The sequence below is a fragment of the Phaseolus vulgaris genome, chromosome 5 (assembly GCF_051622355.1).
Source record: "Phaseolus vulgaris cultivar YP4 chromosome 5, ASM5162235v1, whole genome shotgun sequence".
NCBI lineage: Eukaryota > Viridiplantae > Streptophyta > Magnoliopsida > Fabales > Fabaceae > Phaseolus > Phaseolus vulgaris.
Genome location: NC_143502.1, coordinates 39,828,889 through 39,968,156, shown reverse-complemented (window position 1 = coordinate 39,968,156; position 139,268 = coordinate 39,828,889). Strand labels below are relative to the sequence as shown.

The following is a 139,268-nucleotide window of genomic DNA, read 5'->3' as shown; positions in this document are numbered from 1 at the left end:
TTATAAAAAAATATTTTTTTATTTATAATTTATTATATATATAATATGATTAATTATGTTTTTTATAATAATTTTTTTTTTATAATTTTGATTATACTTTTTATACTTAAATTGTAATTTTATTTTAAATTAAAATATAATAATTTAAGTTTAAAATAAGAAGTATGAAAAAGTAAATTGAAATTAATTAATTATATAAATATAAAAACTTTCTTCACACATATGTGAACAAAGTTTTGAATGAAAAAATAATCCATTTTTTCTTGTGCATCGTAAATATATATATCTTTTCCGTCAGTAAACAAACACATCGAATATATTCAACAACTTCATTAATATAAACTATATCATCTTATAAAATGGATTTTTAATTTAATTTAATTTCATAAAATTAACTTATAAATTACATTTATTTTTTTTATTATAATTAAATTATATATTTAATTAATTTTTTTTTTATAATTTAATATGTGTCATGCCACCGAATTTCAAAAATTAGACACTTGATTTTACTTTAAGTTAATTTATTTAGGTGTAATTCCATAAGTACTTATATAATTTGATTTTACTTTAAGTTAATTTATTTAGATGTAATTCCATAAGTATCTTATATAATGTATGATAAAATATTTTTATCAAACTAATGTTACAAATTTTCCACACTACAACTGAATAGTCAACTTAATCATAGTTTTAATTTGATTAATTACAATTGACTAAAAATCAACTTTTAAAATCCTTTTATAATGAACTCTAATTTTGTTATTTTGATGATCATATATTTTGCCGATAAAAAAAACAAAAAAAAATATCATATATTATGTTTATTTTAATAATTAAGGTTTATTTTTTTATTGTTTCACATAGTTAATAGTTGACTTTGGAAAAGGTGATGTGGTTGACTTTTCTCTCTTACTAATAACCTAATCTCTACCCAATAAAATGTTAATTTTTATTTAATTTAAATTAACAAATTTTGAAATATGTAGAGATTATTAATCATAGCTCTAGCCTTACCCCTTACAAAAAAATATTAAACACTAAAGCTTGATGGATAGTTCCATCAACTATTCATCATTTTGTTCCATCAACATAACTTCTTGTACGTGTTAAACCACAGACATTTAATATGTTCACAACTTTGCCAAATTATACATAATTATATATTGATTAAAGTTGTGTTTAATAACAACAACATTTACACATCAAGAAATTTGCACAACTTAGATGCTTTAGGGTTTAAACTTATATATTGGTCACGGATCATAACACAGCTTATATGCTTTAAACTTAAAGTCTAATACTAAAGTTGTAATTAATTATACCAACTTCATTCATAAAGAATTCGTGTCTCATGGATAAAACTTTCCCATAGTAATACCTATTTTATTTTTTGTCAAATTTATAAAACTAAATTACATCACAATAATTAAAAAAACACTGATAAACTATTCAGATAATATTGATAAACTATTTGGATAATATCACTACACATGATGATCAAACTTCGTGCTGAATTATTGTTATTTTTTATGGAATATATTTGAAAAATATTGATCAAAATAACAAAACTTCTACCATTTTTGTCCCCAATAAGTAACAAATATTCATCTCAATAACATACTGTGCAAAATAATGACTAAAAGACCACGATTTATTATAATAATTCAGAATTCAGTCACATTTTCAACTTGATTTTTTATTTAAAAATAAGAAAGGAGAATTGGTAAATTTGAATTTTTAAAAAATAATTATTTAAGAAAATTGGTTTAGAAAATAATTTCTTTAAAAAAAATTAGAAAGGTAACTCTTTGAAATATAATAATTTAGAAAAATAATTATTTACAAAACATGAATTTTAAGTGTAACTACGTAAGTGCACTCAATCCCCCCTACGTTTTTTATTCTCTTTTTTCATATTCTTTTCTCTCCCTTATCTCTTAATTTTCTCTTCCAAATTTTATCTATTTTAGAATCTGATCGGAGCACGTTATAACTAAGGAGTTAATTAACATTTCTACATTTCTACCCATTACAATTTCAAACAGAGTAAGTTCATTTTTACTCTAAAGATCTCTTATTATCTGTTTTTGTTTATGTTTTAGTTATCAATCTTAGTGGGTCAGTTGAGAATAACAAAAGTTTGCTAACCGTACCTCTCTATGTGGAGGATGTATTGTATTTATATTCAAAAAAGGTAGCTAATTGCGTACAGAGTTGGATCCATGATCCGATTCTTAAGGCAACTAACCAACTAACGCTATTCTTAAGCTAAGACTTGTTCAACTTCTACAAACGTGTTCCACTTCTACTGATGTGTTAGATTGACTAATTCTAACAGTCCTCTTCAATCCCAACAGGTTTTATACATGTTGAGATTGTTACAATGTGTAATAAAGAGAGTTCTAGACAGTGGTTTTGTTAGGATATCAGCCACTTGATCACTTGATGAAATAAACCGAACTTCCATTGCTTTGCGTGCCACTTGTTCTCGAACAAAATGGAAGTCAACTTCAATATGTTTTGTTCTTGCATGAAACACTGGATTTGAAGTTAAGTATGTAGCTCCTAGATTGTCACACCAGAGTCGAGGAGCTATTAATTGATACACACCAAGCTCCTTCAATAATGATTTTATCCAGATCATTTCTGCTGTCAGATTCGCAATGGCCTTGTATTCTGCTTCGATGCTCAATCTGGACAATGTGGCTTGTTTTCTAGAGCTTCAGGAAATTAGATTTGCTCCAAGAAATACAACAAAGCCGCTAGTTGAACGTCGATCATCAGGACAACCAGCCCAATCAGCATCAGAAAACCCAGACAACAGCATTGTTGGAGACTTCTGAATTCTGATTCCCAAATCTAATGTGCCCTTGACATAACGAAGGATTCTCTTTACAGCACTCCAACGAGCATCAGTAGGCGTATGAAGGTATTGGCAAACCTAGTTGACAGCAAATGCCAAATCAGGCCTGGTCATTGTCAAGTATTGCAATGCTCCCACAGTACTTTTGTATTTAAATTGTTCTTCAATTGATAAGAGTGTTCCCTGCTCTTTGAATAATTTCTCAGCTGAGCCCATTGGAGTGGACATGGGTTTGCATTTTTCCATGTTTGCTTTCTTCAACAAATCTAATGCATATCTTCGTTGTGACAGTGTGAGGCCATCTCTTGCCTTATTGACTTCAAGACCCAAAAAATACTCAAGATCACCTAAGTCTTTTACAACAAAATCTATTTTCAACTTCTGAATCAACCTTTCGGTGGCTTGATCAGTGGAGCTCACGATAATTATATCATCAACGTATATGAGCATATAGATGGTTACCTCTCTGTTTTTAAGGATAAACAAAGATGAATCAGCTACAAAAGCTCTAAAGCCTAATTCCATAAGCTTTCCAGTCAGCCTTGAGTGCCAAGCCTTTGGAGCCTGTTTCAGGCCATAAAGCGCTTTCTTGAGTTTGCATATGTATTCCTTTGGTTTATATGGGTCTTGAAATCCCGGTGGTTGTCGCATGTACACTTCCTCTTCCAAAATTCCATGCAAGAATGCATTTTGGATATCAACTTGTCTCATATTCCAGCCTTTGGTTACTGCTAATGAAAGAATAACTCTGATTGTTGATGGTTTGACCACGGGGCTAAAGGTATCATTGTAATCAATGCCAAATCTTTGCTTGGACCCTTTAGCAACCAACCTTGCTTTCAATCTTTCCACTGATCCATCCGTTTTCCTTTTCACTTTATACACCCATCGACTATCAATGAGATTTATGCCAGGTTTTGGTGGAACGAGATCCCATGTCTCATTGTGTTGTAATGCTGAGAGCTCATTATTCATTGCTTCCCGCCAGCCTGGACTTTGTAGAGATTCCTGCAGGTTTTGAGGTTCAGTAACTGTATCGGTCTCAGTAGCATTCTTTAGTACAGTTATTGTGGTTGGATTTTTGACAGTGACAGCACCAGTAAACTTTCCTGAGGTCTCTGAATATCTGACAGTACCACCAGTGAATTGTTTTGCTTGGACAATGTTATTTTTCAATCTTGTTTTCATTGGGTGTTGATTAATCGCCTCAGATGTTTGATGACTTTTTACGGCAAGTGCACCGCGTTTGTCAGAAGTAATAATTATCCATAAGGACGGATATCGATCCCACAAGGAACAGTGAATTATCGAGTACAATAATCGCTAAATATAAAAATTAGAACAGTTAAAAGAGTTTTGAATTAATTGTGTTGGCACTGATCAATAAGAAAACAGACAAAGAATTAGTTGTTTCAATTGGAAAAATAAGGATTAGTTTCATCTCTCTCACTCTCAAGTATTTTGATTAGCATGTCAATATTAAGTTCTTTGATTGAAATTGATGTCCGTATAGAAATCATTTATATCGATTCCTCGCATATAAAATCCTTAAGAATGTCCCCTAACTATCGATCCCTCGCATAATTATAAGAACAACTTAGAACGAAGCTCAGACGTTTAATAGCAATTAACATTTCAAGTCTATTCCTATCACTCAAATATGTTAAGTATTGTTGTTTAGGTCCGAACCCTAAAAATACCTCCCGGTCAGATTTAAGATTCTCAATTTGTCACGGAAAATTAAAAGTAAAACAACAATACCAATAATCAATCAAGAACAGAATATTAATATATAAGATATCACCTCAATACATAAGAGTTTGAGTAGATTACTCCCAATCCGTAGAATTAGCCACGCATACTTCTAGTACCTTCCATTTTCCCAATTGGGTTACAATTCACTCTATGGTGTTTTCCTCTCAATCTAGCACACTAAGGTTGAGCCTTTAGCCCTTTATTTATCCTAGTTTTCTAGGGTTAGGCTAACGGGCTAAATGATAAAACATAAAAGGCCCAATCTTCATTTGCATCTTTTTCCATTATGGGACCTTCTATCTTTATCTTTTTAGCTCAAATCATTCATCTTTAATCTAAATCTCCAATCTTCCTTAGAAATCTGCAATTAACACCAAATTTGGGAATAAAATACTCTTATTCAAATAAAGATCATAAAAAATGTAAAAAGGTATAAATTCATAAAGTAGGGATTATTTTTTATGTAAATTAGCAATAAATCCTCATAAGTGTCTATATTTTAATATGAAATATTACTGAAATTAGACACTTATGAATGTTTCACCATCAGAAGTTTCTTGTTCGAACATCTGTTCTTGGAAATTGGTTGGACTGTTCTCAACTTCCTGTTCTGCAACAATTTATGGACTTATTGTATTATCTGCAGGATGCCAGCTTATACCAGACAAGTTGTTATTAACAACATTATTAGATTGACCATAAATTATATGAGAATCATTAACAACTGGTTCAATATTTGTGAGAGCATTTTCAGTGTAAGGAACGGGTTTAACGAAGGCTGGAAGTAGAGCAGGCTTGTGTGAATTTTTGGTTTGGATTGATGACTTAGAATTTAATTCTTCAAAAGGAAACACATTTTCATCAAAGATTACATCTTTAGAGATGTAAATTCGTTTTGTACTTCTATCTAAGCACTTGTATCCCTTATGAGAAGAACTATAACCTAAGAAGACACACCCAGTGGTTCGAAAACTCAGTTTCTTGGTGTTGTAAGGCCTTAAATTGGGCTAGCAAGCACAACCAAACACCTTAAGCATGATCTAATTTGGATTTTTTGCAAATAATTTATGAAGTGGTGTGTCTTGCTGTATGATTCGAGATGGTAGTCTATTTATAAGGAAACAAGTTGTATTGAAGGCTTCATCCCAATAGGACAGAGGCATGTTAGCTTGGGCAAGTAAAGTAAGGCCAGTTTCCACAATGTGTCTGTGTTTTCTTTCTACCAACCCATTTTGCTTATGTGTGAGGACAAGAAATACGATGCTCAATTCCAGTTGTTTTGAAATATTGGTGCAAACGATGGTATTCACCCCCCCCCCCCCAATCTGACTGGACAGAGCGAATTTTGGTGCTTAGCATGGTTTCAACATGTTTTTGAAACTGAAGAAACACAGACTCAACATCAGACTTGCATTTCAAAAAATAAATCCAAACATATCTACTAAAATCATCAACAAATGAAACATAATATTTAGAATTATTCACTGAAACAATGGCTGGACCCCATACATCAGTATGAATCAATTGAAGAGGTGTTGTAGATACATGTTGAGACGAAACAAAGGGTAATTGATGTGCTTTTCCTAGTTGACAAGCATGGCAAATTAAGGAAGAAGAAACTTTAGTATGTACAGCTAAGTTATTATTTTTCAATATTCTAATTGTGATTGGGGAAGCAGGATGCCCAAGTCTTCTGTGCCATTGTTCTTTCGAAAGTTTGGCTGTCAGGAATGCTTTGCTGGAATTATTTGGTAAAGTGTAGAGGCCATTCTTACATCTACCTGTGAGCAGAAGTTCCTTCGTGGCTCGGTCCTTAACAAAAAAACAGTTTGGGTGAAATTCCACAAAGGCATTATTATCAGATGTTAGTCTTTGTACTGAAATCAAATGTTTATTGATTTTAGGAGCATATAGGATATGTTTCAGTACAAAAGATCTAGATGAACCAGAAATTAATGAGTTCCCAATATGAGAGATGGACAAACCTGAGCCATTTGCAATTTGAATCTGATCAGTGCCATTGTAACGTTCTCTGGTGGTAAGTCTTTCTAACTCGTTGGTGATGTGATTCGTGGCTCCAGTATCTACGTACCAATTTGCATCACCAGTATATCCACTTGTGGCCACAATTGCTTGTTTAAGATTGTCTTCGGCTTGATATGCCTGATCAAATCTGTGCCAACATTGCAAAGCACCATGGTTTGGCTTACCACAAATCTGACAGACGTTGTCTGAGTTGCTTTGTGCCTTTGATGGCTGACGTCCAAAATTGTTTCTAGTGTGCCATGTTTGTCCTCGGCCACCATTTGATTGACGACCACGACCACCACGACGTCCATTAATTCCTCCTCGATTAGGCATTCTGTTGACATTGTTAGCAGAAGAAAATTGCTCAAGAGTACCATTACGCAGATGATGCATCTCGTAGCTCAGCATATGAGCATACACATCGCTGACAGTGTAAACATCTATTCTAGTTGTAATCCTTGTGACAAGAGGATCATAATCTGGACCAAGTCCTTGCAGCATGTAGGCGATGAGTTCTTCATCCTCTACTCGCTTGCCAATGGCAGCAAGAGTGTCTCCGAGACGTTTTACTTTCGAAAATAGTCAGCAATTGTCATGTCCTTCTTTTGGATCGTGGAGAGTTCCATACGGATCTGCATTGCTCGTGCTCGAGATGTGGAGGCAAATTGCCGCTCTAGCGTAGCCCAGGCTTCTCGTGCAGTGGTGATTCCGACCACCGTGCTGAGAACTTCCTCGGTAACCGATGAGTTGATGAGACTGAGTACCAGCTGGTCCTGGGGGTACCAGACTGTGAATTCAGGATTAACAATAATTTTGCGGCTCCCTATTTCTTCACTTGACTCAACAACAATCGTTTGGTTTGGTGGTGGCATGGATCCATCCATAAACCCAACCAGCCCCTGACTACGTAAGTAGGGAAGGATTTGAGCAGACCACAACAAATAATTTTCTTGTGTGAGTTTAACATTTATCACTTGGCTGATTGATGGTGAAGACATTGTATTGATTTGAAGGGAGTTCGACATGGTTAGCAGCATAAAAGATGGATCTCGTGGATCTCTAGTGCTCTGATACCATAACAAGAGTTTGTTAACCGTACCTCTCTATGTGGAGGACGTATTGTATTTATATTCAAAAAAAGGTAACTGATTGCATACAGAGTTGGATCCATGATCCGATTCTTAAGGCAACTAACCAACTAACGCTATTCTTAAGCTAAGACTTGTTCAACTTCTACAAACGTGTTCCACTTCTACAAATGTGTTAGATTGACTAATTCTAACAGAGAAGATTAATCCTCTCAACTTATTTTACTATATACTGAATTTATGTTATGTTATGTTTATTTAACTTGCATTAGGTCCTTAAATTTTGTAACTTATCCAGACTGAGAGGATAAAATTCTAGAAGTTGCTTGGAAAACAAACAATTAAGGTAATGGAAGTTAACTTTAGTTTTTAATAACTCCCTAGACTAGAAGATCTGGATGTAGAGGGGACGTGGTCCCATTATTCAATTTCTCTTGCAATGATGTTGTGTGTTTATACATTGTGTTGTTTGTTTGTATTTTATTTAAACTTGTAAAAATATTATATTTTGAATATTTAGTATTTAAATGTTATTTTTTATGTTAAATAAGATTTTAAATATTGTGGATCGCGTTTTGAATGATACTGTATGATGAAAATGATATGGAATTGAATTCATACATTTCATATTTTTTTTATCAACTCATACATTTCGGATAATGCAGAGACTGATGTTTGTTGTATATTAAGTATTGATGTCTGTGTGGTAATAGAGATCTCCGAACTTCACTAATCATCTAAGTCACATAGACTAAGATATCATGTAGTGAGAAGCTGATAGGGGAGTTAATGCACACCGTGACATATGCACGACTTGTGTTGTATTGAACTTACTCTGATCATTTTTGTTGGATTCGTTGATAATCTTTGGATTATGTGTTAGTTTTTGGTATGACTTACTTAATACGGGTCTTCCGGAAGGCGTCAAATGTTATTTTGTTTGTTGAATATCTTGAATGTGTAGATCATTGTGAGATATATGTGATTTTTTATGTTAGGATTTGAAAAAAAAAATGAATAATTGAGAAATTGATCCATGTAATATAGTTTCCTCTTTTGATTTAATTGTGTATATTATAAAATTTTATTTTAACTAGCTTATCCTTGTTGTGTTGTGAACTGCGATGATAGTACTATATGTACACGAACATATGATCATACATGTGTTCGAGGTTTTGGAGAGCTTTAGGATATTCTTTTGAACCTTATATTATAAATATTTGTATTTTCATAAGTCCTAATAATGTATTAGGAATGTTTTGAAAATCTCTAAGTCTGTACAGAAACATGTAGAATATGTATTATAATAGTTAGATGTATTTTTTATAATAATTATTTAAAAAATTATGTAAATAAGAAAAAGTTGTTAACAAACTTAATATTTACAAGTTTGAAAATATTTTTTTTTAAATTTTTATACAAAAAGAAGGGAAGATTCTTTTAAAAAAAATAGTGAAGAATGTTTGATACAATTTAAATTATTGATTTGTGAATAATAAATATAACAATTAAAATATTTATAAATGTAATAGTTATTAAAAAAAAAGTAATCATTTATAAAAATATTTTTTTATAAAGAACATTATTTCTTAATTTTTTTTTTCCATATTGTTATTACCATAATTATTTTATTAATTGTGTGTATCATTGAAAACAAATTTTAAAATTGTGTAAATAAAAAAATTGAAAATTGGCTTAGAATATTTTTTAATATAGGATTTTTGTTTACATTTTTTACATTTACATCTACTTAATCTGCATTCTAGTTATAAATAAATAGTCATTAATATTACATTTTCTAACAAATTAAAAGTTCTCATTTTTATTTTTTCAATTAATTAGTTCTTAAAATAGCTACTTTTATAAATAATTATTTTTTAATATAATTAGTTTTCTAAAATAATATTTTTTGAATATATCTATTTCTCAATATAATTATTTGTTTAAACTTGTATTTCTTAAAATATATGTTTTTACAATTTTATCTCATCCTTTGCATATTTTTTCTACAATAATTATTTTTAATAAAACATTACATGTATATAAAAAAAAGATGAGTTTTTTCATAAACTTTATATAAATTAGTTGTAGAGTTTAGAAAATAAATTAAAAATATCTTATAATTTTGTAAATTTTCCAAACCAATCTCATAATACATAAAAGATATGTTTAAATAAATTATTGATAAACTCATCAAACGAATCATATCGAATATATTAAATGGAATGGATATAAGATATATATTACCATGTAAAAAAGGAAAAACACATAATTTTTCAGAACACTCAAAATCAAAATCAAAATCAAAATCAAAATCCTATATTACGGTGGCAAAACAAAACCCTCTCTGAATCATAAACCCTGTGTATGCGTCGCCGCCGACAACAACCATGGGTTACTTCGATCTCAACATTCCCTATCCCCAATCGTCACCCACCACCAAAGTCGCCGAACAAAGCAACCGCACCAGGCTTGCGGTGAAGGCCATGGAGTTGGGTTACAGTGGAATCGCTTACAACCGCACGATCAAAGGCGTCATGTCCGATCAGCACCGTTGCTCCATTCCCCCTCTCAGCCTCTCCTCTCTCCTCAACGTGCTTCCCTCTCTCACCCTCTCCGCTAATCTTCACCGCTCCCTCCTCGGAATTCCACTCTCCACTCCCTTCCGTCAGTACACGCGCCTTACCGTTTGCGTCGATAGCTCTTGCCAGGCTCAGGCCCTCAATTCGGGGAACCCCATTTTGAAGACCTACGATCTCGTCGCTGTTAAACCCTTCAATCAGACCGCGTTTGATCTTGCGTGTCAGAGCATGGAGGTTCGTTATATATCATGTATCCTTCATTACTGAAAGTTGTTTTTAGTCCCACATTGCTTAGGTATTCAGATTTTGAAAGTAAGGGTAGTTTATAAATCGGGGGCTAAACTGTGATGGCAGAGCAGTTAAATGCAGTTGTCTTTGAGGTTGGAATAATTCTGTGGTTGTCAATACCCATGTTTTGTTTCTTGTTCTCTCCTTCTCTTAGTCAACCTTTTTTTTCTGATACATGCCTTTCTTTCAATGTTTATGCATTGTTTATATGGTTTCAGAAGGTTTTAACTGGTTGATAGAGTACACTCTCGGGTTTTATATTCCATTTATACAAGTTCTTTATTAGAAGAAGAAAAAAATTATAACCTTAATGCTGCTTGTTGATGTTCAATTTTCAGGGAACTGAAAATCTGCTTAAGAACTGAAAATTGAAAACAACTAAACAGTGTGTGAAGTTTAATATTTTCTTCTTCTTATAAAACCCCCTTTATACTGCTATAAAAGGAACATGAGAATTTACACTACCAACCAGTTGCCGCGTTCTGAAACCTTCAAAACGACCCATAAACGCTGCAAGAGAAAACCCAAACCCTCAATCAGAAAAAAGAAGGACTGACTGAGCACCAGAAATGGAGAACCGAAGTTACCAAATGTGGGTGTTGACTTTTAGAAAACTCTTAATCTTGACGGAAGGCTAACTTCAAATTTTGAACTCTGATGTTGAAAACAATTGCAGGTGGATATTATCTCGATTGATTTTTCAGCTAAATTGCCTTTTAGATTGAAGCAGCCTATGGTTAAAATAGCAATGCAGGTTTGTTCTTGACTATTAACCTTTTATTTCCTTATAACTGAAATGGAAGGTGATAATTAAAATGTGGCTTATTGATATGCAGCGTGGGGTTTGTTTTGAAGTTTCGTATTCTGATTTGTTTGCTGGTGTTCACAAAAGGAGACAGTTAATTGGCAGTGCTAAGGTGATTTTTTTTCTTCCCTATATACTCGTCTGAATTCATTCAAGATTAAATAATTTTTGGTTTTTGTATTGTTTCCGATTTATGCATGTATGGTTTTAAAATAATTTTAAAGGTGCTTGATTAGTAGAATTACTTCATGCTCAAGCTTGCTAGTGTTATTAAAATTAAAGGCTTTGAACTCTAGAGATTATATAACTGGTTTCCTGCTAGATTCAACCACCTATCCATTCTACATTAAGGGTATATCATATGGTATGCTCACATTGCAATCCCGTAGAAGAAATAAAATTGTGAAGTTTCAACTGTTGGAGACTGAGTAGTATATTTATTTACTAAACGCAAACCCTAGCTCCTTCAGAGGTTGTATAGAACCTCTGCTCAGGTTACAGCCAAAACAAAATAACACAATGCATCAATTTACTCATACCAGCCTCTACGTCTTAAATATTCACGAGGAGTTTAAGTCTTACAAGTGATAAATAGCAGGATGATTACTATTGGGATTTATGAGATGGTGAGGTGATTGCTATTATGAAGTTTTATTGTATGGTTTATATAATGTATAGACAAATAACTTTCTCGCAGCTCATTATTTTTCTTGAAATTTCCATTCTTATATTGTAACACCACAATGTTTTTGAAATCCTTTGGCCCAGTCAAACACACATATCATACCTCTTGAGTGTTTTGTTATAATGGTTCTCGTTTTTATTTAGTTGAGTTGGTCATGTTTTTTTGTAGTGATAGACTGTTAAGTTTTGAGAGCTGACGTTTTTGCATTTTGTTTTAGAAACTAAGAAAACTTATGTGTTTTTAATTGAATCTATGTACTTCTAGAGTCTGTGTTTTTAAGTGTGTGGGGAACATCTTCTGTATTTATAAACAAGGGCTCAGAAATAGAATTGATTGATTGATAAATGATCAGGCTTAAGCATGAGTCTGCTAAGAATGTTAGATAAGCTTGTTTTAGATTCTTGATGTGATTGAATCAACATATACTTGATAATTATTGTTGATTTTGTTTAGCTAAAAGCTAGTGTGGGCATGGTAGGTAAAGAAATTCCTAGTGGACTTGAAGGAACCCATTAGTTCCTGTAATGAAGTTTGTTTATATAATCTAATAGACCTAAGTAAGAAGATTTTACCACAAAAATTGCTTTGGTCCGCATTACCTCTTTGTCTTACTATTCTCATTGCTCCATTGCTGGATTTTGCTTGTGATATACAATAGTGCCGCCAACAACACACAAGAGTGGATTGACCACCCATTGCAACGATGAGTTGTGTTGTGTCACACATTGAGGTTGCAGCTTTCACGCAACTTTTCATAGATAGAATGTGAGTGTCGCAACATTGTTGTTGTCTAGATTTAGGGGTTAAAAGAGAAGCCTAAGGTGGCAACATTTTTGAATTAGTAACAATGTTTTCATTGAGGATGTAAGACCCTATTACAAGCCCAAACTTAGTACATGGTCTGCTGGCATAAGACTGTCTAGAATCTCAACAACGAAGAGGAAAAAAAACTACAGTAGAGAAAGTAACTCAAATGAGGATGAAATGTTTGACATTGTAGCTGAAGATTATGTTTAGATGTTTTTAGAATTTAGGTTGGTTGTTTGGTGTTGTATGGTTAACCCTTATTTAGTTTGATTCCTTTGTGTTGTTTTTGGACACAGTGTTTGGCTTATTTGCTGTATTGGGATTGGTTGTATTGTATGGACCTCTTCGTTATTAAATTTAATCAGAACCTATTTTAAGGTTTAGGCATTTTTCTTTACTTATCAATGCACGTGCACACATACACACAAACAAATGGTGGTCATCCAATATCCTGCTATGTGGGTTTTGGGAGTTGGCCGCTCTGCTATTAACTATTATGCTCTTGCCTATCATTAGTCCCTCATACAATTAAGTATTTTGACAACCGTTTTATGTTATTACAATAATGGTATTAAGATATGTCCAGAAACTTACACTGGTTAAACAAACATGTAGTTGTTGATGGAGTGGACTCGGGGACGGAACATTGTATTTTCAAGTGCTGCTCCTACTGTGAATGAGCTCAGAGGACCTTGTGATGTTGCCAACTTGTTGTCATTGTTTGGACTCTCCAAGGAACGAGCTAATGCAGCTATTTCTGAAAACTGTAGGTATGGAATTTCCTAAAATATCCTTTATTGTGTTTGGGTCTGGAGGTGGGCAATGTTTAAGATGTCTTGAATATCATATTGAATGATTTGCAGGATTCTTTTAGCTAATTCTTTAAGGAAAAAACGGTTTTATAAAGAGGCAATACGAGTAGAAGTTTTATCAACAGATGCAGCATCTCATTCTAAGGAAGAGTTACTGCAGTGGGATCCTATCTCCAGTGGTGAAGGTGATATCCTGTTGAATAACGTACAAAATTCTTCTTTAGTCTCCTGTAAAGCATCAAAAACTGAAAAAGCCATTGACTTTACTTCAGTGGTCAATAGCCTTCCATCTAATGGTTTTGAAATCAAGAATATCTTACCTGCAAACAATGTTTTACCTGCCTGTTCAGCCAAAAAAGTAAACTTCCCACCTGTTACTGAAAAACTAAATCAGCCAGCACCCATACCTAACAACTTCACTGAACAGTCCAACATACTTGATATTTGTTGTGAGCAAGTTGAAAACTCCTTATCAGATGCTATAACAAGAAGTCACAGTTTGAGCCGTGATTATGTTGTTGAGAAAACTATGCGTAGTGGAATATCTGATGCTGTCAATTTTATGGAGAAAAACATTCCGACTGCTCTTGACTCTGCCTTCCCCAATGATAAAGTACACTTTCTTCCGGTTGCAAAAAAAATAAATCAGCCAACACCTGTGCCTAACAACTTGACGATGCAGCCTGATAGGGTTGATGTTTGTCCTAAGCAAGGTGAAAGCTCCCAACCACTGAAACAGAGTGATGATATTTCGGAGAAAAATATACGCAATGGAACTACCAAAGCTTTAAATTCTATGAAGATGGAAATTTCGACAAAGGCCACAAAGTTGAAACCAAGAAGTTCTATTGATTCAAATGCTGATTTCATCCCGTTTGAAGCAAAATCATTTGATTCAGAATCAAACCCATGCATGTCAAACAATACATTGAATATTGTAAAATCACATGAAAACGAGAAACTGTCTGGATCTTCACAAGAAGCACGTAATACTGTTCATAAAGTAGAAATCTTTGATACTATTTTTCCTGCACCGGTTCCTGATAAACACTGTAATGACAAAAGTTCTGACAATAATTTAGTTGAAGTCGGCAAGATTCATGAAGCTTTGCCAAATGAAGACTTAAAAACGTCTATTTCTGATACTTCAATGGAGGATAAACAGTTGGACAAACTGCATGATGCAGTTGAACACGAGAAGCAACAACTGAAATCTTATGATGAGATGAAAGTGGAAGATAATTCCAAAGCTGCCAACTATTTAAATCCAGATGTTGTAATGAAAGATAAAGAGATTAGTGAAGTGAGCACTGCCCCAGTTGGTGTATCAGGTACCCCCACTCATTGACTAATATCTCTATCTGGGTTGTTGTTGTGCTTTCCTTCACAGAAGTTTATTGATTAGCATTAAACGTTTATTCATTTCATTTCCTAATTGTGTTTATTCCTGCGCATAGTGTCTATCACGTTTCCATTGTACGTTTTGTGATGCAAATATAATCAAGTGTATTTTCGTTCTCTCCAGGTGCATTGAAACTGAAGCGAAGGGCACCTAGGCGACTACCTTTATTCTCCTTCAAGAGATTGCTAAATCCAACTGCCTTTAAGAAGAAAGTTAAAAAAAGCAAGAGCAGAACTAAGCTAAAGTAATTTTTTTTCTTCTGGATTCTTATTGTTACTTGACATAGTTTGAGCTAATTCTTTTATAATATGTGTTAATACTACGCATATTTACTAGAGTATGAGGAAAATAGTGTTTAAATACCACTGTAACAGGAAAGTAAGAAATATTTCCAATTTCATTGTCTCTCTTTTGCTTAACCTTCAAATCTTCAAATGGGCAAAAAGATTATTATATAATTTTATTTGTTTTATGCTGTTTACTCCAGGATACTGCAATGTATCTCCATTTGTAGAGTATTAATAGAAGCAGGTAATACTAGTTTGTCTGTTTGGAATTTGACGGGGAATACGTTCCAACCAGACAGGAACTCTCCCTCTCACTTTGTATTCACAAAAGAAGTTGAAAATTTGAAGAGCTTTATGAGAACATGAATTCGTATTAGGATATTTTTGAATACTAAACCTGACATAAATTTCCAATCTTGTGTACGCATGAGTTTCTGTTAATGTAATTAAATTCATTCAAATAATGCAAACATAAATTGAAATTAATGTATCAAAGTTTAATATATCAGGGTAATTTGAATCGTTATAGGGGAACATTTCATGGTTGTATTTTATCTTTTTCATATTTTTCTTTCTTGAAGAAATACATCATGTTCATATAATTTAATGATTAATTCATACTTCATTATTGTATCACTTTAAGTCTATTAGATAATATGTTATTTGTTATATAATTTTTTTCCATCAAATCACGCACTTATAAATATCTTATAAATTTTGGCATACATAATTACAATAGCAGTTATCTAAATAACAACAAAACTACAAGGATAATATAACAGTTTAAGAATTTAATTAATTTGGTAGAAATTTAACTTTTACTAAACTTTGTTAGAACTTTCAATTCTTTGTTTGAAGTTATCTTAATGAAAATTTACATTAAAATTGAAATGATTTACATATTGATAAATATGCAATATAAATTTAGTCATATTTTAAATTTTAATAATTTAATGAAATGTTAATTTCTTGTCAAAATATATGGATTTTTATAGACACTTAGTTTATTTTATGAAAACATTAATTGTTTTACGCAAACTTTTACAATGTTAATAAGTTGATTCAAATGGAATTGAGTTTGATTTTCTTAAATAAAATTTTGAAGTCTAGTGAAAGGAAAATACATTTAAAAAAACCCATTAAAAATATATGTGGAAAGTCAATAAATATGTTATCATATTTTCTCTTATGCTAATAGTTGCCCTAATTATTAATGAACAAAATATACTATTTAGCAAACTAATAAAAGCTGGTCTGATGGGTAAGAATTAAACTCGTATCTCATACTTTATAGGTTTTATAGGTTTGAATTTCTCAAACCTTGTAAACACTTGTTGATTAAATATATATACAGTCTTTGAATATTAAGAAAGTGTTAAATTTGGTGAAAAGTGGAACCAAGTGTGGATTTAAATATTTTCTTTAATATGATTTTTTTTTTAAATTATATTCATAAATAATAATATTTATCGAATATTTTATACAAGATCAACTCGAGTTTCGAGTTTTTTAATACTTAAATGATTATGAATTAATTATTGTGTAAATGATATTCTTAACAACATGTTGAATTAAGAGGTTAAAATATTAAAAAGTTAAAAAATTGAGAAATTGAGAGATCAAGAAATCGAGAAATCAAGAGATAAAAGATTGAGAGATCAAGAAATCGAAAAATTGAGAACTAGAACATAAAAACGCATTTAAAAAATTCAAGAGCTACAACATAAAAACTCATTCCAAAAATTCAAGAGCTACAACATAAAAAGTCATTCCAAAACTAATATTGTTGTGAAATTGTAGGTGTTGTGGGTGAGTTCCCTCTTGTGAAAGGGGAGAAGTTTCCAAGTAGTGGTGAGGCCAAATTGATATTGGTAGGCATGTGATGTTAATATTTATACTATATTTATAACTTTGATGCTTCCTTTATGAAGCAACACTTGTACCACACACACACATATATAGTTTTCTTTTCATTTTGGAGTGGCCCCTCTCACATGATCTTCTCACTCAATCAACTCCACTCATCATCATTAATTAAGAAACCCTTTTCCAACCTTGTAGTTGTAGTTTTACATGTCTCATTTTATAGCTAGCTAGAGTAGCTCATTATAATGCCATCCATTATTCCCATATCATGCACTTCTTTATTCTTTCTTCTCAAGAAGAAGAGGTGTGAAGTGGGGCTCCCATAAGTTATCATCCACCCTTTGCTTTTCTGCCTCCAACCATACTCTTACTCCTTTGCTAATGGAATGTGCTATATATGTATATATATCACCACTCCCCTCATAGTAGTCTTTAGATTCCAAGAGATAGGTTAACTACTTGTGTTTCTTTTATTCTTTCATTTAATTAGGTTAAGAAGTTCAACCTAAAACTCTTGATAAGTCTAACCGAAAAAATCATCACTAAAAGAAAATCATTAAATGTAAACAAATTTTAGAATGAAAAATAATTAGCTTATATATTAACTAAATTAGATACTATTTTATAGACTAAAAAATTATTAATATTTAGTTTTTAAATTAATATCTAAGTAGTTATCAAAGTTTTAACTATCAATTTTATAATCTAAATATTTGTAGTTTAATCTTATATTACAAGAAAATCATGAAATAAAAACTAATTTTACAGACAAAAAATAAAAATAATTAGTTGCTATAGTGACTAATTTAGAGACTAAAAAAATTTTGGTTTCTAAATTAGTTTCTATTATTGTTAAATGGTTTCTAAATTGGTATCTAATTAGCAACCAATGTTTTTGCTACCAAAATTAGAATCTAAATAATTGGTAGTTAAAATCTTGGTAGCTAATTAGATACCAATTTAGAAATCATTTAACAATTACAGAAACCAATTTTTTTTTTAGTTTATAAAATAGTCTCTAATTTAGTTATTATAGCAACTAATTATTTTTTGTCTCTAAAATTGGTTTATATTTCATAATAATTTTCTTGTAGTGTTGGTAGTTAATTAAATATTAATTTAAAAATATTTATCAATAATATAATATTAATAATTTTTTTTAGTTTATAAAATAGTATCTAATTTAGTCAATATAGAAATCAATTATTTTTTTTAAATTGATTTTTATGTAATGATTTTTTAATAGTGCATTAACACATTTTTAGTATTTCTTTTAAAAACAAATTTATCATTTTATTATTTTTAATGAACATGTAGCAAAAGATATAAATAAGGGGGAAACAAAAATAAAGAGTAACAATAATTTGGTTTCAACTTTAGTTGTAATTTTGTTGCAATTTATGGATATTAAATGGAGGCCATTAACCTAGTGGCTAACACACCGCCGGCTGAAAAAAAAGATGAACATGGTCAGAGCAACATCATTTTCATAACCCTAACTTAACTAATATTTTAATAAGGATGCTAATAACAGATATTTTTCACTCATTTTCAAATCATTCTAGTTTTTACCTAATAATTTCAAATTTGAATCTTGAATATGCATGTTTGTTTATATTAATTATATTGTGTTTTTTTAAGTAATTCATAGCTTGTGAAACTAAAAATAATAATTTTTAAAAAATTGAATGGATGTGCAATGTTAATTAGTGTAATTTTTTTATACTTAATAAAAAATTAAGTCGTCTTATTTATATATATGAATGTTTGTGTGTGATTAAGATAGTGTATGAACATATTTTATTCTTAATACATTTGATGTTTTTTTATTATTACTTTAAACAGTACTCAAAAGAGATTTGTTATGAAGATAGTATATATTTTGTATTAACCCTGAATTTTAGAACATGTTCAGGTAGTATCTATGAACCCTAACTCCTAAGTAATGATGAGTATAAAGTAGAAAACAGAAGCTAAAATTTTGTGTTCAAGTTAAATATTCCGAAAGGAAAAGAGACTATCAAAAGCAAATCAATAGAAAAATGGAGGTTGCATGCTAGAACATGCCCATAACAAAAATTATTTCAAATATTTTTAGAAACTTGGGTTGTAAAAAAAAGTACACTGATTGATATGGAATAAAGCATTATACTTTCTTAAGGATGAGACAAATCATGGATATTTATCAGAACTTGCATGGAATATATTTAAAACTTTAAAACTAAATTAAATATGACGTTTGGGGGCGTTTTGGGTTGGTGTTGTGAGTGAAATTTGGAGACATAGGAACTCGGTGACCTTCGACAGGAGCGTGGTAGATGCGCTCGAGGTATTTGCACTGGCACATGTAAATGTTTGGTCTTGGATTTTTGCAAAGTCCTGTTGTAATTCCTTTATGTACCCCAACTGGGTTTTGAACCCGGTGGATTGTATGAGGCTGGTTGTTTAATGCTTTCTTGAGTTTGTTTGGTTGTTCCTTATTTAAGTTGAAAGGTGTTCTTTTGTTCGAGGTTGGTAAGGCGCTAGTTCTTTGTGTATAAGGGTTGGACCACCCCTAAAGTGGTTTCCATTTATTTATTTTTTATTGCTGATAAAAAAAATGATTTTCTTAAATTTGTTGTTAACTAATATGGTGAAATTAGATTTTAATCTTACAAGCAAATATATAATTTATATTCTAACTCTTTTATATGTTGCTCGAGGATAATTTTTGTGGTTTAAGTGACTCATTGTTATTACAAGTTCTTCAAATCATTGTAGGAACTTTTTTTTTAGAGTTAACACTAACAAGACCATACTTTCCTGAGTTTATTATTTGAAATAACCTTCACTTAGATAGTTTGACATTAAAGTATTTGCTATGTTAAAGGTAGAAATCATATTTACTATATTCTCATATACAACAGCATAATCAACATAATTTTTTATATCCATAGAACGACAAAATTTTTAATTCAATCTTAAATTACTTTAAAAAGTTTTTTTAATCCAATTAATTATTAAGAATGGTATTATCGATATCCCTTCACACATCTAAATCTATCTAAGTAGGAATTATGTTCAATAAATTCTCGTTATGGTGAATTTTAAGCAAATTTTAAACCTAACTCAACCTTAGAAATTCAATTCATAAAATGAGATCTTCACTCACTTATCTACAATGAAAATTTTAATAGACTCTAAAAATTCTAATAAACTCTAAGTAAACTTTAAACTTAACTCAATCTTACAAATTTAACTCATACGATAAGGTTTACACTTACTTATATATTATGAAATTTCTTATCTTTAATCGATGTGAGATCTCCAACATTAATAATTTAAAAAAAAATACTACATAGAATTAAAATTAGAAACAATATTATGAAAACAAATATATATATATATATTAGCTAAATGGTTTCTGTATAAGTATTTATAAGAAAATTGTATGTAAGAAGATGGAAAAAAGAAAAAAAGATGTTTTTATTCTCTTGTGTGTATATATACATCACTTGTATAGGAAATATATACTAGTGTAGGAGTCTCTCTTCAACTTACAATATTGCATTCAATAATTACATATAATTTGATAATTATTATTTCCTTAATAATATTTGTATAATTTTATCCAGTAGTATTTTTTTGTTGGGTTGAGATTTCTAAAAAGATTTAAATATCATCTAGAAAAAACACACGTAATACTTTCAATATGCACATTGAGTTTGTGATGCAAATCACAAAAATAATACATTTTATTATGAATGACAATGTTGCATTTAGTGTGCAATGTTAATATTTGATATCAAATCAATAGCGGAAAAGAAATGGTTGTTTAAGCATGTTACTTTCTAGATATTGAAATTTCTCTCAAACTGAGTTAGAATCGAATTCACACTGAGTCTGAATTGAGTTTGTGGCATCTCACACAGAGTTATTGTTAAATATGAATTATGAAAAACGTTGTTTCAAATAATGATAACGATGTTCCAATTTATTTAGTCAAATAAATTAAGATTAGTTTTATTTGAATTGAAGTTTTTTTTTTTGGAGGATAGGTGGTGGGTTAATCATAATCCTTGAATCCCATTAAGATTGTTATGAATGTGTTGTGTCTTTGACCACAAAATGCACAAAGCATGTCACGTGGAAGTGATTTTGACCCATGTCTTCACTGTTTCAGCGAAAGTGCATTGTTCAAAAGCTGCAACCTTCAAACGACATTGCTTATGCCTTATGCTGTGTTATGCTTAAACCTTTTTGACTTTTTTAGTCCTTTTCGGAGCATTAACACCCCAACATTTATTTAGATATACCTTCTCTATAAATCTTGTTCCTGTTCTTGCTAAGTATGAGGAAGATCTGGGATCAGGTATTACAATACTGTGTTTAATCCTTCCTAACTTTCTGCAATTAATACTGATAAAAATATTTATCCAAATGGTAACGGATACCAACATGTTTAAATGCATTAAGTTTAAATAATGATTAATAAAGCTAAGCCGTAAGAAAAATTAGATAATACATTTTTAATTATAATGTAAATGTTAATCTCAGTCCAACAGTAATAAACCATCATTATTACGTCATAAATAGACAAAGGTATGTCATTATATGTTTTTATTGCATAAAATCAAACACTTTCTTAAACGTCGAAACACCTTTTATAAATATTCTCTTGATTGAGAGTCGAAGGTAGAGAGCAAGAAGAAAATGGAGTTGGACTAAATCGGAGAAATGAATTGTTCAATCAATAAGAGATTCTCTCAATCTCCTTTATATAAGAACAATTGGCGGACATCTGAACAATTGACATCCACCGTGGATAGTTTAACCGATCGATGATGCATAACGAAGGATGAATAATTGTGAACTTAAAACTACTGCTTAATTGGGGTTGCAGTTGCCATGACAGTGGTTGAACTTGAAAACAAATTGGGAGCGTTTCATTGTTGTTGTGTCCCAAATACACAGTAAGAAAAAAGTGATAGGTACATCCCCCCAGAGTGCAATGCAAGTGATGGTCACTTTCTATTCTCTTTTCAAGCAAGTGCTTCAACAAAAGGGATGTGATGATACATGCTGCAGACTTTAACCACAAGTACAACAACTATTGCCAAAGTTTTCATCCAATAATACATTGCTGCTGAATCCTATAAAAAGTTACAGGGCACTCAAAAACATCACCCTAGATTAAAAGGCTAATAATAAGAATTGCATTGAAGACTCAGAGAACTATATTTACATTACTACTTTGATCTAAACTAAATAAAGTGCACCACAATACTTTGAACATGGAAAACAAACCGAAAAACAACTGAGTTATCAAATATGCAATTATTCTAATAGAATACACCATGGGAGGAACAACTTCCTTGAGACTCCTGACCAAAATTTGCAGCAACTAAGGAATCTAAGATGGTGAACCAATTCTCATCTTCTTCTTCCTCTTCATCTCCACCAGTTTGGCTCCACTGAATTGAAGTGTTCTTGTCAATTTCATCATTCCTTGCAAACCTTCCTCTGATGCGTGGCCTGCTGTCTGCCAATGTTTTCCTGCAAGCATACTGATTCCATGCCAAAAGAAGATAAGTTAACATTTTCACCCTAGTTTTTTCATAACAAAAGAGTATAGGGAAGCACCATTAGAGACATTATAATTTATAACATTACACTATAAATTGATTGTAATATAAAGGGTATATGGTTAATTACACGTTTGATTGATCCTGGTAGTACTCTTAAAGAATAACACAAAATCCATTGGAAGATTTTCATACTTAACAAAATTCTGGACCTGTGGTGAAGCACCAAAACACACCTAAAATCACACTTACTTGTAATGTTTAATGTTTTGTATGGCCACCAGGTGTCTAATAAGCAGAGAGTATGGTGAACAAATTGTCAAATTCTTGTCCTGTTATATAGAAAATGTCTCACTTCTTTTCTGAATCAGGATTTTGTCAAATGGATTATCTTTTAACTTTCTTAACTTCTAATTCAACCTTGGACATGATTTTAATTTTAATCATAGATCATGAAGCCAAACACAGTGTTGTCCACTACATTCGTAGATTTGTGGTCCTTTTGGAATATATAATTTTAGTTGATGCAGTACAGGACTTTATTCACAACAGTAAAACATAGAAAGCTACTAAAAGTTTATGGTTCTTTTGGAATAAACCTTGGTGCATAAAAGTTTAACAGTAAAACATTGAAAACTACTGTAAGTAAATAAATATAATAAAACAGTGATTGTAACTCAAAACATTGAAAACATAGTGAACCTTAATTTTCTTGTTGAAATTCCTCTGGTTCCTTTTGCTTCTGTATCTCTCAATTCTCACCTTCTTCTCCTCTGGGCTATATCTACAGGCTCTGTTCATACCTTCTATGATCATACTACTTTCGCTTGATAACGGACTATCCGAGAGGTGATTATGTTGACCTCCATTAATCCCCTGAACAAAACATTCCATGTCTTTAAAATTATAAAAAAATCATGCATAAACAACCGCATATTACAGCAAATAATCAAGAGGAAGTAAGCATAAGCAAAAAATAAAATAAAAGAATCTCCCAGATTCTCATTAACACCAAATTTTAGTACTAAAATAATCTAACCTCAGTGATCAAATCAATTCAACATAGCTACATACATTAAATCAATTCCTTCCATTCACGGTTATGCTTTGTCTATTCACCAGTCCTTATTACGCAATCAGACTGTTAAACCAGTGTATTGCAAAATTTGACTATTCATAAACGAACTCTACAATAACTTTAAGCTGAAAACAAGGTTTGAACTGAAATAAAAAAGTAAAAGGGTACATCGGGTGACATCAAATTTTGAATTTTTTTAAGTCTGCAAATTTTTTATCGTTTTTTTTTTCTGCAGTAGGTATTTTAATCTACCAGAGTCATTATTTAATTAAACCAGTTTGCACCCAGAACAAGATTCTTCACAAAGTTACGATATTGGTGTTAATTTAACCAGTTTGCACACAAAGATTCTTCACAAAGTGATCTGCACAACATGTGAGTGAGTGCATGAAATGAAGAAGAAAAGGTGTACCTGGAGATCACCGGTACTGCAAACTCTCCTAACTGGAGCATCATGGGAGTCGAGCAATTCGGCGAAGAGAGCAGAAAGAGGGTGGTGGGTGCCATTGTTGTTGTAGTTGAAGGAATTACTGTTGACACTCCTCTGCATAAAGTTGGGAGTGGCCACAGAAGTGGGAGACCCACCATAACTGCTATAGCCACTGCTACAGTTACTACTACTGTTGTTGTTGTTGTTGTAATAGCAGTAACTGGTGTCGAAGTTGTTGAGTTGGGAGAGGGTGTCGAAGTGAGTGAGTTGAGGGAAGAGAGAAGAAGGTGATGCAGTGGTGGAGTGTTCAAACATGGCGGAATGAAGGAGTTGGTAGTGAGAAATGAAGAGAGGGATTGAAGGAAGGAAGATAAATGGTTGAGTGAGTGCAAATGTGTTGCATTTAAACACTTGTGAATTAAGCACAGTGTAACACAGGAAATTATTACACAGTTTAAAATATGTTATTAGTGAAGGTGTGAGTGACGTGGAGGATGACGTAATGATTTGATTGAAGTAGGGAAAGAGGGTCGTTGACCTTCACACTGAGAGGGTGAGAATGAGAATTAGGTAAAACCTATGAATTAAGATTAAAGATGCTTCTTTTGCTTATTACTATTTGTCACACTCAACTTCTTTCATCCATTTAATTTGCCCTACCCTCACAATTACTACATTTTCTTCAAAATTTCTACCAAATAAAACAAAAATTATCTAAATAATCTAAATTTTACATAATTAACATCTACATCGATAAATTGATATGATAAGTCTCATAAAAATAATAATGTAAAATATATTATTTGTTTAACATGAAAGACATAATGTACCGGTCGGAATCGAACGAAACCTAGTTTTAGGTTTCGATACTCGATTCCGATCTACTAAAATATTCAAAATGCATTAAGATCGGGAGAGAATTAACAAGCATAAATGTAAAAAAAAAATAGGTAGTACGTTATTAATCACGATTCAAACATTAATATGGTCCAATAATAATGGACTTATAATAAACATATAAATAATCACAAATTTCAAGTAAAATATATGTCATTATTGCGCATTAATTACATCGAAATCGAGTACTTATTTGAGTGTCAGAGCACCTTTTGCTGGTATCTTCCCTATCGAAAGTCTAAAAAAAAGGAGAGCTTAATTGAAGTGAAAAAGCAAAAATAAAGAAAAGAAAGTAACTCAAACTAGTTTGAGAAATGCAAGAAATGGTGTAAACCCCGATTAAGACAAATGAGTAAATTATTTAATGAAAAAAATCCTCTAAATCTCTTTTGTACGAGAATAGATTATATATTAAAATTATGTATTATCTTAATGGTATGTTAAAATTTATAAAAAAAATAAACAATAGTAAAATGGTAACTGTTTTATACGGACTATAATTTAAAACAATAAATTCTATTTCAATTTATATATTTCATGTCATAAACATAAAAAAAATAAGTATTTACATACTCACAATAGTTTAATTAATACTATAAAAAAAATCATTAAATAATAATTAATTTTAAAGACTAAAATAATTAGTTACTATAATAACTAAATTAAAAACTATCCTATAGACTAAAAAAATTATTGATTTTTAGATTAGTTTCTATTATTGATAAGTAGTTTCTAAGACTGATATCAAAATATTTGGTAGAAAAACCTTAGTAGCTAATTAGATATAAATTTAGAAACTATTTATCAATAATAAAAACTGATTTAGAAACCAATAATTTTTTTAATCTTTAAAATGGTTTATAATTTATTTCTTGTCTATAAAATTATTATTTTTTAATAATTTTTTTGTATTGTAACTTTATAATCTATTTATTTTTTTCAACCCAAAAGGGATTGTTCTACATGTATTTAACAATTTTTTGTTTATTTCCTTGCAAATAGGATATTAATGAGACAAAAAAAAGGACAGAGAATACCCATAACATACGGACAAATCTTAATACAACAGACAAATCTTAATTAGTGTTTCATTTATTCTACTCTTAATTAAACAGATGTAACTTAGTTCAATAATATATACAAATAGTTCCAATTTTTATAATACTTGTATTCATTTCTTATAAATAAAATATACATTTCATTAGGAATAAACAACTTAAAACAATGTCTAGTATATATATATATATATATATATATATATATATATATATATATATATATATTTATATTTGATTGATTAATTAACAAAATTAAAATAAATAACATAATTATCAAATGTAAATTTACCCTTAAGGAGTTAGAGGTTTTAGGGCTCTTTCAATAAACTTAATCAAACATATTATTAGTAGTAGAAACACATATATTTTTTATTTTTATCATTTATATATAGTTATATTTAATATTAACAAAATAAAAAATAGTATTTGCATATTTATATTTATATTTATATTTATATTATTACTATAAATTTAAAGTTCATTTTAATAAACACAATATACATTAGAAGGTACATAAATATTTAATATTTTGAGTGCACCTATTATAATTGTAATAGAAAGATAGTTAACCATTCAAAATTATAACATATATTTATGTATAAAATAATTTACAATATCATAATTTTACAAATTATTCTTTAAGTGGGAAACCGAAATAAAGATTAATATTCACTTTTCCGTCTCCTATCATTTCAAACAAAATAAAGTTTGTGTTAATGAATATACTTATTATTAAATTATAATAATTAAGTAAATTTATATTGCTTAATTAAATAACATAATTTATCTTTTGAAAGAGTCTTTGTAATTATGTCTAAAACACATCATTTAGAATTTATTGAATTTAAAAAATAAAAAATACATATATAATGATAATAAAAATAAAATACAGGATAATTTTTTGAATTTTTAAAAATTAAAAAAATACACATATAATAATAATAAAAATAAAAAACACAGATACATAATTTTTTTATTAACACAATAAAATGTGGGATAAGTATATAATAATATTATTAAAGGAAAACAAACACCTTATAGATAGAAACACATACAAAAAGAACAATGTATGAATATTTTGCTTTGGCACAGTATATCCTATAATAGGTTATACAATTTTACAATCCATTCAGCAATTCATTTGTAACATTTTTTTTTACAAATCTTCTGTTTTTTTGTGCATGAAAATGTTTTTAGGTGGACCAATTATTTATTTATGTTTCTTCACCCTTCCAATAAACCATACTCATTTTTTTAGGTTTAGTGACATTATATCTAAAAGAAATTAATTTTAATTACCATGGCTTCTTTCAATTTATTTAATAATACAAGCAATCTGAAAATAAATGATATAAAAGAAAGATATATAATATAAATTGAGAAAGAGACCTTTTTAAAACCTTAAACAGTATAAAAATAAATATCCAATGATTCTCAATAAATTTGATAGCAAGATAGTACAGAGTCTCACACATGCTCGAAAGAATGATTTTTAACATTTTCTCCCGTGATACTTTGGATTATATATATATATATATATATATATATATATATATATATATTTATATTTATATAATTCCAAAGGTTACAGAAAACTGGTACCTAAGAAGCATTTGACCCCACCACTTGCTGTGATTAATTATTTTTCAACATCTCTTCCATGTGACACTCATGGACACTGGCAAAAGTGCAGCAAAATTTTAACATTTTATGGGTCTGAATGAAAAATAATATATATATATATATAAGATTTTTTTCATACAATTATAGTAATTAATATTTTTTTTCTCGATTACACTTGAAGGAATCTCCATACGTTTTAATTTTATAGATTAAATTTGGAGTTTTGACATGCTTAAAATTATTTGAAATAACTCTGATATTTAAATATTATAAAATGACATATTTTATTATAAATACTACTTTTATACTCATAAATACATACAAAAGTAAAACATTACATGTGAAAAGAGTTTAATTTTTTTTAAAGTAATTTTTTTAATATGTTATCTCTTTTGGAAGTATTATTAATCTGTAAAAAAAATAATATCAAATGAAAATATAATTTAAAAAAATCACTATTAAAAAATCATTAAATTGAAACTAATATTAAAGAAAAAATAATTACTCTAAATTAATACTATTTTAAATATTAAAAAATTATTTATATTAAATTATTTTCTAAATTTATAAAATGGTTTATAAATTGGTATTTAATTTGCTACCAAATACTTAAGATTATAAATTTGATAGTTAAAACTTTAGTAGCTAATTATATACTAACCTAAAAATTAGTTTATAAATTTATAAATTACTTTAGATATCAATAATTTTTTAGTCTTTAAAATAATATGTAATTCAATCAATACCACAATTAATTATTTATTTGTTGTCTTTAAAATTAATTTGTATTTAATGATTTTCTTGTATTGAATCATAAAAAAAATAAAAAAAATTACATTATATTATATGCATTTTGAAATGATTTAAATTTTCTAATCCTATTTTAAGTTAAAAATTTCTATATGTTCTAATCTAATTCTTTAAAATTTTGTTACTCATTTATTTTTAATTTCTTCAATTGTTTCTATAAATAATGATTCTTTTTCTCTAAATACTTGCAACATGAAATAAATTATGAAGTAATGTGATCCTGTATAATATGCTAAAATAATAATAATAATAATAATAATTATTATTATTATTATTATTATTATTATTTTAATTAGTTATCTCAAGAATTTGTAATGTTACCTATCCCACTAAAATCAAGTATAATGTTACTTGTTTAAAAGACATACCTATTATATTTTTTATCATATGGAAATAAAAATTACTTAATTATTTATCATAATCCATGTAGCTTTGTTAATTTTACTTGTGTGTTTTCTACTTATTTTGAAAAAAATTGTTGATGAGTGGAAGGTGACAAAATATGATTCCAGATGAAAATCAATAATTATAACATATAATTAAAAAGACAAATAGTTGTATAATTTACAATGTGATTAGAATAATAATTTTTTTTAATTTACGTGACAATAATCACTTGTATATAAATGTACATTTATTATTAAGAAAATAATAATTATTAAATTATACATAATTATTGTATGTAATATTTTATAATATTGTACGATGTTGTATTTAATTATATGCAATTAATTTAATAATGTTAGGATCTCATGATTAATGATTCCTACCTAATTGAACTGAAATTTGAAGAGAAAGTCTCCCTACACTAATATATATATATATATATATATATATATATATATATATATATAATAATAATAAAAACTTCTTCTTTCTTCTTACCATCTTCTTACCTACAATTCTTTTTAGACATAGTTATTTAGTCAATAAATCTATTTCTTATCTTTACAAAATTTCTAACATTTTAGATTTATATTCAAGTATACAACATAATAGAAGTGAGATTAAATCTAATGTTGACTCATGAATTATAACTTCAATATGCAATAATTACGATCTCTAACGATATGTTTAAGAGTTATTTAAAGGATATCATGAAAATACATATAAACTTTCAATTTTGTAAAGAAAAACACGAGACTTATAGTGCTTTACAAGCTTTAAACAAAACCAAACACAAGTATTTAAAATGACAATGCAATTTATCAATATTGATTAATTAGTTTAGATATTTAGTTAGATTCTTAATCATAGTTAGGCCGAGACAAAGTTACCTAGTTTTAGGTTGTTAGGGAAGATTTAGAATTTGATCATGGAGATTCAAAGTTCAAATTTTCTCCACCCATCATCATTGGGAGATGAACAGCACTATAAATATCTAGTATTTTGGTGCATGTTGTTATCAAAATGAGAAACCCATTTCATAAACTCCTTACCTAAGAAAGTATTTATTTATTATAGTACAACAATTTTCTAACTACATACCGTAAAATATTATCACACTAAACTATTTTGTGGATATATTTTGAAGAGGTATTCATAAACTAAGATTAATTAAGGTAATCCAAAGCGTATTAGGCTAACATTGGAAACTTTCTCCATTATATTTTTGAGGCCCAATAACTTCCAAAGACAAAACTTGGATTAAGATGCTTCTATCTTTTCTCATCAATTTTAAGTCTTGGGGTTCCTTCTGAATAGAGGCACCAACTTGCAGTTCCTTCTGTCACTAATTGATGTCTCATTAAATGCTAAACTGACACATTTCCTATGATTTGCATATGGAAACAGTTGTTTTACAGTAAACTGGAGTGGGAACAGAAATAGTGTTTTACCATACTTCAAAATAAAATAAAATAAATATTTAATATTTGTACCTGTTTACTTTATGACTCATCACTTAACTTTTCAACTGGATCGTTACTCTATATTTAATAATTGAAACGATCTAATCAGTAAATTTTAAATGACGAGTGATTATTTATAAAACAATGAATAACAGTTATATGACTAATCCAAATGATTCATAACTCAAAGAAGAACATCCGAAGTACAATCTATCTTATTCCATACATTTAACTCTTATACTATAGAGAATTTGTTATCTTTATGCTCCTATTAACTTAAGCATAAGAGAGTTATTTTCATGTGAACCTCCCATCTCACATTAGAGATCAGTTGGAACTTAATTTCAAAGAACAACTTAGTTCTCACTGAATTGCACTCCCGAATTTATTTCTAGTAATTTATTTCTAGTAGGAGCACTACAAACATTCTTAGTTTCTCTTTGTATATATTTATAGTTTTTATTTTATTTTTTTATAGTTTTAGTCTCCATTCATTCTTTGTTTTACTTTCTGTCTTTTTAATTATATTTAAAATAAATGTATTAAGGACGTAATGTTCGTATATATCCAGATTTTTTACTTTAATTTAAATAAAAAAGAAATATTATTTCTTATATCTTTCACTTACTTTTTTTTTTTCTTTATCTCTGTTTTTTTATAGTAATTTGCATTTTTTTTTCTTTTGTTTATCTCTGTTTTTTTTATAGTAATTTGCATATGGAAACAGTTGTTTTCTAATAAACTGGAGTGGGAGCAGAAACGGTGATGGAGCAGTGCAGAGGCATTTTTACGAAGGTAGGTCCAATGGAATCGTCGATAATAAAGTAGCATCTATGGTTCTTTGAACAAAAGCATAAAATGATTTGGCACCTAGACTTGAACGAATACAGAAAACAGAGTTGCATGAAGTGAATGTTACCAGAAATAAAATGATTTAGCAAAAGAAATAGGTGAGTGAGTGTGAATGGGTGGGACAATAACCAGACGGATTCGAAACTAGAATTTGGGTGGGTAGTTCGGGAACAATGTTGATCCCAAAGAGCAATCGATTGCATTTGGAGGGTTCCATTCATGTTATGAAACATCTTTGTCACCATTTTTTGGTCCCCACAACACGTTCTGCATCTGCACACAATCTTTTTCCTCTAACTCTCACTTCCGTAGAGCATTCGCAACTTGGATTCACCATTTATTTTCCACACACATTTCCCTCATTTCATATGCTTTTTCTCAAATAAACATGTACTACCACCATAGCATTTCAACTTGCTTTCTCTTGTTCATAGATCTAACTCATTATTCTTACCAAGTCACACATTTCTTCTTTTACTTCTGAAGTTTCCAACATCGTTTATAATTTTCTGTTCTGTTATACCAAATTGGTTTTAAGTTGATAGTGTTCCTTCTTTTTAAGAGTTACATGACATTGTTTTGGTTCACTAAACATTAAATATTATCATCATCCCATATTGTCTCGTACCAGTATCACACTCTTGTGTCATATAGAACAATACACAATTTTTCAATTTCAACTAATTATTAAAACGAGTATCAGATGACTATGTATATTGTTTGCAAGGAATTTATATTTCCAATGATGATATAAAACTTATATTATTTTGTTTTAATTAAAAAGACTTTTTTTTTTAAAAGAACTGCAACACGAGAATTTATGAATTTTTTAAAATTATTCTTGCTAGATGTGTTTGGATTGAGGATAAAATTTGTACCAAGGGGAGAGAGGATAAATTTGTAAGGAATAGAAAATATGTTTGAAGTTGTTTGGATTGATGGATGATAGAGGAATTTGTAAATATGATTTGTTGAAATTTATGAATAATATGATAATTCACTACAAGAAAATCATGAAATAGAAACCAATTTTTAGAGACCAAAATAATTAGTTGTAAGAAATTTTGATTTATAAATTAGTTTATATTATTGTTAAATAGTTTCTAAATTAGTATCTAATTAGCAACCAAAGTTTTAACTATCAATTATTTAGTTTCTAAATTTGGTCTCTAAAACCTTGGTTGCTAATTAGATACCAATTTAGAAACTATTTAACAATAATATAAACTAATTTAGAAATCAAAATTTATTTTAGTTTCTAAAATGGTCTCTAATTTAGTTACTATTGCCACTAATTATTTTGATCTCTAAAAATTGGTTTCTATTTCATGATTTTCTTGTAGTGATTGCGAGAAAATTCAGAAATTATTTTAAAGATGTAGAATGTAACTTGTAAGCTTACAAATTTATCTTTGTTATTAAAAAATATTTGAATAATGAATTATGATATATTTTATTTGTGTAGATTTAAATTAATTATATATATATATATATAATATCTATAATTATTTGTATTTTTTAATATAAAAAATAAAAATATAATAGATTGTAGTAAATTGAAATAAATTTATTAAATATATTAACATTTATGAAAATAATAAGAAACACTCATTCCTTCCTCTCTGTTCATCTCATACCTGAAAACAAAGAGAGGGTTAATTGTAGAATATTATGATAAGATTCGGTGCATTCAGATACATCAACCTAATAGTATCAATTGAAACATTTTGTAGGAATGGTTTACCCAAAAACTTTCACATCTGATTTTTGAATCATAATTAAATAAGTTGACTTTTATATTGTAAATAGTAAAAATAAAAGTCTTCAATGAAAATGTTATCCCATAAACATTTATACTTCAGCAATCATTGTTGCATAATTCTTAGCGTATTAATTAGAAATCATATAATCTACTCTTGGCATTTATCTCTTAAAATCTTCTTAGAACAAGTCTAAACCATCTTAATATGCTTTTATTTATGTTATAATATAAATATTATAAAATTGTCATTCAATAATAGCATAATATAAACATTTGGTTGAAAAAGCATTAGGCAAAGTGTGTTTACACCCTCTATATGGGTTGACTTTTCATCAAAGGTTACATCAAAAGGTCAAACAATATTCTTGATTCAATTGCAAGTGGGGTTTGTGTTTTCCAATTTGATTTTTGAAGAAATGAAAATTGATTTAGCTATGGTATTGGAGCATTGAGTGAAAGAACTTTATGAAGAGTTAGGGTTTGTTTGTTTGCAATGAGAAGACGTTGAAGAAAAAAGGAGAAAAGAGGAGAAAAGAAAAGAATCTTGTAGCACCGGCCTAATGGGACTAATACTATCTATCCAATGAACAGTGTACACCCAAACTAGGTATGGCCCAATAAGGCCCTTTTCTATAGGTTTGTGGGCTCTTTTCAACACCATTAACAGTCTCCCCCACTCACTTCACTCATTCATTTTGACTCTCTTGCCATTCTCTTCTAAATAACCTTTTTTTTTTAATAAATTTCACAACTTTCCTTCTAATATTCATTCACAATATAAATTGAAAACACCCATCAAAAAGGGTAGAAATAAATAAGACACAAGGAAAAGAAAAATGGATGGTGTAGTGGGATGTCAACACTACTTTCTTCCCATTGAGAAAGACAAGAAGAATAAGACCCATACCCTACTATATGTTCACAAAATTTCCCAAATTCTTAATGAATAATGGCAATGGAAAAAATGAAAAACTCAATCATTCTTTCACACTTTGTCTTTGCAGCGCTATAACGTTTAGTACTCGAATTTTGAATTGAGATATTTTCTCTACCTCTTCTTATTTTGAAAAAGCAAGAGCACCATGCATTCTTGAATTGATAATCATCTTTCGGCTAACTTAGTTTCCTCCGTCCGTCGGGACCAACAAAGGATAGTACATAAATATGCACTGAATCCAAATTCAATACATAATTTTAGTATTCAAAGAATCTTCTTTTAGATTCTTCTTTTTCATTCTATTTTGAATTTTCAAAAGGATTAGTAATCTTTAACTTTTTTAGAAATCCTTCATCAGTCGTTGTGAATGATCTATTTTTTTCTTAATCTCTATGACTTGTTTCTACGGAATCGAGATCAAAAACACTAAAAATAATAAATAGAACCATCTTATTTGATTTGTTCTCAATAGCCATAAGATGATCATCTTCCACATCAATTAAAGATAAAAAAAATTATAATATATAATTAGGTGCAAACTTCATCTTATAAACTAGTTTTATAATATCGACTTAAATTTAGAGTCTACTTTTTAATATTTTATTATTTAATGTCCATGTAAAACATATGGGTGCATTTGTGACTAACAATAACACACTTGCTTGAATGTCTTTTCTAAGAACTTTGATTGAGGCCTCAAGAATTTGAAAAGGGAGCTAACAAAGATAGAGTGGAAAATGGATAGAGATCAAATCCTTACACTTAAGTTTAGCCTGTCATCTCCTACATATCACTTTCTTAGTTGTCACATTGCTAAACTTTAATGGCTCACATTTTCTCTGTCAACATCATTTTTATTAGAAACTATCTCATTGGGCTTTGGATATCTACAATTTGCCAATGCTCCTTCTCATGTGTCACTTCAAATTGGACCTCAATGGAGCTTCACTTCTTGGCCCCTTTCACCTCCAAGCTCCACGTTCATGCTCATTTTCTGCTAGACCATCACTACTTCAACATTCTTTCAATTCCTCTTCGTTTTAATGTATAAATATGTATGCAAATACAACTTTAGTTCAATTTTATGATGTTCATTCACCTACATTTTTGTTACATTTTATAATGTTCAATTAGAGTCACGTACATTAATCACCTCATAAGGTAAGGAGAAAAAAAATACCCAAGTGAGATAAACTAAAACATATTAATTAGCACATAACTTTAACCAACTTCAAGGAAATAGCAAAGCATATTGGACATATTCCCAACAGTTAATGAAAAAAAGGAAGATTGTAAAGATATCAAAGATTAGTAAGAATAATATTTAACCATTATACATTCTCTTACGAGCAAAAAGAAAATTAGAAAATAAACTATGTATTAATGCTTTGTTTGGAGGAGAGAATAAATTTAAAAGAGGAATTTTGAAAGAAAATTAGATTGTTCGAATGAAGGTAAATAAAGTGAAAATGAACATGAAAGTTTATGAATTATGTGATGAGTCTAATTGAAATTTTAATTGATAAAAAAAAAATTAAAAATTTAATCTAAAAATAATTTTAAAAAATATAAAATAAATTAAAATAAAAGATCATTATAAATTGTAATAGATAAAAAATGTATTTGAATATAATAATAAATTAATTTAAATTTTAATATAAAATAAATAATGCATTTCGATATATTATTAAAATAAAATATTAATATTCATTTATTATTTTAATATTTGTTTAAATTATTTATTTACAAAATGTAATTATTAATAAAAGTAAATTGTATTATAAAACAAACAATCTATTAAAATTATATTTTTCAAACTTTGTTCGTAATTTTAAACGAGAAATTTAAGTCTTAATTCTTTCTCGATGAACATTAACTTGAATTTCACGTTTTCATTTCATTTCCTATTAAACATGATTTCTCCGTGTTTTTATCGATAGAGACAAATATAAAAGTATAAAATATAATTATATTAGAATCACATCATTACCCATTACTCACCATGATAAATTTAATGAGTTTTAATGATAATTAATTTTACAGTTATATCAACAATAAATTTTTTTTATTGATTCACAATGTTAAATTTTGGGTGCATAAACTTAAAAAGAGTGACAATTTATTGAAAAATATTGTATTTAAAGTATAGAAGAGTTAAAAAAGTGGGGAAAAAAATGTAGGTGCCCTATTAATCTAAAGCTTCCCAAATAAATAGGGTGTTTGTGATAAGAAACAAGTTATAGTTGGGAATGTGCATAGGTCAACTAAAATCTTAGTTCTCTATAAAATAGTTAAGACTTCAACTAATGAATAAGAAGACATGATGATGATTGTGGAATGTTGAGTCAAAAGGACCTTGTTGGCTGTTAGGCAGTGTTTGGATGCTAATTCACAATCACACACACAGACAAATGTTGCAGTATGAAGAAGCTCTTATACTATGTCCACCGATTTCATAATCATTCATCTATCTTAATTTCAACAAACCATTTAGCATATTTTCTTTGTTGCTGGTTTCAAAATTTATCTAGCAGTAATAATTTCCATGGTTCAATCATTCGAAAATAAAGTAACAAAAGTGCAACCACTCATTTTTTTCTTCTCAAAACTCTACACGTATTTACATTAAAGACCAATGTTAATGATCAACCCTTTCACAAGTGGGATAAGAAACATAAAAGTTGTATAGTGGAGTTATCAAACAAGTTAACTTAAGAGATGATATATGGTGTAAAAAATTCATTTCATTTATTTATTTTTATTAAAAATAAACTTTATATCTTTATAAATTTTATAAAAAAATTTACATTCACTTATATATTATAAAATATTTTTTATTTTTATTGATATAGAATTTTTTAGATATAAAAATTTTCATGTTAAATATTACTATGAATTTTTTTTATGTAAAAATTTTTAATATAGAATTTTTATATACAAATTAACATCTCATCTAAGTATCTAAGTATTATATAGGATCTTTACAAAATTATGGTCTTTGTTGTATTAAAAAGTTTATTTTAAGTTTAACTAAATTTTTAAAAATTAATTTATAAAATATGATTTATTTTGTATCCTTTATATACTATAATATAGGATTATCTTTAGTTAACGTATATCTTTTAACATTTTTCACTTGTATTTATTAGAATTACATCTTAAAGCTTAAACAAATTGTTTGATTCTAAGTCTGAGTGAAATTTACTGGTAACCATTGTTAGCATTAAGAAATATCTAAGTTAATGACAACTTTTGACCTTAAATACACTACTCTTTTAATTAATTTATATTATTAAAAAGATTGTTAATTCAATTAATAACATTAAATTTGGTAATAAATTAGAGTTTTTTTTTCAAATAACCTTCAGTAGTATGGGAACTTCAAATTAGTTTTTTTTTTTCACTTAACTAAAGTTATCTTTCTCTTCATTTCAACCGTGGAATGAATTATTGCCAGAAAATGAAACGATAAAAGTTTATCTTATAACAAAATTTTCATTGAAATACGGTGATGTGATGAAAGTCTTCAATTTAATATTTGAATATTTTATATAACATGAAATCTTAAAAATAAAAAGTATTCATTTATTAAAATTAAATTAAATTTTAAATATATAAAAATGAAAGTACAGATAAAATTTTGGAAAAAAGTATTTTAAAAAAAATTAACATGGTGAAACTTACTCAAATAAAATAAAGAAGATCTTTACACTAAAATTGTTCTAATTATGGGACACAAGGATAGAAAAAAAATGAGAGGACAACACATCAATTGGGCTTTGATACATTCATTGGGCCTTCCTTGTAAAATTTACATTATAATTTAGCTTTAGCTTTTGTTATCCTAAATAGAAAAAAAAAACATCTGTTTACACCATTCATGTAGAATTATCTAAATATGTGTTTAAATATAATTTAATGCGATTTAATTAAATATTTACATGTTTATTATTATATTTAAAAATTAATGCTGTTTGAAATGATTTTTGAGGGGAAGTAATGCTAATAATTTTTTAATAAATGAAATTGATAATTATCTTATTTTAAGAATAAAAATATACAGTCAACATCTATTTTATCAAAATAATTTTACAAATATTTATCCAAATATTTATCCAATCAGTGTGTGAAAGGCAATAGAAGTTCTTCATTATTTGGACATATTAAATGGCCCAATGGGTATGTCACAAAGGATAGCCCAAAATTTTTCATTATCATGGGCCTTCGCTTCTCTCTGCGGTTCGCGTTCCTTAAGAATACTCTTTTTCAAAATTAATATTTAAAATGTATATTTCGATAATTAAACTCTAATTTATTTTCCGAAATATTTTACATTATAGAAAATAAATACCAGCAGCAACTAAAAGTTTAAAAATTATAAAAAAAATTCTAAGAAATTTAAAATCAGAAATTATTTTTAGAAAGAAAACAAAAAATTGATCACGTGCATGCTTTGTCCAACACGTTATCAGTAGCTTGTTATCTATTTTTTTTTCTCACTTTTGATTATAATAGCAATTAATATTTATAGACATGGATTCATGGTTTAGGTTTTAGGGTTATCATAATATAGTATTATGTGAGGGTGCTTCTTTCTATTGTTAGATCACTTCCCATTCATTATAGAATAGTTTTTCTACATTTCGATTTTTTTTATTACGAATTACACAGTTTTATTATTCTTTTTATGAGTATTTTTTAGGGAATTACTTTAACAAGTTTAACTTTTATATATTTTATTTTTATTTTGTATAGGTATTCAATAAATAAGAACTTATTATCGCGTCTATTTTATATTAATAAGATTTTTTATATAAAAAAATATTGAAGTGATAATTTTTTTATTATATGGTAAATTATTAAATAAAATTGTTCAACATTATCAAATACTGCAACTATGAAAAAGATGTAAAAATGAGAGAAATAATAATAAATGAAACAAGCTATATCCCACACGTGCGAAGCACATCTCCAGGTCGCATTCTTCAAAATTATAAAAAAAAATATTGAAATTTATTTTAAAGATTGAGTTATATTAACAAATACTTTTACATATATACAAGTCAAAGATTAATCAGTGAAGTGGTAAATTTTCTCTACATACGTACATATTTAATTTTTTGTTTAATCAGTGTTCACTTTATGGCTTACTACTATTTGTTGATGTCTAATTTATTTTAGATATTTTATTTCCTTTATTTCCGACAATAATCTGACAATGGTAATGCCAGATAATTTAGGTATTGTATCTCTCTCTCTGTATCTCTCAAATTGAATCATGAAAAAAATTAATTAAACTAAACTTTTTGAAGTGAAAAATCAGAGTAAAAAATAAAAAATAAGAAATAAAATTTTGGTTAAAAATGAAAAAATTGACAATTATATAGTCAAATACATCAATTTGTAATCTTTCAAAATTTATTTATTTATTTTACATGAATTTATATTTCAGAGAATTACAGAAATTGATTATAGTGATGTTATTTTTCAAACTTCAAGTGGGAAGAGTAACTTACTCTTTTTCTTATCAATAAGACTTCCTTATAAATATAAAAAATATTTAGAGAAATATTTAATTAGCAAGTATTCCATTCTGAGATAGCCATGAGAGGAAGGGAAAGTAATTAAAGGTTTCTGAAATCCAGGAGCACATATCCAAAAGTAGCCAATGAAGAGAAAGTATTTGTGTTTTACTTAGCCAGAGTTGGTGAAATCATAGCATCATCAAATTGCTGTTTCATTAAGTTCCCTAAACCTTACCCTAAACCTTGCCTTTAACTTCTTCCTTTTCTCACACCTTCATTCATATATTACTCACTAAATCCACCATAATAATAATAATTTCACTCTTTTAATTTTAATTCTACACTACCTATATTTGGAAGAAAAAGTCATGTAAAAAATGAATAAATTGTTTCATATTTTACATCAAAATCAATTAAGGAATACTTCATCACCCAAGAAGCCCTGCACCAGTAGTATATAAGGAGCAACTTGGGTTTCCAATTTCCCACACACAACAAACCCAACCTTAAACTGTTTCCTTCACACAATGTTGTCCATTTTCCGTCAATACACCTTCGACGACTCCTTCGACCAGGTCTTCGTCTCCAACAAGTTCCTGAAGGAGTACCAGATCGCCCTCACCTTCGCCACCGACTACGACGACGACGACCACCCCACCAACGGCCTCTTCCGCCCCACCTGGGACCTCACCAAGGTCACAGCCCAAGCCATCGAGCTGTTCAAGGAGAAGAGCCGCCACATGGACGTGGATGTCAAAGTCTTCATCTCCATCGGCAACCGCGGCAGCCACCAGCCCTTCAAACCCCTCGACAACAAAACGTGGATCGCCAACGCCACCAGCTCCCTCACGGAGCTCATCCAGAGCGAGGAGCTGAACCTCCACGTGGACGGCATTGACGTGCTGTACGAGCAGATCGATGCCTCCCCCGGTGACTTTATCCAGTGCGTGGGACAGCTGATAAGGAACCTGAAGGAGAATGGGGTGATCAGCGAAGCCTCCATTTCACCGTCTGATCTCAACAAGGACTTCTACTCTCGTCTCTACTCTTCTGTCTCCTTCTTGGTTGATTTTGTGGATTACCAGTTCCAGAAAGAGGTTGAGTTTGTTACGAACCCCTCTTTGCTGTTGCAGAAGTACAATGAACTCACCAAGGTTTATCCCAGAAAGAAACTCTTGGCTGGGTACAGCGCAGAGAACGAGGACTGGACCACTCTTTCACCCATCGTCTTCTTCCTCGGGGGCATGGACATTCTCAAGAAGAGAAAGGCTCCTGGTATTTCCATTCATTACCATAATTACTATGCTCAATCTTCTCCTCATCAAGAATGAACATCATCACTTCTATTACCATCAAGAGTGATATATATATATATATATATATATATATAGTTGTTTATCCTTTCTGTTCTTTTCTTTTACAAAAATCTCATGTGTTCAAAGTTGAGGTGAATGATAACACTTCTGATAAATAAAAAATATGTAATATTCACTGGTGTTGTTTTGTTTCATTGTCATGAGTTATCAGTGTCATTCCAACATGCATAAGCTCAAAAATAAAGATTACGAAAAAGTTACTTTACACATCTAAAAAAGGAAACAAAAATTATACTTTTTCACATCCCTGTCAAAATAACATCCCTCAAAAGGAAAGTATCCTTTTTACACTCCCTATTTTACCTAAAATAATAAAAATAGAATTTTATAATAAAAGAATAATTTAAAGAGTTGTAATTTGGATATAAGAGAAAAATGATGGTGTTAAGAAAATTAAAATATATTAATTTCTGTTTTAAAAATGATTTTTTGGAATAAAATTGGAAAAACAATTTATTTAAAAAAAAAATATTTTGTAAAAGAAGTTTTACAAAACAAAATTCAGAAATATGTTTAAGAAAATAAATTCAGAAACATACTCAAAAGTTATTCCGAAAAACTGTTTTGAAAATATGAAGAAAGGTATCTTAAAAATATAAATCTAGAATAATTCTGAAATACTAAATTAATCAAGAAAGGTATTTTAAAAATATAAATTTAGAATAATTTTGGAATACTAAATCCAAAATAAATTATATAGCTTCACCCCTATCTAAAAAATAAAAATGACATTTTTATTATTATCAATAATAGGTCGCAGATTAAAATTAAGGTCATAAAACTCAAACCATATAATACAATAACAAATGGGAAATTTACAATAAACAATTAAAAAATAGAAAAAAAAAGTGCTTCTGAAGCAATTAATAGGGATGGAAAAATCTTAAGGCAATACAAGGATGTCATTAGAAAGACTTCTCTTATTACTGCAGTTTGCTTTCTGATTAACTTTTCTCTTCAGAGATTTCCATGATGCATTTGGTTTTGTATTATGTGTTAACTGTTTTATAATGGGATTGGAAAGATACTTTTAACAGGATAATATATTTTTAATCAGATTTATAAATTCTTAAAAAAAAACGTATAGTTTTAGATAAATTTAAATTTTAAAATTTTATGAAAGTGATTAAATTACTAAAAATTAGATAATTTTAAATTTTATTACAAGAGTAAAATTTGAAATTATTGGTAATTTAAAATTTATGTCTATTTTTTTGTACTGTTTCTTCAATTCAATTTTAGTCAAAATATTATCAATTTTACTGTGACTAGGATTGTATTGATTGAAGATAAATGAAAGTGGAAGTTTTTTATATATTAAAATTGTGTTTATTTTTTAATTAATATGAATATTATTTTATTATGAATGTAGGTTAGAGTTATTTTTTCATTGATGTTAATGAAAAAAAAATCAATATTAACAGTGTTTCTTGATTAATATTAATACGTTTTTGTTTTTTATTTTATTTTTTGTTATAACTAAAGTGATTTTGAATTTATATAATCAGTTATTTTTCAACCAACATTAACTATAATTATTTTATAAGTTGATTATTTTTTTATATGTGCGGATTACGATTTTTTTATGTACATTTTGTTTATATATATTTTTTAAAACAAAGAAACATAGTAAAAATAATATAACACTTAATGCCAAACCAGTTAACTTGTCTAAAAAAAAAAAACAAGAGGTCATGTGAGTAAGAGAATCTTTTTATTACACTAAATTAATTATTAAATAAAATTTAACTTTAAAAAAATAATTATTTATTTATTAAATATAATTTTATAAATAAAAATATGATTAGTATTTAAAAAAGTTTTATTATTAGTAAAAAGTTATAAATTAATTTTTAAATTCATATCTAATAAAATTTTAGCTATTAATTATCCGAGGATCTAAATTAGTCTTTTTTACAAATTAATTTATAAACTTTTATTAAATATAAAAATTACTTTAAATACTAATAATTTTTAATTTATTAAATAATATTTAACTTAATTAATATAATAATTAATCATTATTTTTATCTAAAATTAACTTTTATATAATAATCTTTTTTAAGTGTTAGAAGATGTATTAATAATTACCGTTATCCCCAAATAAAACAATAGATTAAAACGTTTATTTCAAATTTTATTTAAATATTTGTAAGCTATCAAATCTCTGATATTCATAAAAAAACCCAATTACCTTATTTTAAATATTACAACTATTATATTAATTTCTTATTATTATGGTAAAGTAATCACTATCATCATAAATGTAATCATAATTATTACCATCAATCATCACATGTTACTGGAATTATTAGTATTATGTACAGCTATAATCATTGCTATTATTATATATCACTTTCGTTTGTATACTAAAACTCTTTTCAAATAAAGAAAAAACATAGTTTGAAATCACTTGAATAATAATCTCGAAATTAATTTAATTTTTTTTATTAAACGATAGTTTATTCATAAACTTTACCTGAAAGTTGAGCTAAGTAATAAATTATGTTACCGATACTAAGTGTAATAAAAAATGATAAAAGACAAGATAATACAATGTAATATCATCATGAAGTTCTAAGTAGAATATAAATAATATTACTTTAATATATATAATAATAATAATAATAATAAATGACATTTTATTAATAAAAATAAAAAGAGTTTGACCAAAGATATAAACCCTAAATCCAGCACAACAACTACCACTACGATAACCATCACCATATCACCTAAGTATCAAATGCGAGAAACAAACACAATGCTATGTTTACAGGGATAAAATAGTAATTTAGAATTCTATGAAGATGCATGTTTAAAACATGAGGTGCAGAATGCAGAGGTTATGGGGCTTTTAAGCCCAAAGTCCATTTGTGTGAGACTTGTGAGTGATGATAGTGTTTTTTTCCCTTCGAGTTTCCGAGGGTAATAAATTTAAGTACTTAGGTCATAAACGTTCATATTAATATAATAATGTATCATCACATTAATTTTATAATTTTGAATTTGTCTCTTAAAAATGTAAACTTGACATTAAATTTATCCTTCCACTACTCTAGTAAGTTATTATAAAAGTATTTTAACTATTTGAAGATTAAAGTATTTGTAAGAGTAATGTTATTTGAATCTAAAATAGTGCTTATGCTTCTATAAGATTTTTATTATTATTATTATTATTATTATTATTATTTTACTATTAATGCCCTGCTAAGGCCATGAAAAAAGGTTCTATATAGAAGGCAATAAAAAACTAATGCATGTATGATTCCCACAAACATTAACTTGGCTTTTCGTCATTGCTTCCAGGTGTTATGTGAAACACGTTGACCAGTACGATAATTTTTTTATAAGTACCTATCTTGTAATTTGATAAAATTTGCAGGGAGAGAATATAATAAACAAAAGTATAAATTATTTTTTGAGTTAAAATTAATACAATAAGTAATTAAAAATTATGTTGCTGTAATATATATATATATATATATATATATATTATTACTTATTATTTATCTATTTCTGTCAATTAAGGGTGTTTAAAAATGAATTAATTTAATTTAAAAATTGAAAAATTACAAAATGGGAAAAACCTTTTTTATTTTTTACTTTTTTGTAAAAGTAGGTTGTTAAGCTCATATGTCATTGATTTGGACTTCAAAGTGGCAGTTGAAAAAGAAAAGTGAAAAAATTATATTACAATAGGAAGAAATGAACTATAGATGATGTTAAACTAATAATCTGAAAACGAACTCAATCTCATTATGTTGTTCAAGAAGGTATTCGACAAATTATTCTCCTAAAGAACTTACATCAATATCTTTTTCAGATTTAGTGTAGTCTTTCCACATTTTTGTATTTTTTTTAATAATATTTGTTTCATGTGATGACAAATGATTGTTGTTATTTGAGGTGTCAACCTACTGAGATGTCAAGTAGCATAGTTATGCATAACATGAAAGTTTTTTTATAAAAAAAAACCTTTTTTTCTCTCTCCAAACTAGTAGTTTGCTATCAAACTCTTCATTTACTTAACTTTTTATATTAATTTTTTAAGTTATGTTTATTATTAAAACATAAATAAACTTCCCTTGTTGTAATTCAACTATCCATTGAATTTAATTATGTTTTAATATATACAGATGTAGATTTTTATATTTATGAATTAAAAGTCTTCTTGATGTTACTCCTGTTTATGGATTATAATTATTTTTTTAAATCATAATATTTTCAATCAATATATAATTAATTAACTTTTTAATATAACTATTTCATTGTGAATTTATGACTATAATAATAAAATAAATTTAATTTGAATAAGGTAATGGGTGGTAAACTATAATACATCTTTCCAACATTAATTAATACTTATCTATACTTCAATGAATACATAGCAAGCATTTTCCTGTAAAAAGATGAAAGTACAGATATTTGTTTAAAGTGTACATTCACATGGAGCACCATTATTCAATTTACATATTTGTCCCATTGAAAGCATGCTTCCAACTTCATCAACTTCTTCCAAAGCAAAATTGGACCAATACTCTCTTTTTTTCTTTATTTTTTTAATCTTACTTGTAAGTGCAATTACCTGTTCAATTTCAAATAACCCTTTAATTGTAAACACTAAATATTAAATGATTGTGCAGGCCCATTATTTATGACATTAATTTTTGACATTATTTTATTATTATTAATATTATTTTTCCATAAAATAATATTTTGTGACAGTATTTATTACAATAGTAGCCATAACAAAATCAAGTTTAAATAAGCAAATAAAAAACTCAACGTCTCTACTATTGAAAATATCGAGAAAATTCCAAGGAGTCTAATGTAGTTTATTATTAAAAATGTTATATTCACTACAACTTAAATGAAAAATTATAAAAAGCTAATTTCAAAGTTTTAAAATATAGAAAAGGAAATTTCTAATTCAAAATTTGAATGGTTTAATTATTATATATTATAAAAGTATGATACAAACTATATTTTAACTAAATTATAAATTTATAGTTTTGAGAAAATACCGTGTTAATAAGAAAAACAACTGTAAAATATATAAATATTAAGTCATAATTATATTTGCACATGATTTTAATAAAAATGGAAATAAAATAAATAAGATACGGGGCATTAGATCACATAATATATAGAAACATTTGTTTTGTTTTTTTAAATTAGCTATCTTAAGAATAAGTTTAAAAAATTACATTAATTATATAATACATTATAACTAAACTTTATTTATGCTTAAGAAAGGAAATTTATATTGGCAGGTTGTGACAATTTATATTTGTATTAGGTTGGAGTGATTTCTAAATTTTCCTTAATAACCTAGCTTGCTTAATTTGAAGGAATACGGAAGAGTATGGTTGGTGTTACTGATTTACGAACTTTCCGAGAGCAAAAATGGCACTGAAATTTTTTTATGTTTGCAAAAATGGCAAAGGTGGAGAACAAATTTGTGAGGAGCAAACACAGAGAACCTAGTCATGTGTAGATGTCAGAGAAGAGGCATCCATCTGTCAGCAAACTAAAAGGAACAGTGACGTGAAGGGTACATACGAAGCATAGACAGAGATAGAGTGTGTCTTAAGTAACAATATTTAAGGATAGTGTTCCTATAAATAATCGTATTAATAGAGGGGTGGTGGATTCTGCATCAGTATATATACACTTTTAACTTTATGCTGTAACTTCCTCTTTTTTTCACATGACCACATTTCACCTGTTGAAAAGTGGATACCTATATGTTTGCTTACAACTGACACATACTGTTCTTTCCCAATCTCCATATAAATAAGTATCAATATTGCTTTATAAATTGGTTTAACAATTTGATTGGGTTAACCTTAAAGTTTTGGGGAATTAAAATCCAATCTTAATCTTACTTGTGAAAATGGTCCCTCCCATGCTGTCATTGATGTCAAGATGATGGTTTGAAGTCGTTTTCGGGTTAAACAACGTTGCAGGCCGTGTTTTTTTTTTTTTTTCTTTTGGGTAGGATGCAGGCCATGTTAATGTGAAGTTAGACTGCTACAATTAGGGCTGATAATAATAATTGTATATATTTTTAAATCACCCGTTTAATATACTAAGACAATTAATTAATACACATGACATTTAAAATATAGAGTAGTATTTATTATCTATTTACCAGATTAGGTGTGGCTACCAAATGTTAAAAAAAAATTGAAAATGTTTAAAAATCTCATATCGACTAGAGATATACCAATAAATAGAAGTGAATGAGTACAAACCTAATTTTATGAGTCAATTTCAAAAAATTAAGTTAAATTTAAATTTTATTTTTTAAAATAATATTAAAATCATTTTAAATTTATTTTAATATGAGTTTGTTTGATAGATCAAGTTGTATCAGTCGACACTGTGATTGATTGTCCGAGGATGTAACCTAAAAGATCTAAAAAATATCTCCAACATGTAACAGATGGGAACAAATGACACACTTGTATAAAAGGGGCATGATAAAAGAGTAAGGTACGGGTTCAGATCCCAATATAACACACTCTTGACAAAAAAAATGACTTGAGTGTCGGAGTACAATCCCAGATATCCCTAGTCCGACTGAGTGCCAACATTAAAGGAAGGAGACAGAAGAAAACACGAAGATCACCGACACATCAATCACTCATCAACAAACCTAAGTAGTATTTGAATCCCTCACTATCCTCACAGTACACAGGTCACTCATCATCCCTTATCATGCCATTATACTCATAAAATAGAACTATACTTCTACTAATTTTGATGATGACTGACTCATAAAAAGAACTATATATACTTACACTAATTTGGATGATTATTTACTTGCACTTTGGATGATGATTTACTTTGACACATAGTCTAAACATCATGAGTGAAAAGAAAAATCTTTTCCTTTCGGTTCACGCCAATTTGCGTTTTGCTCAACCATAAATCAAATATAGTATTTGGCGGCATGGCTAACTCCCAAAGCTTGTTGTATTTTGTGAATAACTCCATCATTTTAAGTTTTGATCTAAATTTCAAAATAATGTGTTAGACAAAAAAATCTTGCTGATTGATATGAATTTTAAACATATTGAGTCACAAGATTAGAAGGTACTAAGAAACGAAAAGGAAGAAAAAGGAATGGAAGATAGAATCACAGAAACCAAGTGGCATGTGGCTCACTCTATCAAGTGGGGTAACTTGTACCACTACTATACCACATTGCTAAACCCCACTCTGTCTTTTCTTTCCTCAGCCACCAAACTTCCTTCTCCCGTTTCCTTTCTCTAACATTTTTCATCAAATTTTTCACTTTAACTTTGCATTGCTTTCATCATGTTCTCTATTCAAAGACAAGAACGAGGAAGATTTCAACAATACCAGCCACTTAATTATGCTCCATCCTATCTCAACTCCACCCAATCTCGGAAGATAAATACTTCCAACATTTCACTCTTAACTAATACACCCCTCACGTCGAGACTGTCAACTTGTGTTTGAGATAACATATTATGGGTGGTCCAACAGCTCGACAGTGGGTGGCCTGATAAATCTAACAAACACTCGTTAGGATAGACTCGAAATGACTCTGATACCATATTAAGAAGTGAATTTTAAGCCTAACTCAATCCCATAAAACGGGTTCATGAGATGAAGTTTGCACTCACTTATATACAATGAAAGACTCTAATCTCTAATCGATATGAGATCTCGAACAAAAATCAATATGAAAACCAAACTTAAAAAAGAAACGCTTATTAGACTATTCAACTTAAAAAAAAAACCCTTATTAGACTATTCAGCAAGGGAAGATTAAAAAATATAATCAATTATCAGTGTGTAATTTCCTTGTAAGCAACCAATCATGCAGTGGGTCCTTGGGCATTTCGCGTGCTTTTCTCCTCAGTGATAGAAACCTTTTTTCTTTGCAGAATCATATCATAATAGGAACAATAACTCCACGCAATAATCGCAGGAAAAACCTAATTCTAAAACAGTGATTAAGGGACCTACTTCTTCTTAAAGCAAGTGTAATCCCAAATCTAATCGCACTTAGAAAAGCTCTTGAATTCGGAAAAATTGTAATTCAAAAAAATTCAAAAAAAATGTAAACAATTTCTATTTACCTAGCTTCTCCTCTTTATAACGGTCGGATGATATGATACGTGAAACGTCCCACATAGACGCCGTCATCCCCGTCCTTCTCCTGATAACTTTCCGTCAGTTATTTTCAAACGCCCCTCAACGATCTTCAAAATTCAATTTCCATTTTCCTTTTTTATATTAATAATTTACTTTTGTCTAATTGCACCACTTTTTTTTCCCTTTCAGCTCCCAAAAGAGGTACTCTCTCTTGATACTATTAGATATACACATTAAGCATAAAAAATAGTAAGAAAGATATCTTAAAGGCATTGGTTGTGTTGTGTGTAATGTGAACAGTCTTTGACTCCACCACTTCTCACGTGAAGTTCCGTTTGAAACAGAACACACTAGAAGGCCGGCACACTGTAACTTCCGATTTCAACTCCGCAGCGGATTATTCTTCCTGCACGATCCGCACATTTCATTCTTCTCTTCGCAGCTTCACTCTCACACTTTCACTCTTCCGTCGCGCGGATCGCACCGCAAATCGCACGCAGTGAGAGGACGCCGGAAGAAGCGTTTCACTGATCGCGATTCGCCGAACCGATTTAGAAGGTGGAACCGCAATGGAGACGCAGCAGAGAAGAGGAGCAGGCGGAATGATACCGTTGTCGCCGTCGCAGACGCCGCGCTCCAGCGATAAGCCGGCGCGAGATCTGCGATCTGCGGATTCAAATTCCAGCACTCATGGCAAGTATGATAAGGACAAAGGCGTCAATGTGCAGGTTCTCGTACGGTGCAGGTGAGTTTGACTCGCTCTAACTCGCCGCTGACTCGGTCATTGAGCTTGTTTAGCGTTTTACGGCTCCGAAACTGAAAAGTGAAATAAAATAAAATCGGTGTCGTTTCTGCAGGCCGTTGAGTGAAGATGAAATGAGGCTGCACACGCCGGTTGTGATATCGTGTAACGAAGGTAGACGAGAGGTTTCAGCTGTTCAGAGCATCGCCAACAAACAGATCGATAGAACCTTCGCGTTTGACAAGGTTTTCTGCATTTTCCTTTTTTTTTTAAAATTATTGTTGTGCTCTTTGAATTGAGGATAATAAAGTGTTGTTGTAATTTGAACGGCTTATGCATTGAAGGCTCGAGTTAGGAGAGAGAATTTCATTAAATGTACTTTCAGATTTCCAGAAGACAACAACGTTGAGGAATTAAATTTTGAATTCGGAGTTCTTTAATTATTGTGACATTACTATGTACCTACTCTCTTATCAATCGTAATCATGATCTTGATAAGATTGTACCGTGCGATTATGCTGATTTTGGGCTATTTTGGCGTAGGTGTTTGGTCCTAACTCTCAACAGAAAGAGCTGTATGAGCAGGCAGTGTCTCCAATTGTGTATGAAGTGCTCGAGGGCTATAACTGCACTATTTTTGCGTATGGACAGACCGGGACAGGGAAGACTTACACAATGGAAGGAGGTGCAAGAAAGAAGGTTATTCATGTCACCTAATAAACTCTGTTATTTTCTCATTGCTTTGTATTGAAATTTCTTTCTTTCTTTGCTGCTTGATTCTGCAGAATGGCGAATTTCCGAGTGATGCTGGTGTCATCCCGAGAGCTGTGAAACAGATTTTTGATATATTGGAAGCTCAGAATGCTGAGTATAACATGAAAGTAACGTTTCTAGAGCTTTACAATGAGGAAATAAGTGATCTTTTGGCCCCTGAGGAGACAACAAAATTTATAGATGACAAGTCTAGGAAACCAATTGCTCTAATGGAGGACGGGAAGGGGGGTGTTTTTGTCAGGGGTTTGGAAGAAGAGATTGTTTGCACTGCAAATGAAATTTACAAGATATTGGAAAAAGGTTCTGCAAAGAGGCGTACAGCTGAGACTCTTCTCAACAAACAAAGCAGTCGTTCTCACTCCATATTTTCTATCACAATTCATATTAAGGAATCCACTCCAGAGGGTGAGGAAATGATTAAATGCGGGAAGCTAAATCTTGTGGATCTTGCAGGCTCTGAGAATATTTCACGATCTGGTGCAAGAGAGGTACAGATGATTAAATGTTGGCACATGCATTTAAATGGTAAAAATGTGAAAACCTCTGTTTGACATACTTCCTGGGAGATAACTTATTGTAGTCGGGATGTAAGAATATTGATAGTGTCTAAATTGTGTAATATCGCTTCACTGTATTTCTGAAATTGAATTACCATTTGGGCCTTGTCTATTTATTTAGTGTTTTTCACTGCTGACATCATCTCTGCCTCTTCGTTCTATGGCATTTGTCTGAAAAAAATCATTACTTTGGAGCTTCACTATGAAAAAAAATAATACTTGCAGAGTAGAGCAAGGGAGGCTGGGGAGATTAATAAAAGCTTGCTTACACTTGGTAGAGTGATTAATGCTCTAGTTGAGCACTCAGGTCATGTTCCATATAGGTATGAGTAACTGCAACTTTTCTAGTCAAATCTCTTTTTCATTTTTTGATTATTTTTAAATGTGGAGAGTGATTTTATTATTAAGATATATCTTACTATATCAGGGATAGCAAATTAACCAGATTGTTGAGGGATTCCTTGGGTGGTAAAACCAAAACGTGCATTATTGCAACAATATCCCCTTCCATTCACTGTTTGGAAGAAACCCTTAGTACCTTGGATTATGCACACCGTGCAAAAAATATCAAGAACAAACCAGAGGTGACTTTTTATAGCTGCTCCTTCGTTTTGATCAACCTTTTGCTCCTTTTATCAGGTAGCAGAGCATGTCTAATAGTTTAAAGTTGATTTTTTTTTTCAGATTAATCAGAAAATGATGAAATCTGCAATGATTAAGGATTTGTATTCTGAAATTGACAGACTAAAACAAGGTCGTTGACCGTTCCATATTAATGTAGCTTCTGTCCCTTTGTTTTTATTGGTGCTCTTTTTTCTCTAATAGTCTGTTGGTTGTTCTTTCTCTTTTTTTCCCTCTGGTTCAGTGCTGAAATGTAGTCTTTTTCTTCTTCTTATTTATGTTAAACAGAGGTGTATGCAGCAAGAGAGAAGAATGGAATCTATATACCACGTGATCGCTACCTTCATGAAGAAGCAGAGAAGAAGGTTTCCTAATAAGTGTTTAAATATATGAATATACTGTTATAATTCTGGAAATATTCCTAATCTTAAATTTTCACTATGTTTTTCTAGGCCATGGCTGAGAAGATAGAACGCATGGAACTAGAAGCAGAGTCTAAGGATAAGGTATATTTCATTATTAATTATACTCCTACATTTGTTTTGTTTATTGATTACTTAGCTATTGAAACACGAACTGGCCATATGTGTGTAGCAATTGATGGAGCTTCAAGAACTCTACAATTCTCAGCAACTTTTGACTGCTGAATTAAGTATTAAACTTGAAAAAACTGAGGTAAAAGTGGCTGTGCTAACTGCATTCTTTAGTTCTGGACATTTTATCTATTCAAGAATTGAACTTACACCTGACATCTGTATTTTCAGAAAAGTCTAGAAGAAACTGAGCAGTTGTTGTTTGATCTTGAGGAGAGGCACAAACAAGCAAATGCAACAATTAAGGAAAAGGAATTTTTGATATCAAATCTCCTAAAATCTGGTTAGTAATTGTGCCATTTGTGTGTTCCCTATTAGATACGTTTTCTGGGTTGGTTCAAATGCTACTCGTTTCATGCCTTAGGTAAGATCATTATACTTCCAATCTTTTAATTTCAACAAATTTTCATACCTTTTCTAGAGAAAGAACTTGTGGAGCATGCTATTGAACTACGATCAGAGCTTGAGAATGCTGCATCAGATGTGTCAAACCTGTTTTCAAAAATTGGTGAGTGTAATTCTCTAATGGTTTTCTAAAATTGGAGAAGCACATGGTTCTGACATCATGGATGAAATTGCCTTTTCCAACCTTCAGAGCGGAAGGATAAAATTGAAGAAGGAAATAGAATACTTATCCAGAAATTCCAGTCTCAGTTAGCTCAACAACTTGAAGTTTTGCACAAGACAGTTTCAGCTTCAGTAATGCATCAAGAGCAGCAACTGAAGGACATGGATGAAGATATGCAGTCTTTTGTATCAATGAAAGCAAAGGTGGGTTAACAAACGATGTGATTGTATTCATTTGTTAAACTTCAGTTTTCTGATTTGTGAACTTCATTTTGGTATGATTTTGAAGGCTACCGAAGATCTTAGAGAACGAGTAGGAAAGTTGAAAAACATGTATGGTTCTGGTATCAAAGCTCTGGATGATTTAGCTGAGGAGCTTAAAGTAAATAACCAGTTAACTTACGATGACTTGAAATCTGAAGTAGCCAAGCATTCATCTGCCTTGGAGGATGTAAGTTGTCTTTAACCTTAAGTTGATTCTAATTAAGATTTCTGGCCCTTTTTAACTCAATTTATGTGGTTCAGCTTTTTAAAGGAATTGCCTTAGAAGCTGATTCGTTACTAAATGATCTTCAAAGTAGTCTCCACAAGCAAGAGGCCAATTTAACAGCTTATGCTCGTCAACAACAAGAGGTCTGTTATTTTTAGTTTTTTGACTGAATTGCTGTGATATATATCCTGAAATTTATGCTATTTTTCATTCAGGCGCATGCTAGAGCAGTAGAGAGTACACGTGCAGTATCTAAAATAACGGTGAACTTTTTTGAGACAATAGACAGGCATGCATCTAGTCTGACTCGAATTGTGGAAGAAGCACAATTGGTCAATGATCAGAAATTGTGTGAACTTGAGAAGAAGTTTGAGGTGCTCGGAGTACCTTCTTTTTGGAGAATTTTGCATAAATCATGGTTTGATATGGTTTACACTCATTTTTCTTTTCTAACCTTTGATGCTTCTCATTCTTTTTTAGGAGTGTACTGCATATGAAGAAAAGCAACTACTGGAGAAAGTGGCAGAAATGCTAGCAAGTTCAAATGCAAGAAAGAAACAATTGGTAACCTTTGCTTTTAAATATGCTAAGTTTACCTGTAATGACGTCCATGAGTACATATGATGAACATAACGTTCCTTTTGATATTTATCATATCAGGTTCAAATGACAGTCAATGATCTTAGAGAAAGTGCAAACTGTAGAACCAGTAAACTGCGGCAAGAAGCATTAACCATGCAGGATTCCACTTCTTCTGTCAAGACAGAATGGAGAGTTCACATGGAAAAAACAGAATCCAACTATCAGGAGGATACCTCTGCTGTAGAATCTGGGAAGAAAGACCTCGTGGAGGTTCTTCAAATCTGGTATGTATGAGCTAGGATAATGCATATTATATTTCCAGTCTATTATTCTCTTCTATTTAGCGATTCCTGTACTGAACAAAAACTACTGCAGCCTCAACAAGGCAAAAGTAGGTTCACAACAATGGAGAAAAGCTCAAGAGTCTTTGCTTGGTCTGGAGAAGAGAAATGCTGCTTCTGTGGATACTATTGTTAGGTAGGTCTTGTATTTCCCAATAAAGATCAATGAAAGAAAACACATTTTGTTAACCCTTTTTTGAATTGCTATGTGGCCAGGGGAGGAATTGAAGCTAATCAAACTCTACGTTCCCGTTTCTCTAGTGCCGTGTCAACTACACTTGAAGATGCGGGAATAGCAAATAAGGATATTAACTCATCCATTGATCGTCAGTATTTTTTTGTGTTACATCTATGCGTCATCATTGTTACCTAGGTATAAATAATACAATAAACGTCATCTGAAAAGTTAAAAACACTTGCAGATTCATTGCAACTTGATCATGAAGCTTGTGGGAATCTGAACTCTATGATTATTCCTTGCTGTGGTGATTTGAGAGAACTAAAGGGTGGTCATTACCACAAAATTGTAGAGATAACTGAACATGCAGGGGAATGTCTTCTCAACGAATACGTGGTAAGAAAGTGACTTAAGGACTCAAGTATAGTATGTTTTAGCCTCGACAATATTTCACTGGTTACTGGTTTATAATTTTTCATGTTTAAATTACGGTGCCATACAGGTCGACGAACCATCTTGTTCAACACCAAGAAAGAGACTCTTCAATTTACCTAGTGTTTCATCCATAGAAGAACTAAGAACCCCATCGTTTGAGGAATTGTTGAGGTCATTCTGGGATGCAAGATCTCCTAAACATGCAAATGGAGATGTTAAACATATCGGGGCATATGAAGCCGCTCAATCAGTGAGAGATTCCAGAGTTCCTCTTATTGCTATTAACTAGGGACTGTCGGAATTCTGTAAATAGCATATTGTTCAGATGTAATTGCATAAAATTATATATTCATTTATTTTATTTTTTTGAAAAATAGAGGAAAAAGGAAAAAAGAGGCCGGAATATGTAAAAGGTTACACTTTTCTACAGTAACCTATCTCATTCATGTCATTTTGAGATTGGTAGCACTACATAATATGATTTTGGGGGTGTTTGCATTCATTTTTGACATTGCCATATCTGCAAATTGTCTAAACATATGTTGAAGCTGTGGAACAAAAAAATTGTCAATGGATTTTGTAATAATTTGTAGTGGGAGACACGCAGTACACAGTACGCCGAGACAAACGAAGATAAGATGAGCATGAACGTAACATTTCATGTGTTGGTGCCTAAACAGATAAAGGAATTTGCTTTGGTGGTTGGCCTAAATACGGGTGTCGGATAATGGCTTGTCAGGAATGAGAGACAAAAACCAAAGCTAGGAGGGGAACGGGCTTGTACAGGCTGGTAACACGTGAACAAAGAATTCTCTTCATAATTGGGTGTACGGTCAAGGGAACAACTAATTGTCCAAGGTTGTGTTGGGTTCGGTGCTGATAACTGGGTCCCATGTTATGGCTGTCTGTGAAAAAGCTGCAGCTTCTGGTTGGAATACTCTGTACCTTTTGTTCTCCACGTTACCAAGGTGTACCACTGTTAGTAGAAGCTGTTTTTTTGTAAGAATATCTGGTAAGTTCTTTGGTTAATCACGATGTTATGAAAAAATTAGTTCTATCTATGGATTAAGAAATATATTTATGAAAAACAAAAACTTCCATACTCACTTATCAATGTCTTTCTGACACACTATACCAGGTTACATTAGGACAACTTTTTTCAACCCTGAAAAGTTGGAAACATCATTGTTCAACTTTTCCTTATTACCCCGAGTACGAGCAGCCATTGGATTTCACGTTCTCTCAACAATTGGTCTTTGATTGGACGTCATACACATTAACTCAAGGTACTTCATTCAAAAATATATCTTTTAGGATGCTCACAGTAAAAGTGTATTTGTAATTTTACTTGATTGGTGTGAGAAGTATACACAGACAGCACACTAACTCTTATATTTTGAGGCATCGTCAAATATATTTAGGGTCAACTATTGTCAAATATGTTTAGGGTCAACTATTGTCAAATATGATAACTGAAGTTCTATTTAATTTGTAATTCATTAATGTTATTCAACACTTAATGTTCCTTTATATACATGATGACGTCCTTCTCGTCATCCTTCTTATTTGAGGTTCACCATTCTTTCACTAGATGTTAACACTTCACTCACGTTATTGCCCAACTTCACATCAAATGCCCACAAAAACCGTTAAAACTAGTTATGGTTGCTACCCTATAATGCGTGTCCTATATTTCAATAAATAAATAAAATTATTAATATGCATAAATATAAAAAACGTTATTTTTCTAAAAAATCTTTCTTTTTATTTTCAATTACTTTTTCTCGTTATATATACAAATAAAATCAAGTCATATAAAAAGTTGCTAAATATAGCATCCCATCCCAAATCTTAGAATTAAGCAAAATATATTCTATAACGAGAAGTTAATGTGTTTGGGTCACCCTTCGATGCGTTTTAAACATACTACTTTCAGCACAGGAACCATCGCTTGGTTACTTTTCCGTTTAAATACATATAAATTCGTAGTACCAATATTTGAACTGTGAAACAACCATACCTGTAATAATTTGCTTGATTTATTGTGTTTTTCATTTTGTTGACCATATAGTTAAATTTGTGCTCGACATAACAAGAAATCTATTACTAAATTACCAAAGCTATTTTTTACAAGAATATGGACAGCTGAGTGAAAAATAGCAGTTATATTCCATCTGTGAAACTCAAGACAAGATCATCCATGCATAAAAATACGAATCAAGCAATGAGAAATAACGTCTTATGTTTTCCATCTGAGTGTAATTAATATTTTGTCCTGTTCATTTGGATGAACAGATTTATTGGATGTACTGACATCATGTCTTTAATTGAGTCATATCTACAGATAAAATAAGAATACTGCGATGCAATACAACAACGCCACATCGCGCTCCTTGATCCATCACACAAGAAGCTCACTTCAAATCATTAGAAATTTCAACCCAAAAGGTATTATTTATGGGGGATGTAAAGCCGTTAAAAGCATCCAGCTAACCTAACCAATTCTACGATCTTCAACAAGATCACATTCTATTCTATTTCTTTGCGATCAAATCAATATACAAAGATACTGTGCCCGCATTATATACAAGCAACAGTGCAAAAGCCAGGATGACCGAACTCGAGTGCCGGTGGACCAAAAGCCTGCACAAAGAAAAAGTTACAGATTTCATAAGCACTAATAAATGGATTCAATATCGGAGAAACAAATTGAATATCCTCTATGTAACAAAAAATACCAAGAAACCGTATTCTACTTCAATTATACTTCTCTCAAACAACCTAGCAAACTTCTCTAATGTCTTTGTTTCTTTAAAAATAACTAGACTCTCAATGTGCCATAGACAAAGGAGTTATGATATTTCAGATAACAAATAGCCAAAAGGCAAAGAGGAATATACAATCAAAATAATGTCAATGAGGTAAATAGTTCTACCTGTAGAATTCTTCACAACAAGCTTGCACTCAATAGTCCAACAGGCCTTTCTCTACCAAAAGATTCATCATCAAAATCTTCGTTTGTTGAGTTTTCTTGGCATAACTCCCGAGTAGGATTTAAACCAAGAGACTCCCAAGCCATTGAATTACCATCGCAGGCATTGCCTTCTTCAGAAGCAAGATTGACATCAACATGGGTCTCTTCATTCAGCCTTGCATCGGTAGAAAGAAGTTCCATTCCCTTATCGTCATCAGTGCATGGTGGTGGATCCACATTGAGATCTGAGCACAAATCATATCCGCTTTGTTCCCCAGTCCCTTGACAAGCAACAGTTACTGTTCCTTGATCAGATTGATCTGCAGCATCCTTTTTCTGCCTCTTCCATTTCTTTGTGGACGAAGTCCCATCATCCTCAAAATCTTCTTCTTCTCTTTCTCTGTGTAAGTAAACCCACAGTTTTCTTTCCCCATCAAATTGTACACAAGGATCACGTTCATAATGCAATCTATCCAAGGCCCCACTAACTACTTGGTTAATTTGCGCATCAGAAACATCTTCAACAATGTATTGAGAATCTCGAATTAAAGTACAAACATCTGCTCTAGTGCCAATACTTCCAGGTAACCTAGCTGCTGCATCTCTTACAAGGCAAAGAATTGTAACATGGGGTGGCCGATCACGTTTCAACATAAAATGGTCTCGGGCTTTTGATGTTGGCTTACCACCACCTCTTTTCAAAGGTGCCACAATAGATTTTTTACCATCAGCTGCTGTATAGGAAAATGCTCTGTCAGGGATTGAGTACCTAAGAACTTCCTCCTTACGAAAATAAGCCCTCACTTCCTCTGAACTAGGGCTTATGGTGTTAAGACTCTTTTGAGCCCTCAGATCCCTAAACCTTTCCTTCTCATCAAGGTTGACCTGCATCAATGCCAAAGGTGGAGCTGGAAGACTTCCTATTTGTTGAAGAGTTTCCTGACCACATTTCAACCAATTGGCAAAGGAATCAACCAACTTGACAAGCATCTTATGAGGAAGACCCCAAGCTTCAGGAGAAGTCACCTCCTCAATGGTATCATGGTCATGTGAATTATGAATAACTGGGCCAGTCCATGACCAACTTTTGTTAGATTTTTCATAAACAGCTAGTACCTTCCAACCCTTTGCTCCCAAGGGTGCTGTTTTTGAAGAAAATATCTTCAGAACCCCTCTGACCAAATCCTGCAGTGGTTCTTGGGTCTCGAGAATGCAAGGATCACCAGGATTTGATCTCACACGATTAACAATCTCCTGAACAGTAAGAGAGAGCATGTTCAGATGGTCAGTGGACTCGCCATTGGCATCAATCTTACTGTTAGAAAGATCACCATTTTCAGTGCCTTCTTGTGCTTTGTTCAGTTCTTCTATGGGTTTCCCCACTTCTAGACTGTCTTCTGCATGTGGACTAATCATTGCCATGCGGACTGCTGAAAGAAGATGTACAATAGAAAATGAAAATCCAGTATGGACTGTTGGTGTGATCAAAGTGAATGTCTTTTTTTGTGGCTTGGTTTCCAGTTCTCTGTCTGCTGTCCCCATATCAGTAAGACGCATATCAGAATTATCCATTTCTGAACTAATCCTCTCGATCTCTATTTTTTTCTTTGATTTTCTTTTTGAGTAAGTCAAATCATCTGTTGGGGTGGCTGACAAAAGATTGCCATCTTCATCTCTGCCACCAATATCATCATCCTTCATTTTTCGCTTCTTTGATGCTGAGTTGCAACCGAGCGGAGCCTCGGATCGCTCATTTTGATCACCCTTATATGCAGCAACATATTTCTGTCCTTTTCTCCCATGCCTACTTTGCCCAACTTCATTATTATCCACAACCAACCGTCTTTCAAATGCATCATCCTCATCACCAACATAATCATGCAAATATTTAGACCTCACAATGGAATGATCGAGGTCAGTTCTCCCTTTCTTCTTTCGCTCAGCAGTGTATGCATTTGATGAGGGCATGTCTAACCTTCCAATGGGATCCCCTCGTATTCGGCCATTCTTACCTGTTTTGTATACCTGCTTCCAATCATCATCACCATCATCAAGCATGTCTGATCCCAAGGGATAGCTCTCTTCAATAAATTTACCAGCCTGTTTATGAAAAGCACCGCCATTGCGTATTTCACCCTTCTGCTTTGCTTTAGAAAGGTAATTATCTACACCATGCATCTGCCCCCGCTCTGTAAAGCCACCCTTCTTTTTGAATTGCGTTATTACATGTGGCTTCAAATCTGTAACAAATTTGGCCTTCTTGGGATCTAGGTGAGCCTTTAACAATTTTGAGCGAGAGCCGGCAGCAGTACCCATCATGTAAGCATATTTGCTCTGTAACAAAGGAGTGTCATCCTCCTCGTCACCCAACTGTTCTGATGAGTCTGATTCAGTTTCTTCACTTCTTAAAAGCAGGTTACCCCTCAAAGGCATTGTCTCTTTTCCTCCATTCTGCATAGAAGTCCCCCTGATCTTCTCCTGCAAGGATTTTGCCCTGAAGTCAGATGATAGAAGTCTATCATTAACCTGTGGGGAGGATGATCTGAAAGGAGTGTAACTAAGATCAGGAGACTCTCTCCCTGCCTTCCATTTCTTGCCCTTTTGATACCAATCATCATATTTAAATGAAGAATCCATACCGAATTCCTGTCCTGGTGTCTCATTGCTACAGAAAAGTTCATCATAATCTCCTGAATCAACCGTACTACCTTTAAGCGGTAACTGTGAGCTCCTAAATCTGGACTTTGCCTGTTCGCTACCAACAAACTGTTGAACATTTTCTGGAGGATACTTAACATTCCTAGAATATTCATACGAACCTCTCTTAGAAGATGGCTTTGCCGGGAAATTTTTTAAATCAGAAGTTTGGTGGGCATTTCTAGTGTATCCATGCAGATCAGTCCTTGAAGACAGAGACAGACCCATCAAATTGTCAGTATCCATCTCATCACCTCTCAGAAGGTCATGCCTCTTTCCCCTTTTCCGGAAATTAGATTTATCAATCATGTTGCCACGTAATAAATTGCGATCTTGAAGGGCAGTCGGCCCATGTGACATCTCCTCATTGTTGTCACCATTCCACTGCTGATCCCTCATCCTGAGCATTGACCCTGAATCATATCCCGCTGACTTGTTCTGATGAGAAAGAGCAGAAGTTGAACCATTTACACCAGGATTCACATCCAAAGTAGGGTAGGGAGAAGATATGCGACCGCTTGGGTCCTTTACTGAAGGTGGCTTTGAACCAGCCAACTTGAGTATGCCTTTTGGATTTTGCTTCCCAAACTTCTCTTGTTCAATAGCAGCTGATCGTACTCGTGGATGGATATCTGAACCAGAACCCACCCCATGAAAAGGATAGCGACCCATTTTCTGTGAAATTTTCCTATCCTTGTTCTTCCTGTTCCATATACCTTCACCAGACTCCTCATCTGAAGAATCAACTTCCAAATCTTCCTTCTCGTACATCAAACTCTTTTGACTTCTCATAATGTTCAGGACACGGAGCCTTTCTTCAATACTGTATCCCCTACAGTTAAGCCAAGCATCTCTTATCTGGCAAAGATTGCTGACCATGTTGTTCTGATGCTTCCTCAGCAGATGATAGTGTCGTCGCTTCTGAAAAGAATTCATGCCCTCCCTGTAAAGCGCAACTCTCGGCTCACATAAGCCACCCTTCAACATATCAAACAACTTCTTAATGGGACTCCCAAAATGCAAGTTACAACCAGTGAAAACCTCTTTCAAGGTCTGCATAAAAGTCTCTTGATCCATGTCAGGAAGATACTTAGCAAGTTCAAACCTCTCCTCCTCACTCAATAAGTCATTCCACACATCCACCGACAGCACATCTTCAAGACCAGCAAGATCGTACAGTTCCAACGGAATGCTGCAAGTCTGGTTCCCAATCTGACAAAACTCCGCCCCAGTCTCACCCAATTCCAGCAAATCAAAATCATCAGACCCTGCCCCAGAGTCAGCATCATCAAACTCGTCGTCGTCGTCCGATTCCACGGCAGAGTTGCGCCGCCGAACCACCTCTTCGTCACTGGACATACTTTCCCTACTTCGAGGAGAACACTCGGAATCAAGCCTGGACACCTTAAAGCTATTCTTCTCAATTGCCATGAAACATAACACCACAGTGCCGCCAAAAAACACGTTCACGAGCCGACCCAAATTCAAAAACTCGAACCCCGGACGAACAAATCTCAATCAAAACCCTAACAATCGCAAGACCACAAATTCAAAACCAAAAACAACACCCAGTGTCAACTTTCCCAAAACGATAACCCCACCAATAACAGCAACAATAAAACGACAAACACATTTCAGAAAAAACCGAAATTAGAAACAAGAATCACGGAACACCACGAGCAATCGGAGATGAGGGGGAGGAGCAGAATACCTGAATCGCGACAGAAGAAGCGCGGAAGGAGAAATTGAGGCAGAGCCGAGGACATGGTGGGAAAAGAAGGAGGCAAAAGGGAAGGTTGCGCAGTGCGATATTGAAGAATGGCTTTTGGAAACCCTAAAATTGTTATATAGTGAGAAGAGGGGGAAGACAGAGGAAGGTGGAGAGGGTACGAAGAAGACGTAGATGACGTGGACGGAGATGGGCCGTGCGATTGAGAGATTGATGATGGGAGTGGGAAAAGACCAAAAACTCCCACCGCACCAAACAGGGATGAACGCAACGCAACGCAGAGAAAGAGGCCGCACCAAGAAAAAGTGACTCAGTGACTGACTTTGAAAAAAAAAAAAAGGGTTTGGTTTAGTTTTGGTTCGGTTTGTGTGTGTAAGAGAAGATGACTGAGAGCAAAGGAGCCAGGTAGACCGTTGTATTGTGTTGCGTGTGCGAATGCCTTCCCACTCTACCATGCGCCCCTGCTTCTCCAATTTCCCACCGTCCGATCATACGCGTCAGATCTCTGCGTCTTTTTCCTTCTTTTTTCGTAAAATGTTCGTTAATGTTTATATACCTGAAACCAAACGGAACTTCACTCAATTACTATAAACTGCAAAATGCTAACACTGCTTTTTGCGCCGTCTTCAACACACATGTCTTCTACTTATGCCTCTTTCTTTCTCACTTCAATTACGTTTCTTTTAATTAAATATTTTATTTACTTTCTATTACGTTATTCATTCATTTTCTGTTGTTACAGTTTTTGTAACATTCTTGTTTTCTGTTTTTTCTATGAATTATGATTTTGGATAATTTTTTTATACAAAATTGATAAGTGATATATTATGTGCATGATTTTAAAGTGAAAGTCATGTATAATAAATATGATTTTAATAATTTGAGAAATTTTATTTTTTGCTACTTTAGTGCTGGAACCTATTTTTGTGATAGCTTTTGCATTGCGTTATTTTACTTGATCCACTGAAACACTATAGGAGGGTGCACATATCATAAGACCATGACAAAAAGTTACCTCGAAGAGTGGTTTTGTTTGTACCTATCATTTTGTAAATCCTTTTTTAGTATCTTGTATTTTACATGCATATTTTATACACCCTTGTTTCTTATCTACGTTCAAATACTTTTTTCTATATATAATAAATGCACCAATATCATGTACTTTCTATAGACGCCGATGTAAATTATTTTTAGCAAAACCTTATAAATAATAAACTCATGTTTTATATCAGAAAAAAGGTATTTTCTATAGACGCCCACTCTAATAACTTTATCTTTTTTTTCGCATAAACATCTTAATCTTTCATATATCTTAATTTATTGACTGATAAATATTTTAAAATTTAATTTTATCTCGATTAATTCATCCCTAAACATTATATCTTTTCTGCATAACCATCTTAATTTCAATTTTATTTTAATTGATTATTAAAATTTACATGAAAGATTCTAACAAAGGAATAGTTAATGAATGTTTGATTGATTTTGAATATAAATAGTTTAAATCTGACTTAATATTAAAAAATGTAAACGGAGTAATTTTTAGGGATGAATTAAAATTAAATTAAATTGATTTCTCATTGTCCCAAAGTTACGCTGTCTCTAACCAGTAAGTAAAATTAAGTATTGAATTAAATTACTTCTAAAAATATTAATTGTATATAATTAAGCCGTAAGCTTTTACATGGCTTGTAAATGTATTTATTTGATATTTGATTTTAAATCTTCTTAAATATAGAACTTTTGTTTTAGTTAACTTGTGTTTACTAAAGAAGTTAATTTTATTTTTAAGATCTTTTCGTAGTTATGTTAATTTTTTTTTAAAAGAAAAGTAAAAAGATCATTCAGATGTATATATGATTCACACTTTTTTTTTTCAAAAAATGATTTAGCAAATCAAATTTATTATTATGTTACAATGCATGTTTTAAATTATTCTTGAAATATACACCAATTTTCACACTAGACTAGACTAATATAATTTGCTTGATGGTTTCAGTTCCTAATCCCTCCCTTAATGGAAGGTGAGACAGCTTATAATCTAATAAAATTACATTAATTTTAGAACTTCCATTGGTAATCTCAGTGATCAAGATCAAACTTTGCACCACTGAAGGGAGGGATTGAATTCCCTTAATTGTTCAAAATCTCAAAGAATTCATCATTTCTTCAATGCCATATCATATATAACTTCATCTTCTAATCCTACAGGCCACAATTTACAGTCAATATAATGAAGTATAACCACAAGATATACACAGAAAGGGATGAAGACATTACCTTTCAGAAAACATTTGTCTGCAAATCCTCTAGCCCAGGATCTATATCTTTGGCTTCTTTTTCTTCTTCAGTTTTCGGTAAGAGAGGAGCATCAAGTTGAGGAGGTTTCTGACAAGATAATCACAAGTTTAACTCTAGATGTTGAAGTAAGGATTGTTATAATAACCCAGATGCAATTTCTTAAGTACTTTTGATGTTATTTTAGCTAATTAAGTAAGAATTTATATTAAAAATTAACATAAATTACTAAGATGAAGCTTTGACTTTAACAAGAGAACAGCAAAATCATCAGAAGAAATGTATTGAAAGTGGAAGTATTATGTTACCATGCAACGAACTAGTGCCCAATTGACACCCTTGAAGAAAGGATGACGTTTAATTTCATTTGCTCCTTCACGTGACCCCAATCTTTCTTTGGGATCTCTCTGCAATAACCAATAAATCAGCTGCTTTCCCTGGAGACTTACCTGCATTAACACTTATTGCATGTTAAAACAATATTCTCATTCCGTTTGTGTTCACAGAGTGCAAATTCAGCATGATTCATATAACTCCTAACTCATGTTAGACTGAATAAGATTTTATTGGACTTTAATGTCAATTAGATGCATTTGAATAGCTTAAATAAATATATTTTTTATAAGCTTCTATCAAGTGAAGAAATTATTCACAGGCTTGAAAGAGATGATACTAGACTCTCAATTTGCATTTCCCAATTAGATCACTATTGAAATCTAGCTAAGAAGAACACTTACTGGTTTACTTTTGGGAAATTTGAGATCCTTGTGAAGAATATTAGCAAACGTTTTTTGTCTTGTCTTTCCCCGGAATGGAGTATATCCATAAAACATTTCATATACAAGAATACCTAAAAAAAGGATATTGAAGTTAAGCAATGTGAATTATGTGATATAATTTAAATTTGCTTATGTACATAATCTATGCTCATGATTTATGTGTTGCCCTTATTGAAGAAGCTTCATAAACGTTTGAGTGGATTTTTTATAACTATTCAATTCAATCATTTCTAACCTCCATGTCATTAAATTAAATCGGTTATGCTTGACTTGTTAATCGTCAAATTGAAAATAATAAAGAGATCAAACAACATAAATATATGCATATGTAAAATGTATTAAAACAGCCTTTGGTTAACTTTTTGTAATGTTTAGATATTTATTTAGATTCACAGTTGTTTTTTTTTTAAATTAAAATTACCTAGCGCCCACCAATCAACAGCACTAGTGTGACCAGAACCAGTTATAATTTCCTGCACAAGTTGAACTATCAGTTACGATAAAATCTAAACAATGCATAAAAAACTCCAAAGTTCAAGTTGTATGAACAACAATAAAATAACATATCAGAAGAAAAAAGTTTTACTGTTTCGTCCAATAAAACTTTTTCTTAACAAATGCGAAGTATTGATTATATGTGTAAATACATTGTATGCATAATAATAAAGTACATTCAACACAAAATGATGTATTTGAATCAAGCATATATTGAACCATAGTTTTTGGTACTCAATAATATAAAAGAAGTGGAGTAATTAATAACAAACCGGAGCAATGTACTCTTCCGTGCCAACAAAAGAATTTGATGCTCTCATTGGTTCAGCCATAAACACAGGAACCTCCTGATTTCTCTGTTTCTTCTTCTTCTTCTTCTTTGAATTGGAAGCTGGAATTATAAGCTGCAAAGAGACAGACATAAACAAAAATATAAAACTGTTTCATATGCCTGAATTAAACTTAAGAAAGTATTGTTTCGAATTAAAACTACATTATCAATACCTGTGGTTTACTAGAAGTTAAACATGACAAATCAAAATCTGTTAGGGACACATGCCCATTGCTTTGGATTAACACATTTTCAGGCTTCAAATCTCGATATATTATCCCTGTAAATACTCACCAAAAAATGTCATGTTAAAATTTGTTCTAATGAGAAAATGTCTTTGTATACATCAGAGTTTTTTAACTGTCAAAATTTCTTTGGGCAGAAATTTAAGTAGGTCAGCATATGCCACTTGAGTGATTCCGAAATATTTTGTTACTAAACATCTCCCAAGTTGCAAGACAGTTTAAAAAATTAGAAGAGAAGACAACAATGGTTATCATGATGCCATATAGTGTACACATGTATAAAAGGCGAGTAAGAGCCTACCTTGGCAGTGAAGGTACTCCAATGCAATCACTACCTCAGCTGCATAAAATCTAAAAATATTACGAACTTAATGTCAGTTAAAGAAAAGTAGAGAAACACAAGTAGCAGAATGTTTTGAAGAACAATCCTTTGTTTTATTCAAATTTAAAAATAAAGGGTTCGTAACAACTCAAATTCATTAAAAAAGGAACTAACAATCTCTATATTTCCCTTTTGGTGCATTTAGGTAGAGAAATGAGAACCCGAGAAAGATTTGGTCAAGAACTCGTAAAGTTGGATTTGGTCACGCTTTTAAACATAAAAAAAATCATTTTGATCAAAACTCTTTCCTATTTTCTTCATTCCATCATATATATATATATTTGTATAACTTCTATATGAAGTAGTATAGTATACCTCGCGGCGTCTTCCTTTAGAACCTTAGTTGGTTGCTGGTCAAGAAGCATGAATAATTCTCCGCCAGGACAATAATCAGTTATTAAACAAACGTGTGATTTGGTCTGCAAGTTAATCAAGTTAAATAATCGCATGAATATCCTTAATACTCTGCAATTCATGATGAGATGTAGTAGGAAATGAAGGCATTAGTTCAAGTTAAGACAATGTAATTCGTTAAGGTTGGTATGACATATTTTAACTCTATGATAGTTGATCCTAATGTTCCTACCAGTTATGTAAAAGTAGTATTCAAGTTTCTAACCTGGAACGAAGCATATAATGCAGGTAGAAAAGGGTGGTCCAGCTGGTCAAGAATTTCTCTCTCTGCGCAAACTCTATGCACCTGTGGAAAGTGTATAAAGGCCAACTTATTACAACAGCAGGGGTAGATGCTGTTATACTATTTACACAACTTCAATTAGAGTAATCATTTTGTTACTTTAAGATAATTAGAAACACGATTATGTATGTGTGCTGTCTCAAGTGAACTAGTATTTCGATGCTGAGAAATCCTTATTGACATAATAGAAGTTAAATGCCAAAAGGAAGAGAAAACGAAGCCAATACAATATGTAATGTTTACTTTTACAGAAAACATGTCGGTAGGACGTGTAAATAGATCCAGAAGTTAGCAGTGAGAAGCTAAACGAAAACTCAAGTTAATTAATCACAGAACTCATATCAGAACCTTGTTACGATTGAGCATAACACCCTTATCCATAGCCTTCATGGCAAAATATTGACCTGTTCCACGTAGCTCCACCAGATGCACACTGTAAGCCAATAATATGTAATAATATCAATGCCACAGAAGCTTTCTTTGGAAAAATAATGGAACAAAAATAAATAGTCTATCACACAAATCAACAAAGAAATTCTAATGAAGATCTTACATAATTTGCTCGCTTTAATTTTCGATTAACTAAAGAGATAATTTATCAATAAGGTTTTTTTATATATGCAGAAATTACTCTAGTTGAAGTGACGAAATCTTCAAATGTTAAGTCAGTCAAATGTGGTCAATTCATTTCATACCTGACACTTAATTTAGCTCCCATGTTACCAGTACAACTGTACAAGCAACTCTGAAAGAGGGAAATGCATTAGAGGAATAAGGGAAAAACCTGCCAGTATCTCCTGATCCTAAAGGTTTAATCGGCCTAAAGTGCTTTAAGCTTATCTGTTCTCCACTTTCTAGGACCTGCAAAAACATGGTCACAGAACAATTTGCAAAATTAACATAAATTGGATCTGATATTCAAGTGACCAGGAAAGTCCAAAATAACCTATGAAATACAGATGGAAGTTTAATGGTTTCTTGGCATGTTCACCAACAGAATAAAATAATCTTCAATATATAATTTAATTTAAGAGAAAATTATTATCACTTCCTACATCCTTGAAATTTAAAGAAACAAAGAAAAGAACAAATAAACATGAAGTATTCATCAATCTGCCCCTCGTTTGTATTTTACAATCGTATAGTGTAAGAAATTCCAAAAAATTGATAAACGCGACGCATTCTCAAATACGAAAGTAATACCTTCTGGATAGCTTTCCATGCAGGGTTATCCTTCCTATGAGGTTTGGGGTGAACTGCTTTTGAATGATTTGTCCATAAATCGTCTGGTTTCTGGGATGCGCCAAAAGGGTGGTCATTTCACCATTGAAGTCAAAAGCTCTTCAGAAGAAAAAGATAACTGATAGCAGTAGATGTTACCATATTAGCATCCGGAAGATCTCTCACTGCCACATCAACATTTTCTGCAGTTTGTTTGACCTGAGGATGGATTTCAAATGTACTTGTTATATGACAAAAGAAAGAGCTCATAATAGATGTAAAATTTTTGCGGTGGAAATCATAATTCATAGGCTTTATTATATATGCTTTCAAATTTAAAGCCTACTATAAAAAAAATTTAATGAGAATTTAAAGCCTGATTTTTTATATCGATGATAACTTAAGATAATGTATGAATTCATATAAAGAATTTGAGTAGGGACCTACCATTTGTTCTCCCTCCTTTGCAGTATCTTCTGCGATGCCGTTCTGAAGAGGCTCTACATGTTGACTACCATCTAGTTGAACACCAATAAAATACTGCACTTCTCCCTGTTAAACCAAGAAAGAAAAGAGACAAAAGCTAACATTCGTATTCTGCTATGTCAAAATATAGGTGAAAAGAATACGATCTACTACCCAAAACAAACTTTGTACGTCAAGATCTAAAGGATGTAACATCTTCAGAGGACTATCATACGCTGTACCTTCTGATCACGCATAGGTTGCAAATGAAACAGGTTCCAGAACTTCTTTCCTGGGTTGAACAGAGAAATCTTCAATAGCAAGTGGAAAAGTGATCGCAAGATTATTGATCTTCACGTTAAATATATTTCTATATATCCTTTGTACGCTAAGCAACGCATTCAGGATTCTAGAACACTATAGCAAATGCTGTGAACTTTTTTTTTTGAATGACTAGTACTAGTGCAGGTAAATGTTATTCGTGAAAAACAGAGATAACAGTAGTTTTATTTCTTTATAATTGTATGTATGATATTGAATAGCTTGCAGTAAACATTCCTATCATTCGAAACTTAATTAGATACAATAGTTATAAATCCAACTCTATAAGAAATTAGCCTACGGAAGTTGTTTTCCCAGCAGAAAATCAACACAAGCTTACCACTCTTTGTATAATTAATCAGTTGCACGGTAACTTCTGTTTGGTTGTCAATTGCTTCTCTAATTTTTCTCACTGTTGCTGGATCAGTTTCAGGTCCTTGTAGAAACCTAAATAGCCAAATAGCATATTATGTAAACACACTCAATTGTGACATTATAAAATTACTTTTTGATCATTTCATGTTGGTAAATCAATGTTTTTAAGTTTTCAGAGAGAATTAAATTTGAGTCACCAGCTTCCATTTAGCATAAGTATACTTGCCGTGTAATAACATTAAATTCAAAGCATACCTGCAATTCCTTCCCAAGATTTCTTCACGACTATATTCTGTAAGCTCTAAGAAGCTATCCGATGCAAAGATCTGAAAAAGCAAAAACCAAGTACAAACTTTACAGTGTCACATGTTTACCTACAGTACAAGAATCCAAAGCAGAAGGGGAACACTTTTTCACTGTAGTACAATGATTCAGAGAATCTTACTATTGGATTGTCTGGAAGCCTTGGATCAGTAATGACAAAGTTTTTCTCAATACGTTCAAGCGTGGTAGCAAGATCAAGACCTTTTCTCTTTTCCCTCTGCTTTTCTTTGTCATCTACATCAAAACTATCAGGCCTCTCACCATCCTCACTATCAGAGCTGACATCCTCAATAACATCATTTTCCATGCTTTCATCGTTGGACTCACTTTTCCGCCTGAACCTGTAGCATGCAAATATATCACAGTGAATTGTGTTATAATATGGATGAAGGTTTTAAGAAACTGTCGTAATTACAACTCTGTGACAACAACATTTGGTTTTGGAGTCTCAGAAAACAACAGCATTGTTACAGCAATTGCAACCATATTAGCCACTAAACTGGAATAAAGTTTCATAAGTATTTTTTGTGTTGTTCTCTCTGAATTCCTATTTGAAACATAATTTATAAAAAAATTGTTATTATCATATATATAGAACCAGAGATTAATAACATAATTAAATAACAATATATACCCCATGAAGGAACGGCGCTGAGAGTTTTTCAGTTTATTTTCAGGCACTTCACTGATTCGTTGCATGGAAATTTTTTTTCCTCCTTCTGATTTGCGTCCTAATGAAGCCTCACTCTCGGATTTTCTTCTTAATGTTCTTTTTGCTTTCTCTTTCTCCTCCTCCTCCTCCTCTTCTTCTTCTTCTTCATGTAGTGATTGTTTTTCTTCCTCAGCAAATCCTGATTTTGTAATGGAGGGTCGGCCTGCGGATTCACTCAGTGCTCGGGGGCGCTTCATGATCTGCAACAACTCAGATACTGAGTTTGTAGCCTTCTCTTTCTGGCGTGCTGCAATACAAGGCAATCCAATGCACTAGCTGTTAGAACTGCTACGTAAACACCATGAGAATTCTATTAACTACTACTGCATGGCCTGCTCAATCACATATTTTGGACTTTCACATTGTAAATTGGTTCATGTTGAATCTTTATTACCATTTTTGTTTGTTCTGTATGCAAATGCCAATTGAAATTATGTTACATATTCATGAAAAATGGAAACAAAAGGTCAACATTTAATGCTGATTCAAATATGGTGGTGTGGGTTAGAAGGAAACAATATTTTACTCCCCTCACAAAAAATGTCCATTCGTTCATACTCTTCCTCACAGTACCATAATTTACCTTTTGAAGAATAATATAGGTCATTCTTGACTTCAAATGAAAGTCTAAATTTAAATTATATATTTTTTATTCACATTACTGTATCTTACATTAATTAATTATTGTTGTATCCTACGTAAAATTTAATGAATATTTAAAGCTATGATTGAGTTTATATAAATTTAAAATATTCATGCAATATATACTTAATATTTGTTAGAACATCTTTTAATACTGCCAATTTTAGGATGGTGGTTGTTGATATCTTATTTGACATTAAAACAAATTTACTCCCGCAAAATCATCATTTTTGAGTAATTCATACATTATTTTAATTTCAAAATTATAATTTAAAATATTTATTATATTTCAAATATTGTTAATATGGTTGTATTTGAATGCCCTGCTATTTTCTGAAAAGTAAAATAATATCTTTATGTACTTTTGGACATGTGCTTTTCAATAATTATGTTTCTTTATTTATTTTCATCGAATTATAGGTATATATATTAGAATAAAATATGACATTATAAATTATATATAATCAGTTATTTAGTTTTTTTTCGGCTTGGTATTATATTTATTATTATATATAGTTTTTGCTTGTGATATATCTTGATTTAATAATTTTCAGAGTTTCTAATTGAAATTTGAACTTTTTCTTTAATTTGTATGTTTGATATTCTGTATATATAAATGGTGTGTTAAGTTTTCGAGTGAAATAGATATAAAACTAATTTATAATATATAAGTGAAAAATTATTTATTAAAAAAAATATAAGAAGTTCAATTAAATTTAAATTCTTTTAAAAATCTATGAATTGTATTTGTTTATACGTGGATAAAGTAAGATGAGAAATGATGAGGTGTGAGTTTGAAATATAATACCATCGTATCGAATCAAGGATTCCGGTAATCCATTGGGACGTAGAGTCTTCTCCTTCAACCCCTCCGTGTGCTTGCTAACCTCCACTAACATTCTGCAAAAATAACAAAATTTCAAATTACCACCTACCCAAACAACATTCATTCTTTTACACCACTCTAATTCTTTTATTTTACATACAATATTTCTAAAACATATAAAATCGATTTATAACATGAGATTTGTACTCACCAGACAATAAGTAATTTGATAAGACTTACAAACACTTAATAGGTAATTTGATAAAACTTACAAACACTTTTTAGGATATGCTTTAAATAGTTATGATACTAACCTAATCTTATAAAATTGACATATAAAATAAAATTTGTACCTATTTATATATTATGAAATGTCATAATCTTAATTAGTGTGAAATGTCTTTTAAATTTAATGTAAACTTATAAAATCAATTAAAAAATGATTATACCAATGTATATATTCAATTTTTTAAGTCCATATAGGATCTGCAATGCAATGTATTTGTTATGTCAAAACTCTTTGTATATTTATAAATAATTTAATAATACTATGATAATAAATAACCATAAATCTAATAATTTTTCATTAAAATAGACTATAAATCACTCTAATATTAAATTAAAATGTTGAACGTTAAGATGATATGAGAGTTTTGGGAAAAAAGTGGTCCAGGTAAAATGCATGGAGGTCTCGCGGGCCACGCTCTTTTTACTTAAAATGTGACGCAGAGACCACGGGTGCCATGAACAATCAAATGAGTCGTCAATTTTGGTCCCAACCAACTAAAATGAACCTCATAATAACACAAACTTACACCACAAAAATACACATGTAAATCCAAAACTAAACAAAAAAAAAGGTAGCTTACCCGATAAATTTGAGGACCTTGCCATCTTCATCCTTAATGGGTGTAATGGTGAGAAGGTTCCAGAAAGGTGTCCCATCCTTCTTGTAATTTAATAGCCTTCCGCAGTAAATTTTCCCAGCTTCCAATGCTTCCCTTATCTTCGCCACATCACCACAATCAGTCTCTGCACCCTGTAAAAACCGACTGCACCCCCACTCCACAGTAAAATCCTTATTACAATTTTTTATTCCAAACAAAACCCTATGCTTTACTTAATTTTCTTTATGCCCTTTTCTTTAATTTTTTTACATTCTACAGTAAACTCACAAATATACTATAATATCATCTCTTCAAATCTTAAGTAAATGACAATCGAAATAATAATAATAATAATAATTGTAGATTTTAGATATTTTTTTGAATCGTGTTTTAGTTTCTTAATTGATATTGTTTAAGACATTTGTTATGAGACCCTAATTTATGAAACTGTAAAAAGTGCAGTGAAATTAAATTATGTGAAAAATACCAGTTTCTGCCAATAACTTCCTTGGACGTATAACCCGTCATTTTAAAGAACCCGGCACTGGCATACAGGATCGGGCAATCGGGTTTGGTAGCATCCGAAACCACGAAAGTTTGTTGGAAAGCCGACAAAGCCCCCATCACGTCCTCCGAAATTCTCGGAATTCCACCCACCACGTCGCCGCCGCCGTCAGAGGAGGAGTCGCCGGAGGTTCTGGCGGAGTTCTGAGAGTTCTTCCTGGAAGACGAAGCGGCGGCGGCAAGTTTGGCAACGTTGGGTTCCTCGCCGCCGGAGTTCCTCGCCGCCACGCCCTGCGGCCTGCCGGTCTCGGTGTCGGTTCGGAGCACCAACCCCCACTCCGCAGCCCTCTGCGCCGCCGCGCCGCATTCCACTTCTGCTTGCGGCGCCGGATTAATCGCCATCCACGACGTGGCGGCGATTTCATCGCGCGATTCCTCCGACTCCGTGTACGATTTCCAAAGCGGCTGTGAACGCACGCGCAAGTTCGCTGCAGTTGAAGTGTTTGGATTGAACACTTCGAGCGAGCCACGTGGATCTCTCGGAAATGATGATCTGACTGATGATACTTTTTTCGGCGACTTTTCTGACGGCTCCATCGCTACCCCTCCTCTGTCTCTCTCTCTCTTCCAAGTTTGCTATATATATCGAAACTCTGCTACTACAACCATTAAATCCGTTACTATATAACTTCGTAATAATGTAGATATACCAATAAATGATTCCTCATTTGCTTATTTTTTTGTTGTGTTGAAAACATTCTGAATTAAGTTCTAAATTGGATTAAGACTTGAAAACACACGGGGAACAAGATAATTGGGTAGTCGTGTGAGTCAGTAATTGCAATGGTGACCTTGGAGAGTGATGGTGCAGTGGAATGGAGTTGTAGGGTTTTTTCGTCATTTCAAGTGTTCATTCAAGTCATTTGTGTTCTTTCTGCAGTGTTTCATCATTGCAAGGAATTTCAATACCCGCACATTTTTAAGGGCAGTTTTGGCAACTGATAATGAGATGATTTTCTATCATTGGGACCTCAGAGTTGTTTTCTAACATAATGGCAATAATAGCAGGTAACTGCTTCTGGCTAGGCCCATTCAACACGTAAAGGAAGTCAAATTATTGAACCAAATTATCTAGAATGAAAATTAATGATAGTGGTAGGAAACTGAAATTCAAGACGCCAAAGAAGCATATATGTGGAACACAGTTCTTACAAAGCTTTTCAGCACCTGAGAATTTGCAAACTTTTCTAGTATATATACATATGCAGTACTTGTTTTCTAAGTTTTACAGGATTTAAACACAAGTTGGCACCAGAAAATATATATACCTGAAACCGAGTTCTGTGGTGTGCTTGGTGGATCAGGAAGATTGAAATTGTGAGGTGGTTAGACGCAGTGGACTTGGTTAAATGATGAGAGCTTGACTTTTGTAGAATAGCAACAGTATGCAGCATAGAAAAGAGGAGCTAAATCATTGTCAAAAAGGTTTTGCCACTCAACCCAATACTCCAATTCCCACAACCCTCTTCATCACTTTCAAGGCCTCAGTGATTGGGACACCAAGATCTTGTTACTTTCAGGAGCTATAACTAGTGGTGAATCTTTTGAATAATTTGTTTGTACTCTAGGAGAATGAAGAAGCTGAGAATGAATGCTCTATCTCACTCAGGCACGTTGGTTTTGCATGCTCTCCCTAGGGAAAGAGTTGTATGGGTGTGTGTGTCTGGTTTAGCTAAATTATGACAACGGATAAAAACAAAAAGAGAGAACCTAAAAATGAATAAACATCTAGTAATTTGCGGACAATAAGTTAAAAAAAATAAAGTTTATTTAATTTCACATATCGACTAAAAACTAAAGTATTTAAAGTATTTCAAAATATAAGTGGGTGCAAACTTATGAGAATGAGTTAAACTTAAAGTCCACTTCATAATATAGTATCAGAGTCATTGGTATCAGAATCATTAATTCATTCTAACGAATGTTTGTTGGACTTATCATGTCGGTTCTTTTACCATTGGGGAGCTATTTTTTTCCTATTTTATCAAAATGGGGTTTGTTTCAAAAAAATTACAAAAATGAGACAAGTCGTGTCAATTTGACATGATTTCATATGTGGAAGTCGTGCCAAATTGGCACGACTTTGTGCACGTCAACTTGAAGTCGTGTCAATTTGGCACGACTTTGTGCGTGTCAATTTGGCAGATTCAGGTTGATGTGTCAAAGTCTGCATATGAAGTCGTGTCAAATTGGCACGACTTACTCAATTTTTGTAATTTTTTTGAAACAGACCCCATTTAAGTAAAAAAACAAAAAAAAAAACCTCACTGTGATAAAAAAAAAAAAACCATCATGTCATCTGTTATGGACCATCCATAATATCTTTTCTTAATGTCATCCGTTACCGGACTACCCATGATATCTTTCCCTAATAATTCTTAACAATAGTTAAGTGAATAATTAATAAGAAACGAGCTTGATCTTAAGAGGTTCCAACCCCACCCACCTACCAAAATGACAGACACAGAAAGTGGACACGTGATGCCATGGTGGTCGATGTTGGACGAGGTATTTCACAACCACAAATTAACATCAATAATCCATAAAGAGTAATAATTTCCCTTTAAAGTAGGAAGGAAATGGAGATTTGACGTTTCCCTAATTCTTTCTTTGACGTGGCTGGTTACTCCATAATTAGTGACAGCAAGCGATTGAAGTGGTCTTCACCATCAAATTCATAAGGCCAAAACTTATTAGTTAGTAGCTATGTATGTCCCAATCATTTTGGGAGTTCTAGAAACACAAACGTATGTCATATGGAAAGAAAGAAAATGGAAACAAAACATATTTTCCTTTCTGTTTATAGCTAGAATTTAGAAATCGCAGATAAATATGTTAGAAAGTAAGAAAAAGGGGTTGTGAAAAATTACAAAGTTAATTCTTCTTTATATGAAGAGTTTCAGTGCAAGTTTGTTTTGTCTTAATACTCATATATCTTGTAAGATTAATGAGCCCGTTAGCAACACATCAATATTAAACCACTGAATAAGCTAAAACACAAAGGATTTCCCAAGAATTACGAATTAAAAAAAGATTTATATAAAGATTTAAAATATTCCTTAACTGATTAAATTTGTAATTTTTATCATATATGGGTTCCCAATTCTAGCTAATTTTTTAACTTGCTGTTAGCATTAGGACTATGCGAAGACCAAATTATCTAATGTTCTCTTCGCTGCTTTTATCATTATATCTTTTTGCACATATATTATATCTAATCTATGTGAATTGTAATATCTTAATTGAGTATTTTTGGAAGAAGGGTATACCTAATCTTGAATAATAAAGTTTTTTTAGTTACTTTTTTAGGGATTCCTATGTTGCATATTATAATAATTTTTCTCTTTTTTTTATACAAATGACTGCATATTTTATTTATATACTTTTTTGTTGATTAAAATTTTTTTATCTATCAGACATATTTCACTCATTTTATTCTTTAATACGATGTTTTTTATGTTTCAGTATCGTTAATATAGTTCCACATCACTTAGAAGTTGAGGTCAAAGACAGTTTAAATACTCTCTTCTTCCTCAATTCATTGAGGCGTCTTTTAAGGACAAAACCGTGACAGAGTATCGACTTTCAAAACGGACAATACTTCGAATATGATGATTAACCCTAACGATGATATCTCTCGAATTAAAGTCGGAATATAACATTTGAATGTTGATGATGAGAGGTGCATATAAATATATAAATTAAATAGTTAGGAGGGTAGCTAAGAAAGAGAGATGGAGAAGAGATGGGGATGTGAAATGTAGGCCCTTGGCCATGTGAAGTGGTAGAATCATGTTATGAGAGGTTGGTTGCATTTAGGTGAGTGTGGCATATGTAAGTTGTCGCTATTATAGTCTTAGACTATTGCTACAAACATATGTACGTAGGTAATGTTGAAACTCCAAGAGCTTGTGTCCTTGGAATAGCATATTCAATCGCTTTCACCTTTTACCATTCAGAATAATGGGCTCCCTTTGGGTTAATTATGTTTCTCATATACCTATCCTTCACCATCATTTCACCTTGTACTTACTCTTCCTAATTCATCTAACATAGACAAGATCTTTGCATTATCCCTTTCTATGTAGTGGCCCCCTCACCCTACCACCCTTATTCACCCCAACAAATTGAAACTTATATGTAAAACACACCACCTGTGGACCAAATATATGTACCAATGGGATTACTTATGGAAATTTCTTGTCTTCCATTAGGTTGTATATTTCTAGGTTTCCAATATCTCTTTTTTATTCTTTTATTAGCTATCAACCACATTTCCTATCTACATGGGTTAAATATGTTTTTTTGTGTTTCTACTATAATACAAAATTGATTTGCGTTTTTAGTCAAAACTTTACATCATACCGACGCTTGTAGTATGAAAATGATTAGAATAAGTTATTTTGTATATGGAATTGATTAAATTTGAGGTTCCGCTTCATCAACCCATTGGATTTAGTTATAGTGAGCATCAGTTTGCAATTAAAACAACAACAAATTTAAATAAAAAAACTAATTATCTTTTAAAAAAACCTAACAGAAAAACCCATTCCAATTATTTCCATATTTCCTATTTATATAAAATCAGCTACTCCTCTAAATATCTAATATAATTTTTTTCTTCGTACACGTGTCCACAATTATGTGGTCCAACTACACCTACATAAAATAAATACATCTACACCATTTTAATACAATTTTCCATTATATATAGGAGGACTTTCAATTTATTCTAATCTATTTCACATGAAGTGTTTGACCATATTAGTTCTTATGGGGAAAAATTTGGTTTAATCACTCTTATTTTAAGTGATCAAGTTTCAAATCCTCACTCTATATTACGTAACTATCATTTGTCATTAAAGCAAAATAAGAATTTCAGGAGAAAATATTTAAGTACATCTATCACCTACACAATGAAAACTCCAGAAGAAAGAATAATATTTTAACATATCTCTCTTTTAAACTATAAACCATGATATTAATTGAAAAGACAATACTTAACCTAAGTGATATTTGTTTAGCAATTGAATTGTTGTTGGAGTGATAGTTGAACACTTAAAAAGTAAAATTTGCAAAAAACAGAGTAAAACATAAGAGATTGAACAAACAATCTACACCAATCCTAATCTTCCTTACACACTTCTAATGGTCAAAACAATTGTTTAATCTGTCAACTCAAATATGGACCAAATTTGAACTACAAGTGAATAATCTCAACATCATTATACAATACTCATTACATTCTCAATGCATCTTAACTAAGCAAGTTGAATATATATATATATATATATATATATATATATATATATATAATTTAATTAAATTCTTTTACTTCAGGTAACTTGTGATGTAAGAAGTGATGTAAGAAGAATTGCTCTTCTGGAAATTCAATATTTTCTTTTATATTAAAAAAGCATATGTGAAGTTTTAAACACTAAACCCAACACTTGTATGCTTATATATTTTTTGGCCCAAATGTTATTTCTTCTTTTAAAAGATAATTCTAAAACTATGTCATAAAATATGTAATATATATGGACTTTTTTTTCCATCTTCTAATAAGACATGTAAGATTACCCTTTTATTTTTTTAAACATTTACCTAACTATTTTTTAAATTTTATATCACTATTTATACATTATTAAAATTATGTCTTTAATTTCCTACTTTACCCTTTAAAGTTCACCATATATTTATAGAGTATAATCTAAAAAAATGATGAAGTTTGTGGTTGTGTATTAATTAATAAAAATATTATTATTATATTAAATTATTATAGTTTATAAAAATATTATTTTTGTGTTTGTGGATTAACAGTTAAGTTACTTTTTATAAAAAAAAATAAAAAAAAGAAGCTCTTCGACTTTTCTTTTCATCTTTAATTACTTTAAATTAAATAAATCCCATTAGATCAAAACAAATAGGGTGAAAATGTTGATAAAGAATTTAACCAATATACAACAAAAAGAAAAATTGTATTGTCTAATATAATGCAATTGTCAACCAAATATGCACTAAAATCGCATTCGACTTCGCTTCTCACCATAACAAATTTCACTTAGAAACACTAAAGTAAGACAAAATAGTAAGAATGATGCCTTGTTTCTGTTTCTATGATCCGAAATATTCTGAGCTTGAAAGTCCTTCAATCTGAAAGGAAATTCAAAATCTCATACTAACAAAAATCTCAATTCTAATTGAAAACCAAATGTACTCTTCTTCCCATCAACGCATGCTCCACACAGGCTCCAAAACAATCATCACTTGGTTGATCCTAATCACCATTGTTCTCTACACCCTTTATTCTTCCAACGTTATCCTTTTCAGCAATGATCAAGAAGACTGCACCACTTCCACCACCAATCTAAAGGAAGCCACCCAAGAAAACCTTCAGATAAGTACTTACAACGATACTTCCTCAAAAACTATAGATACCGATGAAGGCGTTGAAAAGAAAAAACCATTAGTAGAGAAATTATCAAGACAAAGAGAGGTTGTTATTGATAATAATGATGATGATAATGGTGAAGCTGAAGCTCATGCAGAAGAAAAAAACAAAGAAGAGGAAAAAGATAATAATTATCCCGTGGTAGTTAGATTAACTCCTAAGCAAATGTCTGGGAGACAAGAAACTGAGGTTAAACACATTGTTTTTGGGATAGCAGGTTCATCAAACTTGTGGCATGTTAGGAAAGAGTATATTAAGATATGGTGGAGACCTAATGAAACTAGAGGGGTAGTGTGGTTGGATCAGGCAGTGAGGACTCAAAAAAATGAGAAGTTACCTAATATTCATATCTCTGGGGACACTTCAAATTTTAAGTATACAAATCGGCAAGGTCAAAGATCAGCTTTAAGGATATCAAGGGTGGTGACTGAGACATTGAAACTTGGGATGAAGGATGTGAGATGGTTCGTGATGGGGGATGATGACACTGTGTTTATGGTGGATAATGTGGTTAGAATTCTTTCTAAATACAACCATAAGCACTTTTTTTATATTGGAAGCTCATCTGAAAGCCATGTTCAGAACATGCATTTCTCATACGCCATGGCGTATGGTGGGGGAGGATTTGCCATAAGCTACCCACTTGCCCAGGAACTTGCAAAGATACAAGATCAATGCATTCAACGATATCCTGATTTGTATGGTAGTGATGATAGAATTCAAGCTTGCATGGCAGAGCTAGGTGTGCCTCTAACAAAGGAAGCTGGCTTTCACCAGGTAACTGATGATATTGACACATCTTTTAATATGTATTCTCACTCCCATAGTATCAAACAACATTGTTGTTGTTTGGTACATTTGTTGTTATTACTGCTACAAATGTTATTAATACTAATTCCACAGTAGTATTAGCAGACCAATTGTGCATGGCTTTTACTTTCATGAGTTATAAGATAGAGTCATGTTATTCATAAAAATAAAAGGTGAGTGACTTTGGTCTAGTGTTCATATTATTACTATGTTATGATTTATTTCATTTTGGTTGTGCAGTATGATGTGTATGGAGACTTGTTAGGGCTTTTAGGGGCACATCCAGTGGCTCCACTTGTATCATTACACCACCTTGATGTTGTGCAACCAATATTCCCAAAGATGACAAGAGTATCAGCCTTAAGACATCTAATGGAATCAGTGAATCAGGACTCAGGCAGCATAATGCAACAATCAATATGTTATGACAAACACAATTATTGGTCAATATCTGTTTCATGGGGCTATGTGGTTCAAATCTTAAGGGGAGTATTGTCCCCTAGAGAATTGGAAATGCCATCACGAACCTTCCTCAACTGGTATAGAAGAGCTGATTACACTGCATATGCTTTCAACACAAGACCTGTTGCAAAGCACCCATGTCAGAAGCCCTTTGTTTACTACATGACCAAAACTCATTACGACTCCACCACAAAACAAGTTGTTGGTGTTTACAATCGTGACAACTCGAAACCCCCTTTTTGTCGATGGAGAATGAATTCACCAGAGAAAATAACCTCCGTTGTAGTTACAAAAAAAACAGATTCTTTGCGTTGGAAAAAGGTACAGATATTCATAAATTTATACATGCATACACTAAAATTTTGAAGACTGAAAAGAAAAGAAAAAAGATGAGAAACCAAAATTATATTCATTTAAAAACTAAGATTTTCTTGTTTTGCAGTCACCGAGAAGAGATTGTTGTAGAATATTATCGTCACACAAGAGCGCAACTACTATGTATTTATGGGTGGGAAATTGTCAAGAGGGTGAAGTCACTGAATTGTAGCATGTGAACCCTCACATATTGTTTTCTCTTTTCTCATTTTTCCTTCTAATACACTTCAAGATACATAGAAATAAATAAGTATAGAAGAAGATGGAAATTAAACTTCCAAATATGTTTGTAATTTTTAGTCTTTAGTTACACCAACACCCTCCAATTAACACTATAAAACTGGTTTTGCTAATCTTTTGTCATCTTCTGCAGTGTTTTTTCTTTTTTTCTATGTGTAAATTATAAAAAACATGTTAGCAATTGTAGCTAAATGTAATATAACATGTTCGATGTTGTTTTCTAATGTTGATAGAACAATATAGTTCTTCAGCTTAAAAAATGTTTGTAGTTTTTACTTTTTGTTTACTTTGTAATTATAAAAATTATTACATCATTTTTACATAAATATTTATATACTAAAGTAAAATATAATAAAATGATACTTTATAATATCAGTTAAAAACAAAAGGAACTTATTTTGGTATAAACAAGGCCAAACATTATACTTTTTTATCCAAAAATTCAAAATCATATTATAACTTTTCCATATAGAACATGAGCATATAAATTATCAAAAAGCAAGACCATGAAAAAAACATTGTTTGTTTATTATCTTAGAAGTTATTTGGCTTTACAATCTCACCTAATTTCAAGAAATACTTCAATTGAAATTTTAGGCATACAGATATTTAAAGTCCATTTAACCCAATAAAAAGTATGGTTTGAGCCATCCAAGTGAACTTTTGAACTAATAATAGTTAAATATAAATAATATAATGCTTATTAACACAAAGTCTTTTTCACAATACCTTTAAATGATATACTAACATGTACATAGTGAAACTAAAGGGAGATATCATTAAATAGAGATTATTATTGGTTGTTATATTAAGTAAATTAAAAATCATTTTAAAAATTAAAAAAATTATTAATTTTTAAATTAAATTTTATTAATGATAAATAATTTCTAAATTGATATGTAATTAATTAACAATTTTTTTACTATCAATATTAATTTCATTTGACCGACTAAAATCAACTCTGGAAAAATATGCAAAGAAAACTTATTCAAAAACCCTTCTCGCACTATAAGAAAATCATGAAATACAAACCAATATTTAGAAACCAAAATAATTAGTTGCAACAGTAACTAAATTAGATACCATATTAGAAACTAAACAAAAAATTGGTTTCTAAATTAGTTTCTATTATTGTTAAATAGTTTCTAAATTTGTATCTAATTAGCAACCAAGGTTTTAACTACCAAATATTTAGTTTCTAAAATCTTAGTTACTAATTAGATACCAATTTAGAAACTATTTAACAATAATAAAAAATAATAGAAACTAATTTAGAAACCAATTTTTTTGTTTAGTTTCTAAAATGGTCTCTAATTTAGTTACTATTGCAACTAATTATTTTGATCTCTAAAAATTGGTTTCTATTTCATGATTTTCTTGTAGTGTCCTTACATAGAAATGTTATACTATATATCATAATATCTAACGTAGATTCAGATATATGTGAAACAATGAATGATTATTTCAAAAATCTATAGAGAAGAAAGAGACAAAAACATTTAAAAAAAAATAATGATTTTACCAAATAAAATTTGAATAATTGATTATTATTTTTATTTATAAGCTATTTTACATTCCACTTATTTAGTATATAATAAAATATAACAAAATATAATAAAATATAACAAAATATAATAAACTATACCCACTTATTTAGTATATAAAAAAATCTTAAAAATATAAAAATTAATATGTATTTAAAAGTTTATAAAAAAAAATTAAAACATAATAAATATATAATTATAATTGTCTTATACCAAATTAAAATTAGGTGTTTTAGACATAATCAAATAAAAGATTATAAATTATATTACAAAAGTATCAATATCAATGCTTTGTAAATTAAGTAATTCATTAATACTATATCTAAATTAAAACTCTATGTCCTGCATATTGCCAAAATAAATAAAAAATATTAAATGATATACTATTATCATTAACATATTAATGTTTCATAATATTTCATCCATAAATATGCATAAAGTATCATTATAAGCCTCTTACACAACTAAGATAAATCATTATATTCAAACAACTGGTATAGATTATGCAGATAATAATGGCCAATGAACTGCAGTTATCATTTAAGAAGAAAAAAAGTGGATTATTGTAGCAGAGGACAAATTCTAAAAGATGGATAAACTAAAAGTCTCAAGGAGAGAAATCCATCTTGTGTACAAAAAAAACCAGCTCACATGTACACGAAAGGAGCCAAAAGCAAAGAACTTTCCCTTATTTGAAAGCAAAATTTGATAGCTAATTAAGCACTTTACAGTATGAATGTCCAAAAAAACATCACTTTTCTAATCTCAAGAACTGTCATTACTATAGAAATGTTTATGACCATCACTTCGCAGTCTTGGAGAAGATAGAACTTCTATATAGCTTTCTGTCTCAGAACCACTACTATTGCCACTACTACCAAGTAGTTTATGATCAACTTTTCTCACTCTTGGATCAGAACCATAGCTAACAGTTAGTCTATGATCATTGGTTCTTGCTCTTGAAGAGAAACCAGAGCTTTGAACTGAATGAAGTTGGGGATCGTACTTCTGGGATTCAAGGTAATTTAGAGCTGTGACCACATCAGCTATCACAGGCCGCATACTAGGTTGTTCTTGAACACACATGGCAGCAATGGCAAGAACTTGGTACAAACCTCTTACTGGATAGTGACCTTCAAGCAATGGATCAACCATCTCCGAGAATCTTCTTCTGTTCTTGAACAAAGGTCTTGCCTGTAAAAATACATCTATGCATTACAAGGTAGTGATTTTGGAAGACAATGGATCAATATAGACATCAACAAAGTTGGATGAAAGAGTGTCTCAACCCACGGACACTTCAGAAGTGTCCCAACCCTTATACAGACATTTTATAAAAGTGTTCCAATCCTTGTACAGACACTTCAAGGAGTGTCTCAACCCTTATACAGACATTTTATAAGGGTTTTCCAATCCTTATTCAGATGATAATCAATATAGACATGACCAAAGTTGGATGAAAGAGCATTGACATACCCATGCAACTAGATTTTGTTCTTTAGGAGGTTTCATGTGGTCAATGGCCTTCCTACCTGTGATGATCTCCAAAAGAACAACTCCAAAGCTATAAATGTCAGACTTGAAGGTCAATTGACCCGTCATTGCATAATCTGGGGCACAATACCCATATGTTCCCATAACTCTTGTTGATACATGGGTCTGATCACCACATGGTCCTACTTTTGCCAAGCCAAAATCAGATAACTTGGGATGATAACCCTCACCTAATAAAATATTGGAGCACTTCAAGTCACGGTATATGACTGGAGGCTTCATTATATCATGCAAATACTCTAAACCTCTAGCTGCACCAGCTGCAATTTTCATTCTTGTATTCCAATCAAGTGGTTTTCTACTACGTGGAAGATCTGACAAAATCACAGGGACAAAGAACATATATAAATCACAGGGACAAAGAAAACAATTCCCCACACATTTTATTGATTCTAGCTGAAGAAATCAAGATATTAGGATAGCAAAATATACCCTGCAAATGGTTCTCCAAAGACCCTAATGGCATGTACTCATAAACCAGTAGCCTTTCCTCTCCCTCAGCACAAAACCCAATCAATGTGACCAAATTAGGGTGATCTGCCAAACTCAAGGTCAATACTTCAACAACAAATTCCCTAATTCCTTGATGCCCATAAAGGTCTAGTTGCTTTATTGCCACAACCTACGCAGACACACCAAAACCTTAAGCATATCAAAACTAAAGTGACAGACATCATATGAAAATATTGTCATAAACATGCAAGACATGAAAAAAGGTGGATTAAAACACATTATATTCATTTGGGTATCCAATTTTGGCGAACCTGATTTATTTTCTCTATGAACCCCTTATAAACCTTGCCAAACCCTCCTTCACCCAGAAAGCAATCTGACATAAAATTCCCTGTTGCAGTTGCAAGCTCATCAAAAGTAAATGTTTGTGCCCGATAACTTTTAACTTTTCCTTCATCAGAAATCTCTTTTAAATTCAAATTCTTTGCGTCCATAGATAGTTGATCAGGTTTACGATGATTATCTTCACTTTTACCATTCACATTCAAATCAATTTTGGAAACTACAACACACACACATGCATACAAAATTAGCATCATGTGAGATTGGGAGATCAAACAAAATTATGCTTAAATTCATCTAAGGATATCACAAATAACAAAAACCTATAGCAATTCAAATTGAAAAAAGAACAAAAAAAATAAAATTAAATGCACCAATTGGATTATATGGATCGCACCATTCAATCAACAACAACAAAAATAAAAAAAAACTCATGGAATGGAACAACGAACAATTAGAGAGTTGAATTTATTTCATCCACATCCAAAACTCACTCTAAAATTTTCGAAAACCGGAAAAACAAATTGCATTATTAAACAAATCAAAGAGAAACTAGTTTCAAATTCTTTTCTTCCACATGTCAAAACTAAACAATTTTTTTTTATTCTAGAATGGAAATAGAAAGAAAAAAATACCAATTTTACATCGATGAAAAGACAGACCCTGGATTAATTCACGCCAAAATGAAGTACAAATTTTATTTCTTTTCTCATTAACTAGAAAGATTAAATGCAATCACAAATAATAGGTGAACCTGTTCCATCTCTGCCTTAGTAAATTGCATGAAAACATTAACATATTGCGATCCGTTGGTAAAATTTACCAGCAACAATGTTCTTCTGGGTGCGATTAACGTTGTTGGATTTTTTGCTTGATTTGCCTGTGCAACGAAAGCAACCCATGTTTTTTTTTTTTTTTTCGTTTTCTCTCCGTTCAAGGCTTAAACCAAAGAAAGCCCAGAACGGACCTAAACATGAAAAAGAAGTATCACAAAGTGTGTATGAAAAAGAAAAAGAAAGAAGATCCTAATAATGGTGTGGCCATTTTCTAGGTGCTTAAATATATTCTGCGTAGAACAATGTGAACACTACACGGGTTGTAGAAGAAAAATGAAAAAAAAAGAGTTACCAATTAAAAGAAGCCATCAGAAAGTTAAAGGGCATTTTCATCCTTTCAAGGGGTTGCAAACGATAATAATCTCAAAGGCTTGTTTGGGTAGTTCAGTTTTTCGTTCACTTAAAAAAAAACATGACATCTTTTGTGCTCCTTGGTGTTAACTGTTGACATATTTAGTATGAACGTCTTGGTCAAAATCTGTGTTTGGCCCTTACAAGTTCCTAACTTCTAACCATTTTCATCACAATCTACTTTTATCTATCAACAACATTATTTATAGACATTCTCAATATATTTATTATAATTTTAAAATTATAAATATTTATAAAATGTACAAGTTGTCTTTTAAATAGATATCACAATATTTATTGAGAAAATGCACTAAATTTATCCTAATAATAAGAATATGGAAGCATCTTCTCCATTATAGCTATTTCAAAATCGTGAAAATAAACATGGACACAATGCAAAACATAAATAATTTACATCACAAACAATATAAATTTCATGGATGTTGTACAACATAGACATCACTAATTTTCAGCAGAAAAACTATCTCATTTCTTCCTTCTTTTCCATTAAAACACGTTTTAACACCTAAAGTCAACAACTAGCTAAGGTAATTAAGTTGGAGATTTGAAAATATATGCCTTGTGACTCGAGCTACCATAAAGTATATATGTAGCTAGTGAAAGCATGTCAATATACTCATACTAGTAATAACATATAATATCATTATACATATTGATCTTCAAATAAACTTATATTTAACCACAAATCATGTCATAACTACATACAAGATATCCTTTGGAATATTCTAAAAAACTATGATAAACAAGTTTCGCGCTAACACCTAATATATTTCTACCATACTTTAGTTTTGACTTGTGTCCTCAGAGTGATGCAAATCATTTTTTATCAGGCCAAATGCATAATTATTACCAAGGCAGGTGTAAATCTTCATCAACTTCTTACCACCTAAAGTCTTGTCTACATGTCTAGCGAACAATAAAGTCAAGATACATATATTAACATGAGTTTTGTATTTATCATTTTCAACCAAGACATGATACCACCCTAATTTCGTTATAGTAAAATATGTATAAAGCATACAATATAAATTGGAACACCAAGCACGACATAATAACATAATCATCATCTCAATAGATTGTTGGTTGAGCGAGTTACTTTTGCTCGAGTGAATTACCTTCTAGCTTGAGCTACTTCACCCCCATTACATAATCATTCATTTTGTTTGAGTGACGTCTTTGTAGCTTAAGCGAAATAAAATTTGAGAGCAACACCTATTAGGACTCTCATCACTCGAGCAACCATCTTATCACTTGAGCAACCACCACTTTGTTGAAACAAATCTAACAAGTTCCAGAAACTCATTCAATGTCATGGTACACTTAAGCGTCCAACCAATGTTTGAATACCTAAAATAAGTGTCTCTTACAAACACACGTTCAAGACATGTTGTGTACCTATCCTCCACCAAGCTTAGGCGTTCAAAATTCAATAATCAAACTTTAATTACATCCAAAATAATTACTATATTATTACCACCTAAATAAAAACTCATACAAAAAAAAACATATAATTCATACTCCATTTTTACTTTCACTTATTATCAATTTACCATTTTCATCATACAATTCATTAATATCACCTTTCATAGAAATTAAACATTTTATACCAATATCACATTATACACAAGGATCATTAGTTCTTCTTACTTGGATTAAAACTTGTTTTATCCGATGAATATTTAAGAATCACATTCAACAATAGAAACACCTCCCTTTAAACACTCATTCAAGAATAGAACGAGAAGTAGTATCTTCAAAATACTAACAAAAATAAAGATACTTAACAAAAACTAAACTTTGATCGGTCCAAATTTCCTTAAACTTTTTGAATACCTTTATCTAATAATCCATATCAGAAACTTGGGTCATAATAGAGAGAATTAAATTGAAAATTTTAAAATGAACTAAAAAATAAATAAACATGTAACTTTTATTTTATTTATAGATCTAATATTAAAATATTAGTGGGTTTTACACTAATTTTCAAACTCTAAAAAGATGATCCATTATTATTAGTGTTTATTGACTATAATAGTATTTTTCATGGTTGATAAACTTTTGCACTCCAATATCTATTCTCAAGCTGAATATGAGAAATATTCAAGTTGGCAAACAAATTTTAGTTTACTAATGTTAAAATTTAGATTTGTATACGAACGACTCTCATTTATTATTTAACGTTGCTTTGATATTTTAAAAATATTACTATACATATTAAGATTAGAATTTTTATACAAAGGAGTTCTTTTTTATTATTTTTTCATTAAATCTCAAATGTAAACCGGAGATATTCAAACAACTTGTTGGGCCAGAGATATACAAACATTGTGCCAAAAACAAAATCAGAGGGTGTTACGTTTTGCACCCCATGTTTTCAAAATGTGCATCCTCATATGATAGCGAAATGACGAAAGTACCCTTAAAAAATACATTATGAATTGCTCCTCATATAATATATTTTCCGGATTCATAAACACCTTTTTTTTGAAATATGTTCAATTCATAATACATCTTCAAAATTTAAAAATACCTTTCTAAATGTAAAATTTTAAAAATATTTTTTATTTTATATTTTAAAACAAAACATACATACAAAATAAAAAATCATTCCAAAATATATATTTTATAATATAAAATTTGTCTTCCAAAATACATGTTCTAGAATGTATTCTTAATTATATAAAATTTATATTTCGAAATTTTTAGAATATACAATCTAAAATATAAAAAAACATTACTTTTAATATGTTCAAGTACAATTCACAATATGAAATAAAAACTGCAAATGAAAACCCACTAATAATTTATTTACAGTAAGGTAAATTTGAAATTCTAAATTTTATGGGGGTGCAACTTAAAAAGTATGCGGGTGCAGAATGCAATACCCAACAAAAGCCTGTTACAAAACAACAATCCAAACCTGGCCCACCGTTTTCATTGACTACTCTACAGGTCCCTGTTTCTTCGAACGACGTCGTTCCAAAGCGCGAACGAGTGCGACCGGAGCGAGAAAGATTGAGACAGAGAGTGATCGCAATGTTGCGACAGTTGGGAATGCACGCGCCGCGTGTGGCCTTTAACTTCAAGCCGAGTAGGTTAGTTTACGGTGGTGGCGGCCAAATATTAATCACACGAGCATTGTCCTCCACCGCCGTGTCGCCGCCGTCGAAGGCGATCGTGTACGATGTGCACGGGCCACCGGACACGGTGACTAATTTGGTGGAGGTTCCGGGCGTTGAAGTGAAAGAAAAGGAGGTGTGTGTGAAGATGCTAGCTGCTCCTATCAACCCCTCCGATATCAATAGAATACAGGGCGTTTATCCGGTGCGGCCAAACCCACCGGCAGTGGGTGGACACGAAGGCGTTGGAGAAGTTTTCTCAGTGGGCTCCTCGGTCACCTCTCTCTCTCCCGGTGACTGGGTTATTCCCTCTCCACCCTCTTTCGGTACTCTCTCTTTCACTTTTTCACCTTAGTATGATCAAAAGAACGAGCTTCTCCATAAATCGTGTAAGAAAAACAAGTAATAAGATCAAAATGAAATGGGAAATTAGCTTATACACATAAATTAATGACACAACTTAAAAATAAAAATTCAGAGAAACTACTTCGACAAGTTAAAGGTAATTTCAGCTTTCTCTTCTAGAAATACTTTTCTAAAACTTCGTCCGAATGTCTTTTTGATGAAACTGGTTCTTAAACTAACTGAAAGCTTACAAGTAGCTGAAGCTTATAAGCTACGAGCTGAAAACTTACAAGTTAGTTTTATAATATTAGTTTATATAAAAAATTTACACATTTAGTTATTTTGCCTAGGTAAAATGAGATTTCAAATGAAAAAAAAAGGACTACTAAAATAAGTGTAAATGTGAAACAAATTTATGTTGGTCATTCTTGCGGATAAGCTTGTCAAAGTTGTTTCAATTCAAGTGAAAGCAATTATGGCCTCTTAGGTGGCATTTAAGATTGAATTAGGTTCAAATCCAAGAGTTGAAATGGCATAGAGCTTATCTTAGCAATTATAGTTGAGCCTATTAGACCACCCTATGTATCGGACCATTGTCATACTATCTAAATTGTCTAATTCTGCTAGCTTCTAATTCAAGTCTTTTAGTCTTTCATGTGGAGGAATGTGTTGCACATCAACACTGAGTAGTTTTCATATGAGCAAAATAATATCTGAGTTGGGCAACTCGTGCCTCTTAATTTTTCCAAATTCAAATTCTTAAAACTTTGCAGTTTTCATTGTTATATTTGGAAATTTTATTTATTTATTTTTGCCATACATAGGGACGTGGCAGACGTATATTGTGAAGAATGAGAATGTTTGGCACAAGATAGAAAAGGGTGTGCCTATGGAATATGCGGCTACAATTACTGTTAATCCCTTGACTGCACTTCTCATGCTTGAACACTGTGTTACTTTGAACTCTGGTACATTTTCCTCTCTTGCTGAATTTCCTATAATTTTTATTTGTGGTTAATTAGTGGATTATAAATTTATTTGTTCTGGATGTCAACAGGAGATGCTATTGTGCAGAATGGGGCTACCAGCATGGTTGGCCAGTGTGTCATTCAGCTTGCCAAATCTCGTGGCATTCACAGCATTAACATTATAAGGGACAGGTGCTCATTGGAAGGTTCTTTGCTAGCTTTGTTATTAGCTTTTAGCTTTTGAGTGTTTTTTCAGACTATGGTTTGTTTATTATCATTTTTTTTTCCATTTCTTAAATATAATTTTATTAACATATCCTTATTTTTTATTCTGGCATATTGGTGAAGAATCTTAACTTTGCATCACAAATCCTTTTTGCTGCAGACCTGGGGTCAATGAAGTAAAAGAAATGCTTAAGAATTTGGGTGCTGATGAAGTTTTCACTGAGAGCGAATTGGAAGTGAAGAATGTCAAGAGTCTCCTGGTATGCCTAGGCTTATTGTGTTTGTTTTGTTCTATGCTATGATATACGTATCAATTTTTCAGATCAATGATAGTCATAGGTTAAGCAGTTGAGAAGGGTGTTTTGGATGTATTCTAGCTTTCTTATTTGAGGTTTTGCTATTGCTTTTATGCGACGTAGAGGAAGTTAACAAAAAAAATTTTTGAAGATTATTTATCTATATTGAATTCAGATGACTTATTATGCATCAAATTGACATGGTAGGGTGGTATACCTGAACCTGCACTGGGATTTAATTGTGTTGGTGGCAATGCTGCTTCTTTGGTACTCAAGTTTTTGAGGTATGACATGAGATATTGGATGAAAAATTTAAGAATGAAAACTCTCTCTTCTATTATGATGATTTATGTGAGTTCATACTTTCCAGACAGGGAGGAACTATGGTGACATATGGTGGAATGTCTAAAAAACCTGTCTCTGTGTCAACATCATCCTTCATATTTAAGGTCAGGCATTAATTTTCCCTCTTGTAGTTGGTTACTTCAGTTTATTATGTATAGGAGTTAGACTTAATGTTGAAGGGGGACCAACGCATGTTTTCTTTCCAATGGGAGGCCATAAAATATTTTTATATACCTGAGAGGGTTCTAATTAGCACTTAGAACTTGGAAGTGATTCTGATTAAGAACGGTTCAGCTTTCAAGTTAAGAAGTTAAGAAAACTACAGCTCCCTCAGTACTTGTTAGTTCATGAACCTTCTAATAAGTCCATATTTTTAGCTTATAAACCTTGTCTTTAACAAACAACATCAAACCTAGCAGTAAAGAGTCAAAAATGAATTTTAGGTGTGTGCTACTCATGCAATTCTGTCTAGAAGTTCAATGTAATTGAAGTTCTGGTAACAACTTTTAAGACATAATTCTAGAGTTGTGGTTCTTTTGTGCTGCGAATATGTATCGGGTGGTATCTCTTGTTGAAGAATTGATTAAATAGAGATATCAAGATATCCAGACTTCCATGATTGGATGAATGGAATTTTTAATATGGCCAACAAATCTTCACGTGCCTGTTTGGGTGACTAAGTGACCATATTTTTTATTTTTTATAATAGAATAAAAAACCGAGGAGTTTAGAATGCCTGCCCATGGTTTGAAATGCCATCTCTATAACGTAATATTTGATTATTTAAATTAAAAAATGAGTGGGAATAGCAAGAAAAACTACTCTTGTTGGACCGTGGACCTAGCGAATTCAGATCCCTTAATTTCATAACTTAGTTTTGGTCTAACCATTCAAACGCCTATATTCTTAGTAGAGTAGCACCTTGATCTTGTAAAAACCACATATTTGCAGGATCTTTCTTTGAGGGGATTCTGGTTGCAGAAGTGGTTGAACGCAGATAAAGCTGAAGAGAGTAGAGGAATGGTAGACAGACTTTTGAGTCTTGTGCAAGAAGGAAAGTTAAAATACAAGTATGTTCTCTTCTGTACGTTTCAAGGGGGGTTGAATTGGGTTATATTCATTTTGTAAGGTCAAATTGCTTTTAGAAGTTCTCAAAATTATGTCTCATTATTTGGCATACCAAATTCATATGATGCTCACTGTTTGCAGAATGGAATTGGTTCCCTTTGACGATTTCAGCTCAGCATTGGATAAATCTCTAGGAAAACTTGGGAGCCAACCTAAGCAAGTTATCAAATTCTAAATGTGTGGATGTTTATATACTGATTTCTGTTGGATAAAAAACAGTGTTCTGGAATTTCCGAGAAAAAACAATCTATCAAGGAGTTACTTCTTCAAAGGGATGCAGAATATATTTGTAGTGCAAACAATAAAAAATAGAGTTTAATTTTGGTGCATTATCAATGTAAAAATTCTTACATTCTCAATCAAACAGATATCATCTAAACATGACTTTTAATTGAGTGTGATGGTGTAAGAGTGTAAGAATGTCCAACATAGTAGAACTATATATTATGATGAAATAAATCCGAGAAACTTTATTTAATCACAATAATTAAGTGAACATACTCCTAATCCTTCTCAAATAACAAGCAATTTGGAAGTAAGATGCTTGCAGTTACTGGTGAGAATTCGAGCATTTGTGCCAGTAAGCTTTGCATTAAAATATAAAAATTACGGAGGAAATTAATTTTTTATATAAAGCAAACAAATCCTAAGTCGGAATTTGTTTAGTACATGATTACCGAGTAATTTCGACATAAATTTGTTGTTAAGAAATTGGATCTACATCTACTTATTTGGAAGATTTTTTGCAATCGAAGTCACCATTAACTATTTAGTTGCTATCTATTTTGTCACTGCCTCGTGTTCTTTAACGTTTAACCTGCTTTAAAAGTGTAAACTTAATTGTTTTAAACTGTAATAACTTTTGTTATCTAGAATAATTTTAGTAATTTTGCAGGCTCCCAACCAATGCTAATAGTGAAATCCCTTCCAATCTTGACAGAAATTATAAACTCAAGAAAGTGTAGCTAAACTAATGCTTAGAAATTGCAAACAAACACGAGCCGATGAAAAAAATTAAACAATTTCACCAAGTATATCATGATGAATAGCATGGAATAGGCCATAAATTATTGCATTATGTAGTGATCACAATTTCCTATTACTTTCAAAAATCTTTTTAGAACCCTTTTCCATAAAGAATCAACTCCTAGCCATATAAAGCAGACAGGGCTATGAAGCGCATTCCTTTGCCAATATGTAGTCCACAGCTTCTTCGACAGTGTCAACCACCTGCGAAAGCGAAGTTGTATTATAATCACCACAAAGTACTTTCCTTTACAATGACAACGTTAGTCACAAATTTAAATCATCCGTTCATCACCACCACAATACAGGGTTGTATTGCCTTGATTACAACTACCCACATATTTCAAACTATGGTTTGGACAATCAATCCAAGCTGCATTACAATCGTGAGCACATTCCTTTAGAAACATATGTTCTCCATGGGTACGGAGACATGACGCCAGTAATTCCTAACCATCGGTCCTGTCCTTTCCCCAAAAAGTGAAAAAAAAAACTAAAGACACAAAGAAATAATAATGCTGTTCATCCCGGTTCTTTATTGTATGTATAACTCAACTGATAGAAAATCTGCTTTAGTTTTGATCAGGCTATCACTAGTTCCCATTGTGGGCACTACCAGCGCAAGTAAAAAAATGTCTTCCTCTATCTTACGTTACATCTCCAAATATTAATGACTACATCAGTCTCAAGAAACTTAAAAGTGCAAGAGGAAAGAAGGTTGACATATTTGTGAAACTTTTCTAGAGGAACACAAGGAATTACCAGATCTGCTGAAAATTTGTCATGATTGTCCTTCCCCTTGAAAACTCCAGTTCTGGTGAGAATAGAAAACCAAGGATGCCCCGTCTGAAATGCAATATTTTCATTAATAGTACCATTTGTCAACAGATAACTTTTACCTATCCCACAAGTGAAATCCAACTACATGAGGCCTACCTGTCGAGCACCTTTGATATCAACTGCAGGATTATCTCCAATCATGTACAGCGTTTTAAAAGATGAAGTGTTATCATGGTTTCTATTGTAGAAATCCTCATAAAGTGATGCCACGAGTTTTTGTAACACAATTTCTGCATTCTTGAATACTGATGGGTGTGGTTTGCCAAAACAGGTATACTCCAAGCAATGTGGGTGAATCCTGCACACAGAGCAATTAATGGGTATAGATAGATGAAGATTCTTAAGAACCAAAATATGAATTTAATCAGAGCACCAATGCCACTAAACTAATTTAGTTTCTTTTTTCTTTTTCCATGGATTCGTCTCAGACAGACATGACAATAGCTTCCTGTGTTTGTATGAATGAGTGTGTACTTATGTATTCAATTTAAAGGAACCAAAAAGTAGAGAAGATCCATTAACATTTAGATAATAGGCAATCTTACCTATTGAAGACGGATTCTAACGCAATCCTGAATGCTCCCATGCCCAGACGTTCAGAAGGAAATTTAGTCTACCTTTTGTGGGACCTTGTCAGTAAGTATGGTAGTATAGAATTTTAAAATGGCTCCATTTAACCTGTGTCTTTCTGAAAATATCAACCAACCTGGTATTCAAGGTCATCATTTGCAAAATATATATGTGGTTGTGGTCCAACATTTCTTCCAGGAAGGCCTCCTGTTTTTAAGATGTCACAGAGTACCTGAATGAAAAACCTTGGTCATTCACACAGATCCATCAAATCCAAGCAAATAAAAAAAAAAATCTAGGAATCTCTTATAACCCAAAGTAGAGATTTTAAATATATTTGCTCTAACTTAACAGAAACACAAGACAAATAAAAAATAATTCAAATATGATTATCAGCAGCTTGGAAGTCTGAAGTGTCAAACTTAGCTGTATACTTCTCTTAATTTTTTATCCTTGTACAGTGAAAGTATATATTTACGTATCCCGTGTCCTTCTTTTTCTCTGCTTCTTTTGATTTCATTTCATTTCTTTTGATCTAGCTGTGAACTGAAGAGAAATCCCAAGGCCCATGAATAATAACCACTCTCAAATACTTTTCCTAGAAATGACTGTGAACATGACAATATATCTAGTCTAGTGTATTAAAATCTAGATGTAGTTTAACACTAGCTCATTTTTCTCTATTATACATCCACTAAAGTGAATGGCTTTGATCACTGAACCGACACGTAGGTAACAAAAAATGATGAGCAGTTCAGTTTCCTGTTAAGGAAGAGACCAAATTCACTTATCACTAATTGTCATGTTTAATTTCATATACAAGTCTTTCTTTAGTATAAAGAAAAACATATAGTACAGTATTAACTTTTCATTGCTTACAGTATAAGCTGTTTAATTACGCTATTGCTCTTCCTAACAGTGGGATTCATGTAAACAAGCCACAGAATTTTAGTAACTTGTATATACATAGCTAAATATGTAGCAAATATAAAAGACAGTTCATATGGATCACTCATAAAATCTCTGTAACCTGTATATCCCTGCTCCAATCGACAGGGTCACTAACTACAAATGCTGCCTGAACCCTTTTAGAGAAAACATCATTCCTTGGAAAGCTCTCATTAAACTTTGAATTCTGTATAGCAGCCAGCTTGGTAGTCCATTTCTTGTATGGAGCCAGTGGATCAATGTTTTCAAAGCACGAGGCATATTCATCCATTGAAAGAACACATCTGAATAAAAAAATTAACAAGAACATAATGATAAGAAACTGCAGATGATGTCAGATTGCTATGCTAACTCATCATTTTCATAATTATCAAACAAGCCAATTATCTTAAACCTTACTTAAAACCATATTCAGTCATCACAGCTGCAGGCTCCCCTTTTCCCACAGCAACAACGAGATCATTCTCAAATCTGTATGGCGTCAAAATTCTATGAGACAAGGACAAGTGCTGTCAACCTTATTGGTTTCAGCGTGTACTTGTGCAAAAGACAGTTGAGATATGAAACCTGATCAGAAGAAGTATAATCATACCTCTTGACCAATTGTTTAAATGGTGAATGGCCCTGTAAAACCTGTACAGCAATCGGAATTGGTTTAGGGAAGAACATTTTTTATTTCAACAGAATTTAACAACAACTTGACAAGGCCACTTGTGACTTTCCAGAGACACATGCATACAGCAAACAAACCAGGAAATAAAACCACACACGTATACATAACTAGGGGAAGAGAAAGAACGGTCAGTGTAGATTACTTCATACTTCCAAAATCAACAACTCTAAATCCTGTAAACCAATTCTCCTAATTACAAAATCCAAAAAGTATCAAATATTTTCTTATGTTCATAAAACATCTACTTTTACATTGTGCTTTCAAAGGATACAACATGTTTATTCGAATATACCTGCGAAGGCGAGACATTCACACCCAACAGTTGACTTAGTTCAAAAGCTCTTTTAGCTTCAGGAAAGCCACCACCTACATGAAAACTTTAAATTAACATAAAAAGAACTGGCGCGTCATTTCAAACAATTTATCAGTGCGGGACCGGTCATTAATTGAACCACACTAATGCAATAAGGAACAATCAAATATCCGTCTAAACCTAACGACACAGATAAACAATAGTAAACTGAATAAAACAAAATTATAAGAACTCACCATTGGTGAGGAAAACGTACGGGATTTTCAATCCACCTAGCAACATAAACAGATCAACAAATTCATGAGTCGGTAACAGTGAATAAGAAATGCCGAAAACGGAAACATAGAGTTTTTTTTTTTTTTTTGGTTTTTACCATCAGCGCTGTATAACTTTCTGAGCGCTCCGGGAGAGCCACCGACGGGGGAATTTCCGAGCAAAAGGACTCCATCGATGTCGAACGCGATGCCGAATGAAGGCCTGCTAGGTCTGGATCAGTTAACATATTCGAAACCGTGAAAATTAGGAGCATAATGATGCAATGGGAAAAGAGAATGAGCAATGTGAGATTTCACGATTGACGAACCGTTGGGATTCGTGAGAGAATGCGCGCGAGAGTAGATACGAAAACACTGTTCGCTTTCTGGCTTTGGTTAAGAGATGGAAGCTCATTGTTGCAGAATTATCCTTTTGCAACTTCAGAATCAGCAGAGTAAAAGAAGAGTTTGTAGGATAGACGGAGACTGATACGTAGAAAATAAATCAATATATTATATAATTATAAATTATATAAATTAATAATAAAGATTCATGTGTATAATTATTTTTTAAGTAGAAAAATAATTTTTATGACTGTTTTAAAAAAAATTATTTTTTATTTTTTAATCATAATAAAAATTTATATAATAAATTTGAGTTTTTAAAAAATTAATGTATTTTTCTTTTTTAAAATTGTGTTAGAACCGTATTAGAATTGTCAGAAATCCAACAAGGACACTTCACAGATATGTGTCATACGAATATCGGTGTCCGATATAAGTATCCGACACCGACACACCATTTAAGAGAAGTGTCGAGCTTAATAGTTTCCCATACTTTCTGACGTCGACATCAACAACCGAAGGGTAAATTCCCTATCTAGCATCATTTAGACTTTTATTTTCCTAACTAGCACCCTTTTGTTTTTATTTCCCTATCTAGCACCCTTTTGTTTTTATTTCCCTATCTAGCACCCTTTTATTTTTTATTTCCCTATCTAGCACCATTTCAAAAATAAATAAATAAATAATAATTTATTTATTTATTGATAATTTTAATTTTGAATGCATTAAAAAATAAATATTTTTAATGTTTAAAATAGATAGAAATATAATTAATGAATAAAGAAATGAGTTTTATAAAAAAATGTTTATTTTAAAATTATTTTTTTTAAGAATGAAGAAAATAAAAAATTAAACCCTACAACAACATAAAAGTTGAATCTATAAACATAAATTACTATTTATTTTTATTATTATTGATGATGTAATCATGTTAATTTCAAATAAAAAATACATGACATAATTACAAAAAAACCAAACTCAATTAGTATTAATTAATAATGGATACACAAGTAATATTGAAGTGTCTATCCTAAATGCAAAATCATAAAAAAAAACTAATGCAAATGTTACACTTAATGTTTAAAAGTGAGAAGCAAAAAATGAAAAAAAAAGTCTAGAAAATAAAAACAGCAACAATAAAAAAAATGGTAGAAAAAAAATAATTACTAAAAACATAAAAGATATAAAATAAAGGCAAAACAAATTAAGATAAAGATAAAATATATAAAAATAAATCCAAATAAGATAAATATAAGAGATATAAGGCGATACTAAATAAGTATATGTTGATCATAAAAATGAAAAATAAATGAAAGATGATAATTCATTTAATATTTTCTTCAATGGTACATTAAATAGTTTGTGCAAAATGAAACATAATTAATGACGAGAAGTGCACAATCCAGTAATGTTGGGACATATTCTTTATGTGTCTTGGTGTTTGACAATATGAACATTTTTTTTTTCCAATCATGTTGTTCTTTTATGTCCATATCAGTCCTTATTTAACTTTGTTTTTTTATAATTATGTCCTGTATTTTTTACTTGAAATTAACATAATTACATCATCAATAATAATAAAAATAAATACTAATTTATGTTTATATATTCAACTTTTATGTTGTTGTAGAGTTTAATTTTTTATTTTATTCATTCTTAAAAACATAATTTTTAAACTAAACATTTTAAATTTATTACTTTTTTATTTTACTTTTGTAAAAACACATTTCTTTATTCATTAATTATATTTTTAACTATTTTAAACATTAAAAATATTTATTTTTTAATGCATTCAAAATTAAAATTATAAAAAAAAATTAATTTATTATTTTTTAATTTATTTTTGAAATGGTGCTAGATAGGGAAATAAAAGATAAAAGGGTGCTAGATAGAAAAATAAAAACAAAAGAATGTTAGATAGAAAAATAAAAACAAAAGGGTGCTAGTTAGAGAAATAAAAATATAAATGATGCTAGATAGAGAATTTACCTACAACCGAAAGCTATTCGCTACTAAGTTTCTTTGTGTGGCCTAATACGTCAAAACGGGTTCGCTATGGATCAATTTAGATTGATGGGCTTAGCCCGTAAGTGATAAGCCCTTACACCTATAAGATATCTTAATTTCTATTTAGGCTTTTGCTTACTGCAACCAATGAATTCTAACCTGCATGCAATTAAGTTTTGAAATTTTATAATTGTTCTTCGTTTCCGAATTAAAAATCTGGAATTGAAAAATACATTATGAAAAAATATTCCATAATAATTTTTTTGTGTTTAAGAAATGAAATTATGTAATAGAATTAAAAAATATATTCTGAAATATAAATAATACATTTCAAAAACATATTCTGAAAAATGAATTTATATTTTAAAATATAAAATTTATGATATATTTTAACCTTCAGTACTCCATATTTATAAACTAAAGAAAACATTGTTATCATTTCGTGTCAATGTAGAGTGCAGGTTAATATTTTGTTAGGTGAAAAAACAAAAAACTTCTATTTAATAATCAACTAATTTTATTTTCACCAATATCAACTTATTTTGAAGATAGTATACAAGTAAGCGAGGATTCCAACTTCAAACCTTGTTCAAGAGATTTGAATATCAAGCCATTTATATAAATATTCTTTAAGACAACACAGGTTCTACCTCAAACTTTATTCCAATGAAAGATCTAGAACACTCGTGCATATTTTATCATTTATTTTCAACGATGTTTGGCACGTGAAGTAATCATCACGGATACGTTATTTTTGCCAAAAATCTGCATAGTTTAGAAATAGGATGGGATCTAAGTTGAGAAGTGAGAGAAGGAAAGTAGGAGGAATTTGGAGAGCGTGTGATTGAGAACAATTAATATGTCGGCGTCTCAGAATGGAGAACTTCTCCGTTATTGCAGTGATGAAATTCGTGCTATACGCGACAACTATTATGAAACAAAATTCATGTTTTGGAAATTTGAAAGCTTGTCTCATCATGACGTAAAGATAAAGAGAAAAACGTGACAGAAGATAATGAGGGCTGCTGAACTTCTTAAAAGTGTTGTGGGTATCAAAAGTGTTTATATACACCAATTCTTATAAGTCGTCGTCAATATTTAAATTTATAGTTTAAAAAAAAAAAAAAACTAAACAAAGTTTCTCTCTGTAAGATATCCCATTATAAAGCACCCTACGTAAACTCTAAATATACAATCCATTGAAGGACTCTTACATGAAAACCCAATTAAATAATACTTTAGTTATCATACTAGTCCATTGATAAAAATAATTCTTTCTCTCCCTCTTAGGAACTCAAATCTTAGTCTCAATTTCAAAAAATAATAAATTTTTGAATAGTATTGTCGCTCGTCTCTATATAAATAGTAAATTTTTCGACATCTTTTATTACTATCATATTAACTTGAACGTTAAAGAATCTTTTATAGATATCTTCACCATCCGATCGAGATCACATTAAAAACTGAGATCTGAGAAATGATCGAGATCTAAGATTTCAAGATTAAAATAAAAGAATACACAACAAGAAAATCATTAAATAGAAACAAATTTTAGATGCCAAAAATAATTAATCACTATATTAATTAAATTATATTATTTTATAAATTATAAAAGTTATTAGTATCTAAAATAGTTTTTATTATTAATAAATTTTATAAATTAATTTCTAATTAGTTATCAACTAGTTTTTATTTAATAATTTTTATGCAGTGATAAAGACATTTTTTTAGTCCATACAAAAATATAGAGAAAGAGATAAATGGATATTATAATAATAATAATAATATTTTCAAGTATTCATATATAGAGTTGTGAAAATATTATTACTTGTGATTTTAGATACATCATATGCATATTTTGGCTTACTTGAATGATGGAAGTTTAAAGAAGAACAAGGAAGTTTAACTTTTTCTTAATTTTCTAATGGTAACCTGAATCATTTTGTTTATATTTGTAGTTGAAAGTTACCTTTGCAAGAACAGACCCATGCGCCTAAAAAACTTGATTCATCGCCAATGAAACGTGTGTATTTATCTCACAAAAGATTAGGAAGAGAGAGAAATGTTGATAAATCTCAATTTCAATATAAAAGATTAGGCCAAGGAAAAATGTATCTTTCTTTCTGTAGACGTATTTTCCTTTTCTTTCTTCTTTTCTTCTTTCATATGCACAAACAAGTGAAATAAAACTAATTAGTTAACTTCCAAATTCTAACAATCTAAACAACCTAAACATTCATTTGAAATTTACTTTCAATTTTATCCATTTCTTATTTTCTCTACTTTCTATTATTGTCGAATCGTGCTTGATACAAGATAATTATTGGTCCTTCTTTTCTTTACTAGATAATAATCGTTGGTCCCAAGTGTTCTTTTCTTTACTTGTTCAAATGAGACGATGATTGTTAACACACTCCCGTGTCCAATGTAGGGTCAGTCAATACAAAGGTATTGAAAATTGAAATAAAAAATGAAGTTGAACTGAAAAATGAAAAGGCCTAACATTACAAACCAAAACATCATCAAACCATCAAAATAAAGCAAGAAATGTTTACTTACAACACCAACAACTATGTATAAAGTACAACCAAACAATAAAGGGATTAACCCCTAAAAAACATATCTCCAATTATAAGCACGAGATCACTGATCAATTCCCATGTGATGAATAACTAATTTTTTGAATTATGAAAAAACCGATTAACCTGTCATGTAAAAATCTAACTGGACCAAACTGAAAAGTATAATAGTTCTGATGCAGAGTGTGTGGGAACTCAGAGTTAGGCTTCAGAAGAGTAGCCACTTGGAACAGGTGGGGTCGTGGAAGTTGAGCTGAGAACAGCGGCGCCGCCAATCTGTTCGCGGCCCTCCTTGATTTTCCGACCAGAACACCATAGCGCCGCCACGACGCTCTTTACTACCATGATCGTGATTTGCCCTCTCTTCGGCACGACCATGCTAGTGCCCTTTTGTTTCGCGTACGTTAGATCCATGAGCAACGAAATTGGGACAAAGATTGAGGCAAGTGGAAGAAGCAGAGCGGAGAACAATTGCTGAGATACGAGTTTTGTGTGTCGTGGAAAGTGTTTGTGGTGTGTGAGAAGCAAGATTTTCAGTCTTATATAAGTGCTGAAATGTTCAGAATCCTCAGATTCCAACTCTATATTCCAATCTTGGAACTTAAGCTTCTCGCTTTTCTTTTCTTTTTGTTTTTTTTTTAAATTAAGCGCAGTGATGAGTCATCACTGGTTAAATTGTGCTTTCCTGGCATATTTCTCAGTTTTGGTTTCACATTGGCCAACGTTCATACACCTGTTAAAAAAGAAACCCAAATGTCCAATTTACAATATAACTTATAAATACTTAACTCTTTTTATCTTTGATAATTCTATGATCATATCATTAGCAACCTAACATGATTTTAAAATTTTTGAATCTTAATACGAAGATTACTATGGATTTGTATTTTAAATAGATGAAATAAAATATTTATTTATAAAAAAATAAATATTATCATAATTATATAATATTATTTAATTTTATTTGAATGAATCTCAATAATTAAAAGAAAATAAATAAATTTAACGCGATTGAAAAAATTATTATTTAATATTACAAGAAAGTTTTTCAATTTCCAATATAATCAAACACAAATTGATAAATGAGTCCTAATAATAATTTAAAAAAATAATTGATGTAAAATATTTAAAAGTGTTTATTTTTTAAATTCAAATATTGGAACTATCACTTAATATTTGACATTTTATTAACTAAACAAATTATCATTTAATTCAACGAATTTTGCTCTCAGCTTTTTTAATATTAGTTTAACATGATCCAATAATTAAATATTATAAAAAGATAACAAATGCAAAAATCTTTAAAAACAAATTTATATTTTTTTAAATCAAATATTAGAAGATATCTTAATAATTAACATCTTTATAACTCAATAAATTATCAATTAACATGGAAGAAAAATAGTCTATTTCTAATAAAACAAAACACCAATTACAAAATGAGTAATAATAATTAAAAAAAATATTGTAAAATAGTAATTGATGCAAATTATTTAAAAACAAATTTATTTTTTTAAAATTCAATATCTCAATCATCATAGCATTTAACTCAATACATTATCATTTAACACTATACAAAACTTTTTAAGTTTCCAATCAAATCAAATAGATAGTATGTAAATGAGTAGTAATAATAATTAATAAAACACTATAAAAAAAAATTAAATACGGTAAAAAGTTCATTGATGTAAAAGTATTTTAAAAAAATTACTATTTTTTTTACACCCAAACACCTAAAACTGACCTTATAGAATAAACAAATGATCGTCTCATATCAAAGCATTTTTCAATATCCTTGAATCCAAGGTCATTCCTTCCCAACCGGCCAGAACATATGTGAATTTTATTTGAGTAGGTCAATATTTTCTACCTCAAAAACGAGGTGCATCATCACGTGAGACCTTAACAACATGAGTGTCACTTATGGCCCTTAAACAATCCTAATGGAAACCAAATTTCATAATTTTAATTAAACTTAAATAAATCAAACATTATTCAAAATTTAAAATAACTTTGTCATAAACAAACCTTAAAGTAATGGTGAAATCGATTGTTGTTATAGACATGCATTTGTACAACAATATTATTCACTTGAATTAAGAAAGTGACGGGAAACTGCCACACCGATGGAAGAAGAATGAAACACTCTGATTCTTCACATTATGTCCAATAATGTGAAGAAATTTGACAACTTATTCATCCACGGTTGCTCGATATGCATCTTTAACAAATTCAATTTTCTTAATTTGTTCACACAATTCAATAAAGACTTCTGGTCCCATGCAAATAATGTAACAACATCGTTCAGTGTGGACCAAGTACTCTATCAATTATTGTCTGCGACACTCTTTTTGTGGTTGGAACTTGGTGATAGAGTTCAATGTATTACCTTCCATACGTAACAAATTCAATACAACAACAACCATACAAAGGATTATCACTGATGCACCTTGAGTATTTCTTTTATTTTGTTGTTGTATTTGTGCAATTAAGTTCATGTTTACATAACCAAAATCGTTAAAATTTGCAACTATGTCCTCAAAATCAAAATTTATCATCTCTGCCTTGTCAAAATGTCTCACGGAATTCATATAGTTATTCATGTAACACTACAAGAAAAAAAGGTTTTAGTGGAGGTTATTTAGCGGAGGTTAACATAACCTTAGGAATTGATTTAATTAATGGAGGTTTTTTTCTAAAACCTCAACAAAATAACGGAGGTTTTTTAACCTTATTTAAATTCCAAAGGTTTATTATAAAACCTTGGCAAAATGACGGAGGTTTTTTTAACCTTCATTAGTTTCCGAAGGTTTATTTTAAAATCTCCGCAAAATAACTGAGGTTTTTTTAACCTTCATTAATTTCCATAGGTTTATTTCAAAACCTCTGCAAAATAACGAAGGTTTTTTAACCTTAGTTAATTTTCAAAGGTTTACTTTAAAACCTCTGCAAAATAGTTGAGGTTTTTTAACCTTTGTTAAGTTTCATTAATTTATTCTAAAATCTCATAAAAAAATAATTTAAAAAATAATTTTAATATATTTGATAACTAAATTCTTAAAGTTTTTGAAAATGTAACTTTAAACATATAAATTTTTTTAAAAATATTATTGATTTTAAATATTTATTTAATTAAAATTAATTTTATTTATTTATTTTATATAAATATTTTTAATAAAAAAAGAAAAATTATCTTTTTTTTTAACTTTTCCATGTATTTTCAAACCTCAGGAAAATACTCACACTTTTTACAACTTTGGACTAAAATGTTCATTCTCCTCTTCCACTTCCACAGTACTTCTCATCCTCTACCATAGCTTCTCATCCACCGAACCTGTTTCTCCTCCACCAGATCTGTTTCTCCTCCTCCACCGGATCTGTTTCTCCTCCTCCACCACGAACCTGCTTCTGCTGCTTCACCACGGACCTGCTTCTGCTGCTTCACCACGGTAATTTGTTTCTTCTTCTAAGGGAGTGCAGGGTTATGGTTCAGGGTGTTTCTGCTTCTAGGGTTATGGTTCATAGTTAAATCTGCTCCAGCTCAAAAAAGAAAAGAAAAAAGGATCCCAACCATTTGTTTTCATTCACTGTTTCTGATCCAGTTTTTCCAGTTATTATGTTTTCACATTTGTTTTCAATTCTGCTTTCGGTAGGTTGCTTGGGCATATCTATGCTTGCGGTCCATGGATGCATAGATTCCAAGATAAAGACAAAGGCTTATTAGAAAAAGGACTAGTTCAAATCAAACTGGTCCTTGAATCTTGTTTTTTTGTTGTTTGGTGATCCTGACGCTGATATGGCTTTTATTATTGGGACCTATCTTCCTTTGCGTTTTGATAATGCACATGGTTGTCCTGATTCTTGCAGATTATGCACTTTCATTAAAACTGAAAATGCCATGCTTAAATTGTGATACAAATTCCTAAGATGAGATATTTTGTTGAGTTTAATGAACATGCAGTAGTATTATTCGTGTGTAATCATAAATAGTTTTATGCTCTGTCAACTAATCAGAAATAACCATGTACTCTTCTTTATTACCATGTACTCTTCTTTCTTCCCTTAGGCAATTGCTATCTATCCTTAGAAAGGGAAAAAAGTGGAATTTGTCCCTATGAAACACCAACTCCAGCATGGGACACCAGGACACGACTAGTGTCCTAAATAGGACATACTATGTGTCTGTTTAAGGATAGATTAAGCTGCTCAAAGCGTATTCTTCCAAAGCTCTTAATGTTTCAATCACTTGAATTTCTCAATCCATGGAAAATCAAGGTCCATGGACAAATGGACAAGTCACCTCCACTGTCTTATCTATGCTTTTGTTGTTTTCCTGTTGTTATTCTTGTCAAATCCTTGTTGTATATCTGCTGAAAGATATGTTTTGTTTAAAAAAATTGAACTGCTGGCATTATGGAGTATTCTTGTCAAAATTAGTTTAATTTATTTTCAAGCTGTAGATTTAATATTCTTCTGTGTAAGATCTGATTTTATGTCTTGGCTTTCAGGTGCATCACATTTTTGCTACTGCCGGATCTGACGGTGCTTTTAATTTCTGGGACAAGGACAGTAAACAGAGGCTCAAGGTTCCTGCTTTGTTTAATACTCTATTCTTACTTGTCCTCTCATTCTTACAGTAAATTCATCTTTACTAATTTGATCAGAAACCTTATCACGGTTTTTAGATTGCTTACTGTTTCACTCCTTATATGCATTAAATAGAATGGCAGTGAGATAACTGTTATTTGGTTTGCATATCAGCCTTCCCCTGAATGTCTATCAACATGTTGCTGGCTTAAGCGGTTACTTGGCTGTTAAATATTTGAGCTTCTTTAGAGACATTAAAATGCATTTCTTATGAGTTTTTTTTACTAGATTTGGATATTTGCACCACTTCTACTGGCCTAATTTTAATGTGATATAACTATCATTCGTGATTGGCCTCTTCACTATCTAGACATAAAAAAGGCCTTCTAGCACAGTTAGTTGCAATAAGAGGTTTTACTAGGTCTGGTGACACATGCCTTGTCTACATCTTTCATTTCTCTTTGTATGAGCAGAAACAGTTTCCCTGTGCTTTGAGATTAATCATTTTATCCTCTCCCTCCATTCTCCATTTGGCCTATGCATTTATCTTGTTTATGCTAATGACATTGTCATTGCTGGAGATGACTCTGCGATATCCACCACTAGCTCAAATCCCTCTGAAATATTTCTTAAGCATTGAGGTCGCTCAATCATGCTCTACCATTGCCATTTCTAAGTAGTCTATGAATATTTGTGGCCCTACATTCTTAAGAGAGTATCCTTTTCCTGAAATTTCTTACTGTTCTCTCTCTAAACCTTATCTCTTTCTATTAAACCCTTTTACCATTATTTAATTTTTAAAATGTTACTCAGTTTTAATTCTGGTAAGGGAAAGCTATTACAACAAACCAAAATAACAGGGATAAAAACAAAAAGAAAATGCAATAGTATAGAATAATACTACAATTAGAAGATACGTTACAATGAACCTTATCTCTCAAAACCTTATCTCTTTCTATTAAACCCTTTTACCATTATTTAATTATTAAAATGTTAGGTAAGAGAAAGCTATTACAACAAACCAAAATAACAGGGATAAAAACAAAAAGAAAATGCAATAGTATAGAATAATACTACAATTAGAAGATACTAGTTCAAATGTTGCCAGTGGCCCCACTTTAAATTGCTTACGATTAGAATTCTACATATCTTGGGTTTAGCAATTAAAAAGTAAGAACAAGAAGATGCAAGACCGCTCCACTTGTTACCAAAATAAATCCTTCAAATAACATTTTCTTAATTAGTTGGAACTACGTAAAATTATGAATAGTACAATACGATACCGTTTTAGAAATAAAAAATATGTAAAATTTAAAAATCGTTATATAATAATCTAAAAATTGCAATAGAAAAGAAACAGAGAGGTTTGAGATGATTTTTGAATCTTTTATACTGGAGAATCTAATATTCTTATGCATGAAAATAATGAATTCAATAGTTGTGGTCGGACTCTATTATAGATTTATGACCACATTTTCCACTTATTTTGTTATTTTCTTAATGTATCTGAAAAGTATAGTGATTAATTACTCTATCTTATTCACTCTTGCTGCATTTCACTTTATACACTTATTTCACTTCTATTCTTTTACGCATTCTAATACTCTTGTTGACACATGTGTTTTTTTTTTAACTTTCATGCTAGGTTTGCTTTATTTTTATCAAACAATTCCATTTAGATATGGATAAGTCTTGGATTAACATGCCTCGAAATACATGTCAGTACATGGATGGATTGAATAAATTTTTGGACTTTGCATTTGCTAATAAGAGCGTTGAGGGTAAGATAATTTGCCCATGTCCGAAATGCAATCTTAAAAAATGGCAAACTCGAGAAGCAACACATGAGCACTTGATTCTTCATCCTTTTCCAAAAGGTTATACATTCTGGCTTCTACATGGCGAGACAAGTTTTGTACAAAATACGACTGAAACACCTCCAGTTTTCCAATCAAATGAGCATAAAGTTTCTGGTAATGATCTCATGCGTGTCATGGTTAATGACGCATTCGGAAATTTTTTCTATGATGATAACGTGGAGGATGATGAGGATATGCGTCCTAGATCAAGCGAAATGATGCCTGATGAAATTGCTGAGTATCTGAATTTTATGCATGATGGGCAACAAAGTTTGTATGAAGGATGTGGCAAGTATTCTAAACTTTCTTTCTTGCTCAAATTGTACCACATCAAATGCCTATGTAGAATGATTGACAAGGCAATGTCAATGATATTGGAGTTGTTAGCAGATGCCTTTGATTATGCTAAAATTCCATGTTCCTTCTATGAAGCTAAGAAAATCATTAATAAGCTTGGCCTTCATTACACCAAAATTGATGCTTGCCCAAATGATTGCATGTTGTACTATGGAGAAGACAAAGACAAAGAAGTTTGTAAGAAATGTAATGAATCTAGATGGAAAAGAAGAAAGAAGAACAAGACTATTGATGGTACTCTGAAAAAGCAAAAGAAAGTTCCTGCTAAAGTTTTAAGATATTTTCCATTGAAGCCACGCTTACAACGAATGTTTATGTCTTCTAAAATAGCCGAGCATATGCAATGGCATGCATCAGGAAGTACAAATGAAAGCATACTAAGGCATCCGAGGGATTCTGAAGCATGGAAGAACTTTGATCTAATAAATCCTCAATTTGCTTCAGATGCTCGAAATGTTAGACTTGGTTTGGCAGCTGATGGATTCAATCCATTCGGTGATTTGAGTACAAGTCATAGTACTTGGCCTATTGTACTCATACCCTACAATCTTCCTCCTTGGATGTGTATGAAACAAAGTTCATTCATTCTTTCCATGATCATTCCCGGTAAAAGAGCACCAGGAAATGATATTGATGTATATTTAAGGCCATTAATTGAAGAATTAAAAGAGCTATGGAACAATGGACTTAAAACTTTTGATTCATATAGCAATGAAGTTTTTAATATGCATGCAGCTATATTGTGGACCATTAGTGATTTTCCTGGTCTTGGAACCTTATCTGGGTGGAATACACATACTGGGTTGGCTTGCCCTAGGTGTAATTTTGACACTACTCCTAAGAAGATTCAGGGTAAATTTTGTTTCATGAATCATCGACGTTGGTTAAATGCAAGACACAAATTCAGATTAGCCCGCATTCATTTTGATGGAAGTGTGGAAAATAGAAATCCTCCTTTGACAATATCAGGAACAGATGTCTTAAGACAAGTTGAGAATGTCAATATCATATTTGGGAAAGAACCAGAAGTTGAGGAACTGGGGAAACGACAACGCAGAGATCACCAAGCTATTGATGGCCCTCTACAATGGCGAAAAAAAAGTATATTTTTTGAACTTCCTTATTGGGTAAACAATTTATTGCACCATAATCTAGATGTTATGCATATTGAAAAAAATGTATGTGATAATGTGGTGTATACATTATTGAACCAAGGAAAAAAATCAAAAAATAACCTAAAGGCACGAAAGGACTTAAAAGATTGGGGTGTTAGACCTGATCTTTGGCCTGATGAAAATAATAAATATCTTCCTGCTATATATACATTGACAAAAGAAAATAAGCATACATTTCTGACAACACTAAAGAACATCACTGTTCCAGATGGCTACTCAAGTAACATTAGTAGATGTGTTGATGTCAAACAATGTAAGCTTGGAGGATTGAAAATTCATGATTCACATGTTTTGATGGAGCAACTTCTACCTTTAGCAATGAGAAAGACACTCCCTAAGGAAGTGTGCTATGTTTTGATTGATTTGTGTTCATTTTTTAGAAACTTATGCAGTAAAGTTTTAAAAGTGGATGAACTTAACCAACTGCAAAATAGAGTTGTTCTCACATTATGTCACATGGAGATATTATTTCCTCCTGCATTTTTTACAGTCATGGTTCATTTGATTGTGCATTTGGTGGAAGATGCCAAGCTTGGAGAACCTGTCCAGTATAGATGGATGTATCCCATTGAGAGATATTTAGGAAAGTTGAAATCTTATGTGCGTAACAAGGCACAACCAGAAGGCTCAATAGCTGAAGGCTACATGGCTGAAGAGTCTTTAACCTTTTGTTCAAGATATTTAAATGAAATTGAGACTGTATTTAATCGAATAAGGCGTGTTGATGATGAACCAGACACTATATCATCTAGTGCAAGCACTTTGTTTCCACCTGTTGGAAAACCAATTGGGTCTTTTACTTACTTCTCTTTATCAGCAAAGGAAAAGTTACAAGCACATCGTCATATATTGACTAATTGTGCCCAAGTTGACCCTTTCCTTCAGTAAGTACTTTGACTTTATAACTTATTATGATTCATCTGCAATTGAACACTAACCATGTAATTATTATTTATTTAATTTAAAGAGTTTAGAGACATTATACGAAGACAATTAAGAAGTCGTACACGGTCATCCTCTGTGATAGATAAGAGAGTTCATAGAGAATTTGCAGAATGGTTTTCTCGTCGTGTATGTATAATTTATATTGTTGACTTTTGATTATATTGAATATATAGAATTGTTTTGATCATATTTTCCTCTTTTTTAGATAAGAAATGAGTTGAATGGACCTCACTCAGATGATTTAAAGTTCTTAGCTATGGGGCCAATTGATTGTGCAAAACGTTACAATGCTTACAATGTAAATGGCTTCAAGTTCCGTACATTGGAGAGAGATGAAGGACTTAAAACACAAAACAGTGGGATATTTGGTACTTTTGGGACAAGGAGTTATGCAAGTAGCATCGACAATCAAATGCAATTTGGGGGTGTGCCTTATTATGGAAAATTGGTAGACATAATTGAGATAAACTATAATGGTCGATTTTCTATTACTTTGTTCAAATGTATGTGGGCTAATACAACTACTTCTAGAGGGATTATGACAGATGATCTTGGATTTACACTAGTAAACTTTACACGTTTGATACACATTGGTGATAATGATGATGATGAACCATACATCCAAGCTAAAGAAGCACAAATGGTTTATTATGTAGTGGATGAATTAGCTAAAGATTGGAGCATTCCTGTGCATCTAAAGCCACGAGACTTATATGACATGGGAGAAGATAATGATGTCACTTTTCATGAATGTGAAGCATTTGTACAAAACAATTTTGAAACTTTATTTGTCAATGGAGAAGGGAGTATATCGTTAACAAGGTCCTATTTTTAATTGAACACTTGTATATTATTTTTGTTTAAATTATCATCCTTATTGCTTATACATTATTGTTTATGCATGCATTATATTATGATTTGTTGAATTTCTATTTTGACTTGTATTAATGTTATTATTTCAAGAATACCTGAAGATGAAGAAAATGTCCATCAAGAAGACTAGAGCAACAGAACATGATACTCTCAATAACACTTTTGACCAACTTGCAGCCCTTAATAACTCAAGTAAGTTCATACACAACTTCCATTTAGTGAGATGTTTGTACTTATATTTTAATTTGGCATTCTCTTTAAAAATATATTATTTTTCACATGTATTCATTTAATTATTATGCAGCACCTCATGTGAATTATCATCCTATAGAGAATAATAATAAGAAGCCTCCTCCCCCACATGCACCTCATAGGTTGATTTCTATTACTAAGAACAATTTTGCACTTGAATTTCAATTTGATAATACAGATGAATCTGTCCAAGAATCTACATCTGAACCTACACCAAGGTTACAATCTGATGAAGAAAGGGAAGAAAATGTGGGTATTGAGATGCAAACTGAACAATCAAAGCATGTATCACGTAAAAGATCATGGCTTGTTGATGTCATTGGTAAGCTTGAATCAATACATTGCAAACTCACATTGTATTTGTTTTTTATGTTCGTCCTCTTAAACTAACAATAATTTTGACAGATAGTGAAGGCAAAAAGGTTAGGAAACAATTAACAGCAAATGATGTTTGGTTTTTATCTGTTGGTGAGAGGATTCTTGTTAACTGGAATAACGAGAACCAACCAGTTGATGACAGTGGAGCATTGTTGAATAGGTTTTTAGGTCATGTTGCAAGAAATGTTAATGCATTTCCTATTAGCTATCAAAGTTGGAGGAAGATTCCCAAAGATTACAAAGAAGATATACTTAAGAAAACCATTCAAGTAATTATTTTTGGATTTTTCTGTGTTTTAATTGATATTATATTGAAATTATCTTAAATTTACTTGTGTAATAATTTTGAAGGCTAAGTTTGAAGTTGAATCTGATGCTCATGTAAGATATATCTTCAAATCACTTAACACAAAGTGGACTGAGTATAGGCAACAACTATGACAACAAAGAAATGATGGAACACACAATAGAGATGAAATTATTGCAATGTGTCCAGAAGTAATGAATAAAGACCATTGGGCTTCTTTTGTTGACTACCGTTTAAATTCAAGGACAAAGGTAATAAAAACTACTTTATTATTTAAAGTGTTGATTTATTTATATTTAGTTCTTTTACTACATGTATGCTTAGGAAATTGCCAAAAAGAACAAGGATAATAGAAAGAAGCAAACAGTTCCTCATACTGGTGGATCCAAGAGCATTGCACGGAAGAAAGATGAGATGGTAACTTGATTCTCCTATAATTTTTATTATATCATATATCATGATTCATATACTTTTATTACATTTTATAGGAGAAAGAGCTTGATCGCAAAGTTAGTAGGGGAGAAGTATGGGTAGCAACACATAAACATGCTAACGGAGAATTTGTGAATGATGGGGCAAGAGAGATTGGGGTAAGTATCATTTTTGTAAAGATGAAAACTCAACCAAATTGGATGTGAGCTTCATTTATAACTTTTTTCATTATTTGTAGGAAAAGATTCAAGCATATGAGTCAAATACATCTTCCCTCTCACATGATATATCAATTGATGATTCACTAGCTCATGCCTTTGGAAGTGAAGAACATTGTGGTCGTGTTCGAGGGATGGGATTGGGACCTTGCCCTTCTCATGTGTTTGGATATACTAGAAATTCTCGCACTGGGATATCTTCAACTACTTATAGAGAATTGGAGAATCAGGTTTTTGAACATGTATTTTCTTATGTAGCAATTTTTTAATGTGTATGGTTTTCTCACTCTTTTTCATGATAAATTGTGTTTTAATATAGGTTATTGCATTAAAGTCACAATTGGATGAACAAAATAAAAGATATGAAGAACGTGAAAAAAGATATGAAGAACATGAAAAAAGATTTGAGATAATGATGAATTTTTTCTTTCAAAGTTATCAAGGTCAATTGCCTCCTGAGTTGACTATGTTCAATCGTTCATCGGTAATGTTTAAAAAATTTAAATAACTTGTTTTATTTTTCAGATTTACATTTCTAATTGTGATATATGTTTATATTGTAGGTGTCTGATCAAGGAAGTGTGCCAAAAAATTAGGAAGGCAAAACCAAAACCATAATAATAATGCACCAAACACACTCATTCAACAAATAAAGAATTCATGTGGGATTAGAACGTGATCAAAACCGATCCTGCAGTCATATACTGGTTTTATCTTGTTCATTAATGAGTTTAAACTGGTATTAATGAGTTTAAATTTTGTGGAAAAAATGAAAATTTTGCTGGATTACTTCTTATTTTGCTTTAACTTGTTTTTTTTAATTGGTGTCTTGATCCGTTGATGTGTTTGATGTTGATTTATAGTCTTTTTTAGTTTTTTTTTGTTGGATTTGAAAGCTTGGTAGTGTTATGTTTAGGTGTTTTCCTTGTTTTTGTGTTGGCTAGTTTTGACAAGGTTGTTGGATCTTTCTTTTGAGTAGTGTATGAAAATGATTAAGACAAATTCCTCCTCATGCTCCATCACTCATAGCATATTTGCATGGCTAACCTAGTCATGTGTAGTTCAAGCCTTCATTTGAACATCTTGAAATAGCATTTTTTACACATGTGCTATTTGTTTCTGATCTATAATGGCATTTGGATTTGTCCACTCATTTTCTTTGTCACCTACAATTACTTTATTTAATGTAAAAAGTGATTTGCCTCGGTCTCCATCAATTGAATTGTGGTTTCTTGGTCATGGTTTTCATGAGCACTTGTAAGATGGTAGTAAAATACCATTAGAAAGAGTTGAACGATGGAAAAAGATTGATTCTTAGCTTTGTGCCTTGTTGTGCCATTATGTGGAACACAATATATTAGGCACTCTTAGAGCTTGTGTCACTCGTTTCAGAAGAAGGCTAAGAGCTTTATGACTCTGCTCATAAATTGACATCTCTTAAACAAACAAATCATGACATGACTTGTTTTATTATTGAAGTCCAATCAACTAGTAAGGAATTGAAAATGGTTTTGGATGTTGAATCTTCAAAAGAGATTAAGATGAAGTTGGATGAGTTCTATATGGTTAAGATTCTTCATGCCGTGCACCTTGATTTTGATTAAGTTTGAGTCCGGTCAAGAAATTTCATCAATTTCAAATGGTTATAGATTTATGACCACATTTTCCATAGGTAATGTCAGATGTGTTGGTTATGTACATGATATGTCATGGTTATAAGTCATTAAATTGATACAAAGTTGAGATTTATGACCTCTTTTTTTCTTTTTTCTTTTTTTTTCAGCAAAGCTAGTTTAAATTGTTAAAGATTCTTTGTCCAGGTAAATGAATAAAAAAAAAACAAATTTCATAATTTTGAAACCTATGGTATTTTTTAAGGAGGTTCTAAAACATTTTATGGACGTTTTGAAACCCATGGTATTTTACGGGGGTTTTGAAACCTATGGTATTTTACGGAGGTTTTGAAACCCATGGTATTTTACGGAGGTTTTGAAACCCATGGTATTCTACGGAGGTTTTGAAACCCATGGTATTTTACGGAGGTTTTAAAACCCATGGTATTTTGAAAGGCTTTTCCTGAGGTTTAAAAAAACCCTGGGGAACACATTCCCCAGAGATGGTTTAGCGGGGGAAACTACAACCCTGGGTAAATGACTTAATGGAGATTTTAACCCTAGATAATGTAAAAATAAACCCTTGTTAAAACCATTTTTTCTTGTAGTGTAATGTTTAGCTTTTCATCAACAAACATAATTACGGATAAGTGTCAATACAACATTACAAATACGATTACCATTTCGGTGCAAAATTACATAAGTACAGTTAGTAAAAATTAATTGTGATAAGTAATAAAAAATGACAATATATTTTTAGTTTAAATGACTATCTTATTTCAATAGTATAATATACAAATAGATAATATAAATATTTATAAGTATAAATATTAAAATGGATTATGATTAATAAAAAAATAATTACAACAATATTTTAATTTAAATTAATGTATGATTAAAGTTCTGATTACTGAAAAAAAATATAAATATTTATAAATTTAAAATTTGAGTATTAAAATGGATTTTAATTAATAAAACAATCAAATAATAACTACATAAATAGTTTAAATATAAATTAATGTATATTTCATTTTTTATTAATAAAAAGTCATATAAATATTTCTAATTTAAAATTTTGAATATTAAAATGGATTTTAATTAATAAAATAAAAATTACATAAATAATTTTAATTTAATTAATGTGATGTACGATTTAGTTCTGATTAATAAAAAAATTATATAATATTTCTAATCTTAAATTTTGAATATTAAAATTGATTTTAATTAAGAAAACAGTAAAATAATAATTACATAATTAGTGTTAATTTAAATTAATGTAATGTATGAATTCAGTTTTGATTAATAAAAAAATCATATAAATATTTCTAATTTTAATTTTTAAATATTAAAATGGATTTTAATTAATAAAAAAATAAAATAATAATTACATAAATATTTTTAAGTTAAATTAATGTGAAGTATGACTTCAAATTAATAAAAAAATCATATAAAGATTTCTAATTTTAAATTTTGAATATTAAAATGGATTTTAATTAATAAAACAATAAAATAATAATTACATAAATAGTTTTAATTTAAATTAATGTACGACTTAATTTCTGATTAATAAAATACTCATATAAATATTTATAATTTTAATACTGTTTACGACATAATTTTAATTCTCTAATATAAAAAAATAAATTATATACATATTTATAATTTCAAAATACGAATCATTAAAACGAATTCTCATTAATAAAAGAAAAAATAATAATTACATAAATATTTTTAATTTAAATTAGTATCTCATATAAATTAATGTATGGCTTCAATTCTATAATATAAAAAAAATTATGTAAATATTTATAATTTTTAAATCTTAATCATATGGATTCTCATTAATAAAAAATTCATAAAGATAATTACATAAATATTTTTAATTTAAATGACAATCTCATTTCAATAGTGTAATATATAAAAAATACTTAAATATTTAAATTTTCAATGTTAAAATGTATACTCATTAATAAAACAAAAAATTAATAATTATATTAATAAAATAATTACATTATTATTTCTAATTTTAAAATTTAAATATTTAAATGGATTATGGATTCTCATCAGTAAAACAAATCTGGATTACTATTTATAAGGTATCAATTAAATTCTGAAAACTATAACATAAATTAGATTATTATATTAATATTTCTAATTTAAAATAATATATTTATTAATTCTGATTAATAAGAAAAAAAATATTTTTTTTAATTATTCTAAGTTCAAATAATGCATTAAATTTTTTAATTAAAATAATCTATGAAAACAAAACTTATATTTACATCTAAAATTCGCATATGGTAATTAATTTAAATAATAAGTAACTTCTGTATATAATATAACTTCAAATTTAAATTATGTAATTTAATCTTTTACATCGTCGTCGAGTTGTTGATTTATTGTATGCATGGTGTTTAATGTTAAAATTTGGTGAGAAAAGAAATAAATAAAAATACAATAGATACAAATAATTGTGGTTTAGAAAACACATGATTGCCTAAATGGTAAAAGAATAAAAAAAAAACAAATTTTCATAATTTTGAAACCTATGGTATTTTTTAAGGAAGTTCTAAAACATTTTATGGAGGTTTTGAAACCTATGATATTTTACAAAGGTTTTGAAACTTATGGTATTTTATGGAGGTTTTGAAACTCATGGTATTTTACGGAGGTTCTTAAACCCATGGTATTTAACAAGAGTTTTGAAAGGCTTTTCCTGAGATTTAAAAAAACTCTGGGGAACACATTCTCCAGAGATGGTTTAGCGGGGAAAACTACAACCCTGGGTAAATGACTTAATGGAGGTTTTAACCTGGATAATGTAAAAATAAACCCTTGTTAAAACCATTTTTTCTTCTAGTGAATATATTAAAAAAAATATAATTTATAACAACTTTTTACATATTAATTAATAATTTGTAAAACATATTCAACTAAATCACAAATTTATTCAAATTAACCAACTATAAAATTATTTAAAAAATTAAATATATAAAAAATAAAAACAAACAAAATATTAAATTAGAACACAAACAAAATATAAATTAAAAATAAAATTACGTACTTGGAGAAAAGAAAAACAACAAGAAGGGAGAAAAAAAAACCCTTTTTTTATTTTTTATTTTTTATTTTTTTATTTTTTTTATAAAGTTTTTGTGTTAGGCAAAAAATAAAGAAGGGAGAAAAAAAAACCCTTGAAAACACCCACATTTTTATTAAAAAGTAAAGAAAAAATCATAAAAAAACAGAAAGTGTAATATTTGGAGAAAAAATATGAAGATAACTAATTATGCTTTTTCTTAAAAAAGCAACATAACTAGCCACACTTTTTTGGAGTCTAATCAACTTTCTCTTCCCTTAAAAAACAAACATAATCGATCATGAATAACATCTTAACAACATAATCGATTAGGTCATTTTAACACAGAACATAATCGATTTTCTCCTAAAAATATAAGCTAATTGATTGTGTCGTGTGCTTAATCGATTATGAACTGTTTTTCAAAACATAATCGATTAGGTATCCAGTGTCTTTCCAGTTATAATCGATTAGACAATGAGAAAATTCATAAAAATATTCAACTTGACTTTGAAGATACACCTCAAACTCGTAAAAATGGCACATCCCACTGACTTTTGCACTCTACTCACTCACCAAATTTTCCAAATCGAATTATCCAAACAATAAAAAAACAAATATGTTGTGTTTTAGAGATTCATAATTATATAAATAAGAGGTCATGAATGTAGGATACTTGTTCACGTATTTATGATATAAACCTAAACCATGCATTCAACACGATTTTGGAGATTCTTAAAAGTCATTGCATGCATAAATAAATGTGTTATGCATGGTAGTGAGAGTGTGTGATCAAACCACTCAAAAAATTAAGAAAACTGAGGGAACAAAAGTAATACACACAAGATTTTCTCTTCTTTTATTCATGTTTGATCGAAAGAAACTGTAGATGTTAGATAGAGAATGGTGCAAAGTCAATAACAGAACACAGATTCAACCTCACTACTCTGACCTAAAAAAGAGCAAAAACTTAGTGAGAAAGGTACGGCTGTGGCTGGCTGAAACTTTCTTCCAATGAAAGATCTAGAACACTCATGCATATTTTATCATTTATTTCCAAGTTTGGTTTGCCAAGTGAAGTAATCATCACGGATACATCTTTTTTGCCAAAAATATGCATAGTTTAAGAACCAAAAGTTGACAAATAGGAGAAGGAAATTAGGAGGAATTTGGATAGCATATCATTGACAACAATTAATATGTCGGCGTCTTAGAATGGAAGGTCCAATAAACTAGCAACTTCTCCGTTATTACAATGATGAAATTCGTGCTAATACGAGTCAACTATTATGATACAAAGTTCATGTTTTGGAAATTTGAAAGCTTATTTTATCTATAATCTAAAGATAAATAAGAAAAACGTGACAAATAATGAGGGCTGCTGAACTTGTTAAAAATGTAGGTATCAAAAGTGTTTATGTATACCAATTCCTATAAGTCGTTGTCAATATTTAAATTTATAATTTTAAAAAAAGTCATTAAACAAAGTTTTTCTGCGTAAGATTGTTAATGAAGTGTTGATTAAATGTTTTGATTTTTAGGAAATCAAGAATGTTGTTTTTAACCTTAATGATAATAATGTTCCTGATTCTGATAGTTTTGATGGTGTATTTTATCATTTTTGTTGAGAAATTATTGGGATTGATGTTTGCAATGTCGTCCAACAATTTTTTTAAACAAAATTGGGTTCTTCCTAAAATGAACAGTAATATGGTATCTCTTATTTCTAAGATTCAGGGTGTTGAATCAATTAAAGATTACAGGTCAATTGTTGTTGCTAATTTTAAATCTAAGATTATTTCCAAGATTTTGGCAGATCGGCTTGCTCTTGTGGCTGCCAGAATAATTTGTATGGGTTTGTGCAGGGCAGACATATTCAAGATTGTATTGGTATTGCTTCTGAAGCTATTAACATGTTTTCGAAAAAGGTTCAGGAATGTAATGTGGCTTACAAAGTTGATATTCATAAAGCCTTTGACACTCTGAGTTGGAAGTTTTTACTATTAGTTTTGTCATGCTTTGGTTTTCATCGCTCGTTTGTCTGTTGAATTAGTAATATTCTTCGTTTAGCTATGCTTTCAATCAGAATAAATGGGAATTTGGTGGGATTTTTTCCTTGTAGTAGAGGTGTCAGATAAGGTGATCCTTTGTCTACTCTACTTTTCTGTCTTGCAAAGGATGTTCTTAGTAGAAGTCTTTCTAAGCTTGTGAATGATAAGAAGATTTTACATATGGCTAGCCCGTCAGGTTTTCTCACTCCCTCTCATATTCTATATGCTGATGACATTTTTGTTTTCTGTAGGACGGATAATAAGTCTCTTAGGAATTTGAGTATTTTTCTTAAAAGATATGGTGATTTTTTTGGGTCAATATGTTAATAATTCTAAGAGTAGTTTTTTCACCATGGATAATAATGCAAGATTTGTCACCAAAATTCAGCGTATTCTTTCTTGTAGTCATGGTTGTTTGTCTTTCACTTATTTAGGAGTGTCTATCTTTGTTGGTGCTCCAAAGGGTCAATTTCTTCAACCTTTGACTGATAAAGTCAAACTGAAGCTAGCTTCTTGGAAAAGTAAATCTCTTAGCATGATGGGTCGGATTCAGTTGGTCAATACAGTGATTATGGGACTTCTAGCTTATAGTTTTAATTTGTATAAATGGCATGTTTCTCTTCTTAAGCAAGTTGAGCAATGGTGTAGAAATTTTATTTGGACTGGAGATATTTTGACAAAAGGCATAGCTACTGTTAATTGGACTACACTTTGTTCTCCTTTTGAGAATGACAGTTTGAAGATTATTGACCTTCACCATGAAAAAAATATTTATCTTCTTAAGCTTGATTGAAATTATACTTATAGCAGGGAACTGTTGTTTTTGGATTAGTATATTTGATAATATAACAATTTAAATGAAAATATTAGGTGTTCTCAAGTGCTTTTCGCTCACACTGAAAATTTAGTTCAAGCCAAATTGTTTGAGTAGCTCGCGAGTGCATTTTCGCTCAAGCCAAAATTTTTGGATAGCTTGCGGGTGCATTTTGCTCACACTATGAGATTTTCGCTCAAGTTAAAAAAAATTCTAAAAAAAAAATAACTTAAACTGAAATTTGCACTTGTTTTTAAAATATTGGTTATTTCTATTTCATAATTTTTAGTTATAAATTATGTAAAATTTTGTTTTATTTATATTTAATTGAAAAAATCTTTAATTAGATAATTATTTGAGTATTGGATGAAATTTTGTGTGTTTTGAAATTCTAAGGCTTGGTATGACTTGTTTGTGTGATTTTGGATATTGTGAGATGTGAAATATGATTTTTTAATCAAGACATAGTATTTCCAAGAAAAAAATTATCACCTTAAGGTTGTTAGGATGTTCATTAACTAGGAATTGGTCTAGAAGAAGATATCCTGACTCTCCTGAAATAATGGAATCATATAGATGAAGTTATGCAGATGGTAAGAGCCGAAAGAGGTTAATATGAATGGGTAAGTTGTTTGAATGATAACTAACTTGACCTGACCTGATATATGAATTAACCTTGTCATACTAGGAGAGAGATGATATTGAGATTGTTTATGCGCATAGTTGTGTGGATTTCACAATGAGATAGTATGACAGATGCAGATCTCTGAGTCTAAGTTAATGCACGAGTCTTCTGGAAGTAGAGTTATAGGCACTTATGAGGATTTATTGCTAATTTACATTTAAAATAATCCCTAATTTATGAATTTATACCTTTTTACATTTTTATGATCTTTATTTGAATAAGAGTATTTTATTCCTAAATTTGGTGTTAATTGCAGATTTCTAAGGAAGATTGGAGATTTGGATTAAAAATGAATGATTTGAGCTAAAAAGATAAAGATAGAAGGTCCCAGAATGGAAAAAGATGCAAAGAAAGATTTGGTCTTTTTTATGTTTTATTATTTAGCCTATTAGCGCGACACAATAAACAACCTAACCCTAGAAAACTAGGATAAATAGAGGGCTAGAGGCTCAACCTTAGGGTGCCAGATTGAGAGGAAAACACCATAGAGTGAATTGTAACCCAATTGGGAGAATGGAAGGTGCTAGAAGTATGCGTGGCTAATTCTACCCTTTGGGGTTGGGAGTAATTTGCTCAAACTCTTATGTATTGAGGTGATATCTTATATATTAATATTCAGTTCTTGGTTGATTATTGGTATTGTTGTTTTACTTTTAACTTTCCGTGACAAATTGAGAATCTTAAATCTGACCGGGAGGTATTTTTAGGGTTCTGACCTAAACAACAATACTTAACATATTTTAGTGCTAGGAATAGACTTTAAATGTTAATTGCTATTAAACGTCTGAGCTTCGTTCTAAGTTGTTCTTATAATTATGCGAGGGATCGATAGTTAGGGGACATTCTTAAGGATTTTATATATGAGGAATCGATATAAATGATTTTTATACGGGCATCAATTTCAATCAAAGAACTTAATATTGACATGCTAATCAAAATACATGAAAGTAAGAGAGATGAAACCTAATCCCTATTTTTCCAATTGAAACAACTAATTCTTTGTCTGTTTTCTTATTGATCAGTGTCACCGCAATTAATTCAAAACTCTTTTAATTGTTGTTCGATTTTTATATTTAGCGATTATTGTACTCGATAATTCACTGTTCCTTATGAGATCGATATCCGTCCTTAGGGACAATTATTATTTTTGACAAACGCGGTGCACTTGCCGTAAAAAAGTCAACACCTTGTCGCAAAGGGTGAGTTAGGCTTCAAGCCCACTTCTTAACATGGAAGATGACATCCCGACTTGTAAAAAAAATGCATGCATCTATATCAAATAATTTGTATGCTTTTTGATTGGGAGGATAACCAATGAAGATGCACTATCGAGCGCGCGGATCAATATTTTGCTTAGGTGAAATAACAGTTGCTTAACAGAGACAACCAAAAGTTTTTAAGTGAGAAAGTGAATGTGGGTGATTATATAGCATCCCAAAATGTGATTTATTTTTTAGTAAAGGTGTTGACAAACGATTAATGATATATGTGGCGATTAAAACACATTCCCCCCAAAATTTTAATGGTAAATGGGACTGAAATAGAAAAGCTCGTCTTGTCTTTAAAATGTGTCTATGTTTGCGTTTTACTACTCCATTTTGTTGAGGAGTGTAGACACATGTGCGTTGACATTCAATACCTTTTTTGAGAAAAAAATTACGCATAGAAATAAATTTCAATCTGTTGTCAACGCGGATGGTTTTAATACATGCCTGAAATTGATTTTGTGCAAAAGTAATGAATGATTCTAAGAGATGTTGGGTTTCAAACTTGTGATTCATAAGAAATAACCAAGTACATCTAGTATAGTCATCGACTATAGTGAGAAAAAAAAACGTTTTCCAAAATGAGTTAGGGTTTTATGAGGACCCCAAATGTCACAATGCAATAGATTAAATGGAAAATGAGATTTTATTGTACTTAAAGGAAATGGTAGCCTTGTCTGTTTAGCTTTGGGACAAATACTACAATTATTATGATTGGTAATGAGATCTGCAAAACGCAACCATGTGGAGTAAAAACGACACAACAATTTAGTGAACTAGTTATCTTACTAACGGACATGAGATTTAAATTAAAAGAAGGAACGCAAAGAACATCTTTGAGAATGATATTGTCATTGAATTTAATTGTGACCGTAGATGAGATGGGCGCAGTTGAGACTGTGGGCAGATTAACATTTGGAATAAATGATGATGAAGTGTGTGTGAAAAATTGTGAATCGGATGCAAAATGATTGGTTGCTCCACTATCCAAAATCCATGGTTTCGTAAAAGCAGAATTAATAGACGAGTTATGGGCAAGCAGACCTGCAGTGCTAACAAACGTGTCACTTTTATCGTTATTTTTGAGCGAGTAAATAGCATTTGCCAATTTCTGAATTTGCTCGACGGTGAAGCCTTGTACGAGTCTTCTATCGAACTCGTTACCGGTGCCTTCTTTGCCAGACATGATCTCTTATTTAGCGGATACAAAAAATGGAGAGGTTGTCAGAGCACCAAGATCGGTTCTCTGATACCATATAAGAAAATTGTATGGAAGAAGAATGTGTATATTTACATCACTCCATAGGAAATATATATTAGTGTAAGAAGAATTTCTCTCTCCAAATTACAATATAATTAGGTAGTGATATTCTATAATTATTAAATTAATTCCAGGTGCATTGTGACGAGTAGAGTAGGAGAAGAAGGTTGATCGAGTGAATATTGGACAGAAGTGGTAAGTCAATGTCAATAGTGGGCAAAATACCTTGTAATGGAGGTGAATATTGTGTTTGTGACGGTTGGTAGAACGGGAAAACACTCTCATGGAAGATGACATCCCGACTTGTAAAAAAAATGTCTGCATCTATATCAAATAATTTGTATGCTTTTTGATTGGGAGGATAACCAATGAAGATGCACTGTCGAGCGCGCGGATCAATTTTTTGCTTATGTGAAACAACAGTGGCTTAACAGAGACAACCAAAAGTTTTTAAGTGAGAAAGTGAATGTGGGTGATTATATAGCATCCCAAAATGTGATTTATTTTTTAGTAAAGGTGTTGACAAACGATTAATGATATATGTGGCTATTAAAACACATCCCCCAAAATTTTAATGGTAAATGGGACTGAAATAGAAAGGTTCGTCTTGTGTTTAAAATGTGTCTATGTTTGCGTTTTACTACTCCATTTTGTTGAGGAGTGTAGACACATGTGCGTTGACATTCAATACCTTTTTTGAGAAAAAAATTACGCATAGAAATAAATTTCAATCCGTTGTCAACGCGAATGGTTTTAATATATGCCTGAAATTGATTTTGTGCAAAAATAATGAATGATTCTAAGAGATGTTGGGTTTCAAACTTGTGATTCATAAGAAATAACCAAGTACATCTAGTATAGTCATCAACTATATAGTGAGAAAAAAACGTTTTCCAAAATGAGTTGGGGTTTTATGAGGACCCCAAATGTCACAATGCAATAGATTAAATGGAGAATAAGATTTTATTGTACTTAAAGGAAAGGGTAACCTTGTCTATTTAGCTTTGGGACAAATACTACAATTATTATGAATGGAAATGAGATTTTTACTGATAGGGATAGGTGGTAAGGAAGATGCAAGTTGTAGACACGCCGGGGAAGGATGTCTGAGGTGTTTATGCCATAAATCAGGGTTAGTCGAAATTTGAGATGTGTGGGCTGGGTTTGGAAAGGGGAACATGTAGTATAAGCATGCGCCATAAATCAGGGTCAGTCGAAATTTGAGATGTGTGGGCTGGATTTGGAAAGGGGAACATGTAGTATAAGCATGCGTGTTGTTTACCCGAGCCAATCATCATCTCCGTAGCCAAGTCCTGCAAAATGCAACCATGTGGAGTAAAAACGACACAACAATTTAGTGAACTGGTTATCTTACTAACGAACATGAGATTTAAATTAAAAGAAGGAACACAAAGAACATCTCTAAGAGTGATGTTGTCATTGAATTTAATTGTGCCCGTAGATGAGATGGACGAAGTTGAGCCTGTGGACAGATTAACATTTAGAATAAATAATGGAGTGTGTGCTCCGCTATCCAAAATCCATGGTTTTGTAAAAGCAGAATTAATAGACGAATTATGGGCAAGCAGACCTGCAGCGCTAACAAACATGTCACTTTTACCGCCGTTATTGTTGAGCGAGTAAATAGTCTTCACCAATTGCTGAATTTGCTCGGCAGTGAAGCCTTGTACGAGATTTCTATCAGACTGGTGCCTTCTTTTCCAAACATGATGTCTTATTTAGCGAATAAAAATGGAGAGGCTGGCAGAGCACACCAAGATCGATGCTCTTATACCATATAAGAATTGTATGTAAGAAGAAAGGAGATGTCTCTTATGTGTATTTACATCACTTCATGTATAGGAATAATTAGGCAGGGATCCACTCATCATGAGATTCTATCATTATTAAATTATTAAATTAATTGCATATAATTTGGTACAACATTGTATAATATTGCATACAATAATTAAGTATAATTTAATAATTTATTATTTCCTTAATAAGAGTTAAGTGTCTAAATATGTTTGTCAATAAAAATCTGACATGAAAAATATTAATGATAATTTATGATAGAGACTTGATGGATTTTGAGAAGATGGATTTTGAGAAAATGTATGAGAGTTGATGACTTTATGTTTATTAATTGAAATTGAAATTATATCTTTTTATAATTAGTTTACCCTATGTTTTGTTATGTGTGTATTTTACATGGAAGCAGATAAGGTTGAAGGTAGAAGAGATTCCTAATAAACAAATAAAATATATATAGTTACTTTTATTAATTTGTTGATGTGTATATATATTATTGTTTTTACGAAGAGAGATGTATTTTGAATTATTAAACATAATATATATATATATATATATATATAAATATTTATATTGAAAATTTACGCATATATTATAATATTGGAGATGTGAGAAAAATATAGGAATATTAGAATGATGCGCCTAAAAGACTTAATTCATCGCCAATGAAACGTGTATTCATCTCATAAAGACTAGGAAGAGAGAGAAATGTTGACAATCTCAATTTCAATATTTTAATATTAAAAAAATCACAAAATAATCTATTTTAATAATTATAAACCCTAAAATGATAAACTAAAATTTAAAATCATATAAACAATAAGTCATTAAGCCAATAAAAAATTATAAAACGTATAAAAAAGGCAACAAGCTTTCCCACGTCTTTTCAACTATACAAGTATAAAGCCTAAAGGCCCTGCAAGAAATACCTTCATTCCTTCTCATAAATTTAATTGAAAAAGACAGAGATATTTCAAGTTCTCTTTCTACCCTTCTCAATTAATTCACATGGGTAATCATTTTTTTATAGGCCTAGGAAAAATGTATCTTTCTTTCCGCAGACGTATTTTCCTTTTCTTCTTTCATATGCACAAACAAGTGAAATAAAATTAATTAGTTAAATTCCAAATTCTACTAATCTAAACAACCTAAACTTTCATTTGAAATTTACTTTCAATTTTATCCATTTTTTATTTTCTCTATTTTGTATTATTGTCGAATCATGCTTGATACAAGAAATCTACAAGTCTGAATCAGCACTGGGACTTTTTAAATAACTGGATAATAATCATTGGTCCCAAGTGTTCTTTTCTTTACTAGATAATAATCGTTGGTCCCAAGTGTTCTTTTCTTTACTTGTTCAAACGAGACCATGATTATTAACACACTCCCGTGTCCAATGTAGGGAAAGTCAATACAAAGGCATTGAAAATTGGAATAAAAAATGAAGTTGAACTGAAAAATGAAAAGGTCCAACATAACAAACCAAAACATCATCAAACCATCAAAATAAAGCAAGAAATGTTTATTTACAACACCAACAACTACGTATAAAGTACAACCAAACAATAAAGGGATTAAACCCTAAAAAACATATCTCCAATAATAGATACAAGCAAAATGAGCTCTCAAAATTTATTTACAAAATCAACAACCATGTGGAAGCAAGTCAGGTCTCTGCAAAACTCTACGAGCATGGAGAAATTATTATAAAAGCACGAGATCACTGATCAATTCCCATGTGATGAATAACTAATTTTTTGAATTATGAAAAAACGGATTAATCTGTCATGTAAAAATCTAACTGGACCAATCTGAAGAGTATAATAGTTTTGATGCAGAGTGTGTGGGAACCCAGAGTTAGGCTTCAGAAGAATAGCCACTTGGAACAGGTGGGGTCGTGGAAGTTGAGCTGAGAACAGCGGCGCCGCCAATCTGTTCACGGCGCTCCTTGACTTTCCGACCAGAACACCGCAGCGCCGCCACGACGCTCTTTATTACCATGATCATGATTCGCCCTCTCTTCGGCACGACCATGCTAGTGCCCTTTTGTTTCGCGTACGTTAGATCCGTCAGAACTGAAATTGGAACAAAGATTGAGGCAAGTGGAAGAAGCAGAGCATGGAACAATTGGTGAGATATGAGTTTTGTGTGTCGTGGAAAGTGTTTGTGGTGGGTGAGAAGCAAGATTTTGAGTGACTTATATAGAGTGCTGAAATGCCAATGTACACATGTTACTGTAGCAATCTTGGAACTCACGCTTCTCATTTTTTTTCTTTTTTTTTTCTTTTTTCTTTACTGGTTAAATTGTGCTTGCATGGCATGTTGCTCAGTTTTGGTTTCACATTGCCAGCGTCCATACAGCTATTCGAAAGAAACCCGATTGACACGTGTCACACTGAATTTTTCGGAAAAAAAAATAACACCCAATAAAACATTGTCGCGTGGAGCATTCTAATGAACACACATGACACTCATTAAAGGCTCAATTTCACTCACTCTACCAGAAACTCTAAGGCATTTTCTTCCTGCACCCCTATATTTTTCTTCCTGCACCTTACAATGTTGTGTAAAGATAAAACTAGTCCTTATACAAAACTGCACACTTATTTGTTTGTTTGCATTTTGGATTATATAATCCGGTAAATTTTTGGATTGGCGCTTTCTGTAAAATTTTGGATTAGCGTGTCCAGTAACCTCCGAGACCGGTACTTTCGATAGTACATGAATGACAGTGTTAATCCAAAATAAAAAATGCAAAATATTCATAATTAAAAAAATCATTATGGATCCCTCATCCATAAATCAAAATATGCATTACGGATTCAAAAATCCGTAATTGAAAAAAATCATTCAGGATCCACCAATTCGTAATAGAAATTAGATTTACAGATTCATCAATTCGGAAATCAATAATTTATGCAAACTTTGTTTCTAGAACACTCTCTCATCCAGAAAAGTAACATGATTTACTTCCGGATTGATGAATCCGTAGCATACTCCCAGATCCCGATTTCAAATAAAAGGTGAAGGTCAGTTTTGGAATTTAGAAAATTGTGGGGGTGCAAAATGTAGGGGTGCATGAAGAAACTGCCAAACTCTAATACCTCTCAAACTTTCTGCAGAATACTCTCTCCAAAACTATCACACTTCTCTCCTCTTTACTCTATTTTACACTACTTTCTGGTCTATGTAGCATAAACACTAACACAGACACTGATACGACACAGACACAGATACAAAGATATATATAATCTTTAAAATACAGGACATGGGGACATAGATTTATATATTATATAATTATAAATTATATAAATTAACAATAAAGATTTATGTGCATAAGTATGTTTCAATTTTTTTTTTTTAGCAGAAAGATGTTTCACATGATTAATTCAAAATGATTTGTTCCTTATTTTTTATAATTATAATAAAATTTTATACAATAAGTTTGAGGTTTTAGAAAATTAATGTATTTATCCTTTTTTAAATTATGTTAAAATCGTGTTAAAATTGTCAGAAATCCAACAAATATGTTTTTTAATTGGGCACTTCATCGATAGTGTCCTACAAGTGTCCTATGAGTGTCAGTGTCCGATACATGTGTCTAACACGAACACGACATTTAAAAGGTGTATCCGAACCTCAAAACCCTAATTTGTCTTTCACAAATTCGGTAACTAGGCATTCTAAAAATTCGAATAACCACACATGTTCTTTTGAATAGTTTTCATTTGGCACGTATGTTTGAATTTTGAAATGACAATGGTGATGGATTTTCCTGTATATATTGATTGTTCTTCATTCATTGTTTTGATTTTGTTTTTTTTCTTTCCATTTTCCATGAAACGGGTAATTTTTTATACCTTAATCTCATTTTATCATTACGTTTTCCATTTTTCTTTTATCATTTTTGTTTTTTTTTTCATCATTTCTGTATTGTAAAATGTTCATTGCATTATTTCGTTTTCTGCAATTTCTTTTCCTTTTCTGCTTACTGTATTTTTTTTTATATTAAGTGTTTATTCTTCGTTTGAGAGGATTCTATATCAGTTATGTTCAAATTGTTCCCTCTATTTATCTCAGTTTTCCATATGTATCGTGAAATCTTCATTATATTTTTTTTTCTGCAATTTTTTTGCTCTTTTCTATTCAGATATTTTGCTCCATTTATTTTAGTTTTCCCATCTGGATTGTGAAATCTTTATTATATATATATTTTTTTTGCAATTTTGTTTTGTTTTTCATTCTTTTTTTATATTAAGTGTTTATCCTCGTTTTCCAATATTCTATATCAGTTATGTTCAGATTCTTTGCTTCACTTTTCCAATAATATTGATATTAATGAAATATTAATTTTGAGTATTTTATGCATAAGACGACAGTTTTATTTTGTATAGGTGTGTTTTCCTTTTATATAAAGTCTATACTTATTAAATTACACTGTTCATAATTAAAATTTAAACATTGGATTTTAATAGAGTAAATTGAGATTTTTTTTTCAGATGACACATTAAATTTAGTGGTATTAGTATTTTATATAGTGATTTTTTTTAAAGCTGGTATACCTTTGTTTGTTAATTGAAAATAAAAGATAGTAAATTTTTTTATAGTTTTTTGTATTTTATTTTCTTTGATCCTGTATTTTATACAGAATAAATGAGATTGCAGGTGAGAACTTTTCAATAACCAAATTAAACAAATGGAATAAATATTTTATTTTTATTATTTTGTTAGATGTTTTTAAATATTAATTAATCTCTATTTTTTATTATTGTCGAATCATACTTGATACAAGAAATCTACAAGTCAGAATCAGAACTGGGACTTCTTATAAACTGGATAGTAATCACTGGTCTCAAGTGTTCTTTTCTTTACTAGATAATAATCGTTGGTACCAAGTGTTCTTTTCTTTACTTGTTCAAACGAGACTATGATTATTAACACACTCCCGTGTCCAATGTAGGGTCAGTCAATACAAAGGTATTGAAAATTGGAATAAAAATGAAGTTGAACTGAAAAATGAAAAGGTCTAACGTTACAAAACCAAATCATCATCAAACCATCAAAATAAAGCAAGAAATGTTTATTTACAACACCAACAACTAGGTATAAAGTACAACCAAACAATAAAGGGGTTAAACCCTAAAAAACATATCTCCAATGATAGATACAAGCAAAATGAGCTCTCAAAATTTATTTACAAATCAACAACCATGTGGAAGCAAGTCAGGTCTCTGCAAAACTCTACGTGCATGGAGAAGTTATTATAAGCACGAGATCACTGATCAATTCCCATGTGATGAATAATTAATTTTTTGAATTATGAAAAAACCGATTAATCTGTCATGTAAAAATCTAACTGGACCAATCTGAAAAGTATAATAGTTTTGATGCAGAGTGTGTGGGAACCCAGAGTTTGGCTTCAGAAGAGTAGCCACTTGGAACAGGTGGGGTCGTGGAAGTTGAGCTGAGAACAGCGGCGCCGCCAATCTGTTCACGGCGCTCCTTGACTTTCCGACCAGAACACCGTAGCGCCGCCACGATGCTCTTTACTACCATGATCAGGATTCGCCCTCTCTTCGGCACGACCATGCTAGTACCCTTTTGTTTCGCGTACGTTAGATCCGTCAGAACTGAAATTGGGACAAAGATTGAGGCAAGTGGAAGAAGCAGAGCATAGAACAATTGGTGAGATATGAGTTTTGTGTGTCGTGGAAAGTGTTTGTGGTGGGTGAGAAGCAAGATTTTGAGTGACTTATATAGAGTGCTGAAATGCCAATGCACACATGTTACTGTAGCAATCTTGGAACTCACGCTTCTCATTTTTTTCTTTTTTTTTTCTTTTTTCTTTACTAATTAAATTGTGCTTGCGTGGCATGTTTCTCAGTTTTGGTTCGCATTGCCAGCGTCCATACAGCTATTCGAAAGAAACCCGATTGACACGTGTCACACTGAATTTTTCGGAAAAAAAAATTAAAAAGTTAATACCCAAAATAGCAAATAACACCCAATAAAATATTGTCACGTGGAGCATTCTAATGAAGACACATGAAACTCATTAAAGGCCCAATTTCACTCACTCTACCAGAAACTCTAAGGCAGTTTTCTTTCTGCACCCTATATTTTTCTTCCTGCACCCCACCACAATGTTGTGCAAAGACAAAACTTTCCCTATACCAAATTATACATTCTTTTTTGTATTCCGAATTATGCAATATGGTAAATTTTTGGATTGGCGCTTCCAGTAAAATTTTGGATTGGCGCGTCTGGTAGCCTCCCAGACTGATACTTCTAGTAGTACATGAATGACAGTGTTAATCCAAAGTAAAAAATAAACAATATCCATAATTAAAAAAATCATTCTGGATCTGCCTATCCATAATTGAAAAAAATCAATCCAGATCCACCAATCCGTAATAGAAATTAGGTTTCTAGATTCAGTAATCCATAAATCAACAATTTATGCAATCTTTGGTTTCGGAATACTCCCTCATCTGAAAATCAACATGATTCACTTCCGCATTGATGAATCCGTAACACACTCTCAGATCCCAATTCAAATAAAAGGTGAATGTCAATTTTGAGATTTATAAAATTGTGGGGATGCATGAAAAAAAAATGTAAGAGGAAGAAACTGCCAAACTCTAATACCTCTCAAACTCTCTCCACAATACTTTCATGCTTCTCTCCTCTCTACTCTATTTTACACTACTCTCCAATCTATGTAGCATAAACACTAACACGGATACTTATACGACACGGATACGAATACAAATATATGTATGATCTTTAAAATGTAGGATACGAGGACACAAATTTATATATTATATAATTATAAATTGTATAAATTAACAATAAAGATTTATGTGCACAAATATGTTTCACTTTTTTGTAGCACAAATATGTTTCACATGGCTATTTCAAAATGATTTGTTCCTTATTTTTATAATCATAATAAAATTTTATACAATAAGTTTGAGTTTTTAGAAAATTATTGTATTTCTCATTTTTAAAATTATGTTAGAACCGTGCTAGAATTGTCACATATTCAAAATATTTTTTGAATTGTAAACTTCACCGATACATGTCCTATAAGTGTCGTATGACACTACAAGAAAATCATGAAATAGAAACCAAGTTTAGAGACCACAAATAATTAGTTGCTATAGTGACTAAATTAAATACAATTTTAGAAACTAAAAAACTTTTAGTTTCTAAATTAGTTTCTATTATTGTTAAGCAACTAATTATTTTTTGCCTTTAAAATTGGTTTCAGTTTTATGATTTTCTTGTAGTGTGAGTGTTGATGTCTGATACGTGTGTCCGACACAGACACACCATTTAAGAAGCGTGTCTGATTCCTTTTTCACAAATTCGACAAGTGCACATTCTAAGAATTCGAATGACAACACATCTCTTCTTTTGGGTAGTTTTCATTTGGTGCGTATATTTTAATTTTGAAATGGCAATGGCGATGGATTTTCACTATATATAAGTTACTCTTCATTTAGTCATTCATTGTTTTCTTTTTTTTCCATTTTTTTTACCAAGTAATTTTTTATACCTTAATCTCATTTTATCATTTTGTTTCCCATTTTTCTTTTATCATTTTTCTTTCTTTATTTATTTTTCACCTATATATTTTTGTTCAAATTGTTTGCTTTATTTTTGTCAGTTTTTCCATTTGTATTGTGAAATGTTCATTGCATTTTATTTTTTTTCCTGTAGTTTTCTTTTCTTTTCTGTTCACTGTTTTTTTTGTATTAAGTGTTTATCCTTGATTTGAGAGGATTGTACATCAGTTCTCTTCAAATTCTCTACTTCATTTATCACAATTTTCCATTTGTACAGTGAAATCTTCATTGCATTTTTATTTTATTTTTTTTGCAGTTTTTTTTCCTCTTTATTGTTCAAATACTTCGCTCCATTTATTTCACTTTTCTATCTGTATTATGAAATCTTTATTGATTTTTTTATGCAGATTTTTCTTCTTTTTTTTACTATTTTTTGGTTATTAAGTGTTTATCTTTCGATTTCCAGTATTCTATATAAATTATGTTCAAATTCTTTGTTCCATTTTTTCTAACTATACTGTGAAATCTTCATTGATTTTTTTTTTCTGCAATTTTTTTCTCTTTTCTCTTCACATTTCTTGTTCCATTTATTTGTTTTCTGCAATTTTTTTCTCTTTTCTCTTCACATTTATTGTTCTATTTATCTTAGTTCTTTCATTTGTATTGTGAAATCTTGATTTGCATTTTTTTTTTGCTTTCAGCAGTTTTTTTTTTTTTTTTTATCTTCAATATTTCGTTTTCCAATATTCTATATCATTTATGTACACACGGTTAACTCCTTTTTTGTCAGTTATTTCATTTGTACTATGAAATTTTCATTGCATTTTTTTATCTTTTCTGATTTTTTTATCTTTTATATTCAGTGTTTTTAGATACACTACATTGTTATCAATAATGTTAATGTTAGCATGAGAACTTTTTACTTTATCAATTTTTGTTCATTTTAAAATTGTTAAGGCCCCTTATTGTTTTCCATTTTTTTTTTCATTTTTGTTCACTTCTGAATTCCATTGTTATCATGTTCATTTTTTCATCTCATTTACGTTTATGTTACTGTTTTTTTTGGCTTTTTAATACTTATTTTTTTTATTCAGTTTTAAAATACACTAACATTACTGATACAAATTAATATGTAACTCAAACTTACAATTAAATTTTTAATATGATAATTTTTTATACCTTTTTCCTAAATTATATGATAAAAATTACATGAAATGATTTTGAAAAATAACTTAAAGATGTTCAGTCGTGTCATTTCTATACAAACAATATCTCTAAAGTAAATATTTTGTAATAAATAGATTATATTATCATTAAAATTTATATAAATAATAAATCATTTTAAATATATAAATCATGCTCTTTTTTAATTGAATAAGATTATTACAAACAATAAAGTGTTTTCTTGGATCATTTATTATAGTTTTATATTAAACTTAACGATTCGTCGAATTAGAAAATTTTGTTTTAATTAATTCACTATTTGTTGCTATGATATAAAATGGGAGTTGTTCAAATAAAAATTGATAAAATAAATAACTATAAAAAAAGAGATTGAATCTTTTTAATTTTGTTGGATTTTTTGTTGTGACCAGTTTATTTAATTTAATTTTTAGTTTATGCTTTGAAATCCAAACCAAAAATATTGATATTAATGAAATATTAATTATGAGTATTTTATGCATAAGAGGACAGTTTTATTTTGTATATGTGTGTTTTCCTTTTATATAAAGTCTATACTTATTAAATTACACTGTTCAATTAAAATTTAAACATTGGATTTTAATAGAGTAAATTGAGAATGTTTTTTTTTTCAGATGACACATTAGATTTAGTTTATTTGGCACAATATTGAATTCAATGGTGTTAGTTTTTCTATATACCTTTGTTTGTTAATTGAAAATAAAATTAGATAGTAAAACTTTTTTTTAATTTTTATTTTTATTTTTTTTATATGTGATGATAGTGTATAATGAACAAATGAAATTAAAGTGAGATAACTTCTCACTAAATAAATGAAATATATATACATTTTATTATTATTTTGCTAAATGTTTCTAAATATTATTTTTTTATGAAAAAAAAAGTATTTTAAAGTTATATATATATATATATTAAAAATTTATGGCTATTATTGATTAGATTGTGTAAATTAAGATGTTACAATATTTGGTATTTTCTATCATATTTTTGTTGGTAGCATGTGTGCAAATTGAGAGGTGCCGAACTTAAGCTAATTTAAAAATTAAAGGAATTAATTGGAATTCTAATTATAAAGAAACCAATTTTGAATAAATTATATAAATGTAATAATATATCGATTATGAGAATATCTAAAATTTATAAAAATATACTTATAACCATGTTTTTGAAAATAAAAAACATATTTAAGTAATTAAAGTATTATGTGGTAGGGATTATGATATAAAATAGTAGTAAAAGTGATACATTAATGTTGGATATTAGAGAGTGGTGCAAGCAAAGTAAAAAACGCAACCTCACTATCTTCATATTCAGTGTTGACTACTCTGACGTGTGAAAGAGCAAAAGCTTAGTGAGGAAGATACAGCTGTGGTGTGTCTGGCTCAAACTTTCTTCCAATGAAACATCTAGAACGCACATGCATATTTTATCATTTATTTTCAACTATTTTTGGCCGTAGGATCTTGATATGTTAAACCTTTTTTTACATTGACTTAATAATCAGTAATAATATTATTTTAATATTATTTATATTATTTAATGATAAAAATATTTTTTATTATATATTTTATTTTAAAACCATTATACAATTCTAAGTAACGTCAAAGTATAGTTTTCCTTTTACTTAGTATCTTCACCGTTTTAGAAACAAAAGTTTGCATTAGTAAAATTTAAATTCATAAGTCAAATTTTAACTTTTGTCATCAAAACGTGTAATTTGTTGTGGATATTATATAAATAGATAAAAAAAAATAATTATAGAATTAAGTAAGTCGTATCATAGAGTCATGATGTAGTATGAAAAGTTGTTCTACAAATATATAATTTTATATTTAACATGAAATTGTTATCGTCAAGTATGACTTTGTTTAAAAATTATAAATTTTATGTACATTATTAATGTTATTCTATGTCAAATTTAAAATTATATAATTGTGAAACGACTTTTTCATACTAAGTTGTTGGATTTATTCAAATTATAATCAATTTATTTTACTAATTTATGTAATATGTATTATGAATTACACTTTTGATGAAAAAACTCAATTTCAACTCACAATTAAACTTCTAATATCACAAATTTTCATAACTTTTGGATATTTTTAAATGATATTGTAAAACGAAAAATATTTTGAAAAATAGCTTAAACGAGATGTTCAGTGTGTGTGGATTTTATACAAACAAGAATTCTAAAACAGATTACATTATATTTAAAATTTATATAATGAATCGAATAAGATTATTACAAACAATAAAGGGGTTTCTTCTATCATGTATTATAATTCTATTCAAACTTAATGAATCTTCAAATTAAAAAATAAATGACTTGTTCAAATAAAAATTGATAATATAAGTAAATAATCATTATATAGAACACTAAAACAATTTGAGTCTTTTTTTTTCATTTTATTGGATTGATCCTAGTATAACCAAATGATTTTGTTTGAATTTTAGCTTTTGTTTTGAAAACCAAACCAAATAATATTGATATTAGTGTAATATACTAATGATGATTAATAAGGATCACAATGCCATTTCACTCGTTTTGTATTCACAAACTTGTGAGTTAGTTCGTATAAGATTTTTTTAAAATTAATAAAAAAATTAAATAGAAATTTTGAATAAATTTAATTATTTTTTATTTAAATACATTAGATAAACGGTATCACAATATTATTTTCACAACACATGCATAAGAAGTGAGTAAAAAATTTGAAATGTGAAATATGACATTGCATGAATAAAATATAGAGGTGCAAAACAAATTTATACATTTTTAAGTTATGCGAATTATGTGGGTCAGTCTGTCCCATTCCGCACTTGACCGGTACAAATTGTAGGTTATGCATAACTGACCTATGCATACTAACAAATTGAAGAAGACAGACTATTCCACATTTTTCTCCACTTATAAGAAGATACATTTTATCATGTATATATATATATATGCATGTTTTACTTTTGTTTTTTACTTTGGATATATGAAGTCTCTTGTTATTAAATTACATTTTTTAAAGACACATGCTTGTTCATGATTAAGATTTAAGATTATACACGTTTAGTTTATAAAATAACAAATTCTTATATTTGTAAAAGTC

At 30.8% G+C, this 139,268-nt stretch overlaps 11 protein-coding genes, 1 non-coding gene and 2 pseudogenes across 22 annotated transcripts; 8 read left to right on the top strand and 6 right to left on the bottom strand.

The window, feature by feature from the left end:
• Positions 1–7,041: 7,041 nt before the first annotated feature.
• Positions 7,042–7,180, bottom strand: LOC137817343 (small nucleolar RNA Z247). Its single transcript, XR_011081951.1, has one exon. It is a non-coding gene; the product is annotated as a small nucleolar RNA Z247 (small nucleolar RNA).
• Positions 7,181–9,998: 2,818 nt separating this feature from the next.
• Positions 9,999–15,537, top strand: GAF1 (Polymerase/histidinol phosphatase-like protein). Of its 2 annotated transcripts, none has more exons than XM_068620579.2 (6): positions 9,999–10,553; positions 11,284–11,361; positions 11,444–11,524; positions 13,520–13,674; positions 13,768–15,047; positions 15,242–15,537. In XM_068620579.2, exons 1-6 carry the CDS (start codon positions 10,128–10,130, stop codon positions 15,364–15,366), a joined length of 2,145 nt encoding a protein of 714 aa, XP_068476680.2. In that variant the 5' UTR covers positions 9,999–10,127; the 3' UTR covers positions 15,367–15,537. The 2 variants fall into 2 exon arrangements, with proteins under 2 accessions (XP_068476680.2, XP_090158852.1); XM_090302726.1 differs by having other exon boundaries at positions 10,064–11,199.
• A 6,720-nt stretch (positions 15,538–22,257) lies between these two features.
• Positions 22,258–24,731, bottom strand: LOC137817341 (uncharacterized). The gene is made up of 3 exons (XM_068620629.2): positions 24,326–24,731; positions 23,538–23,711; positions 22,258–22,817 (listed from the first exon to the last, which is right to left on the bottom strand). Exons 1-3 carry the CDS (start codon positions 24,656–24,658, stop codon positions 22,593–22,595), a joined length of 732 nt encoding a protein of 243 aa, XP_068476730.1. The 5' UTR covers positions 24,659–24,731; the 3' UTR covers positions 22,258–22,592.
• Positions 24,732–40,132: 15,401 nt separating this feature from the next.
• Positions 40,133–41,127, top strand: LOC137817320 (ruBisCO-associated protein). Its single transcript, XM_068620575.2, has one exon. It carries the CDS (start codon positions 40,185–40,187, stop codon positions 40,986–40,988), a length of 804 nt encoding a protein of 267 aa, XP_068476676.1. The 5' UTR covers positions 40,133–40,184; the 3' UTR covers positions 40,989–41,127.
• An 8,204-nt stretch (positions 41,128–49,331) lies between these two features.
• On the top strand, positions 49,332–55,548 carry LOC137817317 (P-loop containing nucleoside triphosphate hydrolases superfamily protein). Its single transcript, XM_068620569.1, has 22 exons — positions 49,332–49,911; positions 50,024–50,153; positions 50,452–50,607; positions 50,694–51,170; positions 51,465–51,562; positions 51,667–51,823; positions 51,924–51,993; positions 52,149–52,225; positions 52,313–52,366; positions 52,455–52,535; positions 52,625–52,736; positions 52,875–52,961; positions 53,049–53,224; positions 53,310–53,471; positions 53,546–53,653; positions 53,726–53,884; positions 53,991–54,074; positions 54,171–54,376; positions 54,468–54,569; positions 54,650–54,759; positions 54,856–55,007; positions 55,114–55,548. The coding sequence occupies exons 1-22, from the start codon at positions 49,736–49,738 to the stop codon at positions 55,333–55,335; spliced, it is 3,156 nt and encodes a 1,051-aa protein (XP_068476670.1). The 5' UTR covers positions 49,332–49,735; the 3' UTR covers positions 55,336–55,548.
• A 1,723-nt stretch (positions 55,549–57,271) lies between these two features.
• LOC137817316 (nuclear factor kappa-B-binding-like protein) lies at positions 57,272–63,027 on the bottom strand. The gene is made up of 3 exons (XM_068620568.2): positions 62,429–63,027; positions 57,982–62,243; positions 57,272–57,689 (listed from the first exon to the last, which is right to left on the bottom strand). Exon 2 carries the CDS (start codon positions 62,146–62,148, stop codon positions 57,994–57,996), a length of 4,155 nt encoding a protein of 1,384 aa, XP_068476669.1. The 5' UTR covers positions 62,149–62,243; positions 62,429–63,027; the 3' UTR covers positions 57,272–57,689; positions 57,982–57,993.
• Positions 63,028–64,400: 1,373 nt separating this feature from the next.
• PHOT1 (phototropin 1) lies at positions 64,401–75,707 on the bottom strand. 6 transcript variants are annotated; one of them, XR_016520957.1, is made up of 24 exons: positions 75,279–75,694; positions 73,934–74,609; positions 73,429–73,611; positions 72,542–72,633; positions 71,014–71,338; positions 70,501–70,720; positions 70,311–70,381; positions 70,021–70,127; positions 69,602–69,651; positions 69,342–69,446; positions 69,054–69,113; positions 68,877–68,966; positions 68,369–68,534; positions 68,022–68,106; positions 67,596–67,676; positions 67,292–67,395; positions 66,896–66,945; positions 66,523–66,629; positions 66,291–66,422; positions 65,945–65,996; positions 65,482–65,594; positions 65,053–65,193; positions 64,727–64,834; positions 64,401–64,651 (listed from the first exon to the last, which is right to left on the bottom strand). XR_016520957.1 is itself a non-coding variant. In XM_068620570.2 (24 exons), the coding sequence occupies exons 2-23, from the start codon at positions 74,545–74,547 to the stop codon at positions 64,730–64,732; spliced, it is 2,964 nt and encodes a 987-aa protein (XP_068476671.2). In that variant the 5' UTR covers positions 74,548–74,609; positions 75,279–75,707; the 3' UTR covers positions 64,401–64,651; positions 64,727–64,729. The 6 variants fall into 6 exon arrangements, 4 of the variants coding, with proteins under 4 accessions (XP_068476671.2, XP_068476674.2, XP_068476673.2 ...); XM_068620570.2 differs by having other exon boundaries at positions 68,458–68,534; positions 75,279–75,707; XM_068620573.2 differs by having other exon boundaries at positions 68,458–68,534; positions 73,934–74,603; positions 75,279–75,701.
• Positions 75,708–80,221: 4,514 nt separating this feature from the next.
• Positions 80,222–82,388, top strand: LOC137817322 (uncharacterized). The gene is made up of 3 exons (XM_068620578.2): positions 80,222–81,238; positions 81,512–82,054; positions 82,176–82,388. Exons 1-3 carry the CDS (start codon positions 80,222–80,224, stop codon positions 82,278–82,280), a joined length of 1,665 nt encoding a protein of 554 aa, XP_068476679.1. The 3' UTR covers positions 82,281–82,388.
• Positions 82,389–84,431: 2,043 nt separating this feature from the next.
• LOC137817342 (Protein kinase superfamily protein) lies at positions 84,432–87,254 on the bottom strand. The gene is made up of 5 exons (XM_068620630.1): positions 87,065–87,254; positions 86,211–86,461; positions 85,879–86,068; positions 85,369–85,760; positions 84,432–85,086 (listed from the first exon to the last, which is right to left on the bottom strand). Exons 1-5 carry the CDS (start codon positions 87,141–87,143, stop codon positions 84,658–84,660), a joined length of 1,341 nt encoding a protein of 446 aa, XP_068476731.1. The 5' UTR covers positions 87,144–87,254; the 3' UTR covers positions 84,432–84,657.
• Positions 87,255–90,377: 3,123 nt separating this feature from the next.
• On the top strand, positions 90,378–94,266 carry LOC137817321 (Polyketide synthase, enoylreductase family protein). 2 transcript variants are annotated; one of them, XM_068620577.2, is made up of 8 exons: positions 90,378–90,894; positions 91,738–91,881; positions 91,971–92,073; positions 92,267–92,366; positions 92,610–92,686; positions 92,773–92,851; positions 93,699–93,817; positions 93,957–94,266. In XM_068620577.2, the coding sequence occupies exons 1-8, from the start codon at positions 90,486–90,488 to the stop codon at positions 94,048–94,050; spliced, it is 1,125 nt and encodes a 374-aa protein (XP_068476678.1). In that variant the 5' UTR covers positions 90,378–90,485; the 3' UTR covers positions 94,051–94,266. The 2 variants fall into 2 exon arrangements, 1 of the variants encoding a protein (XP_068476678.1); XR_016520956.1 differs by having other exon boundaries at positions 90,413–90,894; positions 91,971–92,087.
• Positions 94,267–94,882: 616 nt separating this feature from the next.
• LOC137817327 (hydrolase family protein / HAD-superfamily protein) lies at positions 94,883–99,011 on the bottom strand. Of its 4 annotated transcripts, none has more exons than XR_016520955.1 (12): positions 98,829–99,011; positions 98,619–98,731; positions 98,482–98,517; positions 98,225–98,298; positions 97,852–97,892; positions 97,659–97,730; positions 97,342–97,543; positions 96,448–96,543; positions 96,287–96,358; positions 95,838–96,039; positions 95,664–95,747; positions 94,883–95,105 (listed from the first exon to the last, which is right to left on the bottom strand). XR_016520955.1 is itself a non-coding variant. In XM_068620588.2 (12 exons), the coding sequence occupies exons 1-12, from the start codon at positions 98,912–98,914 to the stop codon at positions 95,046–95,048; spliced, it is 1,134 nt and encodes a 377-aa protein (XP_068476689.1). In that variant the 5' UTR covers positions 98,915–98,988; the 3' UTR covers positions 94,883–95,045. The 4 variants fall into 4 exon arrangements, 3 of the variants coding, with proteins under 3 accessions (XP_068476689.1, XP_068476690.1, XP_090158405.1); XM_068620588.2 differs by having other exon boundaries at positions 96,287–96,354; positions 98,829–98,988; XM_068620589.2 differs by having other exon boundaries at positions 96,287–96,354; positions 98,619–98,722; positions 98,829–98,980.
• Positions 99,012–109,656: 10,645 nt separating this feature from the next.
• On the top strand, positions 109,657–113,188 carry LOC137817330 (uncharacterized; annotated as a pseudogene).
• A 139-nt stretch (positions 113,189–113,327) lies between these two features.
• LOC137817329 (uncharacterized) lies at positions 113,328–114,623 on the top strand (annotated as a pseudogene).
• A 34-nt stretch (positions 114,624–114,657) lies between these two features.
• Positions 114,658–115,577, top strand: LOC137817328 (uncharacterized). Its single transcript, XM_068620590.2, has 4 exons — positions 114,658–114,753; positions 114,834–115,043; positions 115,133–115,297; positions 115,377–115,577. Exons 2-4 carry the CDS (start codon positions 114,948–114,950, stop codon positions 115,407–115,409), a joined length of 294 nt encoding a protein of 97 aa, XP_068476691.2. The 5' UTR covers positions 114,658–114,753; positions 114,834–114,947; the 3' UTR covers positions 115,410–115,577.
• Positions 115,578–139,268: the final 23,691 nt, after the last annotated feature.

Coding starts and splice junctions, on each gene's coding strand:
- LOC137817321 (XM_068620577.2), top strand. CDS start 90,486: ATGTTGCGACAGTTGGGAATGCACGCGCCGCGTGTGGCCTTTAACTTC. Junction 91,882..91,970: donor CTGTGTTACTTTGAACTCTG/GTACATTTTCCT, acceptor GGATGTCAACAG/GAGATGCTATTGTGCAGAAT. Junction 93,818..93,956: donor GAAGGAAAGTTAAAATACAA/GTATGTTCTCTT, acceptor CACTGTTTGCAG/AATGGAATTGGTTCCCTTTG.
- LOC137817342 (XM_068620630.1), bottom strand. CDS start 87,143: ATGGGTTGCTTTCGTTGCACAGGCAAATCAAGCAAAAAATCCAACAAC. Junction 86,462..87,064: donor CCAGAAGAACATTGTTGCTG/GTAAATTTTACC, acceptor TGTGTGTTGTAG/TTTCCAAAATTGATTTGAAT. Junction 85,761..85,878: donor TTTGGAGAACCATTTGCAGG/GTATATTTTGCT, acceptor TGATTTTGTCAG/ATCTTCCACGTAGTAGAAAA.
- LOC137817322 (XM_068620578.2), top strand. CDS start 80,222: ATGTACTCTTCTTCCCATCAACGCATGCTCCACACAGGCTCCAAAACA. Junction 81,239..81,511: donor AGGAAGCTGGCTTTCACCAG/GTAACTGATGAT, acceptor TTGGTTGTGCAG/TATGATGTGTATGGAGACTT. Junction 82,055..82,175: donor ATTCTTTGCGTTGGAAAAAG/GTACAGATATTC, acceptor CTTGTTTTGCAG/TCACCGAGAAGAGATTGTTG.
- LOC137817320 (XM_068620575.2), top strand. CDS start 40,185: ATGTTGTCCATTTTCCGTCAATACACCTTCGACGACTCCTTCGACCAG.
- LOC137817327 (XM_068620588.2), bottom strand. CDS start 98,914: ATGAGCTTCCATCTCTTAACCAAAGCCAGAAAGCGAACAGTGTTTTCG. Junction 97,544..97,658: donor ATGACTGAATATGGTTTTAA/GTAAGGTTTAAG, acceptor TTTTTTATTCAG/ATGTGTTCTTTCAATGGATG. Junction 95,106..95,663: donor ACAAATTTTCAGCAGATCTG/GTAATTCCTTGT, acceptor TCGCTTTCGCAG/GTGGTTGACACTGTCGAAGA.
- GAF1 (XM_068620579.2), top strand. CDS start 10,128: ATGGGTTACTTCGATCTCAACATTCCCTATCCCCAATCGTCACCCACC. Junction 10,554..11,283: donor TTGCGTGTCAGAGCATGGAG/GTTCGTTATATA, acceptor AAACAATTGCAG/GTGGATATTATCTCGATTGA. Junction 15,048..15,241: donor TGCCCCAGTTGGTGTATCAG/GTACCCCCACTC, acceptor CGTTCTCTCCAG/GTGCATTGAAACTGAAGCGA.
- LOC137817316 (XM_068620568.2), bottom strand. CDS start 62,148: ATGGCAATTGAGAAGAATAGCTTTAAGGTGTCCAGGCTTGATTCCGAG.
- LOC137817341 (XM_068620629.2), bottom strand. CDS start 24,658: ATGTTTGAACACTCCACCACTGCATCACCTTCTTCTCTCTTCCCTCAA. Junction 23,712..24,325: donor GCAGTACCGGTGATCTCCAG/GTACACCTTTTC, acceptor TGTTTTGTTCAG/GGGATTAATGGAGGTCAACA. Junction 22,818..23,537: donor ATTTCAACAAGAAAATTAAG/GTTCACTATGTT, acceptor GCATGGAATCAG/TATGCTTGCAGGAAAACATT.
- PHOT1 (XM_068620570.2), bottom strand. CDS start 74,547: ATGGAGCCGTCAGAAAAGTCGCCGAAAAAAGTATCATCAGTCAGATCA. Junction 70,128..70,310: donor ATCTTGGGAAGGAATTGCAG/GTATGCTTTGAA, acceptor TTGGCTATTTAG/GTTTCTACAAGGACCTGAAA. Junction 68,535..68,876: donor CATGGAAAGCTATCCAGAAG/GTATTACTTTCG, acceptor ATGTTTTTGCAG/GTCCTAGAAAGTGGAGAACA.
- LOC137817317 (XM_068620569.1), top strand. CDS start 49,736: ATGGAGACGCAGCAGAGAAGAGGAGCAGGCGGAATGATACCGTTGTCG. Junction 49,912..50,023: donor CAGGTTCTCGTACGGTGCAG/GTGAGTTTGACT, acceptor TCGTTTCTGCAG/GCCGTTGAGTGAAGATGAAA. Junction 53,472..53,545: donor ATTCATCTGCCTTGGAGGAT/GTAAGTTGTCTT, acceptor TATGTGGTTCAG/CTTTTTAAAGGAATTGCCTT.
- LOC137817328 (XM_068620590.2), top strand. CDS start 114,948: ATGGGATTGGGACCTTGCCCTTCTCATGTGTTTGGATATACTAGAAAT. Junction 115,044..115,132: donor ATAGAGAATTGGAGAATCAG/GTTTTTGAACAT, acceptor GTTTTAATATAG/GTTATTGCATTAAAGTCACA. Junction 115,298..115,376: donor CTATGTTCAATCGTTCATCG/GTAATGTTTAAA, acceptor TTTATATTGTAG/GTGTCTGATCAAGGAAGTGT.